The 144,179-nt window shown below is 40.5% G+C and overlaps 6 protein-coding genes and 1 pseudogene across 8 annotated transcripts; 4 read left to right on the forward strand and 3 right to left on the reverse strand.

Annotated features, from left to right (window-relative positions):
* The first annotated feature begins 16,223 nt into the window (after nt 1-16,223).
* LOC106802296 (olfactory receptor 3A2-like) lies at nt 16,224-108,200 on the forward strand. Of its 3 annotated transcripts, XM_087440627.1 has the most exons (3): nt 16,224-16,342; nt 101,632-101,665; nt 104,227-108,200. In XM_087440627.1, exons 1-3 carry the CDS (start codon nt 16,233-16,235, stop codon nt 105,178-105,180), a joined length of 1,098 nt encoding a protein of 365 aa, XP_087296753.1. In that variant the 5' UTR covers nt 16,224-16,232; the 3' UTR covers nt 105,181-108,200. The 3 variants fall into 3 exon arrangements, with proteins under 3 accessions (XP_087296753.1, XP_087296754.1, XP_087296755.1); XM_087440628.1 differs by lacking the exon at nt 16,224-16,342 and having other exon boundaries at nt 101,630-101,665; nt 103,408-108,200; XM_087440629.1 differs by lacking the exon at nt 16,224-16,342 and having other exon boundaries at nt 101,658-103,517.
* Nucleotides 22,422-24,462, forward strand: LOC101392890 (olfactory receptor-like protein DTMT). Its single transcript, XM_087440187.1, has one exon. The coding sequence runs from the start codon at nt 22,422-22,424 to the stop codon at nt 23,370-23,372; it is 951 nt and encodes a 316-aa protein (XP_087296313.1). The 3' UTR covers nt 23,373-24,462.
* On the reverse strand, nt 25,693-26,659 carry OR1R1 (olfactory receptor family 1 subfamily R member 1). The gene has a single exon (XM_014789806.2). It carries the CDS (start codon nt 26,636-26,638, stop codon nt 25,694-25,696), a length of 945 nt encoding a protein of 314 aa, XP_014645292.2. The 5' UTR covers nt 26,639-26,659; the 3' UTR covers nt 25,693.
* LOC101393387 (olfactory receptor 3A10) lies at nt 70,964-71,911 on the reverse strand. The gene has a single exon (XM_004433439.2). The coding sequence runs from the start codon at nt 71,909-71,911 to the stop codon at nt 70,964-70,966; it is 948 nt and encodes a 315-aa protein (XP_004433496.2).
* LOC101394405 (putative olfactory receptor 3A4) lies at nt 88,804-89,745 on the reverse strand. The gene has a single exon (XM_004433442.3). The coding sequence runs from the start codon at nt 89,743-89,745 to the stop codon at nt 88,804-88,806; it is 942 nt and encodes a 313-aa protein (XP_004433499.2).
* On the forward strand, nt 95,789-96,811 carry LOC101394569 (olfactory receptor 3A1-like). Its single transcript, XM_087440188.1, has one exon. The coding sequence runs from the start codon at nt 96,255-96,257 to the stop codon at nt 96,786-96,788; it is 534 nt and encodes a 177-aa protein (XP_087296314.1). The 5' UTR covers nt 95,789-96,254; the 3' UTR covers nt 96,789-96,811.
* A 32,302-nt stretch (nt 108,201-140,502) lies between the features above and the next one.
* Nucleotides 140,503-142,313, forward strand: LOC101393904 (olfactory receptor 3A1-like; annotated as a pseudogene).
* Nucleotides 142,314-144,179: the final 1,866 nt, after the last annotated feature.

A 144,179-nucleotide genomic window follows, 5' to 3' on the forward strand; every position in this document is an offset into this window, starting at 1 on the left:
CATCTGTATATCTTCCTTGGAGAAGTGTCTGTTCATTTCCTCTGCCCATTTTTTGATCGGGTTGTTTGTTTTTTTGTTGTTCAATTGTGTGAGTTCTTTATATATTATGGAGATCAACCCCTTGTCAGATGTATGTTTTGCAAATATTCTCTCCCAGCTGGTTGGTTGTCTGTTCATCTTGATTCTGGTTTCATTTGTCTTATAAAAGCTCTTTAATCTGATAAAGTCCCACTTGTTTATTTTTTCTTTAGTTTCCCTAGTCTGGGTAGGCATGTCATCTGAAAAGATTCCTTTAAAACCAATGTCAAATAGTGTGTTGCCAATATTTTCTTCTATGAGTTTTATAGTTTCAGGTCTCATCTTCAGGTCTCTGATCCATTTTGTGTTAATTTTTGTGAATGGCAATAGCACATGGTCCACTTTCATTCTTTTGCATGTGACTGTCCAGTTTTCCCAACACCATTTATTGAAGAGACTTTCCTTTCTCCATTGCATGTTCTTAGTACCTTTGTCGAAAATTAGCTGTCCGTATATGTGTGGTTTTATTTCTGGGCTTTCAATTCTGTTCCATTGATCTGTGTGCCTGTTTTTGTACCAGTACCATGCTGTTTTGATTACTATTGCTTTGTAGTATGTTTTGAAGTCAGGGATTGTGATGCCTCCTGCTTTGTTCTTTTTCTTTAGGATTTCTTTACCTATTCGGGGTCTTTTGTTGTTCCATATAAATTTTAGTATTCTTTTTTCTATTTCTGTGAAGAATGTCATTGGGATTCTGATTGGGATTGCATTGAATCTGTAGATTGCTTTAGGTAATATAGACATTTTAACTATGTTTATTCTTCCAATCCACGTGCATGGGATATCTTTCCATTTCTTTATGTCATCTTGGATTTCTTCCAATAATGTCTTGTAGTTGTCATTGTATAGGTCCTTCACCTCCTTGGTAAGATTTATTCCTAGGTATTTTATTCTTTTTGATGTAATTGTTAATGGTATTATCTTTTTGAGCTCTCTTTCTGTTAGTTCATTATTAGCATATAGAAATGCAACTGATTTTTGTAGATTGATTTTGTACCCTGCAACTTTGCTGTAGTTGTTGATTGTTTCTAATAGTTTTCCAACAGATTCTTTAGGGTTTTCTATATATACAATCATGTCATCTGCAAATAGTGAGAGTTTCACTTCTTCGTTACCTATTTGGATTCCTTTTATTCCTTTTTCTTGCCTAATTTCTCTGGCCAAAACCTCCAGTACTATGTTGAACAGGAGTGGTGACAGTGGGCATCCTTGTCTGGTTCCTGTTCTTAGAGGGATAGCTTTCAGTTTTTCCCCATTGAGGATGATATTAGCTGTGGGTTTGTCATATATGGTCTTTATTATGTTGAGGTACTTTCCTTCTATACCCATTTTATTCAGAGTTTTTATCATAAATGGATTCTGTAGCTTGTCAAATGCTTTCTCTGCATCTATTGAGATGATTATGTGATTTTTGTTCTTCATTTTATTAATGTGGTGTATTACGTTGATTGATTTGCGAATGTTAAACCATCCCTGCATACCTGGAATAAATCCCACTTGATCATGGTGTATAATCTTTTTAACGTATTGTTCTATGTGATTTGCTAGTATTTTGTTGAGGATTTTTGCATTGATGTTCATCAGTGATATTGGCCTGTAATTTTCTTTTTTTGTGTTGTCCTTGTCTGGTTTTGGTATCAGGGTAATGTCAGCTTCGTAGAATGAGTTAGGGAGCTTCCCCCCCTCCTCAATGTTTTGGAAGAGTTTGAGAAGGATAGGTATTAAATCTTCTTTGAATGTTTGGTAGAATTCACCAGGGAAGCCGTCTAGTCCTGGACTTTTATTTTTGGGGAAGTTTGTGATTACTGTTTCGATCTCCTTACTGGTGATTGGTCTATTCAAATTCCCTACTTCTTCTTGATCCAGTTTTGGAAGGTTGTATGATTCTAAGAATTTATCCATTTCTTCCAGATTGTCAAATTGGTTGGCATATAGCTTTTCATAGTATTCTCTTATAATCTTTGGTATTTCTGAGGTGTCTGTTGTAATTTCTCCTCTTTCATTTCTGATTTTACTTATTTGTGCCTTCTCTCTCTTTTTCTTGGTGAGTCTAGCTAAAGGTTTGTCAATTATGTTGATCTTTTCAAAGAACCAGCTCTTGGTTTTATTAATTTTTTCTATTGTTTTTTTGGTCTCTATTTCATTTATTTGTTCTCTGATTTTTATTATCTCCCTTCTACTGATTTTAGGCTTTGTTTGTTCTTCTTTTTCCAGTTCCTTTAGGTGCATTGTTAGATTGTTTATTTGAGATTTTTCTTGTTTGTTGAGATAGGCCTGTATTGCTGTAAACTTCCCTCTTAGAACTGCTTTTGCTGTATCCCATAAATTCTGGCATGTCGTATATTCATTTTCATTTGTCTCCAGGTATTTTTTGATTTCTTCTTTGATTTCTTTGTTAACCCAGTAGTTGTTCAGTAGCATTTTGTTTAATCTCCACGTATTTGTGGCTTTTCTGATTTTCTTCCTATAGTTGATTTCTAGTTTCATACCGTTGTGGTCAGAAAAGACACTTGGTATTATTTCAATCTTCTTAAATATGTGGAGACTTGTTTTGTGGCCTAATATGTGATCAATCCTGGAGAATGTTCCATGCGCATTTGAAAAGAACGTGTATTCTTTGGTTTTTGGATGGAATGCTCTGTATATATCTACTATGTCCATCTGTTCTAGTGTGTTGTTTAAGGCCATGTTTCCTTATTGATCTTCTGTTTGGATGATCTATCCGTTGGTGTAAGTGGGGTTTTAAAAGTCCCCTACTATTATTATGTTACTATCTATTTCTCTTTTTATGTCTGTTAATAATTGCTTTATATATTTAGGTGCACCTACATTGGGTGTGTAGATATTTATAAGTGTTATATCCTCTTGTTGGATTGTTCCCTTGATCATTATGTAATGCCCTTCGTTGTCTCTTTTTACAGTTTTTCTTTTAAAGTCTATTTTTTCTCATATGAGTACTACTATCCCAGCTTTCTTTTCATTGCCATTTGCGTGGAGTATCTTTTTCCATCCCTTCACTTTCAGTTTGTGAGTGTCTTTAGATCTTAAGTGTGTCTCTTGTATGCAGCATATATATGGGTCTTGTTTTTTTATCCAGTCAGCCACTCTATGCCTTTTAATTGGAGCATTTAGTCCATTGACGTTTAAAGTAGCTATTGATAAGTATGTACTTACTGCCATTTTTAAACTTTTTTTTTCTCAGTGTTTTAGTAGTCCTTCTCTGTTCCTTTCTTCTTCTATACAGAATTGATGGTCACTTTAGTTTGACCTCTGTCTGAAAGCTGTACTCTTTAACTACCCTCCTCCCTCCTTTTATGTTTTTCATATCATATCTAACCTCTTTTTTGTGCATTTGTATCCATTACCCTCTTATCATGGAAATAGATAATTTTTCCTATTTGTGGTCTTCTCTTTTTCCCTTAAATCTGTCCCTTTAACATTTCTTGTAGCACTGGTTTCTTGGTGACAAACTCCTCTAATTTTCGCTTGTCTGGGAAAATTTTGATCTCTCCTTCCATTTTGAATGATAACCTTGCAGGGTAGAGTATTCTTGGCTGTAAGTTTTTTCCTTTTAGCACTTTAAATATATCGTGCCACTCTCTTCTAGCCTGTAAGGTTTCTGCTGAGAAGTCAGCTGATAGCCTTATGGGGTTTCCTTTGCATGTAACTTGACATTCTCTTGCGGCTTTTAGGATTCTCTTTTTATCTTTAATTCTGGACATTTTGATTATCATGTGTCTTGGTGTGGGCCTCTTTGGGTTTATCTTGTTTGGGGCTCTCTGTGATTCCTGTACCTGGATGTCTGTTTCCTTCCTTAGCTTAGGGGAGTTTTCATCTATTATCTCTTGAAATAGATTCTCTGCCCTCTTGTCTCACTCTACTCCTTCCGGGACACCTATAACACAGATGTTAGTGCACTTGATGTTGTCCCAGAGGTCCCTTAGACTGTCCTCAGTCTTTTTAATTCTTTTCTCTTTTACCTGTTCACCTTGGGTAATTTCTTCTAGTCTTTCTTCCAGCTCACAGATCCGTTCTTCTGTATCCTCTACTCTGCTTTTGAGTCCCTCTAATGAATTTTTCATTTCCAGTATTGTATTCTTCATTTCTGATTGGTTCTTTTTTATATCTTCCATTTCTTTGTTGACATTCTCACTGAGTTCATCTATTCTTCTCCCCAGATCAGTGAGCATCCTTAACACTCTTAGCTTGAACTCTCTGTCGGGTAGGTTGCTCATTTCTGTTTCACTTAGTTCCTTTTCTGGGGTTTTGTCCTGTTCCCTTACTTGGAATGTATTCCTTTGCCTCCTCATTTTGCCTCTTTCCCTGTGCTTGTGTCTACGTATTAGGTAGGTCAGCTATGTCTCCTGCTCTTGGATAGGTGACCTTATGTAAGTGATGGCTTAGGAGGCTTCCAGTGTTCTTCCCTCAGTTCTCAATGTTCCAGGGGTGACCCCTATGTGGACTACGTGTGTCCTTCTGTTGTGGCCTGTTTGCTCTCCCTGTAGGCACCCAGGGAGGCCGAGTTATGCTCCTGGCCAACTGTTGTTATGCTCAGCTGCTTTAGTTGTTGTGGGCCCTTCAGTCTCTTTATCAGGTGTGGGGAGCCCCAGCACAGTTGGTTACAATTTTTTTTTAAACAACCAATTTTCACTATTTCCTCCTTTTTTTAATTAATTAATTAATTAATTAATTAATTAATTAATTTATTTATTTATTTATTTCTGGGAAGGAGTCATCCTGAGCTAACATCTGTTGCCAGTCCTCCTCTTTTTTCTTTTGCTTCCCCAAAGCCCCAGTACATATTCTATTTGTGGGTCCTTCTCCTTGTTCTATGTGAGCTGCCACCACAGCATGGCTACTGACAGACGAGTGGTATGGTTGTGTGTAGGGGAACCGAGCCTGGGCAGATGAAGTGGAGCAAGCCGAACTTTAACCACTAGGCCATGAAGGCCAGCTCTACAATCTTTTTTTATAGCACAACAAATCCCTTTTGATTTGTAAGCATGCATCTTTTTTCATTTCAAGAGAGTTTTCTACTATTATACCTTGGAATATTATTGTGGTTCCATTTTTTTCTGTTCTCTACTTTAATAAGATCAATAATTTTTGTAGCACATTTGAAATTTATGCCTTACAATCAATATAAAAAAATGATAACTTCCTTTTCTACCAATTAAAAAGAAATACAGAGTTTACAATATTACAATTCTATAAATATTAGTGCAGAAACAAGATGTATGATTGAACTCGTAGATTAAAAAAATGAAATTCTATGTCATTAAACCTGTGACATTCAAAGCAAATTTACGTGCTTAATTTTAAATTAGTTTGTCTTTCTTATACTCCATCAATTGCTCAAATCTGTTCACATTTCATTTGTTCATATTTATATTATATATCAATCTCTTCCTCCCTCCCTCTCTCTCTTATTCTCTCTTTCTCTTTTTTTCTTCTCCTTCTCCTTTCCTTTCTCTTTTTTTAACAGCTGAGCCATTTGATATTATTTTCAGACATCAAGACACTTAGCCACTAAATTCAGCATTCAGGATCTCCTAGAAACAAGAACATTCTCATATATAACTGCAATACTATTATCACACCCCCAAAATTTAACATTGATACACGTATATTCAATACACAATCTATATACAAATTTCCCCAATGATAATGAGTTATTTTTTATTAGATATTTGTTAACATATAATTCATATCCACCATCATTCACCCATTTAAAGTATAAAATTAGTTTTTTGTGTCTTCACAGAGTTGTGCAACCATCAGCACAATCAATTTTAGAACACTTTCATTACCCCCAAAGAAATCCCATCCCCATTAACAATCACTACCCATTTTCCCCCAGCAATCACCAATCTACTTTATGTCTCTATGCATTTGCCTGTTCTTGATATTTATATAAATAGAATCACACAATATGTGGCTTTTGTGACTGGCTTTTTTCAATTGGCATAACGTTTTCAAGGTTCATCAATGTTGTAGTATGCATCAGTACTTTATTTATTTATTTATTTATTTATTTATTTATTTATTTATTTTTGTGAGGAAGATTGGCCTTGAGCTAACATCTGTTACCAATCTTCCCCTTTTTGCTTGAGGAAGATTGTCCCTGAGCTAACATCTGCGTCAATCTTCCTCTATTTTGTATATGGGACGCCACGACAGCATGGCTTGATGAGTCATGTGTATGTCTGTGCCCGGGATCTGAACCTGCAAACCCCAGGCCGCCGAAGTGGAGCGTGTGAACTTAACCACTATGCCATGGGGCTGGCCCCAGTACTTCATTTATTTTTGTTGCTGAATAATATCTTATTGCTGAATATTGTGTGGATACACCACATTTTATTTATCCAGCTATCAGGTGGTGGTTGTTTCTACTTTGAGGCTATTGTGAATAGTACTGCTATGAACTTTCATGTACAAATATTTGTTTGAGTACTTCAAGTTTTTTAGGTATATACCTAGGAATGGAATTTCTGAGTCTCATGGTAATTCTATGTTTAACTTTTTGAGAAATCACCAAACTATATCACTCACCTTTCCCTCCCAATGACCCTTATCCTCTGCCCTCCTCCCAGCACACACACTGCACCTCAGACACACTGAACTTCCTTTACTTTGTAAAAAGCTCCAGGCTTTCTCACCTCTGGGCTTTTCCACGTACTATTTCCTCTCTCTGGATACTTTTATTCTCTTTTCCTGGAAAACTCCTCAGATTCTGCTTAGACTTTATTATAAAATAAAAGTCCTCTCTGACCTGCTGGATAAGGTTAAGTGTCCTGGGTATGTACTCTTAGCACAGCTTGCATCCCCTATGCTAACATTTGTAATAGTCGGTAGTAGCTTGTTGAGTTGTCATGCTGTCAGCTAGACTCTAAGCTTTCGGAGGGCAGGACCACATCTACCCTGGCCACAGTTTTTCCCACGGTACATGGCTCAGTGCCTTGCACATGGTAGTTACTCAGTAAATATTTCTTGAAGAAATGCATGGGATGAACTAATAGATTAAGTATTTCCTGGGTGAATTGATCAACACATTATTTGCTACCATGGAGCTTAAAGTCCAGCCAAGGAGAGAAGGTTGGTATACATGGAAGCAATCATTGGATGACATAAAACAGTGGTGATCAAGTGCTACAGTATTTGATTCTGATAACTGTTGTAAAAGGCCAGATAACTGCAGAATATAGAGAAGGGAGATATTAACATGAGCTCTGATGGTCAGGGAAAGCTTCCTTGAGAAGGTCAGTCTTGGGGTGAACCTAGAATCCTGTCTCTGGACATGACTTATTCAGAAATGTGCAGGAGTAAGGGGCGGAGCAAGTACTGGGTTTGTTACTAACGAGTTTCTTTGGGACCCAGGGATCCCAGGGGTCACGACATTGTAGAAGAGAGGAGTCAGAAGACAATGGCAGGGACTCTGGCTGGAAATGCACGATGTGGAATTGGCAAACAGGAAGCAGGCTCTGGAACCACACTCAGACAAGCTGGGTAAGCTGGGAGGGAGTTCAGAAGAGGTACTTGTTCTAAAATCCCCTTTAACAGATATTAGGGTTCCATAATTCTATAGTGCAGCTCCTGCAGGAGGATTTAGAAGTCATCATCGTCATTGTCTTCTATTCTTACCGTGATTCCCATCTCCAAATGTAATTGGGAATCACCAGAGCTGTTATTGGGAATTAATTAATTGCTTATTTGTGGAGTACTTTATACTTTGCAGGTATCAATCATTCCAAGCCCACAATTCTGCGAGGTGTGTAAGATTCACTGATGCTGCAGTGTTAGGTTGGAAAGTTGAGCAGTTTGCCAAGGTCACAGGCCAGTAAATGATGGACTCTGACTCCTGATTATTTTGCTTGGGGGCGAGGTAAACAGAGTGAAAGAGACCATCTTGGGAGCCTCTTTCCATGAAGCCAGTTTTCCTCACCCTCCATTGAGCTGTCCTAATATTAGTATCTTTAACTAGCGATAGATTCAACTCATAACTTGAGAGGAAATCCTCACTATTTGGGTTCCAGTCTGTCCCTTCTGGGCCAGTAGCTTCTTCCATCCCACAGTGCTCCTCCACATCTTCTCTACTAGCACCAAGGTGTTGAGCTCATTGGAGGGGGAAGGGGTAGGGGTGCTTGGGAAAATATTGCATCCTCATCACAGAACTTAACAATGACAGTAGTAAGTCTTACTAATGCCACTCTTTGTCTCACCTTCTTTTGGCATGATAAATTAGATACATTTGTATTCCTGATGTACATTTGAAGCTGATGAGAGAATTCAGACTAAGGGAAGTTAAGTTCCTTGGCCAAGGTCATGAAGCTGGTATGGGTGTGGTAAAGTTGATCCCAGGTAGACTGGCTCCAGGGACCTGGAACTTAAGTACTGTGCTTGCCACACTGGGGTCCTCCCAATCTCAGCTGATTCCCCTAGTGTCCCCAGAATGTCCATCTCAATCCTATTCCCTTCTAACTCTTACTTCTCTGACTAATGCCCCCTGGATCAATAAAGTCTTAAAAGAGAAAAGACACAAGATTTTCTTGTGGGTTGTGGTAGTATTAATCTAGGAAACAAATCCAGCAGTTCCAGTGTTGGGAGTTAGATTCAAAGCTTTGGGGAGTAAGGTTTAGTGCCTGTAGTTGATGAGAGAACTTCTATTGTCTTCTCACCCTCAGTAACTCAGACTTTCACATCATTTTGCAGTTCAAGCAGCCCCTGTGGGTCTAAACAACTTCCAGGCTGAGGCAGGTGTGGAATATGGGCTTGGATCAGTTTTGGCTAGTCATCTCCTTCCCCATCCTCCTTCTGACTGAGGGGGTGTGATAAGCTGGGTGGGTAGACAAACAGATGGGTTTTTCTTTGCAGTAGGAGTGCTGGGAGCAGACCAGCAAGAAGGCTGCAAGTACCAATGGATGTGTGGTGGCAGAGCCCTCACTTGGTTTTGCACACCACTTGCTGCAGGTAAAGCTGGTGGAGAGGCAGCTCAGGAGAGCTGCTGAGGGCTCAGGATTCTACTAGCCCTTTGATTCGCTCACTCCTCACTGCTCCCTGGCCTACCATCTTCTTTTCAGCCTCCAGTGGTAGACTCACAGGGGCCGCAGACCCTGTGAAAGTGGACTAGGAAGCATTGTTGGGAAGGTGAGATTAGGGGACTTCACTTTATTTTCCAGGTGGGCCTCTCGATTGCTTGTGTTATGTGAGAGCCGGTTACTCTGATAAACTTCTCCTCAATCTGATTCCCATTGGTTCATATGATCCAGAAGTTCTCCAAACTCACGAGATGCCAATGGCACCGTTTTCCGTTTTCCAGCACTGCTACTCACTTAACATTTTTTAAATATATTTTATTTTTTTTATTTTTTATTTTTTTTTCTATTTTAAATTTTTGTTTATTGCAGTAACATTGGTTTATAACATTGTAAAAATTTCAGGTGTACATCATTGTACTTCTATTTCTGCATAGATTACATCATGTTCACCACCAAAATACTAATTACAACCCATCACCACACACATGTACCCAATTATCCCTTTCACCCTCCTCCCTCCCCCCTTCCCCTCTGGTAACCACCAATCCAATCTCTGTCCCTATGTGTTTGTTTATTGTTGTTATTATCTACTACTTAATGAAGGAAATCATACGGTATTTGACCTTCTCCCTCTGACTTATTTCACTTTGCATCATGCCCTCAATGTCCATCCATGTTGTCACAAATGGCTGGATTTCATCGTTTCTTATGGCTGAGTAGTATTCCATTGTGTATATATACCACAGCTTTTTTATCCATTCATCCCTTGATGGGCACTTAGGTTGCTTCCAAGTCTTGGCTATCGTGAATAAGGCTGCAATGAACACAGGGGTGCATGTACATTTGCAAATTGGTGTTTTCAAGTTCTTTGGATAAATACCCAACAGTGGAATAGCTGGATCATATGGTAGTTCTATCGTTGATTTTTTGAGGAATCTCCATACTGTTTTCCATAGTGGCTGCACCAGTTTGCACTCCCACCAGCAGTGTATGAGAGTTCCCTTCTCTCCACAACCTCTCCAACACATGTTGTTTCCTGTCTGTTAATTATAGCCATTCTGACAGGCGTGAGGTGATATCTCATTGTAGTTTTGATTTGCATTTCCCTGATAGTTAGTGATTTTGAACATCTTTTCATGTGTCTGTTGGCCATCTGTATATCTTCTTTGGAGAAATGTCTGTTCAGGTCTTTTGCCCATTTTTTAATTGGGTTGGTAGTTTTTTTGTTGTTGAGATGCATGAGTTCTTTATATATTTTGGAGATTAAGCCCTTATCAGATGTATGGTTTGCAAATATCTTCTCCCAATTGTTAGGTTGTCTTTTCGTTTTGTTGATGGTTTCCTTTGCTGTGCAGAAGCTTTTTAGTTTGATGTAGTCCCATTTGTTTATTTTTTCTATTGTTTCTCTTGCACGGTCAGATGTGGTGTTTGAAAAGATGTTGCTAAGACTGATGTCGAAGAGCGTACTGCCTATGTTTTCTTCTAGAACTTTCACAGTTTCAGGTCTTACATTCAAGTCTTTAATCCATTTCGAGTTAATTTTTGTGTATGGTGTAAGGTAAGAGTCTACTTTCATTTTTTTGCATATGGCTATCCAGTTTTCCCAACACCATTTGTTGAAGAGACTTTCTTTTCCCCATTGTATGTTCTTGGCTCCTTTGTCAAAGATTAGCTGTCCATAGATGTGTGGGTTTATTTCTGGGCTTTCGATTCTATTCCATTGATCTGTGTGTCTGTTTTTGTGCCAGTACCATGCTGTTTTGGTTACTATAGCTTTGTAGTATATTTTGAAATCAGGGAGTGTGATACCTCCAGCTTTGTTCTTTTTTCTCAGGATTCCTTTAGCTATTCGGGGTCTTTTGTTGTTCCATATAAATTTTAGGATTCTTTGTTCTATTTCTGTGAAAAATGTTGTTGGAACTTTGATAGGGATTGCATTGAATCTATAGATGGCTTTAGGAAGTATGGACATCTTAACTATGTTAATTCTTCCAATCCAAGAGGACGGAATATCTTTCCATTTCTTTGTGTCTTCTTCAATTTCTTTCAGAAATGTTTTATAGTTTTCGGTGTACAGATCTTTCACCTCTTTGGTTAAGTTTATTCCTAGGTATTTTATTCTTTTTGTTGCAATTGTAAATGGGATGGTATTCTTAATTTCTCTTTCTGCTACTTCGTTGTTAGTGTACAGAAATGCAACTGATTTTTGTATGTTGATTTTGTATCCTGCAACTTTCCCATATTCGTTTATTACTTCTAAAAGTTTTCTGGTGGATTCTTTAGGGTTTTCTTTTTTTTTTTTTTTAAAGATTTTATTTATTTTATTTTTTGCCCCCAAAGCCCCAGTTGATAGTTGTATGTCATAGCTGTACACCCTTCTAGTTGCTGTATGTGGGACTCGGCCTCAGGATGGACAGAGAAGTGGTGCCTCGATGCGCACCCGGGATCCGAACCCGGGCTGCCAGCATCGCAGCGCGCGCACTTAACCACCAAGCCACAGGGCCGGCCCTTTAGGGTTTTCTATATATAAAATCATGTCATCTGCAAATAGTGACAGTTTCACTTCTTCCTTTCCAATTTGGATCCCTTTTATTTCTTTCTCTTGCCTGATTGCTCTGGCTAGGACTTCCAATACTATGTTAAATAGGAGTGGTGACAGTGGGCATCCTTGTCTGGTTCCTGTTCTTAGAGGGATAGCTTTCAGTTTTTCACCATTGAGGATGATATTAGCTGTGGGTTTGTCATATATGGTCTTCATTATGTTGAGGTACTTTCCTTCTATACCCATTTTATTCAGAGTTTTTATCATAAATGGATGCTGGATCTTGTCAAATGCTTTCTCTGCATCTATTGAGATGATCATGTGATTTTTGTTCTTCATTTTATTAATGTGGTGTATTACGTTGATTGATTTGCGAATGTTAAACCATCCCTGCATCCCTGGAATAAATCCCACTGGATCATGGTGTATAATCTTTTTAACGTATTGTTGTATGCGATTTGCTAGTATTTTGTTGAGGATTTTCGCATCGATGTTCATCAGTGATATTGGCCTGTAATTTTCTTTTTTTGTGTTGTCCTTGTCTGGTTTTGGTATCAGGGTAATGTCAGCTTCGTAGAATGAGTTAGGGAGCCTCCCCCCCTCCTCAATGTTTTGGAAGAGTTTGAGAAGGATAGGTATTAAGTCTTCTTTGAATGTTTGGTAGAATTCACCAGGGAAGCCGTCTGGTCCTGGACTTTTATTTTTGGGGAGGTTTTTGATTACTGTTTCGATCTCCTTACTGGTGATTGGTCTATTCAAATTCTCTACTTCTTCTTGATCCAGCTTTGGAAGGTTGTATGATTCTAAGAATTTATCCATTTCTTCCAGATTGTCGAATTGGTTGGCATATAGTTTTTCATAGTATTCTCTTATAATCTTTTGTATTTCTGAGGTGTCTGTTGTAACCTCTCCTCTTTCATTTCTGATTTTACTTATTTGTGCCTTCTCTCGTTTTTTTCTTGGTGAGTCTAGGTAAAGGTTTGTCTATTTTGTTGATCTTTTCAAAGAACCAGCTCTTGGTTTTATTAATTTTTCTATTGTTTTTGGTCTCTATTTCATTTATTTCTGCTCTGATTTTTATTATTTCCCTTCTTCTACTGATTTTGGGCTTTGTTTGTTCTTCTTTTTCCAGTTCCTTTAGGTGCATTGTTAGATTGTTTATTTGAGATTTTTCTTGTTTGTTGAGATAGGCCTGTATTGCTATAAACTTCCCTCTTAGAACCGCTTTTGCTGTATCCCATAAATTCTGGCATGTCGTATTTTCATTTTCGTTTGTCTCCAGGTATTTTTTGATTTCTTCTTTGATTTCTTCATTAACCCAGTCGTTGTTCAGTAGCATTTTGTTTAATCTCCATGTATTTGTGGCTTTTCTGATTTTCTTCCTATAGTTTATTTCTAGTTTCATACCTTTGTCGTCAGAAAAGGTGCTTGGTATTATTTCAATCTTCTTAAATTTATGGAGACTTGTTTTGTGGCCTAATATGTGATCAATCCTGGAGAACGTTCCATGTGCATTTGAAAAGAACGTGTATTCTTCGGTTTTTGGATGGAATGCTCTGTATATATCTACTAGGTCCATCTGTTCTAGTGTGTCGTTTAAGGCCAATGTTTCCTTATTGATCTTCTGTTTGGATGATCTATCCGTTGGTGTAAGTGGAGTGTTAAAGTCCCCTACTATTATTGTGTTACTGTCTATTTCTGTTTTTATGTCTGTTAATAATTGCTTTATATATTTAGGTGCACCTACATTGGGTGCGTAGATATTTACAAGTGTTATATCCTCTTGTTGGATTGTTCCCTTGATCATTATGTAATGCCCTTCTTTGTCTCGTTTTACAGTTTTTGTTTTAAAGTCTATTTTGTCTGATATGAGTACTGCTACCCCAGCTTTCTTTTCATTGCCATTTGCGTGGAGTATCTTTTTCCATCCCTTCACTTTCAGTTTGTGAGTGTCTTTAGGTCTGAAGTGTGTCTCTTGTATGCAGCATATATATGGGTCTTGTTTTTTTACCCAGTCAGCCACCCTATGCCTTTTAATTGGAGCATTTAGTCCATTGACGTTTAAAGTAGCTATTGATAAGTATGTACTTACTGCCATTTTTTAACTTTTTTTTTTTTTCCTCAGTGTTTTAGTAGTCCTTCTCTGTTCCTTACTTCTTCTATACAGAATTGATGGTCACTTTAGTTTGACCTCTGTCTGAAAGCTGTACTCTTTAACTACCCTCCTCCCTCCTTTTATGTTTTTGATATCATATCCAACCTCTTTTTTGTGCATTTGTATCCATTACGTTCTAATTGTGGAAATAGATAATTTTTCCTATTTGTGGTCTTCTCTTTTCCCCTTAAATCAGTCCCTTTAACATTTCTTGTAACACTGGTTTCTTGGTGACAAACTCCTTTAATTTTTGCTTGTCTGGGAAATTTTTGATCTCTCCTTCCATTTTGAACGATAACCTTGCTGGGTAGAGTATTCTTGGCTGTAAGTTTTTTCCTTTTAGCACTTTAAATATATCATGCCATTCTCTTCTAGCCTGTAAGGTTTCTGCTGAGAAGTCAGCTGATAGCCTTATGGGGTTTCCTTTGCATGTAACTTGACATTCTCTTGCGGCTTTTAGGATTCTCTCTTTATCTTTAATTCTGGACATTTTGATTATGATGTGTCTTGGTGTGGGCCTCTTTGGGTTTATCTTGTTTGGGGCTCTCTGTGCCTCCTGTACCTGGATGTCTGTTTCCTTCCTTAGGTTAGGGAAGTTTTTATCTATTATTTCTTGAAATAGATTCTCTGCCCCCTTGTCTCGCTCTTCTCCTTCCGGGACACCTATAACACGGATGTTAGTGCGCTTGATGTTGTCCCAGAGGTCCCTTAGACTGTCCTCACTCTTTTTAATTCTTTTCTCTTTTACCTGTTCACCTTGGGTAATTTCTTCTAGTCTTTCTTCCAGCTCACAGATCCGTTCTTCTGTATCCTCTACTCTGCTTTTGAGTCCCTCTAATGAGTTTTTCATTTCCAGTATTGTATTCTTCATTTCTGATTGGTTCTTTTTTATATCTTCCATTTCTTTGTTGACATTCTCACTGAGTCCATCTATTCTTCTCCCCAGATCAGTGAGCATCCTTAACACTCTTAGTTTGAACTCTCTGTCGGGTACGTTGCTCATTTCTGTTTCACTAAGTTCATTTTCTGGGGTTTTGTCCTGTTCCCTTACTTGGAATGTATTCTTTTGCCTCTTCATTTTGCCTCTTTCCCTGTGCTTGTGTCTACGTATTAGGTAGGTCAGCTACGTCTCCTGCTCTTGGATAGGTGACCTTATGTAAGTGATGGCTTAGGAGGCTTCCAGTGTGCTTCCCTCAGTTCTCAATGTTCCAGGGGTGACCCCTATGTGGGCTACGTGTATCCTTCTGCTGTGGCCTGTTTGCTCTCCCTGTAGGCGCCCAGGGAGGCGCCTACAGGCGCCTTATTTTTTTTTTTTTTTCAGGATTCATCTATTTATTGACATTAATATTAAGCCACTTCTCAGCAGTAACTGCTGTAACAAGAATAGGACTTGGTTTCTAAAGGTAATAAAATGACGACATCATAGACGAAGCACTGGGAACATTCCTTGCAGAGAAAATTGGCTTTCTTCTCCGGCCAGAGTGACCAGGTGCTAAGTGTCGTCCTGAGCGCAACCTCCTAGTCCCGAATGTACGCACGCCTTCCTTCGTCTGGGCTCTCGGAACATTCCAGGCTATGAGGCGTGAACAGGCAGCCTTCTCCGTCTTCCTCGATTCGTCCAGATCCACTTCCGGTGTTTCCCGTCGGTGAAGCGAGTGCTCATGAAGGGGTGAGCCGCGGTCTGGTGACAAAACTCAGCCTCAGGGAGGCTGAGTTATGCTCCTGGCCAGCTGTTGTAATGCTCAGCTGCTTGTAGTTGTTGTGGGCCCTTCAGTCTCTTTATCAGCTGTGGGGAGCCCCAGCACAGTTGGCTGCAAGTTCTAATACCACATTTGTGTTGCAGTATTTCTTTTAAGTGAGTAGGCCCCCAGTGTGGCAGGTTGTTAGGCTCAGGGCCTTACAATTGCTGCAAGCCTCTAGCCTATTATGTCTCTTGTCAGCTCTCTGAGGATTGCAGCTGGGTGGGGCTGGCCTCAGGCACAGGAGCACCCAATTGTTTCAGGTTTTGGAAGGTGGAGCAAACCTCCTATGTGGGTCTTTGAGAAGTACAAGTCTTCTGTGGCTGAGAAGCCCTGTCGCCCACAGGTCCACACACACAGTCAACACAGTCCTGCCCCGTGTGAGCGCCCCGACCTCCCCAAGTGGACCCAGTCTCTCCACGGCGGGAGCCCCACACACTCTGCCACCGCCCCACACTCTCCACCCGCTCCTTGTGCACACCCTGCCCCGCTCAAGTCGGCTCAGTTGCCAGGCTGCAGAGAATCCAGTCACCAATCTATGCAGGCCCACACGTTGCCTGAGGGCTTGTTGTTGGGTGGGGCTAGTCTCTAGGGTGGGCTGCCTGCCCTGGCTGAGCTGGATTAAATCGGTGCTCTAGCGGGTGGAGCAGACCCTGGGCTAGCAGGTCTTAGGGAGAACTCCAATGGCGTCTGTGTCAGCACGCTCACACCAGGCCACAACAATGGCCGCCGCCAATGTCCCAGTCCCTGGAGAGGTCTCACCCCTCACCGAGATGCACTCAGGGCCTATTAGGTGAGTCTCTTGTCACCGAAGCACTGTGCACCTTTCTTTCTGGTGATTTTAGGATGCTTTCTGGAACGGGTGAGTTTGTGCGCGGGCCCTTTAAGAGCCAGTTTTAGTTTCTTTGTGAACCGGGTTTTCTGGGGGTACTCCCCAATGCTTTAGTAGCAGGCAAAGTCAGATATTATGCCGCTGGTCTCGATTGTGCTGGGTCCACAAAATGCCCACAGCGGGGGCGCTCCCCGGCTCAGGGCCCCGCGCCTCCAGGGAGGCTGCGTACCTGTGAGCTGCTCCCGGCGGCCGTGAAGCTGGCGGCTTGTGAAGGTGGCGTTTTTCCTCTCCGGAAGGGAGTCTCTGCCTCTTCTACCCCAGTTAGGATTGTCCGTTGTTGCAGGAGTTCCTCTTATCCAGTTTTCAGTTCTGTCTCAGGGGTAATTTTTCCACGAGTAGTTGTAAATTGGCTGTGTCCACGGGAGGAGGTGAGTTCAGAGTCTGCCTACGCCGCCATCTTGACTCCCAATCCTAAATATATTTTATTTTAATTGGCCACAGAATGTGCCATGGAGAAGCTATACTTTAGATCTGCATCATCCAGTTGGTAGCCACTAGCCTCGTGTGGCTATCGAGCACTTGAATGTGGCTAGTTCAAACTGAGATGCGCTGTATGTGCAAAATACACACTGGATTTTGAAGAAAACATGTACAATATGTCATTAATTTTTCATAATGATTATGTATTGAAATGATGGTATCTTGGATATATTGGCTTAAATATAATATGTAATTAAGATTAATTTCATCTGTTCCTTTTTGTCTTTTTAAATGTGCTTATTGAAAATTTGAAAGTACATGTGTGGCTCACATTTGTGGTTTGAGTTTTATTTCTAGTGGACAGTGCTGCCTTAGGTTAATCAACATGCTTCATTTTGATTGCCTCCAAAATTTTGATAGTTTAAGATTTTACCACTATGTGTGCTATTGACTATTGATGATAGATCTTTTTATTATGTATTTTGGGAAATTCTCAGAAAAATGCCTTATGTGGGGCCTGCGACACTCTACTTAATGATTGTGTTTCTTCTCAAATCATAACTGAACAACTATTGTGCTTAAGCAAGGACACAAATGTCTCCAAGCCTCTTCCAAGAAAATATGCTTTGTATTTGCAATGAGGGAGGAGAATATACAGAGATTGCAAATCCCCTGTTCAAAGTCCCTTTGGTTGAAAAATAATACTTGCTTCTCAATTTGTCCCATCAGTGTCCTAGAGGTAAAATGAGAGGGTGTGTGGATGTCCTCATGGTCTGCCCTGAGTAAAGCTGTCCAAGGTCTGGGAACAATCTGTTCCAATGCCAGCAGTCAGCCAGCGTTGCTGCAGAGCTTGACGGTGGGTCTAGGACAAGCAACCCACTGCTGAGTTCCGAGGCCTTGAAGCTGTTTGGACAGTTGAAGAATCCTTGCTGAGAGCAGTGTGGGTGATACCTGGCTTTATAGTTAATGGGGAATGAAGAGAACAAAATCCTTTGATAGGATTAAGTCTCTTGGAGTCCCGTGAATTCCATTTCACTGCCATCTCACTGAGAGAATGAAAGTATGCTCTCATCCAGAGAGGCGATGTACACCCCAATTTTGGCAAATCTTAATACATTGTATTAAGGAAATAATATTTTATTTTGTTCTGAGTTTCGATCAGGAATTGGTATTGACGTTTTTCAAATGCTTTTTGCCTCTGATGAGTTGATACTAATTTTTTTAATTGGACATATTAGTGTGACTTCAAATATGAAAAGCTGGGATTATTGGTATTTTAGATCTGATTTTCATAGGTGGAATTGGTCTATAATTCTATTCTTCGTGTCTTTTTTTCCCCCTTCTTCAGCAAATTATGTAACTTTCTATTTAATTTTAGATTCTGGAATGCCTTATGTAGAGCCTGAGGATTATTTGTTCCTTGGAAGTTTGAAAAATCCAGAAAGCTTCTTGGCCCAAGGATTTTTAAAAATTGCAATATAATTTACATATAGCGCACAATTCTTAAGGGTACAGCTTGCTGAGTTTTACACCCATGTAACCACTGCACAGATCAAGATATAGAGCGTTTACATTACCCCAGAAATTTCCCTTGTGCACTCTCCTAGTCAATACCCACACATGTCCAGAGGTAACCACTCTTCTGGTTTCTATCACCACGGATTAGATTTGCCAGCTCATGAACTTTATATAAATGGAATCGTACAACACTTTTTTGAGTCTGGATTTTTTTACTCAACATAATGTTTTTGATATTTGTCCATGTTGTTGTTGGAATCATCAGGATGCATTCTTTTTCATTGCCATATAGTATGCCATCGAAATGAATATGCCACAATTTGCTTATCCATTCTCCTGCTGATGGACATTGGGATTTCTCAGTTTTAGCTGCTATGACTAAAGCTTTTTTGGAAAATTCTATTACACACCTTTTTGTGAACATTTGTTTTCATTTATTTTGGGTATTTCAGGAGTGAAATTTCTAGATCATAGGGGAGGTGAATATTAAACTTTAAGAAACTACAAACAGTTGCAAAGTGGTTTTAATCTTTTACATTCTTAGTGGTGATGTATGAGAGTGTTAATTGCTCCACATCCTTGCCAATGTTTGATATTGTCAATCTTTTCCATCTTAGCCATTCTAGTGGGTGTGTAGTAGTATCTTATGATTTTAATTTGCATTTCCATAATGAATAATAGAGTTTATCATTTTTTCATTTGCTTATGTTTGGCCTAAGGGCTTTTATTAGAGGTAATTTTATTTTTTTTCAGTTTATTTCATATTTGTTGGTCTTCAATTTTTCCACTTCTTCTTGAATATTTATTTTAATGGTCTATTCAGATACTGTGTATATTATTGAGCCAATTCTTGCAATTTGTTTTTGTTTAGAAAATGTCCCATCCAGACTTTCAAATTTATTTAAGAAGTTTTAGGAAAGTTAAAAAATTTGTCTTTATGACTATATCCTTTTTATTATCCCTAATGTTCTATACTTATTTTTATCTTTTTAAAAATTAGATTGACTAACTTTGTCTATTTTGTTGATCTTTTAAAGAAAAGCTCTCAAATTATCTTATAAATTTTACTGCTTTTTATGTTTTCCATTTTGTTAATGTATAATATTAGCTTTATCAATCACTTAATCCTCTTTATTCGATTTTTTACCACTCTTTTTCTACCCTTTTCAGCTTAATACTTTATTCATTTTCATTTTTTGTAGTTTATTAGTAAAAAGTAGGCATAGATTTTCTTCTGTCATGACAACCATATATATAGTATTTTCCTTCTGAACAGAGCATTGTTGTTTTGTCAATTGCTTCTTTGGCATAAAATTTATTTAGAAGAGTCTTAATACTCAAGTATATAACATTTTTGTTATTAATTTTTCATTTTACTGCATTATGTTAGATAATGTGGTCTTTACTACTTTTATTTTTGGACTGTAAGTTCTACAAGAATTTGTGGTGCTTTATTGTCCATCATGCATTATGTGGAATAAATAAACATGGTAATATCGTCAAATGGAGACTGAATATACAAGTAGATAACTTGATCTCACAATGAACAAGATGGACATGGTGCTAGCCCTCATGAAGGGCCCTTTCTAAAGGCTATATCATGTTAATCAGCTCTAGTGACATTTGAGCTCATGACTCCTTATTTAGAGGACTGGGGCTCTAATTGCCTGGCTAGGGAGAAATGAATGCCAGTCCATTGGCTCAGACAGGATCCAGAGAAATAGGGGATGCCCAACATTGGTCACCTCTCTGATTTCTTGAGTAAATATTGGTCATTTAGTTTTTTTCTCTCTGAAATCAACCATTTTATTAAAATCGTCAGATTTATTGGCAAAGAACTACATAACGGTATTTTTAAAAAGTTTTACTCTCCTCTGAATCAATGCGTGTATCTCATCTTCCTGCCTTCCTAGTGGCGTTGCTAGGTCTGCCCTGTTCTTGCAACCCACTGACCATTCTCCCACCCTTCCTCTGCCCCCAGCTCAAGGAAATCTCTTTCTGTTTTGCTGGGAAGAAGCTTCACTACACCTCCCAACTCTGGCCAAGACTTTTTCATTACTAGCAAATTCTGCTTTCATTCTGGGGCTCAGGCTTTTGTAAATAAAAGCCAGGAAAACATGTGAACTATTTCTGTTTTCTTGCTACATCTCTATCCTGACACAAGGAGCACAGAGCTGACTATCTATTGAATGGGGGGAAGTGAAAGTGAAAAGCAAGGAACTGAAACCTTCAAAGATTAATATTATGGATAGAATTAAGGATAGAATAATTTTTGAGATACTCATAAATTGAGAGAGTTCAAGGACCATTTAATTTACCACCCCTTGAATTGGTTGATTTGCACCTCACTTTTCATGGTTTCCAAAGCTTTTGTGCACCTACACCAAAGGGAGGTCTTTTGCTTGCCTTCCTGCTTTGTTCTCTGACCAAGAGGAAGTGGTTGTATTTACGGATACTCTGAAGCCGACTGTATGTATCTCTCTTTAATTATCAGATGTGTGAATAAAAAATTATCAGATGTGTGAATGTCCCACTTTCTCCGCCAAAATGCTTTACTCTCAGAACTCATTCTGTCTGTGCTCCCATCTGTAAGACTTTCTCTCGATAATACATTCTAACCTGCAATGTGTAACCAGTCCTGGAAGCACTCCTAGCTAAAAGTCAAGCTCTGAAGCTAGACTATTGAGCTTAAGTCCCAACCCTGTTGCTTAATAGGTGGGGGACCTTGGACAATTTACTTAATGAGTGTAGATCTCAATTATTTTATCTAAAAAATGAAGATAATAGTACCTATCTCATAAGGTTTCTGTGAAGAGTAAATGAGTCAATGCACATTACTCTTTTATCCAAGTGTTTGGCAAAAGCAAGCACTGACAAATGTTTTAGTGGTCTTATTATCACTACTATCCAATCATCATCATCACCACCAGCACCATCATCATCATCATTCCTGAGTGATAAGGATGGTGACTGGTTTTCTGGTTGATATTATACTATTTGTATCCTTAAGCTAGAGGCACATAGAATTGTTTCCTCAAACTACTTCCTACCTACTTTCAGATCATGTTGATCTTACCCCACCCATGGTGCAGTTATGGAACATTCTTCTAGATAGAATTATGGAATATGGTTGAATTTGACCCATAACTTGATATGCTTTTATAGTTTTTATTTATGTAAATATTTATTTATATATGTGGGAGAGGACAAATAAATACAATAGACCCCCTTGTCCACAGAGGATATCCACAGAAGACCCCCAGTGGATGCCTGAAACTGCAGATAGTACTGAATCCTATATATACTATGTTTTTTCCTTTACATACATACCTATGATAAAGTTTAATTTATAAAGTAGGAACAGTAAGATATTAACAACAATAACTAATGATAAAATAGAACAATGAAAACAATATACTGTAATAAAAGTTACCATAGATCTTAGCAACCTCAGCATAGGATTTTTTCTTCTTTCCTTATCAAGTCAAGAACTTTCACCTTTTCACTTAAAAGAAGCACTTTACAGCTTCTCTTTGGCATATCCGAATTGCCAGCATCACTGCTCTTGCACTTTGGGGCCATTATTAAGTAAAATAAGGGTTACTTTAACACAAGCATTGCAATACCTCTATAGTCAACCTGATAACTGAGACAGCTACTAAGTGACCACTGGGTGGGTATTGTATACAGTGTGGATACACTGGACAAAGGGATGATTCATGTCGCAGGCAGAACAGGGCGGGGATGGCATGAGATTTCATTATGCTACTCAGAACAGCACGCAATTTAAAACTTAGGAATTGTTTATTTCTGGAATTTTCCATTTAATAATTTCGGTCCTCGGTTGACCACAATTAACTGAAACTGTGGAAAGTGAAACTCCGGATAAAAGGGGACTGCCGTACCAAAGTTAACCCTTATGACTTATGGGTATTTAATTACAAAATATCTTTTTGAACATTCTGCAGTGATTTTGTATATATAGAGGTTGATACTTTAATATAAATTATTCTTAATGTTAAAAAGGTAAAACAAAAACAACATGAAAATAGGAAACCAAACTGTCATCTCAGAGTTCTTCCTCCTGGGACTTCCCATTAAACCAGATCAGCGAGACCTGTTCTATGCTCTGTTCCTGGCAATGTATCTTACCATCATCCTGGGGAACCTCCTCATCATCGTCCTCATTCACCTGGACTCCCACCTCCACACGCCCATGTATTTGTTTCTCAGCAATTTGTCCTTCTCTGACTTCTGCTTCTCCTCTGTGACCATTCCCAAGTTGCTGCAGAACATGCAAAGCCAAGTCTCGTCCATCCCCTATGCTGGCTGCCTGACCCAAATGTACTTCTTCCTGCTGTTTGCAGACGTGGAGAGCTTCCTCCTTGTGGCCATGGCCTATGACCGCTATGTGGCCATCTGCTTCCCCCTGCACTACACCACCATCATGAGCCCCAAGCTCTCTGGCTCCCTGGTGGTGCTGTCCTGGGTGCTGACCACTTTCATCTCTTTGTTGCACACCCTGCTCATGGCTCGGCTGTCTTTCTGTGCTGATAATGTGATCCCTCACTTTTTCTGTGACATGTCAGCTCTGCTAAAGTTGGCCTGCTCTGACATTCAGATAAATGAAATGGTGATATTTATCTTGGGAGGGCTTGTCATTATTGTTCCATTCTTGTTGATCTCTTCATCCTATGCACGGATTGTCTCCTCCATCCTCAAAGTCCCTTCTGCCAGGGGAGTCCACAAGGCCTTCTACACCTGTGGCTCCCACCTCTCCGTGGTTTCTCTCTTCTATGGGACGATCATTGGCCTCTACTTGTGCCCTTCAGCTAACAATTATACTGTTAAGGAAATTGTCATGGCTGTGATGTACACTATGGTGACCCCCATGCTGAACCCCTTCATCTATAGCCTGAGGAATCAGGACATAAAGGGAGCCTTCAGAAGAATCTTTTCAAAGTGGACAATTCAGTTTTCTCTGGGACAGTGATTCTAAAGATTAAAGTATATTTTCAAACAGTGGGTGTAATGTTGACAATGAGTAGTATTATGAAAAGTCTAGTAGCACCCAAGCTCAGCATTGCTAATGCAGCCCTGATAACACTTCCAGCGGGAGCTTCCCCGCATGTCACTAGGGACAGGTCCATTTCCCTCTTGGGTTTACCACTGCATCTTGGGTGTGATGTAGCACAAGGATGACATGTAGTGGACACTCAATTATTATTATTCAACTTTTAATAAATACCTCTCTAACCTTGGTGTTTACTGAACTCAAAGAATGTGCCGTAGTTCCTAACTCTCTAAGAAATAAACAAAAATTTCTCAGCCACTTCAGTGCTTTGCTTCTGCCAAACATATCTATTCCATGAAAGATATCTTCCAATTTATTATGTACATACTCTTGTAATTTTTCACTCTCCAAGATCATCACATGTACCCTTGCTAACTTATTTAGTTCTTAATTTTCTTTTCAGGTGTTTATTGATTCACTTATTGTGAGACTAGAGAGCCAGTGTGTCTCCAGATGCTGTCAGGATAAGGGGTGAGGGGACCCTGTAGCAGCAGCTGAGGTCAGAGCCCAGAACCAGATGGAAGACTTGGCTGAATCTAAGAGAATTAGCAGAATCAGTGAGCCCTGAGAAGGCCATCAGCTCCCTTCTCAAAAGAAAAGTCATATATTGTTCAAGCTAAGAGAAGAGATGTCAAGTTCCTTCAACAATGGACGTTAGCAGAGGTGCTCTTCTCCTGAAGTCAAGAGGATACATAAGCCTCAAGAATCTACAAAAAGTATAACCAAATGAACACAAAGAAAATAGGAGGAAAGAATTAGTAAATATAAAAGTGAAAAATTAGTCTAGTCGAAAACCAAGAAACAATAGAAAAATAATAACAAACTAAATGTTGGTTCTTTGGAATGTTATTAATAACATATAAAACATTGGCATGTAAAACAAGACAAAAAAGAGAAAAGGCATAAATAAAGAACTCCGGGAGTGAAAAAGGAGAAAAATTAACAGCTAAAGAGCAATTTTAAAACCATGAGAATACTATATACAACTTTAAACCAAAAAAATTGAAAATATGGGCAAACATATTTTATCAACTTATATATTATTAAAATTTGCTCAATATGATGAAAAAAGTTGTAGGATGCTATAGGTTCAAATCATTGAAGAAGATGAACTTCTTAGTTTTATGACTTTGGGAAAGCAGCTTGATTTCCCTAAGCTTGTTTCCTCTCTTGAGCAATAAAAGTAAAATGGTCTCTGCCTTCTGGAATCTTGTGAGGTTTAAACTAATAAAGCACTTAGCATTGTGCCTAGCACATAATAATTCCTCACTAAATGTTATCTTTTGTTATTTTTATTCCAAGAATATCATTACACCATTGTAATAATGAAATATTGGGAAAGCGTAAATATTTATCAATAAGGGAATGATTGAACTGTGGAACATCACAGTATAGAGTTTTAACCACGAAGTTAAAAATGAAGTTTTGTTTGTAGTGCTAAGAAAAGATCTCCTAGTTGTATTGTTTCATGAAAAAAGAAAATTGCAGAATAATATGTAGAGAATGATAGTATTTATGTTTCAAAACCAAAGGGAGAGAGAGAAAGAGAGGAGGAAAGAGAAAGAGAGAGAGAAAAGGTATTGATTGAACCGATAACTGGGATGGGAGAGGAGATTGCACTGTGCTGTAGTCAAGGAGAATTTTATCTTTATCTGTATTTTTGAATTCTTAACATGAAAATGGTGGATATAGTATCTAGGAAAGAGAATAAAAACGTTTTTTAAAATATGTAAAAAAATAACTATATCTTTCCTGAAGTTTCCAGAAAAGGAGTCTGCAAGGGTGTGAGCTACAGTGCAGAACATTCAAAAATCACCTCTTTACCAACCTTCTTAGACCTGTACTGCTTCTGGAGTCCACTCTCCATCTACCAGTTGCTGCTGGCCACTCTCTTCTTTCTCCCTCTCCATAAGCTACAACATTCACCCTCTACTTTCCTGTTTGTTCTCCTTTTATCTTCCCCAAATTTAAAAGTAGACTCTATTTTGAACATTCAAACCATACAGAAATGAATTCACCTTCCTGCTATACACCCATCTCTATGAATAAACACTTTGTCACGTTTGCTTCAGGTCTAATTTTTAATTTGACGAGAAATAAGACTCTGTAGGACCAAAATTGCTAGTGCTTTGGAAAGCTAATAAAAGGGGGGCAGAGGGTTCTTTTGTAATCATTGTTACTGATTACAATAACAGTGATTGTATTCAGAACAGGTCTGGTCAGTGAATCCAGACCTGCCCTCACACCTCTTGGGGTGCAGCCCTCCATTTGAGCCCCCTTTTTAGGGCGCCCTTGACCTCTTTGTTGCGAAGGCTGTAAATAAAAGGGTTCAAGGTGGGTGTGACCACCGCATAGACCACGCTGACCAGGCGGTCGTAGCTAGCCGAGTAGGCAGACGACGGCCGGAAATAGACGGAGAGGACAGAGCCGAAGAAAAGCGACACGACCACCAGGTGGGCCCCGCAGGTGGAGAAGGCGCGGAGCCGGCCCCCTGCCGACCGCACTCCCAGCACCGCGACGAGGATGCGCGCGTAGGACAGGGACACGAGGAGCAGCGGGGTCAGCACCACGGCCAGGCCCTCGGAGAAGATGGCAGTCTCCGCGGCCGACGTGTCCGAGATCGCCAAGCTCAGCATCACAGTCATGTCACAAAAAAAGTGGCGCACGGGGGCGGAGCGCGGGTAGGAGAGCGCGGAGATGAGCAGCGTATGGAGCAGCGAGTGCAGGTGGGCCACCGCCCAGGACGCCCCCACTAGCACCGCGCAGCGCCGGGGCGTCATGACCGCGCTGTAGTGCAGGGGGCGGCAGACGGCCACCGCGCGGTCGTAGGACATGGCTGCCAGGAGGTAGCTTTCCGTGATGCCCAGAGCCACGAAGAAGTACATCTGGGCAAAGCACTCCTGGAAGGACACGGCCCGGCCCGGACGGAGCAGGCCGGCCAGCAGTCCGGGGACCGTGATGGTGGTAAAGCAGACGTCCACGAGGCTCAGGTGACCCAAGAAGTAATACATAGGGGAGCAGAGGGCCTCGTCGGACCTCACCAACACCACCATGCTCAGGTTGCCCAGGGCATTGAGGAGGTAGACGCCAAGGAAGAGCAGGAACAACAGCGGGTGGATGTCTGTTCCGTCCATCAGGCCGAGGAGGAGGAACTCTGGGGCGGACGTGAGGTTGGCCAGGGCCATGGAGTGGCTGGGCAGGTGCGGGTGCTGAGGGGAGACATGAGGCAGCGGGCCTGAATTCTGGCGCCTCTAGATAGACTTCTGCATGTTGGGGTTCCATGTAATGTTTAAAAATTTCTGCTTGCTAAAATGGCTTGAAAATCCCATTGCTCATCCAATAATCCTAATTTTATGAAGAAACTGAATCTCAGAAGGGTGTTCTAGGGTAGTGGGTAGTCTCAAGCTTTGGAGTAAATCAGATCTGGTTTTGAGTCTTGGCTCTGCCACTGAAGTGGTGTCACCTCTCTGAGCCTCAGTTTCTTCTTCTTTAAATGGCAAAAAGAGAAAAATACTAGTAACTACCCCTGGAGTTGGTTGTGAGGATAAAAAGGATAAGAAATTTAAAATACTTAGCACTGTGTCCAGCATATAATAAGCACTCAGAACTGTTATCTATCTATCTATCTATCTATCTATCTATCTATCTATCTATCTATCTCCTATCTATCTATCTATCTATCTCCTATCTATCTATCTATCTATCTATCTATCTATCTATCTATCTATCTATCATCTATCTATCTATCAACTATCTTCATCATTTGCTTAGTCAAACAAGTAGTTAGGGGCAGACCTGGGTCCCAGACCATCTGAATACCAAAGTTTCTTCAAGAAACACCTCACTGCATTTGCCATTCATTTATTCACCACATATTATGTGCTAGCTCAGGAATTGGCAAACCTTTTCTGTAAAGGATAATAAAGTAAATATTTTAGGCTTGTGGGCCATATCATCGCTGTTGCAATGACTCAACTCTGCCTTTGTAGTATGAAAAAAGCCATTGACAATATGTAAATGAATGGCTATGGCTGTGTTTCAATAGAACTTTATTTACAAAACAGGTGTGTGTGTGTGTGGGGGGGGTCAGATTTGGCCTGTGTAACATAGTTTGCTGACCCCTGTGCTAGCTACTGTGGGGAATAGGGAGATGAGCGAGTCTTAGCTTCTCCTGGAAAATTTGACCTACAGCAGCTTGCAGAGTGTTTCTTACTTTACTAATTTTATGAACCAAGTGGGAGTAAATTATTCTGCCAGGAGGAGTTTGGGAAGAATTCAAAGAAGGGGTGGGATTTGAACTGGATGTTTTAGGGTCTTGTGGGGTTTGCCTCATAGACATGATATGGTGTGGGAGGGGAAGGGCATTCTAGACAGCGGGAAGAGATTGTGTGGGGTTGTTGGTGGTGGCATGGAATGAAGAAGGCAAAACATCCACAGACGACGCTGGGACAAGTTTGTCTTTGCTCTGACCTTGGTTGACAGAAAGCTTCAAGGTGTTTCAGGTGACTTCAGTTTTCTCAGGAACTATGCACTCATTTTGTCTCCCACTCAGTCTCTTCCTTAAAACACATTATTTTCTCTCATTGCTCCAAAGTGTCTAGAAATGTTCTGTTACTAGCCTAGCCCATCCCTGCTTTGCCAGGAAAGAGGGTCAGGGTTTGGCGAGATCCCAGACAGCGGACTAAGTCAGTTCTTAGCAAGGAAGCTCCTTGCAGGAAGGAGCTGTGTCACTGTCTTGCCCAGTGATCTGTACACAAAATTTACCCCATAAATATTTATTGAATGAAGCTTTTTAAAGAACAATGAGTGAAAACAGAGGTGAAGGGAGGGTGAAAGAGAAGAGATGATGGCAAACTGTAGTGTCCACTCCTGTTACCTCCCAGGAGAAGCCCCAGATATATCCTATTTTTTCATTTTTCTGCTTCTCTATCACTGTTACCCGCTGGCTATCTCAGGGAAATTATCTTCTTATGCCAATCTCACCCTTTGCCCCAACATAGAGCTGTAGTGTTAAAGAGCCAGGACCGTGGCACCTCTCCAATCCGTCCTGTTTTGAGGTGCAGGAATCTCCTCTCCAGAGCCCCTCACCTTCCCTCCCCACCTCCAAGTGGGCAGCTGTGTGATGTAGAGGAAAGGGCACTCGCTTTGGAGTCAGAGTCACCTGGGTTTTAATCCTGATTGGCTGCTTGAACATGGACCCATCTTCATTTCATCTCCACTCTCCTTATCTACAAAATGGGGATATTATTCTCTTACATGGTTGATGTCAAGATTAAATGAGTTAATGTATATATCAGCACGTAGCAGAGAATGGATGCTCAGTAGATGTTAGTTCCCTTCCCCTCAACTTCTGATGGTGTCTCCCTGTTCCCTGATGCTGCTGGAGGTGGTCCAGTCCACTGCTGCAGGGCTGTTGTTATTTAAGTATGTTTTTCTTAATCCCAGCTGAGACCTACTTCCTTGTAACTTCTACAAGTGGTTCCAGTTTTGGCCACTGGGGGCTACACGCCAAATCTGCTTTCCTTGCCGCTTTTCACACAGTGTTCGAAGAAACCTATTCTAGGTCTACTAAGTCGTCTTTTCTCCAACCCAAACACCCCTGGTGCCTTAGATCCTTTCTCATAGGACCTAATTTCCAGGTCCTTTTCCATTCTGGTTACCCTCTGCTTTGTCAACGTTTTTCTTAATGGAAATTGGACACAGTGCTCTAGCTGGAGTTGGGCCGTGTGGAGTTCCCTGGGGGCAGTATAGCAGCTCAGCTGTACACTTCACACCTATTTGTTGAGTGCCTGCTTTGGGTCAGGCATTGTGTTGGTCTCTAGGACCATAAAGGTAGCTCATCCATTGTCCTTGACTTCTAGCCGTGCACCATGTAATCAGCACTACGCTAACTGTATGAACAAGGTAGGAGTGATTTCTCTGATTTGGGGAAGATTCCAAAGAAGAGGTGGGGTTTGAACTGGGGTTGGAAGAATGAATAGGAGATCACAAGATGGAGATTTGGGGGTGGGAAGGGCATTTCAGGTAGAGGGGAGAGAGAATGAGAAGGCAGAGGAAGACGTTTTTGTTAGTGGGAAGAGCTAAAACGTGGCCTCGTCCTCCCTAGCACTGTCAGGCAGAGTGGAGTGGGGTGGGGAGGAAGATAGGACACAAGGAAGAAGACAGCAGAGGCCTGTTGGGTTCTCTCACCTGAAGGGCAGCATGCCAGGCCTCAACACTGTCTGCAGAGTCTGCGGTCTGGTCTCCCTCCTGGCCAGAGGTCCTTGGTCTTGAGGACAGATGCAGTGTCCTCCATCTCCACCCAGGGACTTCAGTGTGTTTCCTGTGGGCTGGGACAGCAGCCTTAGAGAGAAAGCCAGAGCTGTAAGGGTCCTGGGAATTCCTGAGCCATGCTCTTTCCACTCAGCTTTACTGCCCTGCCAGTCTCCCCATTGTCTATTGGGTACAGTGCAAACTGCTCAGCCTGGCACCCAAAGCTTCCCAGCTTAGTTCCCAGCATTCTTCTCTAGTCTTAGCTCCAACCGCTTCCATGTGCTTCCCCTCCCTCCACCCCAGCCAGGTGGGCCTTGTCCATGTCTCTTGCTTATACCTTCCTTGCATGCCTTTCCTGCTCACTGCCCCTACCTGAAACGCTCTTCCTACCCTTTCCCAACACGCAGCTCTGGCTCCACCTCCTCCGGAAGCCCCACCTCCTTCCTTGACTTCTCCAGGCCACACGAATGCCTCTCTCCTCTCTCTCTTGTAACCCTCATTTGGAACTTAGCCCTCATTTACTGGTATTAAAGTGACTTTTTCTGCTGTGATGCTCATCTTCCACACTAGATGTCGAGCCTTCTGAGGGCAAATATTTAGCTGTCTGTTCCTATCTGGCCTTTGGCCTGGCACAGGGCTTTGTCTTAGCTCTCCTGGCAGTCAGAGAGGGCTTCACAGAGGAGGTGGCATTTGAGCAGGGGCAGCTTGAAGGACAAGGCATTCACTGGACAGATAGGAGTGGAAGGGAATTCTAGAAAGAGGGAATAGCATGTACAAAGGAAATTACAAGGGAAACCTCAGAGAAGTTACTTGACTTCTTTGAGCCATAAATATTCACTTAGCAAACAGTAGGTGCTTAATAAATGTCAATTTCCTCCCCCACCCAGCCCTGAAACACTTTTGGTGATGAGAGATATATGACTGAGTTTATGTTGGCTCCACCTGGCACAGGAGTGGTTTCTCTGGATGCTGAGTTGCTGTTGTTGACACAGAGCCCTTTCGTGAGGCTCTGGTATGGCGGGTGTCTGCTTTGAAATGGATAGGAATACTTTATTTAAGGTCACAAAATGAGGCAGAGATACTTAGGATCTAGGACCAGAACCCACATCTCCTGGGAAGCTTGCTGCCCTAAACTCTATGTGAAAAAGGTCACTCTTGTAGCAAACACTCAGATGCACCAAGACACAGAAGTATACAAGGATACAAACCTGCACACAGACACAGACATATTCTGATAAATCCAGACACATAGACATGCCAGAGATACACTCACACCCACTAGGACAGGAATATACACACGTGGGCACACATGGGCACCCGCCTACAGTCATTTACACACAGGCATAGGCACATACACAGATCCATCTATAGACATACATGCCACATAGTCATGAAGACCCATACACAGACCCCACACACAAAAATGCCAGAGACACGAAGAGACCTGCGATTCTCCCAGACATGCAGGAGTGTACACACCAACACCAACAACCTCCTCCTTCCTCTCACTCTTGCCTCAGGTCTCCATCTGCCTTGACAGACCAGGGAGTGGGCAGTGGCAAACAGAGGAAACCATTGCTGGCCCCCAGTACACTCAGTCCTGGGAGTTTCTATCCAATTCCTTGACTCCAGTCTCTTGCTGGTCAGCCCGGATTCTTCTCTCAATGGTGTCCCAAATAGCCTTCTTTTCAACCACAGTTTTAACCCAAGATGAGCTGTTTCTATCCCAAGGACTTCCTCTCCTCCTCTGCCAACTTCTCATTCATTTCTCTTCAATAATTTACTCAGCAGCCTTACCTGTTGCATCTGCTCTATGCCAGGCAGGTACTTGAGCACCAGGCAGGGAGGGCATTTAGAGCTGAATAAGACATGGTCAAAGAGTTCATTTTCCTATCTTGGTATCAGGCAATTCGCAGTGATTCTAAGATATCATCTCACTCAACACTCATGTCACAAATGGCCCAGAGAACACTGTGCCTGAAGTTATTCAGCGATTTGGAGACAGAGCCAGGATGAATACAGAGCTCTGAATCTTACCTGTGGTTTAATCCACTTCCCCATCCTGTCTGCCATGCATTGGCGGGTACTTCTCATTTATCTCTCCCCCTCAGACACTTGATATACCCCTCTGCCTTTCTGCCGTTGATTATTCTGCTTCCTGCCAGTAAGTCCCCTGCCTGACAACTCCCCTGTGAGCACAAACGGGCTCTGCCCTCCACACCACATACCCAGAGGCTGAACTGCTTCCAGCAGGGGGAGAGTTTAGGCAGGGATGCCCTGGAGAGGAAGATTTACCGAACGGCCAAAGGCAAGAGGAGTGACATGCAGGCTGGGAGCGGAGGAGGTCACCCACTAGTTAATTAACTGGGAACCTCCATGGAGAGCTATGGTGGCCTCGGCACTCACTGGCCCCGTGAGCACCTCTCAGCCCTCAGCCAGCATGGCTTCTTCTCTCCTACCTGCTAGAGAAACTGAGTGGGAGAGAGTGAAGAAAGAGGTGTAGGAACACAGAATTGGAATAGACACCCTTCAGTGTGTTGACCACCTGTGTGAGCCCACTGTGCTCACTCTTCTGCCTCCTTCTAAGGGGGCACTCATGGCCCAAAGAGAGGCAGGGCTTATTGAAGATCACACAGCAAGGGGACCTTGGCCTCTGCTCCCTGGCTGTACCTATGCTGAGCTGTAACCATCACCCCTAAAGCTGTGACCTCACTGTGAGTCTCCTGCTCAGGGAAGAGCTCTTTCTTCTGATCCCGCTGTGAGGAGAACAGCAAAATGAAGCTGAGGACTTAGATGCCCAGCCTCCCAGCATGGGCCCCAAAAGCCCTGCCCTGAGCCCCAGGCCCACCTCAGCCCCAGAGGTCCCACTTAACCCAGAAGTCAAGGGAGGGAGGAGGGGCTGGAGTTGCTGGCAGGTTCACCCCAGGACAGCAGGATTGAGGACACGTGTGGAGGTGCTGTTGATGGACTTCAGGGGTGCTGCCCTCTGTCACCCCACAGTTCAGGTCGGAGATGCCAGGATCTCGTCCCTGCCCAGCTGGTGCCAGGGCAAGATGATTTCTGCTCCTTGTTCTGAAGCCTTTTGACTGTCCTGTTCTCCTCACTGGCTTGGCAGAGCAGCCCTCCTGCATCTGGAGGGTTGACCTAATCCCCAGGCTGATCAATTTCTCCTGAGGACAATCTCTCTTTCTCTCATCTGCCCTTCCTCCACCGGTGTGCCTTTTAATACTTGCAGAACTGGTAGCCACATCCCAGGAGATGAGCCTCTGCAGCTTGACCATTCATTTGAAAACATTGCTCAGCATCCATGGGGTGCTGGCCCTGTTGGGCTCCGAGGAGCGTCAGAGGATTCTTGGAATGAATGAGGTATTCAAGTCCCGACCAGCTGTGGGACACTGGACAAGTCTCTTCTCCCCTCTGGGTCTCAAGTTTCTTCATCATTAAATTGAGAGGGGTGAACTGACAGTCTGACGATCCCTTCATGTGGAGGATGGAACATTCTGAGAATGCGCCCTGAATAGTTAACATTCAGGCAGGGAGAGAAGACTCGGGCACAGGCAGTAAGTGCCCTAGGGGCTTAGAATAGAAGCCATGCCCATGGCTTGGGCATTCAGGGAGCACTTCTGGGAGGAAGTGGGGTTTAAATGGAACAGAAAAATGGGAGGATGTGGATGTGTGGGAGGGCAGTGTGGGCAAATCAAGGTATCTGGGAAGCACAGTTTATGTAGAGGGGCACGTGGAAGTATAAGGGAGGGGAAAGGCTGCCTGTACAAGTTTCCAGTAGGGGAGAAGGTCCGTGCACCCCCTCCCTGGGACTTGGCGTCATCCTGCCTTTACTAGCTGGAAAACCTTGAGGAAGTTACTCATGTTTTCTCAGTGAGTAACTTCAGTAAGTACCTCAGTGTCTTGCCTGTAAAATGGGAAAAGAGTAGAACCTGCTTCATGGGGTGTTCTGAGGACCAGATGAATTAATGATTGTAAAGCCCTTAGAACAATGCCTAGCACCCAGCAACTACTAGCTACAGATTGTCTGTTACTATTATTATCCCTCAGCTGGTCATACTGTTTGCTGGATGGTTTAGGGTTTGTTCTATCTTTAACTCTTCTGACCTTGGCTTTTTTTTTCTTAAGAAGAAGCCATTTTGAATCTCTACATTTCTCTCATAAATATGAAATGACTGTTTGTCAACAATTAAGAGGCACTTGTATCTTCATGTTGCTATTAGCTGTTTCAAATGGATTTGGGGATACTGACTAATGTCCTAAAAATATCATTGTTGTTACAGCAGGTAGTAATATGTGGTTCTATTTAATGCTAAGGGTTACCGCACAATGGAAACATTGTTACCATGGAAAAATGGCAATAACTAAAACAAAGGGATTCTTCAGAGACTTGCTAGCTGTAAATTCCTAAGGCATGTTTTTCTTTTTTTTCCAAAAAATTTTTTATTGTGGTAAAAAACATATAACATAAAATGTATCATCTTAACCATTTTTAAGTGTACAGTTTAGTGGTATTAAGTAATGCTTTCCTTCTTATTTTTTTTAATAAAAAATGTTCTTGTTTTTTTCCCTCCTTACCTTTAAAATTTCTTTATTTGATTTTTTCTTTTCCTATTCTAAGGGTAATATATATTTGTTATAATAAATGAAAAATACAGAAATGTCTAAAGAAAAAAAAATCCTCTCTCCTGACCTCCTCCCATATCCCACCTCAACGAGGACATCAATGTTGACAACCAGCTTCCACACCTTTCAGCTCATACAAACTTATATCTATCTATCTATCTATCTATCTATCTATCTATCTATCTATCTATCTAACTAGCTGTCTATCCATCATCTATCCATCCACACACATACATGTGTATAAAGTTTTTCAAAGTATACTTTTTTAGCATAAAAATGAAATAATACAGAAAATATGTAGGGATATTTACAAAAGATTTTATATTCCAGCAAAGCAAGTATTTTCATCTGTATTTATTCTCTTCCAATACACACACAATGATGAGCATTTTTTCCTTTTCATTTTCAACCACAGACCTTAAGTTAGAAAAATAAACTACATGATATTCATGCTAATGACTGCATGTTCCCTGAAATGGACATGCTACAAGTTACTTAATCATTATTGTAATTTTGAACAAATTATTATGGAAGGTATGTTAACTTAGGCCTTTTTTCTTCCTCGAAGCTGTCCTAACACCCCAGAGAGAAAATCCAGGGTCAAAGAGGTGAATGTTTCTGTAACTCCTAACAAATGTGGAGAAAGAATTCTTCAAACAAGGATTTTGCTAATTACGCTGCCATCAGCAATGGCTAAATGTTCCTTTCCTCAGTGTGAAATCTTATTACAATTTTCAGTATCAATTTTTCTTTTCTTGATTTTTGGCTCTGTGGAAAATAGAACCTTGTTTTAATTTCCTTTGACTGTTTAGTGCATTTCTCTACAATCACGTGAGTGTAGCTTTGCTCACTTGACCTTACCTACCTGGTTCAGCACAGCAGCCAACTCTAAATCAGCGTCTTGGCCTGTCTTGGGCTTTGCACCTGAAAAGTAAAGCAATAAGCTACAAAACAAGACATTTAATATTTCCGCTTTTTCTTTAGTGTAAACCATTTAAAATAACTTCTATTTTTATATTATCATAGTTGTAATTCTCAGAAAAATGAATCCATACAAGATGAATATCATCAAGTTTTGCATCCGTTTGAACTGACTTGTGGAGTAATTTCCAAAGATATGCCATTCCACACGAGCACACAAAATATTTTAAAATATTTATATTATTATACTTTAATATAATATTTATTTTATATTTTTATATTATAAAAATAAATAAATATAAAACATCAAGTTGCAATGTAATCTAAAATTTTGGATAATTGTGATGTTCATATTTCCTTCTAAAGTACTAAAGGGAGAAATTACACTCTATGCACAATTATTAGCATTGTTATTTTGTAAAGAAGGTATCACACTAGTTTGTGTTAATTCTTATTTAGGTAAATGTAAAGATGCTGAAATTATAAATTATTTTTACAAAGGATCAAAGACCTAATTGGACTTATTTGTCTTTAGAAAGAGTGTAAATCCAGAGTCTAGATGCCGGGTCAAGACACAACTGGACGTTTGGTTCCAACTTGGGAAACACTTGAGAGTCACCACATCTAGGAGTCCTGGATTCAGGTTGTTGAATTTTCGCCATGGATTCTTTTTAGGGACCTTTCATATTCTAAGGAGTTGATATGCAACTGGAAAGGTTTTGGGGCAAGAATTTACATTGAATAATTTCTCATGTTAGAATACGCTTTAGTAAAAATGGAATTAGGAGTGTTGGTTTGATATTGTAATATATTGCTAAATTAGGAACATATTTAGTTTGTTATGAATAAACCTAAAAGACTTTGTTAAAATAATATAGCATGCATTATGGTTCTGGGCTATGAGAATGCTATAATTTGTCACTGCGTCTTGGGCCAAAAATGTTGTATGAATGTTGCTTTCTCTTCTTAAGGCGATCTTTATATCTTCTGGCCCAGAAGATTCTAAACAAGTTAAGTCCAACATTTTAGAATATGTGGACCTACTTCCTAAACTGCTATTTTAGGTAAGAATTGTATGAGTCACCCATAACCAAATAGTAAGGAGCACATTTTAGTATCTCTGAAACTCATAGCACAAAGCATACTATAAGGTGTAGAAAACATGAAATATAGAAATCAAGACTTCTTGGAGGGCAGATCCTAAAGAAATAATAACAATTTGTCAAAAATTGTGAGACTCTTCCTAACAGAAACAAGTTGTTGGTTTTTGTAGTCAATCAAAATATTTGAGAATATAATCTCAGAGGAAAAGAATAAAATGAGAGTTACCTTGAAAAGACACACTGAGAGAGAAAATCCAACAGAAAGGGTTAAACTTGGTTTTGAGAAACCACATCATTTAAAAAATTAAAATTTAAAGGAGATTGCAATATGTAAACTAGATAAAATGAAATAATATATCTGAGCAATGTCAGGTCCTCGTAAAAATGCTCAAGAGAGGAGAATGTTCTGCATGCCATTTTATTTAGAACTGACAGAAAAGTGCATGTTTGAAACCACAAACACCAAAGATGTAAAGAGGAGAGAGAAAACATGCACTTCAGAAGGAGCATATCTAAAAGACAGTGAAATTCAGCCCAAAGGAGTTGACAAGCTGCAGATGTGAAGAATTAGATCTCAAAATATATGACTTAAATAGATAAGTACAATGAAAAAGTTTAGATGATGAAAGATACCCTAAGACAGAGAAGTTGGGTTGAATTCTGTTCTCTGGGAATTGTCTGGGAAATCAATCCAATTTGATGGGATAAATAATTCATTCATTCATTCATTCATTCATTGATTCATCCATGCAACCAACAAATAATTTTGAGCACTGACCTTGTGCTAGGAACTATTATAGGTGTTGGAGATAGAGCAAGGGAAAGAAGACCAAAATCTCTGCCCCTAGTGAGCTTACATTATTATCACCATGAGATTTTATTTTATTTCTTTGTGAAGATGCAAAAGTAGAAGAACATTGTTGATATATTAGATGTAGGCTGAGCCGTCTTCTCCATGAACTTTGAAGTAAGTTTGCCCTCTGAAAGTTAAACCAATAAAATCCACAAATTATATGATTAGCCACATGTTTAAGCACATAAAGAGATTAGTTGTAATACTGTCTTTGAAGAATTTTGGAAAACTTCCAACTCAAATCAAGGTGACCTAGGGGTGATCTCAGGGAGGCAGGATTGTAAGTGGCTTTAACTCAGTAAGTGAAAGCTAATTAGTTGTAGTAAACTCTGTTTGGAAAAAAAATGGTGAGGACAGAAAGGAGTAGATCAACCATGAAAATCCAGGAAAAAAAAAGGAATCTTCCAAGATAAATGTTGGCAGTGCCTTTGGAAGCCCTGCTTGGAAAGAGGGAATTGTAGTTCTTTAGGCTTGGCATGACGTTTCCCTTCACCAAACTCTCTCTGTGGTAAGTAGAGGGCTCCAAAGTATCTTAGTAGAATCCGACTATGTACCAAGTGTCTGACTGCTCTCTGATATAGCGTATCTATAGGGAGAGGATTTAGTGCCAGCAGAATCTCTGTTCTACCTTTGAGTTCTATTTGTCAGAATAAATTGGTCTTCTGGTTTTTATCTGTCCCTACCTGAAGTGTAGTTAATGCGACTTCACTCCTGAAAAGTGGATCCACCCTTGATGCAGGTTTCTGAGTCTACAGGGTTGAGAACTGAACCAAATGTCCCCTTTGAGGTACTTTTTAGCTACTTGATTTTCCCCAGGTATGTCCATTTTTGTTTCATTGCCTGCCTTCTTCACACTGCAATAGTTTGATCAAAGCATCCAAATGTTTTCTAGTCAGCAACTAAGAGGAAAGAGAAGAAACTACAGCAGAAGGCATTTGGGTTAGAGAAAAAGAAGTTGTTTCCGGTACAGTGTTTCATGTTATATTCCCCACAGTGCCTAATGCAGTGCCTTGCATAGAGATGATGTTCAATAAATAAACTAATTTATTTTCCTTTAACTTCTGAAATAGGAGAATTGCATGCATATTGCTAATCTATACTGAAATATATTTAGAGAATTTAGGTGAGTGTCACTCGAGGTCTCTTTCTCTGACTTCTGGGCTCACGGCAGCAGAAAACCAGACAAGCAACTTCAAATTCCTCTTCTGGGGACTTTCAGAGCAGCCAGGGCAGCAGCATCCTCTTCCTGCCATTCCTGTGGATGTACGTGGTCACTGTGGCTGGGAACTTGCTCATCATCCTGGCCATTGGCACCAACACACGTCTCCACACACCCATGTACTTCTTCCTCGCCAGCTGGTCCTGTGTAGACATCCTTTTCATCTCCGCCATCGTGCCCAAGGCCCTGGTGAACATCCAGACCCAGAGTAGGTCCATTTCCTGCACAGGGTGCCTGGATCAGCTCTACTTCTTCTTGGTTTTGGGGACATGGACCTCTTTCTTCTGGCCACAATGGCCTTTAACCTCAATGTGGCCATCTGCCACCCTCTCTACTGCACGACGGTCACTCCCTCCAGTGCTGCACCTTCATGGGGACTGCCTGCTCATGGCGAACCGTGTTGCTATGACCTACACTCTTCTCATATTCTGACTTGCCTTCTACTCTACGATGTCATCCCTGACTTATTCTGTGATCTGGGACCATGATGAAAGCATTTTTCTGATATGCATTTGATAAGCTTGTTCTCTTGCTCTCAGTGGAGTAATTATTTGGGCCCTTTTATTTCTTATTTTTTCTTTATTGAGATAATTTACATACAGTAAAATGCATAGATCAGTATGTTCAATAAATTTTGACAAAATATATATATCCATGTTGTCATCATCCAAGTCAAGATATGGAATATTTCCATTTTCCTAGAAAGTTCCTCATGCCTGTTTCTAGTCATCCCCCACCTTCAGGCAACTACTGCTCTGATTTCTATCATCATAGATTAGATTTACCTGTTCATGAACTTCATATAAATGGAATCATACAGTATGTACACAGTATGTCCTCTTTTTGGTTTGGCCTCTTTTCCTCAAGGTAACTTTTTTGAAATTCACCTATGTTGTTGCATGCGTCAGTAGTTTGTTCCTTTTTTATTCAGTTGTATGGATTTATCACTACTTTTTCATATCCGTTCTCCTATTGATTAGTATTTAGGTTATGTCCAGTTTTTGGCAATTATGAATAAAGCTGCTATGAGCATTCTTATACAAGGCTCCTTGTGGACATGTTTTCATTTCTCTGATACATATCTAGGAGTAGAACTGCTGGGTCAAAAGGAAAGTGTGTGTTTAACTTTCTTAGAAACTGTCAGACAGTTTTCCAAAATGGTTGTACCAATTTGCAATCCCATTAGCAACGTTTGAGAGTTCCAGTGGCTCCACATCCTTGTCAGCACTTGGTACTGCCAGTTTTTTTGATTTTAGCCATTCTACTAGCCCTCTTAAATCTTGATATCTTTTTCTTTATCTATATAGTCTCAACTATCCTCATAGTCTTGTTTTCCTAAGAGAAGAGGCACTGATGGCCCTCACATCACTGTCATCTCCCTGTCTATGGGACAGCTCAGTAGGGGAGACCCAGCAGGCAATGTCCTGTACATAATAGCAAGCCCATGCTAAACCCTTTCATCTAAAGCTTCAGGAACAAAAGCATGAAGAACTCTTAGGGCCAACATCTCCTTCTCATGAGCTCATGAGGTAAGCAAAGAATGTGGGCTCAGGAAGGAAGAGAGAGAATACCACTAATAAAATGAGCAATAATAATAGCAATTACCTTTATTGAACACCTTCTAGGCACCACACTTGTTGTTCACATATATTGTAATTTAATATTCTTAACAGCTACATGAAGTTTGGCATTGTTATGCTCATTTTATAGATGACAAAACTGAGGCTGAGACACAAATTGCCAAAGGTTGCACAACTCGTAAATGGAATATCCAGGATTTGCACAGGTCTTTCTGACTCAGAAGGTGTGACTCTGTCACCATTGTTTCCCAGAGACCCTCTTCTGTGGATTAGCATTCAAATTTCCTAGAGCCTCCACTAGTTATCTGGCTAGTGTGGGAAACACGTGACCCACTAACATTCTGGGCATGAGATGGGCTTCTTCATCTGACCGATTCAAAGCTCATGACTTCACTTAAATTAAAATATCCTCAGGAAAGATCTCCAGCCCAGCTTTCTTGCTTCAAATTAAGCGATCAGTCCTCACGGCAGGGTCCCTGAGATTCTGGGCTTAGTTAGGGTGGGAGAAATAAGTGGAACCACTAGGATAAAGATGAAAGTGAGAATGTCAGCAGAATGGTCACCTTATGTCCATTCTCCATTTCTAACAGTGCTGTGATTTCCCGTTGGGGAATTACTTCATCCCACTGTATGTGATCTTGGTTTGGGGCAGTAAATCCAGGGGCCCTGCCTTTGTGCCTATATTGAATTGGGGGATCGTTGGAGGAGCCTTCCACCAGACCTTTTCTTTTCCCACTTAGTCCCTGGGACTTTGACTCTGGAGTGGAAATATCCAAGGATTGAACAATGGAGGCCATTCATTCCAGTGGTAGTGCCCAGGAGAGATACTCAAAAGACTTCCTGATCTTAAGAACCCCTGAGACCTCCTGAGTCCTATCTGTTCAAAGATGGCTCTTTCATCTTCCTTTTCATTTTCCTATGATCTCCCTCATATTTTTCCAATAAATTTTCCATTTTGCGTAAGTAAGCTAGTTGATTTCTGTTGCTTGTAATTAAAGAAACTATGCTAGAGACAGTAGGGATCACCATATGTTCCCTTACATTTCTCAGCCTTACCAGCACTTAGGTTGGGGCTGTGAGCAGAAGCATTGTCACTTCTGGTCTGATTCAGTTAAGAGCCTATGTGCCTCCTCCATCCCTCTCTTTCCTGCTGCATGACTTCAGAGGTGTTGGGATCCAGGTTCAAGAGGTACAGCCTCTGTCAACATGGATCCTTGAGTATGTGGAACAGAGCACCCCTGCCATATGGGCTATGGCATGATTGAGAAACAAACTTTGTCGGGTTCATCCACAAAGATTTTGAAGTTAATTGTTACCTGGAACACAACACTAATTGAGAGGGATAAAATAGGACAAATTCAGTGCTGTGACTTCTGACACATATTCACATGAGACCGTTCGTCTTTGTCTCAATTTCTTTCTCTCTCCCAATAAAAAAATATTGTTTCCCCTAGAAAGGCCTAGGATCATCAGATCCAGATTATGTTTTTCAGTTTACTCTTGAGTTTTATGTTTGCCTTTGTGATAAGCTTTGTGTTGTGAGGCGTCCCATCAATCTTATTTTCTGTGGCACCCCAAATATTTCATATAAAGCCTGGAACAATAAATCTTTATAGGATGAATAGTTGCTTCTCAGATTTCTCAAGGAGTTATAACACTGTGCTTCAATGACCTGGTGAACTGTAGCAACACCATCTGGAGTTTGTCATGGTCAAAGGAACACTTGTCTTCATGACATAGATTATGGGATAGAGTCTCATCAGCTCAGGGTTTGGTCTGGGCTTGGCTAGTTGCTTTCTTAGTTATCATTGTTGCTGCTAATTTTTAAAAATGTATTCTCTAGGTATAATAATAAAATTTCAACAATATATTATAACAATAATGATCTGTGATTATTTTAATTGTTTATTATTTTGGACCTTAACATTTACATGTTCTGCTTACTGGTAAATATTTTTTTAAAACATGTCAGGTTATCTGCTTCTTCTGTAACAATTATTTCAGGAACTTAGCTTTTAAAAATTATTATTATTATTATTATTTTTTTTTTTAAATTTTTTGTTTATTGCAGTAACATTGGTTTATAACATTGTAAAAATTTCAGGTGTACATCATTGTACTTCTATTTCTGCATAGATTACATCATGTTCACCACCAAAATACTAATTACAACCCATCACCACACACATGTACCCAATTATCCCTTTCACCCTCCTCCCTCCCCCCTTCTCCTCTGGTAACCACCAATCCAATCTCTGTCCCTATGTGTTTGTTTATTGTTGTTATTATCTACTACTTAATGAAGGAAATCATACGGTATTTGACCTTCTCCCTCTGACTTATTTCACTTTGCATCATGCCCTCAATGTCCATCCATGTTGTCACAAATGGCTGGATTTCATCGTTTCTTATGGCTGAGTAGTATTCCATTGTGTATATATACCACAGCTTTTTATCCATTCGTCCCTTGATGGGCACTTAGGTTGCTTCCAAGTCTTGGCTATCGTGAATAAGGCTGCAATGAACACAGGGGTGCATGTACCTTTGCAAATTGGTGTTTTCAAGTTCTTTGGATAAATACCCAACAGTGGAATAGCTGGATCATATGGTAGTTCTATCGTTGTTGAGGAATCTCCATACTGTTTTCCATAGTGGCTGCACCAGTTTGCACTCCCACCAGCAGTGTATGAGAGTTCCCTTCTCTCCACAACCTCTCCAACACATGTTGTTTCCTGTCTTGTTAATTATAGCCATTCTGACAGGCGTGAGGTGATATCTCATTGTAGTTTTGATTTGCATTTCCCTGATAGTTAGTGATTTTGAACATCTTTTCATGTGTCTGTTGGCCATCTGTATATCTTCTTTGGAGAAATGTCTGTTCAGGTCTTTTGCCCATTTTTTAATTGGGTTGGTAGTTTTTTTGTTGTTGAGATGCATGAGTTCTTTATATATTTTGGAGATTAAGCCCTTATCAGATGTATGGTTTGCAAATATCTTCTCCCAATTGTTAGGTTGTCTTTTCGTTTTGTTGATGGTTTCCTTTGCTGTGCAGAAGCTTTTAGTTTGATGTAGTCCCATTTGTTTATTTTTTCTATTGTTTCTCTTGCCCGGTCAGATGTGGTGTTTGAAAAGATGTTGCTAAGACTGATGTCGAAGAGCGTACTGCCTATGTTTTCTTCTAGAACTTTCACAGTTTCAGGTCTTACATTCAAGTCTTTAATCCATTTCGAGTTAATTTTTGTGTATGGTGTAAGGTAAGAGTCTACTTTCATTTTTTTGCATATGGCTATCCAGTTTTCCCAACACCATTTGTTGAAGAGACTTTCTTTTCCCCATTGTATGTTCTTGGCTCCTTTGTCAAAGATTAGCTGTCCATAGATGTGTGGGTTTATTTCTGGGCTTTCGATTCTATTCCATTGATCTGTGTGTCTGTTTTTGTGCCAGTACCATGCTGTTTTGGTTACTATAGCTTTGTAGTATATTTTGAAATCAGGGAGTGTGACACCTCCAGCTTTGTTCTTTTTTCTCAGGATTCCTTTATTTGATTCTACCACTTTATCTATAAATTCTTTTGTGTTTTCTACATACACAATTATATCATCTGCTACTGCTATTTTTTCCTTTTTTTAAAAAAAATCTGTCTTTGTTTTTTTTTTAATACTATTTTTTTTGTGTGGTGAAAACACTCAAGATCTACTCTTAGCAAACTTCATGTATAGAATAAAGTATTATTAGCTATGATTACCATGCTGTACATAGCTGTCCTTGTTTTAATCTCTATACTTTTAATATGTTTTTCTTGCCTTCTTGTGTTATCTAGGACATCCAATATAATGTTGGATAGAAGTGGTGATATTAGGTATATGGGTCCTATTCTTGATCCCAAAGGGAAGGCATTTGGCATGCAACTACCAATATAATGTTTGCTGAAGTATTTTGTGGATACTTTTGATCAGGTTAAGGAGATTACCTTTTATTCTTAGTTTACCAGGAGATTTTTTTTTTTTAATTCATGAATGAATGTTGAATTTTATCAAACATTTCTTCCTCTATTATAGTACTTACATGATTTCTTTCCTTTATAATGTAGAAAGTTATATTGCTTTTCTAGTTTTAAACCAATTTTGCATTCCTATAATTAAGTCAAGCTGGCCATGATGTATTATCCTTCATATATATGACTTGATTCAGTTTGCTAATATTTTGTGTAGGATCTTTGCATCTATGTCCATGAGGGAGATTGGGCTATACTTTTCTTTTCTCATTTTGATCTTTTCAGATTTGGGTATCAAGTTATTGTAGCCATAAAATGAATCATGAGACATTTCCTCTTTTTTTATTCTCTGGAAATCTTTGCATAATATTAAAGTTATTTATTCTTTAAATCTGTGATCAAATCCACCATTAAAACCATCTGCACCTAGAGTTTTCTTTGTGAGAAGGCTTTTAATTGTTGATTTAATACTTTAGTGGTTATAGGATTTTAACCCAGCTCAGAGTGGGGTGTTTCACTGTTGTTCTCCGAGCCCAATAAGCCTGCCAAAGGCACAGTTCAGCCTCTCAGAGGCCTCCTTGGATCAGCAAATGCCTCTATGGAGGGAAAAAGTGGCTCCAGGAGCAGAGTGCCTCTCTAGACCTGGTCCACTCCCTGATCTCTGCAGGGCAAGGCCTCCCTCACCTGTTAGCTGTTTGAAAACCTTTTTTTAAAAAAAATTGTGGTAAAATATTGTTAAAAAGAAAAGCACAGGCCCAAAATGTCATCACTTGTGCTAAAGCCAATGATACCAAAACTAGATTTAATGCCTGATCTAATTGCAGTTTCAACCTCTCTCAGAAATGTCATCATAATAGACTAGTCTGGAATTTTCTGGTCAAGCACCAGTAAGGTAATCTGTCACCCAGGCCCTCTTCATCCCCCAGAGGAATCAGAGGTAATCTGCATGATAATACCCATTCCAGCACCACCCCCCACCGTCAATGCAAATAACCAATAATCATTCTAGAGATTGGAGAGATAAGGTGACTTTTACTTGAGCCAGGTAGGCAGTCTCCAAAGGGAGAAAGTGTTCTGGAGAAGTGTGGTTTGCAGCATGATTATATACCATTTCAGAACAAAGAACACACATCAAGCATGACAGGGATACATGTTTTTTTCAAAGTCACAAGGACATATTTTGTTACAGTTTAACATGTATACAGCAGGTCAACCTGACCCTGGTTTCTGGGAAGAAAAACTTATTTTCAAAAGAGTACTGGTATTGACCTCAGAGGAAGGGAGGCATTCATCGTCATCTTCAAAGACTGCATCCTTTGCTTTGGGATAATGTTTAATGTTTAAAGCAGATGTACAATGCGTGTTTGACAGGCCATTAGTCAGGCTGCTCTGGGAAAAACAAGTTTAGGCTGAATCAGGTTTAAACCAGAATGGTTTTCTCATATACCTCAATAGGTGAAAATTTCTCTTTATTTTCATCACCCCCCAAAAAAGATGTCATGGCCCCAAATAACCCTTTCTTTTCTTTTGCTAATGACTTCCTTGTCCCACTCTCCTTCCTATAAAAACCTTCCATTTTGTACAACCCCTTGGAGCACCCTTCTAGTTGCTAGATGGGATGCTGCCCGATTTATGAATCATTTAATAAATCCAATTAGATCTTCAAATTTACTCAATTGAATTTCATTTTTTAACAGACTTGGTGGCAGCGCTGGCATCAGAGTGAAATTCTGATGGCATTTGGGGACAATGAGAAACACGTGTGGTGCCCACAAACCCCATTTTGAGTTCACTGTCTTTCTCCCTGTTTTCAAGGGCTGTTGGTGAGTTCTCTCCATTTGAGCTCCATTCTCTCTTTGCGTTTGAGCTCCCGATCTAATTGTCTTTTCAGACTGCAATTCCCCGGGTGGGAAGCCCCAGCCCTTAGCTCTGTCCCTGGATTCCACATTGGAAACTGCTGACGGTTTAGTCTCCAATTCCCCATTTGTTTGGAATCAGCCCCCAGATGCGACGTTGGGAACTATTGGTGGCAGCTGCAGTTCTCCATTTTGTTTGGCATCAGTCCTCAGTCCCCACTCCTTGAGGTTTGCTTGTTTAATCCTTTCTCCAGTCCAAACTTCCATGGGAATTGTTGGTGGTTACTGGCCAGAGTTGGACTGGGTCCCACATAAGAACTGGACAGGGTCTGGGATTGGACTGGGCTGGTTTTAGGACAGGACAGGATCTGAGATCAGACTGAGTCTGATTTGAGCTGGACTGGGTCCAGTAAATGCTATCGCTAAGTGGGAATCGCAGAAGCCAAAAAGCTACAAACGTTGGTGGGCATGGGTAAGCATTTAAAAGCTGTTAGACTGCGGGCCGGGCCAGGGCTTAGTGGCTAAGTGTGTGCGCTCCGCTACTGGCGGCCTGGGTTCGGATCCTTGGCACGCACCGATGCACCGCTTGTTCAGCCATGCTGAGGCCGCGTCCCACATACGGCAACTAGAAGGATGTGCATCTATGACATACAACTATCTACTGGGGCTTTGGGGAGAAAAAGAGGAAAAAAAAAAAAAAGGAGGAGGATTGGCAATAGACGTTAGCTCAGGGCCGGTCTTCCTCATCAAAAAGAGGAGGATTGGCATGGATGTTAGCTCAGGACTGATCTTCCTCACACACACACACAAAAAAGCTGTTAGACTGCTCGCCAGCTAACCCAGAGACTGCTGTGTTAGGATAAGTTGGTCATAGAATGGGTTTGATTGACACTAGGTCACCCACCAACCTCAAGAAAGTCTCTGTGCAATGAGGTACACTGTAAAACACCACACAATTTCCAACCCCACAACATGTTGCACTTAGGTATTAATTTGGCTCCAAGAAACCCAAAGGCTTACCCAAAGAAATGAGATCCTTAAAATTCTAAAGAGTCAAGTGCTCCACCTTCCTGCACAACAATTTATTTTAGGTCTAAGAACTATAGTCTCAAAGTGTAACCATGGGCACTCCAGGACCAGTTCAAGTGACCCCATCTCTTATCAACAGAGTGATTAAGAATTGCCTTTCAGAAAATCTGCAAAGACATGTAGCCAGGGCATGCCCAAAAGAAGAAATCATGACCTGAAACAACTGCAGAACCAAAGATCCTCCTTCTCCTGGAACCCAAGGATCAGGAAATAACTGGAACTTGAAAGTTGGACTCTTATCAGAAGTGAGAGGTCCCTCATTCAGGAGGATCTGGTGCTAAAATTCCTTCCCATACCTCCTCAAAAATGTTTAGAACTCTATCATAAAGATTTAGAACCCTATCATAAATGTTTTAGAACCCTGTCATAAGTGTTTAAAAACTTACCATAAATGCTTGAAGCCCACCAATCAAAACCTGTCCTACCTGCATTTATGTGTGCCAGCCTGTTCTCCCTAATCTCTTAAATTTTGCCCCAAATCCTGAATCGGGGAGACAAATCTGAGGGCACATGTCCCCTGTTCTCCTTGCAGATTGGTCTTGCAGAATAAAGCTGATCTCTTTTCCCAAAGGTGGATGTTGTAATTAATTGGCTTTTTTTATGTGCATCAGGGAGAGAACCGCAATTTTGTGGGTTAACAAAAGCTTCAGATATTTGGCAAAATAGCAAAGTTTTAACAATGACTATTATAAGGAACATCAAAGATTCATTACAAAAGGTGAATAGAAAAATTAAAGAAAGAAAAGGTACCTAAAACAAAAGACCACAGGACTGACGTTGTTACCGAACCAAGTGGGCTTGCCTCCTGGTGAGTTAAATGAGACTCTACACCAGTGGAAGTTGTCTCACAAAGTAAAGTGTATTTGCAGCAAATAGGAGGTCATGAGGAATCATTTCCAAAGTCATGGTGTCCCCAAACAAAGGGATGCAGGAACTTTTATTTCTGTTAGGGAATAAAAATATTTAAAAAGGATAGGCAGGGGCCAGCCCTGTGGTGTAGCAGGTAAGTGCAAGCAATCCGCTGCTGGCGGCCTGGTTCAGGTCCTGGGCGCGCCTTGATGCACCGCTTGTCAGGCCATGTGGTGGCGGAGTCCCATATAAAGTAGAGGAAGATGGGCATGGATGTTAGCCCAGGGCCAGTCTCCCTCAGCAGAAAGAGGAGGATTGGCATGGATGTTAGCTCAGAGCTGATCTCCCTCGCAAAAACAAAAGGGAGAGGTGGCTGTTCACTTGCAAGGGCTCAGTTGGAGAACATGCTTCCACATAATGAGGTCTAAGCTCCTCCTGGAGAGATCTTTGCGTTAACAATAAGGCAAAGGTCTTGTGGTGAGGCTTGGTCAGTTTCAGGACGGCTGGTGGTTACATCTCCCTTGAGTGTCTTGTTTGGTCAGTTTCAGGATGGTTGGGGGGTTACATCTCCTTAACACACAAAAGGAAAAGAAACAACTTGGAAAAACAGTTAATTGCTTCCAAATCAACGGCTGAGTTCCTCAAGGCACCTAGTCAGTGGCAACATGACTGGCTGATATAACTCCTACTGCTCCCCTCTATCCTTCTTTATTTGAGTAATCCTCTGTCTGAGTTGTTTTTACATGACTGTAAATAAAAACTCACTAAGTTAATGGCCCTACAGACACCCCCATATCTACCTTCAAAGGAGGGCCAACATATGAGCCCCTCCCAAAGTGGCTGGGACTCTGAGGGATTTTCTGGTAGACTCCTATGTTACTCCCTTACACAGCCAAGGACAAACTGAAATTAAGAATTAATGAGGTTGTTTAAAACTTCCAGAAACATTTACTGTTTGTCCTGGTTGAAACCTGACAAGATAGTTGAAAGGATTTTAATAATCTTATGATCAGAAATTTGGCTAAATTGGAAGCTGATATTCAGAGCCTGATAGGAATTCTTTTAGGCCTCCTCCCCTAAACTAAAATACAACTGTGTACCCAGAAAGAAAGAAGCAAATTGGAGAAAATGCGATTGAATGGGCACATCAGTCCAATTCTTTCAGGAATTAAAAACATCTCTTTGTTTTATAAATCCAGTCTTTACAGGACTAAAGGTGTGGTTCTAGAAGGTAATACTTTTTTCTGTGCTTTTGTGATATAAATTTTCTACCCCCATCTCCTCTGGGACCTATGAACCATTCTTTGAAATGCAAACATTAGGGAGATGTTTGTCAAAGGGAGAAGGTACTGGAAATTGGGCAAATGAAAAATCTTGTGTCTTCCCCACAAGTGTTAATAACTATAAAGTCTATTTTTGCATCTGTCTGTGTGTTTGTCTGTAGGTCTATGTATATATGTTGTGGATGTGTGCTGTTTTCTAAGTCTGAATGGTATTGCCAAAATATGTGAAAGAGCTCTGTTTAGTTGGGTTAAAAGTCAAGCATTTGTAAGGATTGGGCATTGTAAGTTCTTGGGAATATAAAAAACTAACTTGAATGTTTTTTTGGGTTCATTTGTTCTAGGATTAATCTTTAGTAAGTGATAACTAATTTAAGTTTGTTGATTTGATTAAAACATACATGTCTTTAAAGTTATCAACATTGAATATAATGCAGATAAACAACTTTTATTCTGCCTAATTTTATTAGTCAAATAAGCTCACGTTATCTCTGTTGCAAAATTTGTCAGCAAGAAAAATAACTTAGAATGATGGCTGATTTTGCCTAATGTCTCATGAAGTTTTCGTAGATAATCTAAATATATTGTTGGAGCAAGTAACAGACGTTAAGTGGAATAAGAGTTTTTAGATAAACTTTTATTTTATTTTTTTTGTGAGGAAGACTGGCCCTGAGCTAACATCTGTGCCCTATCTTCCTCCACTTTATGTGGGATGCCGCCACAGCATGGCCGGAGAAGCGGTGCATCGGTGCACACCCAGGATCCCAACCCAGGCTGCCAGCAGCGGAGCACATGCGCTTAACCTCTATGCCACATGGCCGGCGCCTATAGATAAACTTTTTTAACAACAATTATATGGTATGTGTACTTAAAAATAGTTTTCCAAATCTTTTCAGTAACTTGAAACTTTAAAGTTTTGTTAAGATTGAATTAAATGATGGAAATTCATTGAATATCTAGATCATTTCCAAAAAGATAAAATACTGAAACATTAATTACTAAACATAGATTTACCTACTTTTGGATTCCTATTGCAGAGAAACTAAAAGTAATATTGGACTATTAGTAAACATGTCTTGTGCCACACTGAGAAATTTTCTGTGAGAAAGCACGTTTCTAGAAATTATAAAAAATATAAATTTTCCAAACGACAGAATGCTAATGTAAAAGATAGTTCATAATTACTTACTTCTAAGTTTTCACTAGAAATGAAAGTTTCTAAGGGTTAAGAATTCCAGTAAATGTATGTAATTAAGACTAGTGGAAATAGTAGGGGAGATAGCTCTGTATGCAAGGGTAGTATGATGTGTTTTGGGGTAAAAAAAGGTATGAGGTATGGAGATACATTTTTGTTAAGGGAAGTGAGAGTAATTTTGTCTCAGAATGGGAAGGAGGAAAATGAAGGACAAACTAAATGTGTATAGAGAAAGAAAGAGAATTTTCCCTGTGTAATCAGGCTGGCAAAAATTAAATCATTATTATGAAGGATTTTAAAATTAAGCTTTAATATTAGTAGTGTACTTGTGTAAAACTGGAACTTAATTTTCTTTACAGCTGTGTAACCTTCTGTTTTACCTTTAAAGTCTTTTATTATCATTTTGGTTAAATAGATAGCTAAGTGTTGTTTCACAGTGACCTATGATCCTATTTGACAAGTGTTTTAAAACCTTCGTGGTATCTTTGACAAACTTCCCAAATCAAATTCTAAAGATGAAGTCTACTTGAACCTAATTAGGCTTATTTTATTTGTTAAACTACGTGAGAAGCGCTGTCAAATAGGAGGTAATATAAGCCTTCTTTATGCCGTGTCTGTATAGGTATGTGTTGTAAATGTTCCAGAAACTGTGTAAAATTCCTGAAAGTCTGATATGTCCTGATATAAAATGTTGTTTTCAACATTTAAGCTCACGCTGAAAGGACTGAAACTGAGTATCAGGGAAACGCCTAACTGATTTGCATGCAAAGGCAGTAGCAACAGGATCTATAAAGATTGTGGCACATGTGGATGAAGTCCATTCTGCTTCTGAAACGTTCAGTACATTTCAGCTTTCGAATTGAAAAATTTAGTGTCCAAATTGAGATCATAACTGAGCTATGTCAGTGCAATCTGTTTTGCAGGCCCACTTTGAAGTGATGACTCTATGGAATGCTTGCAGCTGAAAAAATGAGCAGAGCATGTGTATTAGTCAGGGTTCTGCAGAGAAACAGAACTATCTATCCGTCTATCTATCTATCTATCTAACTATCTATCTATCTAGATATCTAGATATCTAGATATCCATGATCTATATATATAGATGATGGGACTTCTCAACTGCCTTAGTCATATAAGCCAATTCTTCATAAGAAATCAATCTCTCTCTCTCTACATATATATATATAATATTATAATATATTATTATGTATTATATAATTATATATTATATATCATTATAAATTATATATATAATATAATATATTATATATAATGTATAAATAAAAGGTTATGGAGGCTGAGAGGTCCTATAATCTGCCACCTGCAAGCTGGAGACCCAGAAAAGCCAGTGGAGTAATTCAGTCCCAGTCCAAAGGCCTAAGAACCAAGGGAGCTGATGGTATAGATCTCTGTCCAAGGGCAGAAGAAGATGAGATAAGATGCCCCAGTTCAAACACCGAGACAGAAAAAAGAGTGAATTCCTTCTTCCTCTGCCTTTTATTCTATTCAGCTCCTCAACAGATTGGATGAGGCCCGCCCACACTGGGGAGGGCAATCTGCTTTATTCAGTCAATGGATTCAAATGCTAATCTCATCTGGGAAAACTCTCCCAGACATATCTAGAAGTAATATTTAATCTGGTCACCCTGTGGCCAAATTGACACTTAAAATTAAGAATCACAGTATGTTAGTTATCAGATAGTTATAGCCTAATGCACTGGAGTCAGGAGCCTTTTCTCTTTCTAGAGAGAAGTAAGAAACTAAGAGATTCCTATCACCAGGTGTGTGGAGTTAGTATACAGAGGAGGCTTGTCATCGGAACATGATGGACACAACCGGTTATTAAGAATCATTGTTGGTTCCTACATACTGATGGCAAGAAGACTTGTGTTTTGTAATATTAGGTAAATTATAGATAAATTAAGGCTAGTAATAAATAAAAATTAACTATATGAGGGCTTCACTATGTGAGAGAGCAAGGTTTTATAAGACAAGGCACTTTTCTTATATCTGGTTTGCAAAGCCACTCTTGTGGCCAGCTCAAAAACCTCCCTCACACCGTCTTTGGTCTTGTTTGAGCACTCCAGGTAGTAAGATGTTCTGCTTCTATAGGCCGTTTTGGGGACTTCTTCGGGTTTTACTGGCTCCTGCATTCATCATAAGAAAGATTCTTCTTGTTCCCAACCAGGATGATGGGCACATTGGTGTAGAAATGTTTGACCTTGGGGCTCCATTTTACTGGGATGTTTTATAAACTATTAGGGCAACCATGGAGAAGCAGATCAGTATAACGTTGAAGTGTGGGTAGGAGAGAGGCCTCAGGAGATCATAGTCTTCCTGCCCCGCTGTGTCCCACAGAGCCAGCTCCCCCTGCTTCCTGTTTACTACCATGTCTGCCAGGTAGCTCTCAAACACCCTAGCCATGTAACTCTCTGAGAACAGCTCTTGCCAGCAGCTCTTGCCAATCCATCATCACCCATAGCTACCAGCTTCTGGTGGATGGTGAATCCCACATAGGGACACCTGGCCTGTTGACAGGGGTTCCTGAGAGCACCTTGGGCTCCTCAGAGAAAGTTTCCCAGGCATTCCCCACGCAGAGAATGCCGCCTCATCTGGTGCAGCTGGGGTGCAGGTAGTTCTTTGCCCAGGAGCTGGGGTGGGTGAGACAAAAAATGATCTTGGGCTCCAGATGATGGCAAATGACCACACATCCTGCCAGCCAGCTCTGTGAGTGAGGCCTGGAAGAATGCCCGCCTGAGTGTGCGTACCCCTAATTATTGGAGCTATACACTTTTTCATAAGTTGATGGACCACTTAGATGTCTTCCCGTGTGATATCCAAGTTCCTTACCTACTTTTTTATTGAGTTGATTTGTAGAAATTCCTAACATATATATAATGGATTTCAGTCTTTTGTTTTTTATATATGTTGCAACTATCTTCTCTCAGTCTGTGGCTTTCTTTTTTATTCTCTTATTGGTATTTTCTTTTTTTTTTTTTAATAATTTTATTTATTTATTTTTTCCCCCCAAAAGTCCCAGTAGATAGTTGTATGTCATAGCTGCACGTCCTTCTAGTTGCTGCACATGGGATGCGGCCTCAGCATGGCCGGAGAAGCAGTGAGTTGGTAGGCGCCCGGGATCTGAACCCGGGCCGCCAGCAGCGGAGCGTGCACACTTAACCGCTAAGTCATGGGGCCGGCCCTCTTATTGGTATTTTCTGATGAACAGAAGTTTTTCATATTAATGTGATCAAATGGATCAGTTTTTTTCCTTTATAATTGATGCTTTTTCTGTCTTATTTAAGAAAAAGTTTTCTACCCTGAGTCCTAAAGATATTCTCCCTTATTACCCTCTTGAAGTGTTCTTGTATCTGACTCTACATCTAGGTCTACAGTCCACCTGGAACTGAAGTTTGTGTATGGTGTGAGATAGGGGTCAAGTTTTGTAGTTTTCTGTTTAGATATTCAATTGTATCATACAATTTGTTGACAAGACCATCCTTTCTCAGTGCTTTGCAGTGCCATTTTTAGTTGTAAATCAATTATCTATATATGTGAAGATACTTCTGGACTCTGTTCTGTTGCATTGGTTTATTTGCATATCTTTGTATAAATACGTCATATGTCTTAATTGCTATCACATATAAATCTCAATATCTAGTAGAGAAATTCCTCCCAGCTTGTTCTTCAAGAATGATTTGGCTATTCTTGGCCCTTTGCATTTTTCCTCATAAATGTTAGAATCTGTTTCTCAAGTCTCTCTTCTTCCTTCCTCTCCTCAACATGCACCTTGTTGAAATTTTGGTTGGGATTAAATTGAACATATAGATCAATCTGGGGAGAACTGACTTCTTCAGATATTATATTTTTCAGTCCATGAAAATGGACAGCCCTTCATTTATTTAGGTCTTTAAAAATTTCTTTCTATTATTTGGTATAATTTCCTACTCAGAGGTTTTGCACATCTTTTATCAGCTATATTTTGGGGGCATTTGGTATTTTTGATCCTATTGTAAATTCTATCTTTTATTTTTATGTTTTAACTGTTAGTTGCTGGTATACAGAAGTGCAGTTGACTTGGTATCTAGCAATCCTACTAATCTCAATTATTAATCTTAGTGATTTAGCATATTTTTTTAGATTTCTAAACACAAATATATGATCTATGAAAAAATGATGTTTCTATTATTGCTTGTTATTTTTATTATATTTATCTATCAAAAAATGATTATATTTCTTCCTTTCCAATTCTCTTTATTTTGATTATTATTATTTTGCCGTATCAAACTGGCAAGAACCTCCAGGACAATGTTGAATAGAAGTGGTGATAGCACTCATTTTTGATCTCAGATAGAAAGTTTGCCACATTCCCCCCATAAGTATTATTTTAGTCAGTTTGGGCTGCTATAACAGAATACCATAGATTGGGAAGCTTATAAACAATAGAAATTTATTTCCCACAGTTCTGGAGGCTGGGAAGTCCAAGACTAAAGCACTGGTAGACTTGGTGTCTAGTGAGAACCTGCTTCCTGGTTCACATATGGCCATCTCCCTGTGTCTTTACATGGCAGAAGGGGTGGGAGAACTCTCTGGAGTCTCTTTTATAAGATCATTAGTCCCATTCGGAGGGCTCTATCCTCATGACATAATCACCTCCCAAAGACTCCACCTCCAAATACCATCATACTGGGGATTAGGTTTTAACATATGAATTTTGGAGGGACACAAACACTCAATTTATAGTAAGTATGATGTTTGCTGTAAATTTTGGTCGATACTCTTTATTAGATTAAAAAAGTTCCCTTCTATTCATAGTTTTCTCTGTGTTACTATCATGAATGGATGTTTAATATTATCAGAGTTTTTTTTTCTGCATCTAATGACAACGAAGCCGGGTACCTGAGGGTTACTGTAAATATTCAATAAGATCACCTTTCGACCTTGTCATGAAAAGAAATTAAATCTTGTCAATTTACTGTTTTCCTATTTAACATGAGGGGTAACTCAGGGTCACAAGGATTTATGAGCTTGTTTTACAGAAGAAAGAGAATGCCTTCAAGGATCACCAGATAACCAGCCCCCAGCTTCCCAGAGGTCAGATTGCCCAGGGGCTTATCGGGAGTGAAAGAAACATGGATTACCCCTCTGTTTCTCCGAAACTCCTCCTGCCAAGTCCCTTAACACTATACAACCCCCTGCTCTCTTCTCTTGTTAAGGTGGATTTGAGAGAACCCATGCTCCTGCCTTCTCATCTTGGCCAATTCAAATAAACCTTTCTCCACCTCCAAGCACAGATGTCCTAGTGTTTGGCTTACTGCGCATTGGGCACATGAACTTGAGATTAAGAGATTTGGTATCAACAAGATAAATTGACTTTTTTCTCCTTTGTTCTGTTAATGTGGTGAATTATCCTGGCCTTTGAATGACAAATCAACCCTGCATATCTGGAATAAGTCCAACTTGTTGTATTGAAGCATCTATTTTATATCGCTGAATTATTTTACCTTATTTTATTTAAGACTTTTCCATGTTTATGATGACATTTGCTTGAATTTTTCTTTCTTTTTCTGTTTTTTTTTTAAATTAAAGCTATTCTAGTTTTATAAAACAATTGGGGAATGAATGCTGTTTTTCTATTCTCTAGAAGCGATTGTGTAAAATTGGCATTATTTATTCCTTAAACATCTGGTAGAAAGTCACCTGATGCTTGTGTGTGTGTGTGTGTGTGTGTGTGTATGTTATAAAGGTTTTTCATGAGAGATTTAATTTTTAAAATAATTATAGGACTGTTTGGATTTTATATGTCTTCTTCAAAAATGTTAACCTTTTTTTTGGAATAAAGTTTTTCATAAACTCTTACAATCTTTTTAATGTCTGCAGGCTCAGTGGGGATATTCCCTTGTCATTCTTTACATTGGTTATTTTGTGCCTTCTTTCTTTCTTGATAAGTCTTGCCAGGGTTTATCAATTTTATTAGTCTTTTCAAAGAACAACTGTTGGCTTTGTTCACCTTCTCTATGATATTTTTTTCTATTAATTTTAACTCATATCTTTATTATTTCCTTCATTCTTTCCATGAGTTGAATTTATTGTTCTTTTTTGTTTTAAACTTCTTAAGGTGTGTGCTTAGTTCATTGATTTTGAAAGCTTTTCTTTTTTCCTAATACACATTTAAGTGCTTTTGACAACCTTGAAGGTCCTAGAGAAAAAGGATTAGAGTTCAGGGTCTAATGAAACCTTCTTGTTTTGGGTTGGAATCCAGAAAGGCTACATTTTAACAGTAAAGGGTGAACTAAAAGTCTACAGGCCCATACAGGGACTGCGTAATACAGCTCCAAATTATCTCAGTCCCTCAGTCCCTCAACTTCTAGGCTCTCAGTTGATCGGCTGTCCCCTCTGAAATCAATGAAGGGCTCCAGGGAAAAAGCCTGGATGGGCTTGTCTCTGTGGGACTCCATCTTCCTCTGGGTCCTGTCCTGGCAGTTTTTCACTTTTTTAAGTAGCTATGTGATGCCTTCAAGAATATATTTTAAAATATTTTGTCCACCTTTTATAATTGTCATCAGAGGGAGGCTTAGTCCAAATTACCTAGCCTGACATTATAAGTGGATGTCCCTTTGACTCTTTATCCTTTGCATGTAAACTGACACTTCCCTTCTCCCCCACCCCCATTTTGAAAGCTTGTATACTATTCTCTTTGATCCCAGTGACTTGAAATTTCACAATGATTGCCTTGGGGTGGATGTATTTTTATCCATTGTGCTTTGAATCTGGGCATTTCCTTCAGTTACAGAAAATTTTAAAAAACTGTTATCTTGATGATCCCCTCTCCTCCATTTTCTTTGTTCTCTCTCTGGGAAACTTTTATTATTCAGATGTTGAAACTGTTACTGGGAAAGAGGGCCCAATGCCCAATGTGCATAAAAAGCCAAAAATTATGGCACCAGCTTTTGAGAAAAGAAAAGAAAAGGCTTTATTGCAAGGTCGACCAGCAAATAGACGGGAGGAAAGGCTCTCAAATTTGTCTCCCTCATCTAAGGTTTGGGGCAAAGTTTAAGGGATTAGGGAGGGCTGGCTAGTATGCAGAAGCACTGGCAGGATGTTTCAATTGGAAAGACTCCAGACAAGACCGTTTATGGAAAGGGGCTTTAACACTGGATCTTCCTGGACAATGGACTCCTCCCTTTTGGAAAGGGTCCATCTTTTGAGTTCTGGTCGTGCCCTTTTTGTTCTATGGGGGGAATCTTTGGTTCCACGTGTTATTTCAGGTCAAAATTTTCTGTTCTGTGCATGCTCCAGCTACATGACTTGCAGTTTTGGGCTCACTGCCACTGAAAAACAGCTTTAACATTCTGTTGTTAAGATGGGGTCAGTTATGGGAGGTTACCAGGAAAAGCACGGTAAACAAGGGTAAACTTGTTATGCAGATTTAAGTCATTGCTTTCTCCATTGTTAAGAGTTTCTTGTGATTTAGAGTCATCTTTCTCTTCCCAGCACAGAGAGACAGACCCCCTTACAAATGGAGATTTCCCTTACAAATGTAAATGTCTTTTGCAAAGAGTAACTTCCACTTGGTTTTCAGAGCTTCTCCAATGTCTGCTATTTCTTAAAAATAACCAGCTTAAAATAACTCTTATGCCAAAGAGGCATATTTTGGGGTCATATATTACGTTCCTGGTCCTGTGGTTATGTTACTGCCCAAAGAGGGGCTTGTCTGCCCGCCACAAGACATGCCAATAGTCAAGAGGCAAGGAGGTAGGAGAGAAAGGACTTTATTACAGCTTGCTAGCAAGGGGGAAGATGGCCTACTACTGTCTGAAAGAACCATCTTACAGAACAAAGACTACAGGCCAGTTATATAGGGGCTGGTCTCTGGGTGAGAGAGGCATCTGGTCTCAGGGTGGGGGCATCTGTCTGATCTCTGGGTGGGGGCAGACATCTTGTCTTAGTTCCTGATAGTCTTTTGTTTTACTGGATATGTGTCAGAGACCAGAGCAACGTCCTATACTCTGATCTTTCAGTTGTCCTTGATGATGGCTATCAGCATAGACTCTCTGCCTGGGGGTCATCACATTCCTAAGGGACTCAAAAGAACAAAATTGTCGACTTATTGCAACTGGGAGGAGACATTTAATCCACTGAGCATGTCAGTTAATCAGAGGTCATTCAAAGTTACAATATGGTTCCTTTCCTACAATATGGCTTCCCTTATGTCAACTTTGTATCCAGCCAGTATCAGTTACAAAACTTTTGGTCCTCTTAAAATTTCTTTATCTTCCCTAATCCATCAATTTTTATTTTTCCTCTCTGGGAGAATTCCTCAACTTTATCTTCCAATTCTTCTATTGATTTAAATAAATTTCTGAGATCATGTTTTTTATTTTCAAGAGCTTTTTTCTGGTATTCAACGGTTCCTTTTTATAGTCTCTTGCTCGTCTTTCATGGGTTCAAAATATCCTTTGTTTTCTAAGGATACTTATTATAATTTTCTTTTTTTCTGATCCCTATGTTACTTCTTTCTATTTGTTTTGCAACTCCCCTTCCACCCCTGCCCTTTTTGCTCTCACTTTTAGTATTTTGATTGCTCGCTCTCAGAAGATTTTGGCTGTTCTCATTATTTAAGGGAGAGGCCCTAAAAAAGATGATCAGAAGTTCTGTGACAGGGAGTGGCTTGTGGGCCAATAGATGTGACTAGATTATTTAATTGGTTGATCTCTAACTATTAGTGTATGTGTGTCTTTTATCTTATACTTGTCCTTGTTAGTTTCCTGAGAAAGAGATCCTCTAATGACTTGCCTGTACCTATATCTTTCCACTGAATTTATCATCCTATCTACATCAGCACCATGACACCCTTCTTTCCTTCCTTCCTCCCTCCCTCCCTCCCTCCCTCCCTCCCTCCCTCCCCCTCCCTCCCTCCCTCCCTCCCTTCCTTCCTTCCTTCCTTCCTTCCAGATCCAGTTCTCCACCTGTCTTTTGGATTCCATCATCTGTTACCCGCCCTTTAGGGACATTTCACTCTTCTTGTGAAGAATGGGGAAACCCTTTCTCTTCAGTCCATTTTAGGATGAGCCCAAAACAGAGAAATGCAGTTCTAAGAGATAGAGAGAGACTGAGTCCTGGAGACTTTGATCCCCTAGACCACTGTTGGGATTTCTCCTCATGATGGCAAGATGGCTCCTGCAGCTCTTTCCATATAGTCTCTTGGAAGACAATGAAGTTTCCCTCCACATGGCTTGGCATAAGGTCTAGAATTCACCCTGGGTATACCAATTTGGGTCACATGTCCTTCTCTAAACCTATAACTTTGGAGGATAAGGATACTGCTTAGCTAGATATTGAGCTGAATGCAGCCCTAACCAAGACTCACGGACTGGAAATCTATGGGAAATTCATGGGTATCCAGAGTGTGGTTATGTAGGAGATTTGAAGGATTTGGAGATTGATCAAGGAAAAAGATATAACCACAATGTGGCAGTAGCACACACAAGCTTTATTAGGCTAAGCTTTGACAGGTTTGCATTCAGGGTCTTCCCTCACAACAAGAGACTGGACAGAGGCTATGGCACTGGCACTGGAGTTGCTACTCAGAAGGGGAGGAGGGGAAGGGAACTCCTAAAGGAGAGAAGAATCAGAGGGGGCTTTCCTGTCTAGGTAATGTCACTCAGCAGCATGGTGGGGAGTCTCTAGGTCAGAGTGCTCTGAAGGACAGCAGTGGTTTGGGTTCTTATATCCACAAGGCTATCTTACCTATGGTTGGTAGATGTTGGGTGAGGTTTTGCTTGGTATGCAAAGCAGGTTGCCTTTAAATGGCTGAAAATCTGCTTCTTTGGGCTATTATATATATGTATATTTTTTTTTGTGAGGAAGATTGTCCCTCAGCTGACATCTGTTGCCAATCTTCCTCTACTTTGTATATGGGATGCCCATCACAGCATGGCTTGATAAGCAGTGTGAAGGTCTGTGCCCAAGATCCAAACCCATGAACCCGGGGCTGCTGAAGCAGTGCATGCGAACCTAACCACTATGCCACCAAGCCAGCCCCTGGGCTATTTTTTAAATAATTTTATGTGTAAAAATTTGAGTTTGATGTCAGTGGGCTTTTGAGATAACAGGTCTTGGCCTGCAGTGAAGAAATAAACAACCCAAGGGCTCATTTATATAACAATTTACCAAAAGAAAGGGCAACACCCAGCAGCCAAAAATCAAGCTATATATGTACTAAGATGGCAAGATCTCCTATCTCTTGTTGAGGGGAAAAACAAAACAACAAGGTGAAGAACATCAAGATGTATTTTAAAGCATGGATGAGAATGAGAAAAGGCCCCTAGACAACATAGGACCACAAACCTCTCCTTCTGCTCCTTTGATTATATAGGTTGCCACTGGTGATGGGAGAGAGTTTCGAGCGCTGGTTGGCTTGGGCCTGGGTTACCTGAACCAATCTTGAGTCAAGGGGGGTGGGTATGGATATATCTTCTGCCAAAGCATATGCCCTGCATCAGGATGGGTGACACACGACGAAAATTAGACTACTGTTAAGAAAGGGATATGGGTGATACAGACACTGAGCAAGCTTTGACCAAATGAACACTTTAGTGTCCAATACAGTGTTGACAACTCCTGGGCGTACCCTCTCCAAACTCTTTCTTTATCCCATTTCCCTCATCTAGAACTCGAATTACTGAGTTTATGTCTTAGTTTTCCTCATGACATGCTATTGGAAGGCAGAAAGGAGCTATGGTTTCTATTTCTTTTTATCTATAATGCATGACAGTAAATGAAAGTAAGAAGAAGCACGTTAAAACCTTACCATTCTCCAAAGTGAGTCATTGGGTGGGGTATACTCAGACTTTTAGGTCAATAAGTCAAATTCTTCCTGTCTTTGCATTAGACTTTCATGTAAGGAAGTATGTGTTTTTCTTTCTGGAACCTAAATGCCCAGTTTGGGTTTGGAGATGGAAAGAGGAATGAACTTAGACACAGATATCAGAACCTATGTTTGTAGTTTAACCCAGGGTCTACCTCTGGTTGTTTGTGTAACTATGTCGACATAAGATGAGAACACAATCAAAGGAGTGGGGTAAGCGGCCTTCCTAAGGAGAAGGGGAGTTGGGGGTTAGGGTAGGAGTGAGGAGGGATCAGCATCTGTTCATTCGGAAAATATTTATTGATGGCTACCCTGTGTGCCAGGTTCTGAAGAAGTTTCAAGAAATAATACACAAATTTTTGATCTTGTGGAGAACTCTGTCTGGTCTCAGAGGGGGAAGAGTTAAGAGGACATCTCAAGTGTGAGCACAGCTAAATTAAGGTGTCCGGGCTCCCAGATAGTCTAATATTTGGATATACATTCAAATTGATATTCTTTATGCATTCATTCAAATTTTATTTATTGTGGAGTGTAGAATGGATTTGTTATTAATAAAAATTGCGTCTCTTTCCCTTTGGTGCCATTAATGGATTTAGTACCTGCACTGAACATACTACTTTGACTTAATAAAATAAAATACTCTTTTTTTAAGCTTTCATTTTTTATTATGCTTATTGTAAGATTAATAAAAAATACAGAAATGGGTAAAGGAAAAATAGAGGTCATTCAAGATGCTACTATTTGGATCACAAAATGCTCTTTTATTTCATGTTTTTCCTACTATTTGTAGCTGAACATTGCTAGTTACATTCCTTAAGGATAGAGGAAGTTTATATGACATGGTTTTAAAGTTTTGTCAAAACATGTATGAAAATTATTCTTTTGTGATATGTCCACAAATTCTTTGATGCTCCTCCCCTTAAGTGATAGAACTTAATTTCCCACCCCTTCAGTGTGGGCTGGACTTAATGACTCACTTCTAGCAAATAAAATACTGCAGAAGTGACGGGATGCCACTTCCAAGATTAGGTTCTATGGCTTCCATCTTGGGTGTTCTCTCTCTCTGTCCCTCTCTCATCACTCCCTCTGGTGGAAGCTGTGTCAAGAGCAATTCTATAGGGAGGCCCACGTGGTGATGAATGGAAGCTTCCACCCCCAGTCAAGTCTTTGGCGGCTGCAGCCCTGGCCTTGACTATAACCTCATGAAAGGTCCTGGGTTGAAACCACTCAGTTAACATATTCCTAGATTCTTGACCCTCAGAAGTGGTGTGAAATAATGAATGTTATTTTAAGCTGCTTTAAAAAATTATTCTTTTCTTGGTATTCACATTCCTTCTAAAGTGTTTAAAATTTAGATAATAAAGTCACTTATTCTCACTAAAAACCACTATGCTGTGAGTGGTTCAGTTTTAGAATTTTAGCCTACTTCACCTGCTATATTCAGATGACAAACACCTGGCTGATGTCAAGGCTGGTGACATGTCTTTATTTACATATGCAAGTCATAAAATATTGATCAAAGGTAGGTGAGCACTGGCAAGGAGAATTTAAAAAATTTCCCTTGGAAACACACTGGAGGGCTCTGTGTATCTCAGCAGAGATGGGCAGTGAGTTTGCGTTTGGCCAGCTGTGACGGGAGTTGCCTGGGGAAATCTGAGTGGAGATGTTGCAGTGATGTTTTAGCATTTGTTTTGCATTGGCACCTTGAGCAGCTGTTTGGCCAACCTGGCCCCTGATCTATTTTGAGAGGTGTGGCAGGAAGGGCAGTGTGTGCAGTCTTGAGGGCATTAAGTCAGATAAATTGGGGATTGAGAGAAGCCAGGTGATGTACTTTTAAATAAACTGAAAAGAAAAAAATGAGGACAATGTTACAATGTATTTTCTGTCAGAATTTTTCCCCCTGGGGCTTTCTTCATCTGTAAAATGAAAATTCTAACATTTGCTTTATGAGACTTTTATTATAAGGATTAAATGAGACAATGTGTGTGAAGCCTAGTCTCTGGCTGGTTGCTAAATAAATGGAGATAAATAGGGGTTATTATTATTATTGTTAACAATAACAAAAACACACTGAAATTTATTTAGAAATAGACAATTTATGGAATGAAAGACACAGACCATAAACACGTTCTTGGATTTATAATAACTTAATGTGTACATAAATTAAGCATTACAAATCATTGGGAGTCGGGCAGGGAATGAAATATTCAATAGTGTTGAAGGAATTGATTATTCACTTGAAAAATAAAGACCTCTTGGACGCATATATTACACAAAGTGCCAAAACAAATGCAGGCTGGATCTAAGAGTTAAATACAAAACTCAAAACTGAAAAAGTCTGAGGGAACATATAAGTGAATATTTATCATAACTGTCACTGATAGCAGCTGTTCTAGGAATGCAAACAATGGAAGAAGGTACAGAAGAAAAGATCAACAGATTTGACTACATAAACATTTTAAAAAATTTATGTAAAACATTACCCAAATTAAAAGGCAAACAACAAACTTGGGAAAATATTTGCAGAAAATATGAAAAGGTTAATATATTCACCCTGTAAAGATCTATTAGGAATACAAACAAACAAACAGAAAAAATGAAAAAAAAATGAAGTGAAAATGCTGAGCTCTCCTCAGATAAATAAGCCAAGAACATAAAAGACAATTTACAAAAGAGAAAAATGCAAACATGGTTAACAGATAGGAGAAAATACTCAGCTTCACTAGTAAGCAGAAAAAGCAAAGCAAAATTAGTATATACGTTTGAATCTGAAATTAGAAATGATTAAAAATAAATATCTGTGATGACATGGTGAAATGGACATGGATTATTTCTAAATGGAGACTAAGCTGTCACTTTCCTCTCAGTAGATAGTTTAGCAATACGTATTGAGTTCTAAAATATCATGTCTCATATTAAAATATCTACTCCATGGCCGGCCTGGTGGCATAGTGGTTAAGTGCATGTGCTCCGCTGTGGTGGCCCGGGTTCAGATCCCAGGTATGCACTGACGCACCGCTTGTCAAGCCATGCTGTGGCGGCGTCCAATATAAAGTGGAGGAAGATGGGCATGGATGTTAGCCCAGGGCCAGTTTTCCTCAGCAAAAAGAGGATTGGTGACAGATGTTACCTCAGGGCTAATCTTCCTCACATACACACACAAAAAAAATCTACTCCATAATTGTAATAAAAACTATTATATATTTAAAAATAAACAATAAAAATGTGAGAATTCTCATTTTTAAATGCCTTCAAAACTCTTCTTTAGAATAACTCTTGAATAAATGGATGGGCCATACCATGTCCCTATCTGGAAAGATTCAATATTGTAAAGCTGTCAATTATCCCCAAGTTATCTATAAATTTAACAGAATTCTAATTAAAATCCCAATCATAAAAATGATTCTATAGTTACAATGGAAAACACGTGAGAGTAATCAAGAAAGTTTGGGAGGAAAGAGAGTAATAAGAATATGAGAATGTGATGTGAATATGAGATTTCCAGAATGAGATATGAACATGTATCCTAAAGCTACAGTGGCTGAAACATTGTGGTGCTAACACAGAAAGGTGTAACAAATATAAAGTTCAGAAGCAGAAGCATTACATTAAATGTAAAAAAACATTTAATATTGACAAAAGGAAGTACTTCAAATGATTGGGAACAGTCTTGGAATACAAGCTATCGTTAAAAAAACAAAGCTGTATTCCTATGTCACATCATGTACTAAAATGAATTTTGGATGTAAAAAATGTAAAACAAAATCAGTAGTAAAAAATATAGAAGAACATTTATATAAACTTGAGATGTGGAAAATAATTTCAAGCGTGATAGCAAAGACAAAAGTCATAAAGTAAAATATTTATATTCTTGACTATAGAAAATATAAAGTCTGTATGTCAAAAACACCATTAGCATTAATTAGGAACAAATATAAATAAAGAAAATATTTGCAGCATATAAGAAAAAGAGTTAACACTTGCATTAACATAAGAAAAGAGCTCAGCCTCCCTCACAATCAAAGAAATGCAAACTCAAACAGTAATGGGAAATAGTGATTCACTTACAACACTGTAAAGATTTTTAAAATGATAATGCCTAGGGTTGGTTAGGATTAGGAAAGTGGCCCTCTCAGGTTGAATTGGTAGAAAAGTCAAATGGTGCAATCTGTCTAGTTAATAACTTGTCAATATTCATGAAAGTGTTGAAAATACATACATGCATAAGGTCCATTCAAGGAAAGATAAGCCATAGCAAAGCCCATAGCAAAGTGTTGCCTTTAATAGTGAAAAACTGGAAACAACCTGAAGGGTCAAGATAGAGGTTGATTAAGGAAATCCTGATGTAGTTATAAAATGATACAGCTGTTACAATGGAGCAGGTGCAATTATTAATATGAGATTGGAAAAAAAACAGGCAGTGATGGGTGGAGGAGTGGGAGGACAGGAGAGTGCTGGGGTGTGCAGAAGGGTGGAAGAACACAATGTCAAAAGTCAGACAAAAAGTGAAGAAATGGGAGGCTAGTGCTGCCAGGGAGGCTGAGGCTCACACACGCATTCTCATTTTGAACACATCTTCCCTCTATTCACAGCTTGGCTAACGAGTCTTGCAATGACACTGTTGAAACCACTCATCACTAATTGGCCTCCTCCACTCTTCTCTCTAAGGTCCTAGTTTCTTTCTGACTAAAGGACCAAAAAGAAAGCACATCTTTTCTGGGTGTCCCTTCCCTCTGGCATTATTAGCAGAGAGGCAGAAGACAATCAGCAAATCCCCTAGGCTACATTATCCTGAACTCTCATTTGGGAGCTAATTAGAAGATTCTGTTTGAGGAACTTGCAAGGACTTCATTCCCCAGTCCTGACCCAGGTCGTCTCCACGGGAAACTTGTTAGAACAGTTGCTGGATGGCTGTGCCTCCCGAGGCCCTGCCCAGATGGGAAGTTAGCAAAGTTTATCAATGAGTTGCTTCTTGTTTAACACACCACAAGATACTGAACTGTTTTGAGACCCAAGAGATTAATCATGTTCCTTCCCAGTATCCATGGTGGACAGGGCAGAAGCTTCTACAGGACTGAGTCCTTCACTAGCTCATTCAAGGGAGTGAGGACCAGTGTGGTACAAAGGGCATAGCACTGGCTAGAATTTTGGGGGCTAAATCCCTGCTCTGGTCCTTAATAGAGAGAAGGTAAAAACTCTAGAAATATGGCAACTCCTACTCAAAACCCAATCGAATTTTAACATCTCCTACACTATACCTGTCAACTCAATAATTCTGTATTTCAATTCATTTAATCTTCAGAATAATCATTTGAAGTGCATGTTACGATTCCCATTTCATAGATGAGAAAACTGGGGCCCACAGAGAGGAACTGACCTGTCCAACATCACACAGCTAACAAGTAGCAGTGTTAGCCCAGAAGCCAGGCCTCCCAACTTCCCAGTCCAATGCTGCCTGATTGACCACAGCTGATTTAACGCAGCAAGGAGAATCGGCTTCTCAGCTTCCCACCTGGCATGTAGAAGATGCTTGCTAGATATTTGCTTTTCCTTTTATCCCGGCCTGGACAACTACCTGTAAATTCCAAGTAAAGGTCTGAAGTCTTTCAGGGCTCTGATATCATTATCTCTTCAGATCCTACAAACATAAACTGTGAAAACAAGGTTAGATATTTTATAGCTGATGTTCCAAGATTCCATCTCAAGCTAACTTCTTTTGGCTTCAATTATTGCTACCTCTCAGGTCTTCACATCTCTGCCTGGCCCACTGCTACCACCTCCTGCCTGGGCATGTCTCCAATTGCTGAAGTCCAAGAACTAACTTTTACCCATCAGAGAGCCGCTGTGAATGAATTATTCCTCGGTTTATACACCTGCTCTCAACCTTATCACATATCCATTTCATTGCCCGTGGTCCCTTATTTCCCCCTAGTCTTTGACATCCTGTGTGGGTCTGAGTATTTATCATGTAGCAGGTGAATGAAAAAAGCCCAAGATACATGGAGGGGACTAATTTTACAGATAAAGGGATTGATGCTTAGAAAGTTCATGTAGCCATAAGTAGAAGAAGCTGGATTAGAATCCAGGTCTCCAGATGTCCTTTCTAAGGCTCTCTTCACTCCATGGTGCTACTTTTCCCGTTTCTGAGACTCATTGTACCTAGAGTCAGTATCACTCTGTTTAGTTTAGAATTGTTTGGTGATTTACTAGAGGCAGGCAGGGAGGGAGGCAAAGATACTGGGCTAGGAGTCAGCGCTTGGAGTAGGTGCCTACTAACTCTGTGGCCTTTGGAAAATCACTTAGCCTGTCTGTACCTCTGCTTTTTTATTTGTTTGAAAAGTGAAGATAATAAAAACTGGCCTTCTTACTTCCTAATCCTGGCCTTGGTTGTGAGTAACACTCAGTTGTGCATACACAATATCCAAATGAGAACTTAGATTTCAAAGTGTTTTGTAAATGTTATGTGCTAACAGAATAATAAGAGAAATCATAATACTATTATAATTCTCCTGAGTCCTGAGAGTGCCTTTCTCTGTGCTGGACACATGGTGAGCCTCTAGATGGTCGGATGGATGTGGGGAGGAGGTATTGTTGAGATGTGAATGAGAGCGTCTCCAAGTGGACACGTGCAGATGCCTATGGTGTATAAAATGACATCTTCTGAGCTTGCCAGCTAGATCCAGGATGTCCTCCAAAGTTCACAGGGTTGTTTAGGACTGATAACATCTGGAACATGTTTCTTAGGATATGAGCTCTCTGAAGTCAGAGTGGCTGGGCCAAAATATCACTAGAAGGCCAAAATATCACTGAATGTGAATGTCAGTACATTCACATTCTTCCTGCAGCTCAGGAATTGTGAAAAGTCTACATCAGTCCCTGCTAAGATTAGTCACTACCTTTGACTGGAATTACAGAAAAAGATTCAAAACCAGGCGGCAGTGCAGGGGTGTGGGGAGGAGGGGGTGTTGGTGGTGGTGCAGGATAAGGGTTGGTGTGGAGCGGAGGGTGAAAGTTGAATTTTCAGGGCCAGGAGATGGAAGGATGGGGAAAGGGTCCACTGGGAATATTCTCTTAGGATAGAGATGGTTTGGTTTGGCTCTTAGCTCAGAAGAGGAGGGATGGACAAGATGACCAATGATCTGCTCCATGTCCCTGCCAGGCCTCTGAATCTTGATCAAGTGAGCCCAGTGGCCTTACAGTGGACAGACAGGCCAACTTACTATTTTTCTCAAAGATGAGGATGACGAGGACACTTTGAAGGCTGGAGAGAAAACAACACAGTCAGTTCAACTGACTCCCACCCCCACCCCCACATTTTCACCATTAGCACTTTTTAAAATTTATTTTTTTAGTTTTTAAATTACAGAGTTCAGTGAAAAACTTCAAGTAAGAGTAAATGGAGGAAAGACTGAAAATTTTTCTTCATTTCTCACTGCTTTCCCCAGCCCTATCCTGTGCACAAGGAGAATCCTCATCCACAGCTGGGCGTTGTTCTCTAGGACTTGTCTGCCCCATGCACATATATGTGTCACGTTGTCTTCACTTTCTAAATTTAGCAACGTGTGCCACATATCTTTTCATGTCAGTACATTCACTCTTCTTTTTAAACAAAAATATGCATTTTATTAAAATTTTTTAAGAATGAAACATGAATTACTCATATTTGCATAGCAGAATTTAAAACTATTCACTTCAGATCATGAATTAAAGACAGACAAACACTTTGTCATAACTTATGACCGCTCATTTATTATTATTATCCCACCTCGGTAATGTGCTCCAAGCTGAATGGATCGCAAGTCTTTGGACACTACCGGATTCTGCACCCTGGTGCTCTATGCTGTGCTTTTGCTAACTAAATTCTCTCTTTCTCATTCTTTGCAAGGAGACATTTCTTCAGCTCCAGCTTCAGGTAGTTTCTCTTGGTTTTGAGGAGACATGATATCACAGTTCACGTGCAAAGTCAGGAAAGTTTCTCCTTGTTATCTCAAATTCAATGATTGTCTTTATTTCATCAGAAGAAAATTTCTCTTTTTTTCCTTTTCTCTTTATATCTTTATACTTTCCCAATAGTGAGCTCATTAGGATATTTTGAAAATCCCTAGCAGTTTCACTACCTTCCTGTAGAATACAAATTTGTTTTCTTACGTCATTCTTTCCGTTACCAGTTAATCAATCCACGAGACTGCTTTATGCACTCAGCACTATGTTGTGTGTTTGGAGGACACAGTATAATATAAAACATGGTCCTTGTCTTTATGGAGCTTATAATCTAGTTGGGGAGAGCAAAAGAAGCTACAAAGAATGCAGAAAACGTTATGATGGTGTCTTGCTGTACGGGCCACAGTCTTTCAGAGGAGATTCAGAACTGTGAATAAAGCAAAGGGATGCATGAGTCACCTGACAAGGAAAAGCCCTCCTGAGTGAGAGGCCATGGTTGAGAGATAAAGATGGAGTGGAGAGGTCAGGAAGAAATGAAGGAGGCCATGCACACCCAGTGAAGGTCTGGATGTGATATGGTGGCCATCAGAAAGAAATCAGTGGCCTGTGGAGGATGCAATGATGTGGGACAGGCATTGCTCTGGGGGTTCATTGGGCAGTGTGGACAGCACTGAGTGGAGGAGGGGCACAGGGCTCATAGGCTGTTGCAGGAGCCCTGATGGGCCTGAATGGGAGGCAGCTGTCTGTAAGAAGACAAGAGTGCAGGTGTGAGAGTCTTAGAGAATGCTCAGCAGACCCGGTGGGTGGCTAAATTTGGAGAATGTGGATACCTCCATCTGACTAGGAAATAGTCTAAGATATCTTAAGGGTTCTACGCTGCCCTCCTCAAGCAGTTAATAAGCATGTCAGGTACAATCACTCTTCTCAGACTTCCAGCTTCTTGGCCAGAAGTGTCTAAAATGGTTCACAGGAAAAATTCTAGAAATGGCCATGATAGCATGTGAAATTGACTATCATTCTATTGACCATTCCTCTCTGGATTGCCTTAGTTTCACCCTTTTAGTAAAATCTTGGTTTCCAGTACTCATTCATTGGTAAATTGCAAACAATATCTCCCTGTATTTTCCCTTCCTTAACAGTCTCCCCACCTTTACTAATTATCTGTACATATCTATTAAATGGAATGCCCTATATAATTCAGTATATTTTGCCATTAAAATAAAAATAAAACTTACTATTCTGAATGCTTCTTCTCATGAAGCATGTGATGATACATTCTCACGTTTTTGGTGGAGGGGCTGTGAGAGTCAGCTCATGCAGCGACATGAGAATGGGTTGTTCCCACTGACATTTAGTCAGGATGGGGACACTGGTTTCAGGAACAGGGATTTGATAGTGCTTCTCTGAAGGAGATGCTGGTAGGGTGCTCTGATAGGTCCCAACACCCTGCTCCTAGGGTGTGTCAAACCCCAGTTTAATTTCACAGTCCTAGGTTTATTTCCTGAAGAGGAATCTTTTAAAAACCAGACCCTATACTCTGGTATAAACATATCTTATCTTAAAAGGGGGGAGGGCAAGCATTTTTTTTTTAAACATTTTAAATACATTTCAATTGAACAGGCATGAAATAAAAAAAAAATAGTTGATTTGTGTCCCATTTCTTGACCTCTTTGTCTTTAATTCATCAGCAACTTAGATACTCTTGTCACTAAGCTTCAGCCAACCCACGGCAAACCACATTCTACTCTGGCCCACGGTATCTACTTTCCTCCCATACCTCAGCCCACACTGAAGATCCCCATGCCCACATACAGGCCTTTCGCATAAGAAAATAGGGTGGTGCTCAGGGAGGGAGGGGCGTCTCGATGCCCCTGTCTTCTCACTCCGAGGGTCTCTTCCCAGTTAGCACCCTCCTCAGGGCGCCCTGCACATCAGGGTTCCGGAGGCTGTAGATGAGCGGGTTCAGCATGGGGCTGAGGATGGTATTGAGGATCCCAATCCCCTTGTCCTTGTCTGAGGCTGACACCGAGCCCAGACGCATGTAACTGAAGAAGCCAGTTCCATAAAAGATACAGACCACAGTGAGGTGGGAGCCACACGTGGAGAACGCCTTCTTCCTCCCCTCAGCTGAGCGGATTCGTAGTACTGCAGCTGCAACGTGCGCATAGGACACTGAGATAAGGATCATGGGAATCACCCCCATGAAGGTGGCCCCCACAAAGAGCAGCTGCCCGTTGAGGTGAATGCTGGAGCAGGAGAGCTGGAAAAGGGGTGGGAGGTCGCAGTAGAAGTGGTTGACCACGTTAGGGCCACAGAAGTCAAGCACGGACACAGCCATTGTGTGAGTCATAGCGTTGATGAAGGAGACGGTGCAACAAATGCCGACCAGGGCACCCTGGACTTCACGGCTCATGCGGGTGCTGTAGGTGAGGGGCTGGCAGATGGCCAGGTAGCGGTCATAGGCCATGGCTGTCAAGAGGTGACAGTCCACACCAGCCAGGAGGTGGAAAAAGAAGAGCTGTGAAATGCAGGCAGCATAGGGAACTCTGCATTGGTGGGCCAGGAGACATGCCAGCATGGGAGGAACAGTGACGGTGATGCATCCAATGTCCAGCAGAGAGAGGGTCCCCAGGAAGTAGTACATAGGGGTGTGGAGTTTGGGCTCCACAAAGATGGCAGCCAGGATGCTGAGGTTGCCTCCGACTGTGACTACATAGGCGCAGAGGAAGAGGGCAAAAAGGATGGGTTGCAGCCTTATGTTCTCTGTTAGGCCAAGAAGGATGAACTCAGTGACAGTCGTCCTGTTCCTCCAGGCACCTGGCTCCATAGGCCGCTGCTGAGAGCTGCAGTGGCAGAAGACTTGGACCTGCCAAAAGGGGAAGAGAGACACATAGTAGGCACTTACTCTGTGTCTCCTGGATGCTAGAGTTATATGGCTTCTGTACCTACCAATTGGAAAGGATACCAGCCTAGAGCTTGAGCAGGCTCTGGGGGGCCTCCACGATGCCAGACATTAACCGTTTAATTGCTGGTTCAGGTTGAGATCCAGGGGATTCCCGGGAAGGGGCTGGAGCCGAGGGAACTACTCTGGGGACCAAGGACAGCGGCTATTTACCAGGATGGGAGGAAAGTGTTTCTGTATTTTACCAGCTATTAAGGTCATATCAGTGTGTAGTGACTGAGTAGCAGCTCTGACTAGTCCAACACATAAGTGAAAGGATGAGGTTCCAGAAAGCACAATATAGGAGCACAGCAACGGGAAGAAGTATAGGAGGCCAGGATCTCATGAAATCAAAAAGAGATACGAAAGAGAGAGCCAGGAGAGGGTCAAGGAGCAGACCAAGGTACAGAAATACACAGAGGCTGAAACTGAAGACCTGAAGGCAATTTAACAACAGACTAACAACACTTTTAAAGTGTAAACTGTGAGCATTGTACTAAGTACTTCATATTTAGTTTCTCATTTAATCCTCACAAAACTCTGTGGGGTAACTACTGTGATGTCTGGGTACTCAGCACACTGAGGTTTGGAAAGGTTAAATAAGTAGCCCAGGGTTGTAACCTCTCGATGGAGCTGGGTCTCAAATCCGGGACTATCTGACTCGCCAAGCCCACACCTTGGCACGATAATCCCTTCCTCATAGCTCAGGTCCTCCTATTCCATGATTGGAGAAGATAAATTTCTTCTTCTGTGAGTTTGTCCCATGCGTACAATCCCTCCTTAGTGCTGGGGAGGCCCAGCAGAATGTCACATTTGAAGTCAGTGTAGGAGTAACATGAGAGTGTTCCCTGGAGGTGGCGGAATCAGAGTGACAGCGGTGACAGGCAGCACTTATCAAGCAACTTCTACCAAGTTACTTTTATGTATTACCTCATTCAATCCCAAAAAGATGAAAGGAAGGGAGAGAGAGAGGACGGAAAGAAGGAAGGAAAAGAAACAGAAAACAGGGAGCTAATGTTTACTTGAATATAAACTTTTTGTCAAGTATGTTACTCCATTTAACTCCATTATGTGTTACTCCATTTAAACTTGACAAAAATTCTTGAAGATTGGCATTCATTTTACAAATGAGAAAAGTGAGCCTTAAAAAAGTTAATTTGTTTAAGTTCACATATGTCAGAGTTTTTTCTGAATGGAGAACTTGTTCTTTTTCTGCCAACCCCTGCTGTCTCCCAAGCCCTTTGCCATTATCTTGTTATTTTTCTACATCTGGCTATCTATCTATCTATCTATCTATCTATCTATCTATCTATCTATCTATCTATCTATCTATCTATTCATCCGTCCATCCATTTTCCCTTTTGTAATATGAAAGGCTGTACTACATTATCTCTAAGTTTATTTAAAGATTTTATTTATTTATTTTTTCCCCCCAAAGCCCCAGTAGATAGTTGTATGTCATAGCTGCACATCCTTCCAGTTGCTGTATGTGGGACTCGGCCCCAGGATGAACGGAGAAGTGGTGCCTCGGTGCGCACCCGGGATCCGAACCCGGGCCGCCAGCATCGGAGCGCATGCACTTAACCACCAAGCCACGGGGCCGGCCCCTCTAAGTTTATTTAGAGGTATAAGATTCTGTAAATATTGATTCCTCTGCCTGGATCTGTTTAAATAGCCCCCTTGGCTCTCTCCAGGCTCTCTTCATGCCCCTGCTGTTTATCCCAATCAGCTCCCTTCTGACTTCCCTCTTTTTGACAGCTTTGTACTTCATTCTTCTAGTCACTCAGAGCAGAAAACCTCACCATTATACTTCACTACCACTCCATGAATTAAAGTATCATTCAGTTCTTTATTCTCCTACCAACCAGGAAAGAGCCACATGAAGATCATGAGTCATCTTCATTCACCCTTACACATGAAGGAAGGGAATTAGGAGTTCTGGAGCAGTGGGAAGGCTTGTGGGGTGCTTACCTTTCTGTGAGCACTCTGGGTAGAGCTCCTGGGTGGGCTTTCTTGCAGGGAGGGGAGTGAGTGCTAAGCTGATCCAAGGTGGCCTGTCTCCAGAAAGCTTATAAAGGCAGCGAGACAGGTGCTAAGAGAGTCTGTCTTGGTGCTCTTTCTATTTGGGATCTAACAAGCACCTGGAGGCCCTAAAAATTGACTCTCCCAGGGATTACGCAAGAAGCCTGAGGCAGACAGGCAACCTCAGCCCTTAAGGATTTCTCTCCTCTGCCTAGTATTTTGGATTCTATTAAAAAAATGCTAGATTCATGACATCATTCCAGGCTCCTAAAATCTCAGAGGAAAGGGGAAAGATACAGTCACCATATTACTGATGGGAAAAATAAGTTCCAGAGGGCTTAGATGACCTGCCAAGGCCAGAGAGTGGGTCCATGATGGAGCTCTGGCTGGGCACCAGATAAGCTAATTCTGGCACTTTTCCTCTCACTTATTTTTCACATGGGCATTTTAAGGTATAACTTTAAAAATCTAGGTTAACTAAGGTATAATTTTAATTGTAAAGTTTGGTGAGTTTTGATAAAAGTATACAGTCATGTATCTACTACCTCCATCAATATTCAGAACATTTCAACCACTCCAAACAGTTCCATTCTGCTCCTTTGCAGAAGGCAACCTCCTCTCCAGACCATAGCCCATGGCAACATCAGACCTGATTTCTGTCCCTAGGGTTTTGCCTTTTTCATCGTGTCATATAAATGGAATGATACAGTATGTAGCCTTTTTATAATTGGATCATTCAATTAGCATAATCCTTTTGAGGTTCATGCATGTTGGCTGTACTAGTATCCTGGTCCTTTTTTCACTGAATGGTTTTACATTGTATGGGTGTATAGCAATTTGTTTAGTTATTCAACAGTTCATGAACATTTGGGTTGTTTCCAGATTTTAGCCATTACAAATAAAGCTATGATAAATATGGGCAAAGAAATATCCATTCTTTGTGTGGATATGCATCTTCATTTCTCCTTGGAAAATACCTAGGATGTAATTGCTGGACTTGATATGAGTGGATGGTTAATTTTACAAGAAACTGCCAAACTGTTTTTCAAAGTGGCTGTACCATTTTGCATTCCTACCAGCAATGTATGAGATTGTCTATTGCTCATCAAAATTTAATATTATCAGTCTTTTTAAATATTAACCATTCTATTAGGTGTGCAGTAGTATCTCATTGTGGTTTAACGTCGTATTTCCTTAATGATATTGAGCATCTTTTCAAGTGCGTTATTCACCATCTGTATGTTTTTTTTTTTAATTTTTTGTTTATTGCAGTAACATTGGTTTATAGCATTGTATAAGTTTCAGGTGTACATCATTATACTTCTATTTCTGCATAGATTACATCATGGTCACCACCCAAATACTAATTACAACCCATCACCACACACATGTGCCGAATTATCCCTTTCGTCCTCCTCCCTCCCCCCTTCCCCTCTGGTGACCACCAATCCAATCTCTGTCTCTATGTGTTTGTTTATTGTTGTTGTTATCTCCTACTTAATGAAGGAAATCATATGGTATTTGACCTTCTCCCTCTGACTTATTTCACTTTGCATAATGCCCTCAATGTCCATCCATGTTGTCACAAATGGCTGGATTTCATCGTTTCTTATGGCTGAGTAGTATTCCATTGTGTATATATACCACATCTTCTTTATCCATTCGTCCCTTGATGGGCACTTAGGTTGCTTCCAAGTCTTGGCTGTTGTGAATAACGCTGCGATGAACACAGGGGTGCGTGTATCTTTATGCACTGGTGTTTTCAAGTTCTTTGGATAGATACCCAGCAGTGGAATAGCTGGATCATATGGTAGTTCTATCCTTGATTTTTTGAGGAATCTCCATACTCTTTTCCATAGTGGCTGCACCAGTTTGCACTCCCACCAGCAGTGTATGAGAGTTCCCTTCTCTCCACATCCTCTCCAACACATGTTGTTTCCTGTCTTGTTAATTATAGCCATTCTGACAGGCGTGAGGTGATATCTCATTGTAGTTTTGATTTGCATTTCCCTGATAGTTAATGATGTTGAACATCTTTTCATGTGCCTGTTGGCCATCTGTATATCTTCTTTGGGGAAATGTCTGTTCAGGTCTTTTGCCCTTTTTTAAATTGGGTTGTTAGTTTTTTTGTTGTTGAGATGCATCAGTTCCTTATATATTTTGGAGATTAACCCCTTATCAGCTGTGTGGTTGGCAAATATTTTCTCCCAATTGTTAGGTTGTCTTTTCGTTTTGTTGATGGTTTCCTTTGTTGTGCAGAAGCTTTTTAGTTTGATGTAGTCCCATTTGTTTATTTTTTCTATTGTTTCTCTTTCCCGGTCAGACATGGTGCTTGAAAATATGTTGCTAAGACGGATGTCGAAGAGCGTACTGCCTATGTTTTCTTCTAGAAGTTTCATAGTTTCAGGTCTTACATTCAAGTCTTTAATCCATTTGGAGTTAATTTTTGTGTATGGTGTAAGGTAAGGGTCTACTTTCATTTTTTTGCATGTGGCTGTTCAGTTTTCCCAACACCATTTGTTGAAGAGACTTTCTTTTCCCCATTGTATGTTCTTGGCTCCTTTGTCAAAGATTAGCTGTCCATAGATGTGTGGGTTTATTTCTGGGCTTTCGATTCTATTCCATTGATCTGTGTGTGTGTTTTTGTGCCAGTACCATGCTGTTTTGGTTACTATAGCTTTGTAGTATATTTTGAAATCAGGGAGTGTGATACCTCCAGCTTTGTTCTTTTTTCTCAGGATTCCTTTACCTATTCGGGGTCTTTTGTTGTTCCATATAAATTTTAGGATTCTTTGTTCTATTTCTGTGAAAAATGTTGTTGGAACTTTGATAGGGATTGCATTGAATATATAGATGGCTTTAGGAAGTATGGACATCTTAACTATGTTAATTCTTCCAATCCAAGAGCACGGAATATCTTTCCATTTCTTTGTGTCTTCTTCAATTCTTTCAGCAATGTTTTATAGTTTTCCGTGTACAGCTCTTTCACCTCTTTGGTTATGTTTATTCCTAGGTATTTTATTCTTTTTGTTGCAATTGTAAATAGGATGGTATTCTTAATTTCTCTTTCTGCTACTTCGTTGTTAGTGTACAGAAATGCAACTGATTTTTGTATGTTGACTTTGTATCCTGCAACTTTCCCATATTCGTTTATTACTTCTAAAAGTTTTCTGGTGGATTCTTTAGGGTTTTCTATATATAAAATCATGTCATCTGCAAATAGTGACAGTTTCACTTCTTCCTTTCCAGTTTGGATCCCTTTTATTTCTTTCTCTTGCCTGATTGCTCTGGCTAGGACTTCCAGTACTATGTTAAATAGGAGTGGTGACAGTGGGCATCCTTGTCTGGTTCCTGTTCTTAGAGGGATTGCTTTCAGTTTTTCGCCATTGAGGATGATATTAGCTGTGGGTTTGTCATATACAGTCTTTATTATGTTGAGGTACTTTCCTTCTATACCCATTTTATTCAGAGTTTTTATCATAAATGGATGCTGTATCTTGTCAAATGCTCTCTCTGCATCTATTGAGATGATCATGTGATTTTTATTCTTCATTTTATTAATGTGGTGTATCACGTTGATGGATTTGCGAATGTTGAACCATTCCTGCATACCTGGAATAAATCCCACTTGATAATGGTGTATAATCTTTTTAACGTATTGTTGCATGCGATTTGCTAGTATTTTGTTGAGGATTTTTGAATTGATGTTCATCAGTGATATTGGCCTGTAATTTTCTTTTTTTGTGTTGTCCTTGTCTGGTTTTGGTATCAGGGTAATGTCGGCTTCGTAGAATGAGTTAGGGAGCTTCCCCCCCTCCTCAACTTTTTGGAAGAGTTTGAGAAGGATAGGTATTAAGTCTTCTTTGAATGTTTGGTAGAATTCACCAGGGAAGCTGTCTGGTCCTGGACTTTTATTTTTGCGGAGGTTTGTGATTACTGTTTCGATCTCCTTACTGGTGATCGGTCTATTCAAATTCTCTACTTCTTCTTGATCCGGTTTTGGAAGGTTGTATGATTCTAAGAATTTATCCATTTCTTCCAGATTGTCGAATTGGTTGGCATATAGCTTTCATATTATTCTCTTATAATCTTTTGTATTTCTGAGGTGTCTGTTGTAATTTCTCCTCTTTCTTTTCTGATTTTACTTATTTGTGCCTTCCCTCTTTTTTTCTTGGTGAGTCTAGCTAAAGGTTTGTTAATTTTGTTTATCTTTTCAAAGAACCAGCTCTTGGTTTTATTAATTTTTTCTATTTTTTGGTGTCTATTTCATTTATTTCTGCTCTGATTTTTATTATCTCCCTTCTTCTACTGATTTTGGGCTTTGTTTGTTCTTCTTTTTCTAGTTCCTTTAGGTGCATTGTTAGATTGTTTATTTGAGATTTTTCTTGTTTGTTGAGATAGGCCTGTACTGGTATAAACTTCCCTCTTAGAACACTTTTGCTGTATCCCATAAATTTTGTTAATTCGTATTTTCATTTTCATTTGTCTCCAGGTATTTTTTGATTTCTTCTTTGATTTCTTCGTTGACCCAGTCATTGTTCAGTAGCATTTTGTTTAACCTCCACGTATTTGTGGCTTTTCTGATTTTCTTCCTGTAGTTGATTTCCAGTTTCATACTGTTGTGGTCAGAAAAGATGCTTGGTATTATTTCAATCTTCTTAAATGTATGGAGACTCGTTTTGTGGCCTAATATGGGATCAATCCTGGAGAATGTTCCATGTGCATTTGAAAAGAACGCGTATTCTTCGGTTTTTGGATGTAATACTCTGTATATATCTACTAGGTCCATCTGTTCTAGTGTGTCATTTCAGCCCAATGTTTCCTTATTGATCTTCTGTTTGGATGATCTATCTGCTGGTGTAAGTGGAGTGTTAAAGTCCCCTACTATTATTGTGTTACTGTCTATTTCTGTTTTTATGTCTGTTAATAATTGCTTTATATGTTTAGGTGCACCTACATTGGGTGCGTAGATATTTACAAGTGTTATATCCTCTTGTTGGATTGTTCCCTTGATCATTATATAATGCCCTTCTTTGTCCCTTGTTACAGTTTTTGTTTTAAAGTCTATTTTGTCTGATATAAGTACTGCTACCCCAGCTTTCTTTTCATTGCCATTTGCATGGAGTATCTTTTTCCATCCCTTCACCTTCAGTTTATGAGTGTCTTTAGGTCTGAAGTGTGTCTCTTGTATGCAGCATATATATGCGTCTTTGTGTTTTATCCAATCAGCGACCCTACGCCTTTTAATTGGGGCATTTAGTCCATTGATGTTTAAAGTAGCTATTGATAAGTATGTACTTACTGCCATTTTTTAACTTTTTTTTTTCCTCAGTGTTTTAGTAGTCCTTCTCTGTTCCTTTCTCCTTCTATACAGAATTGATGGTCTCTTTAGTTTGACCTCTGTCTGAAAGCTGTACTCTTTAACTCCCCTCCTCCCTCCTTTTATGTTTTTGATATCATATCTAACCTCTTTTTTGTGCATTTGTATCCATTACCCTCTTATCATGGAAATAGATAATTTTTCCTATTTGTGGTCTTCTCTTTTCCCCTTAAATCAGTCCCTTTAACATTTCTTGTAGCACTGGTTTCTTGGTGACAAACTCCTTTAATTTTTGCTTGTCTGGGAAATTTTTGATCTCTCCTTCCATTTTGAATGATAACCTTGCAGGGTAGAGTATTATTGGCTATAAGTTTTTTCCTTTTAGCACTTTAAATATATCGTGCCACTCTCTTCTAGCCTGTAAGGTTTCTGCTGAGAAGTCAGCTGATAGCCTTATGGGGTTTCCTTTGTATGTAACTTGTCTTTCTCTGGCAGCTTTTAGGATTCTCTCTTTATCTTTAATTCTAGACATTTTGATTATGATGTGTCTTGGTGTGGGCCTCTTTGGGTTTATCTTGTTTGGCGCTCTCTGTATTTCCTGTACCTGTATGTCTGTTTCCTTCCTTAGGTTAGGGAAGTTTTCATCTATTATTTCTTGAAATAGATTCTCTGCCCTTTTGTCTCGCTCTTCTCCTTCCGGGACACCTATAACACAGATGTTAGTGTGCTTGATGTTGTCCCAGAGGTCCCTTAGACTGTCCTCAGTCTTTTTAATTCTTTTCTCTTTTACCTGTTCAGCTTGGGTAATTTCTTCTAGTCTTTCGTCCAGCTCGCAGATCCATTCTTCTGTATCCTCTACTCTGCTTTTAAGTGCCTGTAGTGAATTTTTATTTCCAGTATCGTATTCTTCACTTCTGATTGGTTCTTTTTTACATCTTCCATTTCTTTGTTGACATTCTCACTGAGTTCATCTATTCTTCTCCCCACATCAGTGAGCATCCTTAACACTCTTTGTTTGAACTCTCTGTCGGGTAGGTTGCTCATTTCTGTTTCACTTAGTTCCTTTTCTGGAGTTTTGTCCTGTTCCCTTGCTTGGAATGTATTCCTTTGCCTCCTCATTTTGCCTCTTTCCTTGTGCTTGTGTCTATGCATTAGGTAGGTCAGCTATGTCTCCTGCTCTTGGATAGGTGACCTTATGTAAGTGATGGCTTAGGAGGCCTGCCATGTGCTTCCCTCAGTTCTCAATGTTCTAGGGGTGATATCTATGTGGGCTACATGTGTCCTTCTGTTGTGGCCTGTTTGCTCTCCCTGTATGTGCCCAGGTAGGCCGAGTTATGCTCCTGCCCAGCTGTTGTAATGCTCAGATGTTTGTAGTTGTTGTGGGCCCTTCAGTCTCTTTATCAGGTGTGGGGAGCCCCAGCACAGTTGGCTGCATGTTCTAATACCACATTTGTGTTGCAGTATTTCTTTTAAGTGAGTAGGCCCCCAGTGTGGCAGGTTGTTTGGCTCAGGGGTTACAATTGCTATAACCCTCTAGCCTTTAGGTCTCTTGTCAGCTCTCTGAGGATTGCAGATGGGTGGGGCTGGCCTCAGGCACAGGAGCACCCAGTTGTTTCAGACTTTGGAAGGTGGGGCAAACCACCTATGTGGCTCTTTGAGAAGCAAAAGTCTTCTGCAGCTGACAAGTCCTGCCGCCCACAGGTCCACACACACAGTCAACACAGTCCTGCCCCGTGTGTGCGCCCCGACCTTCCGAAGTGGACCCAGTCTCTCCATGTCGGGAGCCCTACACACTCCACCACCACCCACACTCTCCACCTGCTCCTTGTGCACGTCCTGCCCCACTGAAGCTGGGTCAGTTGACAGGCTGCAGAGAATCCAGTCACCAATCTATGCAGGCCCACAAGTTGCCTGAGGGCTTGTTGTTCGGTGGGCCAGTCTCTAGGGTGGGCTGCCTGCTCTGGCTGAGCTGGATTAAATCGGTGCTCTAGCGGGTGGGGCAGACCGGGGCTAGCAGTCCCCAGAGGAAACTCCAATGGCGTCTGTGTCAGCACGCCCACACCAGGCCACAACAATGGCCGCCGCCAATGTCCCAGTCCCTGGAGAGGTCTCACCTCTCACCGAGATGCACTCAGGGCCTATCAGGTGAGTGTCTTTTCACCAAAGCGCTATGCACCTTTCTTTCTGGTGGTTTTAGGTTGCTTTCTGAGATGGGTGAGTTTGTGTGGGGGCCCTTTAAGAGCCGGTTTTAATTTCTTTGTGAACCAGCTTTTCTGGGGTATTCCCCAATGTTTTAGTAGCAGGCAAAGTCAGATATTATGCCACTCATCTTGATTGTGCTGGGTCCACAAAATGCCCACAGCGGGGGCGCTCCCGGCTCAGGGCCCTGCACCTCCAGGGAGGGCTGCTCCCAGGTGGCCGTGACACGCTGCGGCTTGTGAATGCGGCGTTTTTCCTCTCCAGAAGGGAGATTCTGCCTCTTCCACCTCAGTTAGTATTGTCCGTTGTTGCAGGAGTTCCTTTTATCCAGTTTTCAGTTCTGTCTCAGGGGTAATTTTTCCATGAGTAGTTGTAAATTGGCTGTGTCCGGGGAGGAGGTGAGTTCAGAGTCTGCCTAGGCCACCATCTTGACTCTCCTCTCTCTATTTAAAATATTCTACTCATCCTTGGAAACATCTTCCAGATTTCAAGTGTCTTAATTTCTAGGATTTGTCCTGACACAGTTATCCTGAGCAAGCAGCTGTGTCCTATTGCACTTCACGTTTTTCCTCTGTAAAATGAAGAATAATAATGATACCTGCACTGTTGGCCAGAGAGGGATGTCTTGAAAATCAGATAAGATTCTAGACATGAAAGTGTTTTTGTGAATTGGGAAGTACTACTTGCGTGTAAGAAATTATTATTATTATATTTAGTGGTATCTGTATATGCTTAAATCCACAGCATTTTCACAGTTTTCATACTAGCCTTCAAGAGAGAATTTTATGCCTCTGATAATAATGCTGAGAGAATTTCAAATGAGATTATATGAAAATAATAATTATATGTTAATAACTAACATTGTTACAGCACTTTGTCACAATAGACTGGATTCTTTGAGGGTAGAGACTGACTTTTTCTCTCTGTACCTTATTGTCCAGCATTGAGCTGGACATTTAGTAGGACTTCAATAAACATTTGCTAGGTGAATAAATAAATGAAAATAAGTTTTATATACATTTATTAATTTAAACCTTACATGAGAATTGCTAGGTAATCAGGCCTGGTTTTTAATGCTTGCAGATTCTGTAGGCGAGTGGTTGTTATATCTCTGGGCTTATATAATAAGCTGTGCATAACTCTATCATTGTAATTAATATGTTTTATTGTAATTTTCTGTGTATTTTAAGTTCCTTGAGTGCAGTACAGCAAGCAGACATTGCTAACAGTTGAACAAATCAATTGTTAACAAAATAATTTGTTAGGGGAAAAAATGACTGAGAGGTGAAAATCACCTAGACCTCAGTACTTAATTATTATATTCTACTGTGTTTCCTTAATAAATATTTCAGTGAGTACTTTCTCTTCATCAATAAGTATGTCAATATATAGAAAATTAACCATTTCTTTTATAACTGCTTCATTTTCTCACATTCCTCTGTATTCAGTCCATCAACTATCTCCTTTTTCTTGGACATCTAAACTTCTTCCTTTATGTTGATGTTTGAGTGCCAGCATATAAACATGCAGCTCTTCTCATCCTCAAACAAAACTAAAATGAAATCCCAATCTCCCTTAATTGTTTGTTTCTCTATTGTCTACCTTGGTACTTCCCTTCTACCAATCAGAGCTGAACTTCTCCAGAGAGCTGTCTTCATCTGTGGTCCTCATTTCCTGACTTCTCATTCACTCTATAATCCCACTGCAACCATCTCCTACTCCCACCACTCCTCTCGAAGGGCCCTGGAAGAGGCCACACTCTTCCTGGAGTGACCTCCTTCCTAGCCAACTTGGCACATGCCCACTCATCTTTTAACACATGGCTGATCTCTGTCCCTTCCAGATATCTTTTCTCAAGATCATCATTTCCCTGCCAGAAAGACTTTTCTGTTTATCCCCACCGTGCATGGAGGCCATCTGTTACACAGCACGTGTATTTGTTTCCTTAACTTGAGCTTTTTGGCTCCCTCTAATATCAAGGAATCGCCTTGAGGCCAGAGCTTGCGTTTTACTCTTCTCTGCATCTCAATACTTAGTATTATTCCTGTTACATTTTAGGTGCTCAATGAATGCTTTTTGAATCGACTAATAATTTAATAGAATTATGCTTTTAGAGAAATATGTCAGGTTCAATTTAGTGACAGGTCCAGTTTAGTGGCGAGTCTGCACCTCTTTTCTCTCCTTAGATAATGCCTGACTATTGAGACCATCTTCTTTTAAATAGGACAGTGATTCATCCCATCAGTATTACCTGGCACCTTTTATGTGCCAGTAGTAGTTTCCTGTATTGTAATTTTAGGATTCAGATAGAATCAGAAAACTCTAGGACCCAAACATACATTAAAATAAACCCTTTTTCAATGGTGTCAAATGTCCCCAAGACTAGACCATCAGATGTCTAGATCAGGGATGACAAACTCAAATGCCTACAAAGGCCAGGCAGATGATGTGGTCAGGTGAAGACTCCGGCAAACCGGAGAGTAGTTGCCTTCTGCAAAGAGGGCCGTGGATTCTTAGCCCTAGATGATCACTGACAATAAGAATGTGGGTCCACTGTTGACAGATTTCATTTTCAACAAAAGCTGGAAACCATGGGAAATCTGATGATTTTTATTTTCAACTATTGTAAAGTACACTCTGTGCTCTGGATACAGCTAGGGGTCTTTTAGCTGAACTCTGTAAAACACACAAAAATAATTCCTTTCCATTGCTTTTCTAAGTGCAAACGTTCCTAATTATGAGAACAGTAAATTCACAGAGAATCTTTTCCCAGGGTTCCAAGTGGAGGGTGAGAGTTTCAGAGATTCTCTGCAGCCAGCTGCTGCAGAATGAGCAAATTCTCACTGCCCTTACCTGGGGAGCTTGCCTTCTTGGCCTCCCGAATCATTCTGGACAAATCTACCTCCTACCAAGGGAATTTCAACTTTCTGTCTCACAGGATCTTAATGTTTGTTTTTTTTTTTAAAAAAACTCTTATACTATAAAAGAAAACTTGAGTAATTGAAGAGATATACCTTGTTCCAGAATGGGAAAATCAATAATTCAAAGGTGTCAATTTTTCCTAAATTTATACATTGCCACTGTATTAGAATATTACAAACAGATTATTACAATTAATCTGGAAGGATGGTTATAGGAGAATAAGCAGCTACAGGAGGGGGTAAGGCTGGGACACCCCAGTGCTAGGGAAAGAAAAGTAACAAGAAAGACCTTGACAACTGCATGTTAATTTGTGCTGTAATACTATAGTGATTAAAAAATACAGTGCTGCAAAAGAGAGTCCAACAGACCCCAAACCACAAGGATATTTAACAGATGGCAATGATGTCATTTTATATCAGTGGGGAAAGAATCAATGAGTCTATACATTCAAAAATAAAAAAGATTATAGCCATTCTAATGGGCGTGAGGTGATATCTTAGTGTTGTTTTGATTTGCATTTCCCTGATGATTAATGATGTTGAACATCTTTTCATGTGCCTATTGGCCATCTGTATATCTTCTTTGGAGAAGTATCTGTTCATTTCCTCTGCCCATTTTTTGACCAGGTTGTTTGTTTTTTTGTTGTTCAGTTGTGTGAGTTCTTTATATATTATGGAGATCAACCCCTTGTCTGATGTATGTTTTGCAAATATTCTCTCCCAGCTGGTGGGTTGTCTGTTCATCTTGATTCCGGTTTCGTTTGTCTTATAGAAGCTCTTTAATCTGATAAAGTCCCACTTGTTTATTTTTTCTTGTTTCCCTAGGCTGGGTAAGCATGTCATCCAAAAAGATTCCTTTATGACCAATGTCAAACAGTGTGTTGCCTGTATTTTCTTCTATGAGTTTTATAGTTTCAGGTCTCACCTTCAAGTCTTTGATTCATTTTGAGTTAATTTTTGTGAATGGCGATAGCAGATGGTCCACTTTCATTCTTTTGCATGTGGCTGTCCAGTTCTCCCAACACCATTTATTGAAGAGACTTTCCTTTCTCCATTGCATGTTCTTAGCTCCTTTGTCGAAAATTAGCTGTCCGTATACGTGTGGTTTTATCTCTGGGCTTTCAATTCTGTTCCATTGATCTGTGTGTCTGTTTTTGTACCAGTACCATGCTGTTTTGATTACTATTACTTTGAGGTATGTTTTGAAGTCAGGGATTGTGATGCCTCCTGCTTTGTTCTTTTTTCTTAGGATTGCTTTAGCTATTCGGGGTCTTTTGTTGCCCTATATGAATTTTAGTATTCTTTTTTCTATTTCTGTGAAGAATGTCATTGGGATTCTGATTGGGATTGCATTGAATCTGTAGATTGCTTTAGGTAATATAGACATTTTAACTATGTTTATTCTTCCAATCCACGTCCATGGGTTATCTTTCCATTTCTTTATGTCATCATCAATTTCTTTCAATAATGTCTTGTAGTTCTCATTGTGTAGTTCATTCACCTCCTTGGTAAGATTTATTCCTAGGTATTTCTTTTTGATGCTATTGTAAATGGTATTATATTTTTGAGCTCTCTTTCTGTTAGTTCATTATTAGCATACAGAGATGCAACTGATTTTTGTAGATTGATTTTGTACCCTGCAACTTTGCTGTAGTTGCTGATTATTTCTAATAGTTTTCCAATGGATTCTTTTGCGTTTTCTATATATAAAATCATGTCATCTGAAAATAGTGAGAGTTTCACTTCTTTGTTACCTATTTGGATTCCTTTTATTCCTTTTTCTTGCTTAATTGCTCTGGCCAAACCTCCAGTACTATGTTGAACAGGAGTGGTGAGAGTGGGCAGCTGTGCCTCGTTCCTCTTTTCAGAGGAATGGCTTTCAGTCTTTCCCTGTTGAGTATGATGTTGGCTGTGGGTTTACCATAAATAGCCTTTATTATGTTGAGGTACTTTCCTTCTATTCCCAAGACAAAAAACAACAAATGTTGGAGAGGATGTGGAGAAAGAGGAACCCTCATACACAGCTGGTGGGAATTCAAACTGGTGCAGCCTCTATGGAAAAGGGTATGGAGATTCCTCAAAGAATTAAAAATAGAGATGCCCTATGATCCAGCCATCCCACTACTGGGAATCTATCCAACGAACCTGAAATCAACAATCCAAAGAGGCTTATGCACCTCTATGTTCATTGCAGCATTATTCACCATAGCCAAGAAGTGGAAGCAACCTAAGTGTCCCTTGACTGACGATTGGATCAAGAAAATGTGGTATATATGTACAATGGAATACTACTCAGCCATAAAAAAAGACAAAATCGTCCCATTTGCAACAACATGGATGGGCCTGGAGGGTATTATGTTAAGTGAGGTAAGCCAGAAGGAGAAAGACAAATACCATATGATCTCACTCATATATGGAATATAAACCAACACATGGACAGAGAAAACTGTATTGTGGTTACCAGGGGCAATGGGGGTGGGGGGTGGGCACAAGGGGTGAAAGGAGTCATATATATGGCTATGGACAAACAAAAATGTACAACCCAAAATTTCACAATGTTAAAAACTATTAAAACATCAATAAAAAATAAATAAAAATAAAAATAAAAAATAAAATAAAAAAATAAAAAAGATTCTAGGCATAATACCAAAACCAGATATCAAAACCTTATAAAAGAAAATATCGAGTGATTTGACCATGTATAAGTTTAAAAGTTCTGTATGGCAAAAGAGAGCATCACATTTGCAATATACATGAGACAAAGAATTAATATCATTAATAAGTTAAGAGCACTTCCAAACTTATATATTTATTTCTAAAAGGTTTGTCTTAGTGTGTGTGTGTATATACATGTATAGTTAACTTTACTAGTGATTAACTAATTTAGAACTAAAGGAGCACTGAGTTATAGCATTTGGCCCATCATGTGGGCAAAGATAAAAGCGATTATGGAAATGTCAATTTGTTTAACCTTTTCTGAATGGCAATTTGGCGATATGTCTCAAGTGCTTTGAAAAAGGTCATATCACTCATGGGAATTTATCATCTGCAAATAACTACAAGAGTCTGTACAGATGAATCTACAAGGATATTCATTGCAGCACTCCATACAACAAGGTTATTTGAACTAACACTGATTCATTAATAAAGGGTTGTTAAATCCATTTTGTTCCATCCACCCAAAGGAATACTATGCAGCCATAGAAAAAAATGTGGAAGATCTATATTTAGTGTCATGGAAAGATGCCCACATACATTATTAAATGAAAAAAGCAGGTTACAGAGCTTTAGGTATAGAATAATTCCATTTTTACAAATACATATTAGATATGAAAAACATTTTAACAATCATATGCTAGATGTCAATAATGATTATTTCTGAATGGGAGACTTATGGGTAATTTAAGTTTTTTGTACTTCTAACTTTTTAATAAGCATGCATTTTTATTGCATTGTGTAAAAAATTGTTTAAAGCTATAAATTGAATCAATCAATACAGAGAGAGAGAGCTGGTTCAGGTTTACATCAGAGAGGGCAAAGACCTCCACTCAGTCAGTCAGGAAAACTTTTCCAAATGAGCCAAATCTTTTACTCTAATTAACTTTATTACACATATTTTTTGTTATTGTTGATCCAATATGAAAATACTCGACCCCATCTCTATGATTTTTCCAAACAGTGCCTATTCCCTCAGACTGGGGTTTTAAAATTTGTTCTCTTTTTGTTGGTTTACTTGTTGAAGTGGGCCTCCAGCAATTCCCTCAACTTCTACCAGTTGCTCTGAAACAAACTGTAAATTTGTTAAAGGAACAAAACTTCTTAATTCATATATTCATTTCATTTCAATAGTTGTTTCCTATAACACTGATCTTTTTTTCTCCTTCTTTGTTGCCCATCCATCCACCCCACCTTTAAGATTCCCTTCCTACTGAAATGATTTATTGCTCTTGAGAGGCAGTAAGATGTAGCCTGCTTAGGTTGAAAACTCAGCTCTGACATTCATTAGCTGTGTGAATTTGGGCAAGGTACTTAACCTCTCTGAGGTTCAATTTCCTAATCTGTAATTTGTAACTCTGTATCTACCTCATAGGGTTGTTATGAGGATGAAATAATAGATGTCAGTCACTTAGAACAGTGGCCTGGCACGTGGCAATCACCATATAAGTAATAGCTACTATCATTTTCATTGTACCTTCCTTCCTAAGCCAGCCTCTGATCTGATTTCATCATACCCACATTCCACTTGCATTAATCACAATACCTCTTGGAAACAATAAGTGGATCCACGATATTCCTTAAGGCCAGAGGAAGGGCTCTCATTGGGGGGGCTGTCTCCCTGTGAGCACCCACCGCAGGGCGGCCTGCACATCAGGGTTCCGGAGGCTGTAGATGAGCGGGTTCAGCATGGGGCTGATGACAGTGTTGAGGATGCCAATGCCCTTGTCCTTGTCTGAAGCCTCCGCTGAGCCGAGCCTCATGTAGCTGAAGACGCCTGTCCCGTAGAAGATGCCCACCACAGCGAGGTGGGAGCCACACGTGGAGAAGGCTTTCCTCCTGCCCTCTGCATAGTGGATTTGCAGGACCGCAGCTACCACGTGTGCACAGGACACAGTGATGAGGACCAAGGGGGTCACCCCCACGAAGGCTGCTGCTACAAAGAGCAACTGCTCATTGAGTTGGGTGCTGGAGCAGGAGAGCTGGAAGAGCTGTGGGAGGTCACAGTAGAAGTGATTGATCATGTTGGGGCCACAGAATTTAAGAGTAGATAAGGCAACGGTTTGGGTCAGTGCATTGGTGAAGGAAAAGAGATAAGACACACCCATCAGGGCTTGCTGGATTCCCCAGCTCATGCGGGTGCTGTAGGTGAGGGGCTGGCAGATGGCCAGATAGCAGTCATAGGCCATGACGGTCAGCAGGAAGCAGTCCACCCCAGCGAGGACGTGGAAGAAGAGCTGCAAGAGGCAGGCCCGATAGGAAATGTCTCTGTTATGGGACATGAAGTGCCTCAACATGGCAGGGACGGTGACGCTGATGTACCCAAAGTCCAGCAGGGACAAGTTCCCCAGGAAAAAGTACATGGGGGTGTGGAGTTTGGGTTCAGTGAGGATGGCGGCCAGGATGCTGAAATTGCCACCAAGTGTAGCTGCATAAGCAAGAAGGAAGATGACAAAGAGCATGGGCTGTGGAGCTGGAGTCTCCGTTAGGCACAGCAGGACAAACTCAGTGACCACGGAATCATTTCCTGTGGCTCCATCCATGACTCTCTTCCACCAGCAGTAGAACTGAGCAAAGCTGGATGGTGCCAATGGTGGTAAAAGGAGAATGAGATCTTGATAGCACCCACAGAGTATAGCAATGTCCAGGAGGGCCAGGGTGGAAGGACACATAAAATTTAATGGGAAGTTAAAGACTGAGACATAATAGGAAAAGACTTGATAAATCTAACTCTTAATGGGCAAGAACAGTAGCATTGGACAGACTCAGACAGAGATAGACGAATTGACACAAAACAGGGAACAAATGTAACATTTGAAAGGTAAAGGGAAGGATTGTTTTCCTGAAACCAAAGTTCCAAGAGGAAACCTCCAAGATGGTGGCATGGCCGTTATTTGGGTACACAAGATCATAGAGGATGAAATGGAGGCATCAGGGGAAGCGGACAGGAAAGCATGCTCCCCCACAGCCTGTGTCCCTGCAGTCTCCACATACACGTCATCACATGCGATGGCAGTAATCAGATGCCTGCCGTTGCCCAGACTATTAACAGATGGACCTGTGAAGCCATGAGACTTGGTCTGGAGTTTTCAGAAAAATAGCGAAATGAAATGAAATGAAAACAGTGAAACTCGATGAGGAGATATCATTGAGGACATCTCCAGCTCCATATCCGGGGACTACCAGATTTCTAGATTTTCTAAATAGAAAGACTATATTGCATTTCTCCATATAGAGTCTGGGAAATTTGGGCTCCAAAGTACCGACCTTTTACTTAATAAGAAAAACGTAAGAAGAGATTTTGAGCAGGGTAAGAGTTTCCAGGCTTGAGCTCCAGTGGGTTTGGTGGATACCCAGTTGAGCTGCCAGTTGAGCTCTCTCACACAGCTAGACAAGTAGATACCCAGAGCCCAGATTCCCTCTGCTTCCAATTCCACCAACACTTAGCTTCTTGCTTTTCTGTCTCCTGGCTCTAATTGCACACCATCCAACACACATGCTATCATGGACCTGATGACCAGAAAAGAGCAGAGTCTGTTATAGTGCCATGACCTGCCCACACACATGATCAGTTAGATAATGCTTTCCTTTCTCCAGCTCTGAATTGGTCACGCTAACAAAGTACACAGTGATCCGCCTCAACCTCTGGCTGAGGGATGGATATTTAAGTCACTCACATGGAGTCTACCCTGAACGGGAAAAGGCTGAAGTTGGAGTTCCCCAAGGGGTAAAAGGCATGAGCAAAGGAAGACATTTCCTGATAATTAATTTGGAGAATAATGTCCTCCAAGTCCACAATGCATCAACCAACATCTAATGGTCTGGCCTTTTCCGAATGGGCATGTTGTTCTGACTACCACCTCAAACTCAATCTCTCCAGATCTGAACTGGCCTTCTTCTTTCTCAATCTGCTCTTGACTTAAATATTTTGGTAACAGACTTACCATCCTCCCAGTTAGCAAGGCTTGAAACCTCAGTCATTGCTGACTCCTTTCTCTCTCTAACCCCTAACCTTCAAACACCCAAGTCCCACGTGATATTTTTGGAGGAAGAGAGAAGCCATTCCAGAGCCCAGAAGATGAACTTCACTTGGATGTTCAACTTCACTTGAAACTAGGTTGTGAGAGGACAGTGAGGGGTCTTGGGATGACACTCACCCAGTCGAAGGGAAGGACACTTTTTGGGCAAAGAGGAGGGGTAGCCACTCCATCTCAGAGGCCCCCACAGAGGGGAGAGCTTGTAAAGGACAGAGAGACAAAGAGACAAACAACTGGGCTGACATCATTTTCATGATGGGATTTTTCTCTGCCCCATTGTTACCCCTAGAGGCCTCAGAAATTAGCACTTTCCAGGGGGAGCTAGAGCCAGATAAACACCTGCCTTTGCCACAAACGTAATGAACTCTAGAACATTTAAAATGTTTTAAATGTTCTCAAAATGTTTCCAAGTATGACCTTCATGGATATGGCAAAATTCATTCATTTATTTAACAAAAATTTTTCTGAGCACTTACTATGAACTTGCATTCTTATCAGCATTTTATAGAGTTAAAATGAATCTCAGAAACTCTTAACATGCAGTGAAGGTCACACAGTGTTGGGGATGGAGTTGGGACTTTGGGTTTAGTTCCCCCTCCATCATTTTCAGGGGCAGGGGCAGTGACTTGTGACTTCCTAGCCTTGCCTGCAGCATGGAGCTGAGAGGAAGGAGGAGCCCGGGGTAAGATTTGCTCCTATCTCATCCCTGGAGCAGTGTCCCCTCATCATCTCACAAGGTCACCTCACATCTCCCATCACAGCTCACTTTAACCATCCTCAAACCCCACTTCTCTTCTAGTCTCAAACAAATGCTTCCCTTCTCTCTGCTCCCATGGTATAATTGAGACCCTGTAATATCCTGACCTCATGCCTCCGACACCATAAAGAAAGATAAAGATTTGGAGTATCTTCTAGACCAAGACCACCCTACTTTTCAAAACTCCTGAAGGTAGCTTTAGGCATCAAATACAACTTTTAACAATTCCTTGTTAATTAATAAAGCTTTCCCACTGGCTTTTGTTAGCAGATTTGGGAGAAGCTCCTTGCAGGATCCATTCAGGAGACTTACAGTGGCTCAAGGCTGTCATAGGCCAAGGAGGAGTTGTCAAAGATTAGGATAAGTTGGGATCTCTGGTGACAGCTGTCCATGGAAGGAAACCTCTAGATTACAGACCCCAAATGGAGCCCATTATTGCACATTCCCCTCCTGACATGACAAAGCCTGCCTTCTCTCCCTGGAAAGTATCCTTTTCTCACACCCTGTTAACCCAGGAAACTCCATCCTTGAAGATCTATCACAGGTCTTCTCTCTTCCAGGAAACTATCCATGAGCCCATGGGGCTGGGTTAGGTGAGGCAGATGCTTATTGTAACCATGACATATCCAAAGAGCTTGCTTGCTCACAGGCTACTTACAACAGGTTTGTGAGCATTAGAGCTTGAGATTTGCAAGGCACAGCCACAGAGTGTAGGGAATAGGTTTCTCAGTCAGAAAAGTGCATCCCGAGCAGCTCTAGAGAGAACTGCAGAAGCACATGGATTTTTTCATTCCTTCATAAGTACAGGAATGCCCCTTGGGGACTTGGTTGGAAGCAGCCATCTTGGGCTGGCCAGACTAGTGGATAAATTTCTGGTATCTTCATACAAATCCTTTCTCTGATGGCATCCATAGTTATTTGGAGATTAGCAAGCATACAATGAGCTGGCCCAGCAAGAGGTACTTTTTAAAAAAATAGAAAACCAGACATTTTATAAGTATATTCAGCCTTCACTCTAATCCCAACAATTCCAACTCAAAAATGCTCCACTGTAGTTTCTTTGTTAGTAAAATGAGGGAGTAGATGATCTCCAACATGTCAACCAACTTGGTCCTTCTTTGACTGAATGACACCATACACAGGGTTCAGTTATGTGCACTGATAAGGCCATAATGTAGGTAGAGGTTATGGTCAGAATATTGAACAAGTATCAGACTGGTACTCTGCACCAATGGATTCCAGCTGAATATTACCCTGGATGTGGGCCTCCCACCATGACTCAAGGTCTACATTGTTGATGGGAAATTGACATTATGTCTTGAATTTAAAGTATTTCTCAATATTTATGAAATTATTTTCATTATTCCTATATCATGATATATGCAGTTGCAGAAATCACAGCTTTTCATTATTATTATCTCTGATGCTTTTAATTACACTTAAAAAATCATAAATATTTCCGGGCACCAATAATGTTACCAGGTTACTATGTTTAAAAAGTTCTATCAAAAAGACAGAAAAATAGTGAAAGGAATTAGTTTAATAAGTAGAAGATAAATATAGTCTTAAAACCTCCATCTCCTCCTGAAGCATGCACACCAAGAATAAAATGGACCATAAGATTCCACTGATGGATACTGCATAAATTAATTTGGGCAGAAACTGGTAAGCCAGTTGGCTCATTTGTTAAAAGTAGATTTTTTTTTAAGGAAGCAGAATGGAGCAAATGCTATTTTATTACTTCACTGTGAGGCAAATTAGAATGCATGTGGCATTCTAAACCTTTACTTAATCTACCTAGTAGCAGGACCCTGAACCTGCTGGAAGAACGACAGAGAGGAGGAGCCATTGGGCTCCTGTTGCTGGCCTTTCAAGATCTCCGTAATCTGGAGGAAACAGAACATTAAAAAATTTATTTATTATTATAAAAGTAATCTGATTCACTGTAGATCATTTGAAAGCAAAGAAAAGTAGAGAAAAAGGAATTAAAAACCTCCCATATTCCTACCAGTCAGGGGAACTGAGCGATGTTTATTTCGGGTCACTTTTCTAAGTATCTGCATATATGATTCAGGTCCAAATTTACTTCCTGTTTTACTCTTAATTTTATAAGATTTCACCTTACAATTGGGCCTGTTGGTATTATAGCTGATTGTTGTTGGCATATAAGGGATCTATTGAAATGTATGATTATTTTTTTTATCTAAATTGCTAATATCGTAGTAATTCTAAGAGTTTCCCAGTTTTTTTCTCCTCTCTTGGGTTTTCTATTTAGACAATTTCATTGTTTCCAATTTACTCTTTTCTCTCTTGTTTCTACTATTTAAGCATTTTATTTCTCTTTGCCTAAAAGTTTTAGAATAATGAGAAATACTTGAAGTAAAAAAGCCCATTGCTTTCTTTGCTCCTGATTTTAATAGAAATATCACCACTACTTCACCATTTTGAGTGATACAGATTTGTAGTGGACATGCCATCATGTAAAGTGGTGTACTTCCATTTCAAGTAACTACAAGCATTTTTTTTCTTTTCTTTTTTTCTCTACATCAGAAATGTATGTAGACGTTTATGAATTGCCTTTTAGAAAATTTTCCTCTTTTTAAGCCAACTAATATGCTACCGTATACTGATAGATTTACTAATATAAATCATCCTCTACTATAAAATCTATTAGATTTTCAGATTTCACCTTTTGTACTGAGGATTTTTGCATACCTATTATCAAATGAGGATAGTGTAGAAAAAATTTTTTTTTGCTATCGTTGCTACATTTTAGTATCAGGATTTGCTAACTCCAGAAAATGAATTGGAAGCATTTCATTTTTCTAAGCTAAGGAAAGTTTGTATTACATGATATTTACATTGATGTTTTAAAATAATTCATATAAGAAGTATACGAGGGGCCAGCCCTGTGGCTTAGTGGTTAAGTGCGTGCGCTCCGCTACTGGCGGCCCGGGTTAGGATCCCGGGCGCGCGCTGATGCACTGCTTCTCCAGTCATGCTGAGGCCACGTCCCACATACAGCAACTGGAGGGATGTGCCACTGTGACATAAAACTATCTACTGGGGCTTTGGTGGAAGAAAAGGGAGGAGGATTGGCAATAGATGTTAGCTCAGACCTGGTCTTCCTCAGCAAAAAGAGGAGGATTAGCGTGGATGTTAGCTCAGGGCTGATCTTCCTCACCAAAAAAAAAAAAAAAGAAGTATATGAGCCTGGAGCCTACACATGGAAGTATATTGTGGACTATTTTTTCATTTTGTTTGCAGTTGTAGCTGGTTTATTTGGTGTGGGGACTGTTCTTGAATTGATTGGTCAAACTTAGGAGCAGATAGTATTCCATGACTATTTTTGCTCTGTGGTTATATCGCCTTTTCAATTCCTAATTTTGTGTGTATCTTTACATTTTTCTTCCTTAGATATTTGCCAGATATTTATATCTTTGTAATATATTTATAAGGACTTATGATCAATTCTTCTGTTCCTTTCTATTTTACTATCTGTTCATTTTTACTTTTAGCATTATTTTCCCCCCAAATCTACTCATACAGGTTGTTGGCAGGGACAAAGGAAGATAGGATTTATATACCTTTCATGAGGAGGGAGGACATCCAAGGTAGTTGTGGCATCAGGCAACTTGCCTGGAAGCTGGGTAAGGACTGAGGTGAAGACAGAGAGAGGATTAATGAGTGAGGTGTGGCCTGAGGAGTGGAAAAATACACTCTAGGACACTTGGGAATGTACCCTGGGGCTTCGCATATCCAAGTGAATCAATATATTTTTATTGAATAACTAAGTTGGGAAGACTGATCCCTTCCACTATGGGATGTCGTCTTACAGGGACCCATGGAGCCAGAATCTGGGGCCAACGGAACAGCTGTTACTGAGTTCACCCTGCTGGGCTTGGTGGAGACACCAGGGCTTCAGCCAGTTGTCTTTGTACTCTTCCTCTTTGCCTACCTGGTCACAGTCGGAGGCAACATCAGCGTCCTGGCAGCCATCTTGGTGGAGTCTAAACTCCAGACCCCCATGTACTTTTTCCTGGGAAACCTATCAGTACTGGACGTTGGGTGCATCACCATCACTGTTCCCTCAATGTTAGGTTGTCTCTTGTCCCACAAGCTTATAGTTCCGTATGAGGCCTGCCTCACACAGCTCTTCTTCTTCCATCAGTTGGCTGGTGTGGACTGCTTCCTGTTGACAGCCATGGCCTATGACTGATTCCTGGCCATTTGCTGGCCCCTCACCTATAGCACCCGCATGAGCCAGACGGTCCAGAGGATATTGGTGGCTGTATCCTGGGCTTGTGCCTTCAACAATGTACTGACCCACACTGTAGCCATAAACACACTCAACTTCTGTGGTCCCAGTGTGATCAATCACTTCTACCGTGACATCCCACAGCTCTTCCAGCTCTCCTGTTCAAGCACCCAACTCAATGAGCTGCTGCTCTTTGGTCTGGGTATCCTCACCGCAGGTGCACCTGTGGTTTTCATTGTCACCTCTTACATCCATGTGGCAGTTGCAGTCCTGCAAATCCGCTCTGCAGAGGGCAGGAAGAAAGCCTTCTCCACATGTGGCTCCCACCTCACTGTGGTGGGCATCTTCTACGGGACAGGAGTGTTCAGCTACCTGAGCTTGGGCTCAGTGGAGGCTTCAGACAAGGACAAGGGGATTGGCATCCTCAACACTGTCATCAGCCGCATGCTGAACTCGCTTATCTATAGCCTCCAGAACCCTGATGTGCAGGGCGCCCTGAGGCGAGTGCTCACGGGGAAGCGAGCCCTTGCATGAGGAGTGTCTCAGGTGTGCGGAACCACAGCAAATGATTTCTGTCTCTCCTAGATCCTTGAGTAAAACGACTTTTGTTAGGAAGTGATACTTCTTGTTCCCCTAGGAGACTCTACCTGATAATAGGTGCACAGGTTCTGTAGACCAGAACTCTTGGCTAGTTGACGTTTAGTCTTGGAGACCCTTCCCACTACAGATGGAGGTGGAACGCAGGAAGCTCTGCATCCTGAGAGGCTCTTGGTCCTACAGGAAGGACCTCTTGTTTGTTTTCTGCTGGAGTCTCTAAAAATACACCAGCAAAGATTCTTTCCAAACTGGAATATGAAAAGTCACAGCCTAGTTTCAAGTATTAGCACATCCTGCTGTCAGGCTTCCCCTGAAACAGCTCTCCAACCTGCTTTTACACAGGATCCCACACAAGACCCACACCTAGTACAATGTAATTTGAGACACTGAATTCTAGTACCCTGTCTACATCACAAGGTTCCAGCATGGTTAACAGTGGAGAGTTTATATTTCCTTTGGGGTTTCTCTTGTTTTGCTTTTCTACAATAGAACTATCCATTGATTTTAAATTTTTCATTAGACATTATGAAAGCAAAACAAAATTTTACCAGTGGAAAATTAAAGTCAAAAACTTTACCCTCTCTGTCCCCACCCCTCATAATTCAATTTTCCAGAAGAAACCACTGTTAAGAATTTGGTGCTTACCGTTCTTGGCTTGTTTTTTTGTGAGGAAGATTGGCCCTGAGCCAACATCCACTGCCAATCCTCCTCTTTTTGCTTGAGGAAGACTGTCGCTGAGCTAACATCTATGCCAGTTTTCCTCTATTTTGTATGTGGGATACCTCCACAGTGTGGCTTGATGAGCGGTGTGTAGGTTAGGTTTTTTTTTAATATGCATATAAACATGTTTACATAAATATATGTTTATATAATATGTTTATATAACGTGTATATGTTTATATATGTGTTTATATTTCATATCAATAGGGGCATGTTATGTCTTGTTTTTTGTTTACACATTACCTGGTAGACTTTTCTACCTCTGAAGTATCTAAAAACTTACCTTATCGATTTTAATGACTGCCTAGTGTTTATTTATGCATTAACCATAATTTACTTAACCATATTCCTTTTGATGGAGTTTAGATTGTTTCTAGATTCACTGCAATTACTATCAATGTTGTAAAGAATATTCTTTAGAGATGTGTTTCTATTATTCTGCAAACATTTCCATAAGATAAATTCTAATTAGTAAGATTCCTGAGTCAAATAAAATAAAAATTTAGATTTTTAATGTGTTTCTCTCTTCTCCTACACAAAATGTGCACTATTTTATTATTCCAATGGTGAGCAAACTGCTTGTTCTACACACTTTTGTCAACAGTGGCTATTATAAATAAATTCTTCTAATTTTTGACACTATAATGGTTGAAAATTATTAATTATTATTTTAATATGCATTTTTTGATGTTCTCATAAAGTTGAATATATTTTCAAATGTTTGTTATCCATGACGTGGACTGAATTGTGTCCCACCAAAATTCATATATCGAATCTAACCCCCAATGTAACTGTATCTGGAGAAAGGGCCTTTAGGAAGTAATTAAAGTTACATGAAATTAATTAGGAAGTATTAATGATGTATTTTAGAAAGTAACTAAGGTTAAGTTAGCCCTAATTCAACAGGACTGTGGCCTCATAAGAGAGGAAGAAACAGAAAACATTAAATCCTCTGAACTTATTCATTTTGTAACTGAAAGTTTGTACCCTTTGACCTAGATCTCCTCATTTCCCCCTCCCCTCAGTCCATGGCAACCACCATTCAACTTGCTGTTTCTATGAAATCGGCTTTTTAAAATTTTTTAGATTCCGCATATAAGTGTTACCATACAGAATTTGTCTTTCTCTGTCTGGCTTATTTCACTTAGGATAATGCCATTATTCCATCCATGTTGTCACAAGTGGTAGGAGTTCCTTCTTTTTCATGTATAGATAACATTCCTTTGTGTGTGTACATATATATGTATATATATATGCCACATTTTCTTTATCCAATAGTTCATTGAAGGACAGTTAGGTTATTTCCATATGTTGGAAATATCTCTTCAAGATAGTGATTTCATTTCCTTTAGATATACGCCCAGAAGTGGAATTGCTAGATCATATGGTAGTTCTATTTTTAATTTTTTGATGAACCTCCGTACGGTTCTCCATAGTGGCTGCATGAATTTACATTCTCACCAATAGTGCACAAATGTTTCCTTTTCTCCACATCTTCACCGACACTTATTATTTCTTGTCTTTTTGAGAATAGCCATCCTAACAGGTGGAGGTGATATCTCATTGTGGTTTTGATTTGCATTTCCCTGATGATTAGTGATGTTGAGCATCTTTTCATGTACCTGTTGGCAATTTGGATGTCTTCTTTGGGAAAATGTCTATTCAGATATTTTGCCATTTTTTAAAGTAGATTATTTGCTTTTTTGTATTGCATTGTATGATTTCTTTACATATTTTGGATATTAATGCCTTGCCAGATATATGCTTTACAAATGTTTTCTCATATTCCATAGGTTGCTTTTTTAATTTATTGATTGCTTCCTTTGCTGTGCAGATGCTTTTTAGCTTGATGTAGTTCCTTTACTGAAGTCAACATTGGCAAAGACTTCAGGGGTCTTTGTGGTCAAAACTGTGGAGGCCCTGCAGGTGACAGTGGCAGCTAGAGCTATTGGGGTCCTCGGTGTGAAGGCTGCTGGCATTCTCCTTTTCTCCTATTTTTCTGTGGGGGGGGGAGTTCTAGCCAAGGGGATCTCTCTTGGCACCAGGTCTGGTGTGCTGCACTCAGAGTGACAACAGAGCTGGGGTCCTGGGATCAGGTGCACTGGTCTGAGGTGCAGGCCTGTGCAGATCTCATGGGGAGCTAGGGTCTGGGTTTCTGGGGCTCACTGCAGTGACTCAGGCTCTGAGGGGGAGGAGAAAGGCAGCAGTGGCTTGGGCCCAGGCGGAAGGGTGCAGCAGCAGCACACCCTGGAGACGGCAGGTCAAATTCTGGACTCTGGTCCTAGTGGACATTGAGCAGAACACCAGCAGCTTGCCTCTGGTGATGGTGGGCCAAAGCCCTGACTCAGGATCCCAGCAGCAGGGAAGATAGCTGCAGCAATGCAGCCTGGTGATGGTGGGTCTACGGCAAGACTTAGGACCCATGAGCTGGGGCACAGAGCAGCAGCAGTATGGCCCCTGTAATGGAATGTCAAAGCCCTGACTCAGGACCCAGGGGCTGGGGCACAGGGCACTGTGCCCTGTGCGTATAGCAGACGCTTCATTATGCAAGGGCATATAGAATGCCTCCCAGAATTGTCAGAAGAAGAGGTGGTGGGGCATTTATCCATTGGCTCCTATCTCCTGTTTTCAAGTTGTCCTCTGCACTCTGGGATCCACATGTGCTCAGACCTAGTCAGTCCCCCGTGTTCACAACATCAGAGGATCAGGAGGAAGCGGGTACACTATCAGGTTGCAATGGGCAGAAGCCTGTAGGGAACTGTCCAACCCAGCCACGACTGAAATCAGAAGAAAGGCTGAGCAAGATGTGTCAGAACATCTGATATGTCTGCTACAATCTACTTCATAGGATTGTTGCAAGGACTGATAGGGATTCCAGCTTGTAAAGGTCTCAGCACATTACCACGTACATAACAAGAACTCATAAATGTTATCAGTTGGTATGTTATATTGTTAAACCTCTACTAGCAGCTTAATGAATCTTACTTCATGCATAGTCTTCACAGCAATGCTCTGTGGTAGAGAATATGTTCATTTCACAGATGAGGAAACTGAGGCCCAAAAGGGTGCAGCAGCTTGTCCAAAGTCAAACCTCTAATAACCAGAAGATCAGGTCCGTCTGCAGTGCTTTTCTGCCTGCACCAGGCTCCTCTGGTGGGAGGAGAGAGAGCACTCTATCCTGGGGATGGGGTGTTGGGTGAGTGATCATTGGTGGGTATGGGAGTGAGAGGAACCAACTCCTCAACCCTCCTTCATCTTCTGTTTATTAACCTGTGACCTTCACCAGGGCTTTCATCTTGTAAGGGCCTGGCCTAGACAATCATATTGATAGGCAGCTTCCCAGGAGTCCTTCTAGCTCAATATAGCTCTTCTACCACCCCTTCCAGAATCATTATAGGAGCCCCAAGACACAGTCCCAGTGGCTCCCACTAACAAGGCCCTGAGGGAGAAGACACCACATTCCTGAGGACTCCTTGGGAAACTGGGTTTGAAGAAAGCTTCTCCCTCTTGCCCCTCTTCTGGGGCCAGCTCCTCATCCCAAAGTCCAACGCAAGTCTGGAAATTAGCTTGTTTCTGCCTAAAGGCCCAGCTTGGGGCTGAAACCTGGGAAACAAAACCTCTCCTTTAGGAAACCTGTATCTAGTCTCAGTTACACCCCTGGCTTCCTGGGTGACTTTGAAGATATGGACAAGTCCTGTAGGCCTCAGTGACCCCATCATTCAGTGGAATTTTTATCACCTGCCTTAACTACCTGCCATAAAGCCAGGGCTAGAGATAAAGCCTTTTTAAAGAAAGTCTAAATACCAGAAGATGTACGACACTGTGGCTGTATTGATGAAAAGCCTGAGTTGTTTACAAAACAACTTGTTCCTCTTCCCACTGGTGTCCTCTTTCCTGGGAGGACTAATTTCTGAAGTCCCAGGGGATAACACAGTAGTGAAGATAGCTCTATGATAGAGAAGATATCAGCTTGTTTTTCCTCCTTTCCTTATATATAGCCCCTTACTTGCTTTCTGGGTTGATAACTGGGTCTGCATAACTCCTCATTTTTTTTTTCCAGAAGAAACTTCACTGGCTTCTATGCCTATGCCAAGGTGAGTATACTCAGCGGCCCTTCCTCTGCTCTTACAAAACAGACAGGGCTTCTGTTGCCATCAGCTCAAATCTGACTTTACACATGGTGTAACTGATGCCCCTGAAAAAGGAAGATTTTTTAGGAGAAGATCTGGGGCACTAACCCAGAGGTCCCAACTCCCTTTCTGGGCCCCTTCACCCATGCCCCCCTTTCCTGGAGGAAGCATCCTCTCTGTTACTCTTAGGAGAGGGTATGAAGGGATTCGCTGAGTCCTGTTCGCTGTCTAGGACCCACTTCATCAGGCTGCCTAGAACCTTCACTCCAGTAGGAGGCCTTGTCGAAACTTTTCATCCCTGGAAGTATGGAGGAATTGGTTGGAGTTCCAGAGAAGAGAGCTGTCATAGCTTAAAAGGAGACCTGGGGCTCATTACAAAGCCCTGAGAGAGGAAATGTAGGAGGGTTCCTGATGATGGGCATGATGTCCATCAGGCACTCTGGATGTCTCTGGATGATCAGAGGTCATCCCAGAATACCACTGATTTTAAGCAAGTTGCATCTCTGGCCATCAGATGGTTGGCAGCTGCTGTTTTGTTGTTCTTCTACCCCTGGTTATAACTCACTTGTCTGTAAGGTATGCCCCTACTAAGGACCTCATTCTTTTGAGTGGTTTACATGAAAAAAACTTGTCAGTGTGTGGATTCCTACGTTACCTGCTTGTCCCATCAAAACCAAGGAAAGCAATAGTCCCTGCAGCAACCTTGCACCCTGCACTTGACCGTACACCTCCCCTAAGTTACACTACTCCATAAAGGTCTATCCCAAATTCCAAATTGTGCAGAAAGTCTTCCATGACAACTCTAGCTCATCCTAAAGTTCAATTTCTCTGAAATCCTATGAGCATTTGCTCCTTCATTTATTAATTTAAGAAATAGTGAGTACCTACTATGTGTGAAGTATTATGGTAAGTATTGCTATTGGAAAAATGAATCAAACATGTATTCTGTCCTCAAGTCACTTTAGGAGAAGTAGGGGAGATATGCTCTATAGAGAAATGACTTAGCTAGAAGGCAAACAGCAATAAGTTCCACGAAATAATGTGTAGTGGGAGTTTAGGAGAGAGAGAGAGAGATCCTTTTGAGATGGGGAAGTTTCCAGGAAGGATTCCTTCAGCATCCAGCATTGGAGTCAAATCTTGAAATACTTGGGCATGTGGAGTTGGAGGGAAGCCATTGCAGGTAGAGAAACTGCATAAGCAAGGAGATAGAAATTCCCAGAATCACAATCTAATGCCTGTGTTAAAATGGACCCAAAAGGGAAAACAAAGGGTAGTTAATTGTTCTTTAATATAACGTATGTAAAGAGCATTATCCATCCATTGATTTGTCAATTTGCAAAGAATTTATCAATTATCAATTTCATCAATGATGATCAGGCCTGAGGATGATTCCCTCATTCACCAATCACCTGATCTTAGCATTTTAAGGATATCTTACAGATCACTGCATCCAAATTTTCATTCATGTGAACTCAGGCCCTCGTCACTCTTTCCCTTCTCTTAGAGTTACCAGACTCCCACTGCTTCCCATCCTCTGATTCCAGTGTATTCTATGCAAGGGAATAACAGTATCCTTAGTGAAGCTCTAGGTCAGCTTATTCTGTGGCCAATAGAGAGACATTGATACTTTTTGATCAGGAGCTTATTATAAGATCTGAAAGATTTAGCTCAATCTCACACTCCATGTATGTGCCTGTTCATTTGAGGACTTCTCCTTAGAGCTATTGGTCATTCTACCACCCCTGAGTCAAGGACAAGTAGAAAGTGGCTGTACGATGCAGAAGACTAACTGCACCTAGCTGCAACAGAGCCACAGGTATGCTTACAATGTTGATTTCAGAACCACATAGCAGATACTATAAAAAGAATAAATAATTTTAAATTAAGCTGTTATTCAAAGTCCAGTTAAGTCTTAATTAACAGCAAGAACTCTAGCTACTCGTTGACCAAGGCATTTTGAATTTATACCTCAGAATATTTTCCTCACCTTGGAGAAATGTACTTGGCTGGGCTATCTGATATCCACAATCATGGGTATTTTCTCTCTGACTCTTGCCATAACTTTGCCTCATCTTCAATATTTCTAGAAGCCTTGAAATCTAGGTTATGTTTTCAAATGCTTTCTAGTTTCTCTGGAAATATTAATTTTTCTAGTTTGAAATCTGCTTTTGGTTTGAGCTGATCCCTCAGAGCAAAATGAGAAAATTGTCTGACTCTCACTACATTCAAAGAGGAAGTCTGCTTTTATCTTAATTTATTTTCTCAAGCATTCTGACCATTTCAGATAGGACAGGATGTGAGGGACAAGGTGGTGGTGACATTGGGCATCTCAGCTGAGAGCAGGTTAAAGGCATTGAGGTGATAGAGGAGGTCAGTGAGTGAGGTGTGGCCTGGGGAGTGGGAAAATCATCACCTGGACAGCTGGGAACTTCCCTGGGTCTTTGAACATAGGTGGTTTACAAAATTTATGTTGAGTAAATAAATTGTGTGGACAGATACCTCCCTCCTGGGATATTTCCTCACAGGCACTCATGGATCCAGAAGCTGGGACCAACAGGACAGCTGTGACTGAGTTCATTCTACTGGGCCTGGTGGAAAATGAAGAGCTGCAGTCTGTGGTCTTTGTCCTCTTCCTCTTTGCCTACCTGGTCACAGTCGGGGGCAACCTCAGTATTCTGGGAGCTATTTTGGTGGAACCCAAACTCCACACCCCCATGTACTTCTTCCTAGGGAACCTGTCAGTGCTGGATGTTGGATGTGTCACTGTCACTGTTCCTGCAATGCTGGGTCGTCTCCTGTCCCACAAGCGTACAATTTCCTATGGAGCCTGCCTCTCCCAGCTCTTCTTCTTCCACCTCCTGGCTGGGATGGACTGCTTCCTGTTGACGGCCATGGCCTATGACCGATTCCTGGCCATCTGCCGGCCCCTCACCTATAGCACCCGCATGAGCCAGACCATCCAGTGGATATTGGTGGCTGTGTCCTGGGCTTGTTCCTTTACCAATGCACTGACCCACACTATTGCTCTGACTACCCTCAACTTCTGTGGTCTCAATGAGGTCAATCACTTCTATTGTGACCTCCCACAGCTCTTCCAGCTCTCCTGCTCCAGCACCCAACTCAATGAGCTGCTGCTCTTTGCTGTGGGTTTCATAATGGCAGGTGCACCTGTGGTTCTTATCATCACCTCCTACATCCACGTGGCAGCTGCAGTTCTACAAATGCGTTCAGTGGAGAGCAGGAAGAAAGCCTTCTCCACATGTGGCTCCCACCTCACTGTGGTTTGCATCTTCTTTGGGACTGGTATCTTCAACTACATGCGTCTGGGTTCAGAGCAGGCTTCAGACAAGGATAAAGCGGTTGGGGTTTTCAACACAATCATCAACCCCATGCTGAACCCACTAACCTACAGCCTTAGAAACCCTGATGTTCAGGGCGCCCTGTGGCGAGTACTTGTGGGGAGGCGGTCACTGACCTGAGGGTTGATAGGGTCCCTCCTTTCCTGCCTTTTCTGAGTTGAAGAAAATTTCCCATGAAGGCAATAACCTGGTCAGTCTTGTCTCATGACGCCTGAAGAGTTGTGTGACGTGCTTGTCCTATAAGGAAACCCTCCCTAATTCACTAATTTATTCATACAACAAGTGTTTATTGAATTTCTTCATGATCCAGGCACTCTTCCAGGGCACTGGTGAACAAAAGTGACAAAAGTCTCTGCTCTCATCAACTCACATTCTGATGAAAGGACAAAATAAATGAAATAAATAAGCATCCTGTATGGAACATCACATAGTGATAAGGGCTGCAGAGAAAATCAAATAAGATAGGAGGATACGAAGTCAAGTTCTGCCAGGCAAGTTGTCACCTTGCTTTGGTCCTGCTCAATTGCCGGCTAGAGTTGGAGCCTTGGAACCCCGGGCGGTCTGGGCAGCAGTGTCCTACAGGGAGGGCTATTTGGTAATCATAGCCTAAGTAACCAAGAATATCACTGTGAAGTTTTCTTCTGGAGGGGTTGTGAGATTCCCTCCAGGCCAGAGTGCAGAAAGCTGTTTTAAACCATGGACTCAGTGCCAAGGATTATTCTATTTTACTGTTTTCCTTTCACCTCCAAGAAAATCAGTGCCTGGGGCTGGCCCCATGGCATAGCGGTTAAGTGCGTGTGCTCCGCTGCTGGCAGCCTGGGTTCGGATCCGTGGCACGCACCGACGCATGGCCTGACACATGCTTGTTAGGCCGTGCTGTGGTGGCATCCCATATAAAGTGGAGGAAGATGGGCACAGATGTTAGCCCAAGGCCAGTCTTCCTCAGCAAAAAGAGGAGTATTGGCATGGATGTTAGCTCAGGGCTGATCTTCCTCACAAAAAAGAACAAAAAAAGAAAAGAAAAGAAAAGAAAAGAAAATCAGTTCCTTCTCTTCACTACCACACAAGGATCCCATAGGATGTTTAGGGGAAAGATAAGGTCTAGAGAGGGAAAGAGCCCACTAAATAAAAATTATATTAATGCATGCGTGATACACTTTCAGGTCAAAAAAGAAATGCTCCTTCTCCATCCTCTGCATTTCTTTCTCTCTCATTGGATAAGTCATCTTCCTCACATATATGATAAAGCCTTTGACAGAATAAGCCTTTATACTTCAACAAGTCCTTAGAATTTTCAATGTAAAATGCCCAATATAACCTTCTCCTCCAAAGTCTTACTTTTCTCTCCCAAACCTACTAGCTCAGAAAATATCCATAAATGAAGTCTCTGGGAGTGATGCCTCTTTCTAACTTTATTTTATTAGTACATCAGTACAGCTCCAGCCCAGAGAATTTCCTCATCTTGATGTTTATCCAGCTGTCAGCTCATCCATTCCTGATTTGTATCTTTTCTCCAGCATCCCTTAGAAGGCTACTTTGTGCTTAATCCTACTCTCTCTCTGCTGTATCATTCCTAAACCTGTCTCATGGGTACACCTGGAGCCTGGCTTCTCTGTGATCTCTTCTTGAAGTCAAGGAACTTGAGAGATGGGCTGAGATGAAAACCTGTCTCATGGGTACACCTGGAGCCTGGCTTCTCTGTGACCTCTTCTTGAAGTCAAGGAACTTGAGAGATGGGCTGAGATGAGGATGAGAAGAAAAGACGTGAGAGTGGAGGTAGGACAGGATTGAGAGTGGAGGAATGAAGATATAATATGAGGATACAAGGAGGGATGGGATAGGATAGGATGGTGAGTAAGAGAGGTAAGAGGAAAGGATGGAAATTAGGGAAAGGACACAAGAGAATGAGATATGAGAAAGGATGGAGAATTAGGAGTATCAAACAAGATGCCTCAGGAATGTTGATGAGGTCAAAGATGGGTGTGGAGAAAATGAAGAATGAATAAAGATGGGAGATGAGAATAAAATTCGTACTATGGAATTGCTTCCTATTATTGTGTGGCCATGTAATAACGAGCACCTTTGATGTTATTGTTGAGCACCACCGTTCCTTCCAGGAAAAAATGTTTGAGTTTTATTGAAGGTAAAATGATGCAAAGTGGTCTGGGAACTCCTCTTCTGCATCCCCTGGCTAGGAGAGGATCCTAGAAGGACAAGAGTACGACTGACAGATGGGAGAGAGGGAGGCAGGGTGTGGATGCTGAGGGTTCATCCTCCACAACCCCACTGGGTTATCAAAGTCATCAGCCTCCCTGCCTATGGAGAACAGACATGAAGTAAGTCTCTTTCCTAATACTCTTGGGTCTCCAGACACTTGAGGGTTAAAGAAAATGCGCTTCCCTCAAAGGGCAAAATTCTTGTGAAGGAAAATCAGGAATGTGGATTGTAACTACTGCTCTGTGATCTTGGAAATTTCGTTTTTATGCTTCGGCTTGTTTCTATCTGTACCGTAAGATCATCTCTCCACAGTTCTTCGGTTTTAATGACTTTTGACTACGATAGTCTGGATGAACCTTTTCCTAGGGCTGGACACAAAACCTTTTGAGAGAAGTACCACCACCATTTCCACCACCCCATCTACCCCATGAGCATTTAACACTGTCTCAACTAATCTTACTTGTTCCCCCAGAAGATCCCCAGGCCTTGGCATGACTTCCTCCTGAACATTCATCCCAAACTCTTAAGGATGTTTTCTGTGGAAAGTGTTCCTGTGTCCTCTCTATCCTCCAAGACCAAAGGGCTTCTGTAACAAGTGGAGAAGCTGTATTTCTTTTGAGATTTTTCTCCTTCGGCCCCAAAATGAAAATATCTTTACTTTAGAATTATTTAGAAATATTAAATCTGATAGTGGTAACATTCAGAGGATATTATTTCATCAAGTAGAAAATAAAAATCCAAGTGTCCCTTCACTGCACCAAAAATCCTGTTATTCATAGTTAACTCCACTTAAGAATTTTATACTTATTCCTCCAGAGATTTGACACGTATATGATATTCACATTTCACATCACTAGAGCCATTACTATTCTCTGATTTATTTTTTATTTTCCTACAGATTATGCGGTATAATTTTTTACATGGCAAAGACTAAAATCACGCTTTATCTGCTTTAAAGGTTGCGCAGTATATCATTGTACACATAAACCGTGATTCATTTAATCAAACCTCTATTGATATAATTTGGGTTGTTTTCCATTGTTTTGGAATAACAAACAATGCTATGATGAACATCTTTACAGTGGTGTCTTTCACAATTTCTGTAATTATTTACTTCGGAACAATTCCTATGAATTACTTTATCAAATTAAAGGAAATGCAAATATAAATTTTGAGATACACACACACGCACACACATGCACACACACACACATATATAGTTCTCTTTACTTTTGCACCAACTTGTACATCCACTAGGTTATGATAGTGTCTGTTTCCCTACATCCCTGCCATTAAGGGTTGTTACAAATAAAGATCTTTAATGTTTACAATCTGAAGGTTGAGAAATGGTAGTTTTTTTATTTGAATTTTAATTCTAGTTAGTACTGCAATTAGATATCTTTTCACATATTTATTGGCCAGTTGTATTTTTCCTTTTGGAATTGCATTTTGGTAGCTTTTGCCCTCTTTTCCATTGGATGGTTTGATGGTTAGGAACTCCTAATTGTTATGCATATCAACTTTTTGTCATGTAGGTTGCAAATATTTTCTCTAATATGCCATTTGTCTTTCAATTTGATGTGTGTTTTGCCAAACAGACGTGTTCCATTTTTATGTGGTCGGATCTGTTTGCCTTTTCTTATAATGGTTTTTGATTTTGTGTCTCACTTTGAGTAGAAAAGATTTTTCCGTCTGTATCAGGCAAGATAGGCTAGGTTACATCATGCTAACAAACAGTCACTAAAATCTCAGTGGTTTAAGATAGTGAAGGTTAATTTCATATTCATGTGACCTCAGTTATCTGATAGATCTAAGAAAAGTTGCCTTTACGATTGTTCATCTTTTTTCTTATTGTGAGGACAAGAGGAACCACTTCCAAGCTCTTTATATGTCAGAGTGGAAACTGGGAATCTACATTTTATTTTATTTTATTGCTTATGGTGAACATTTATGGTCTTTCTGACTTCTATTTCCCCCTTCTAACAGCTGCCAATTTCCATTTGGCGTCTAGGTGGTTCCACCCCTGGCTCCAGAGTGCAGTTACCAGCACATCTAACTGGACTGGCCACAGTGATGATTCTACATGGGCATGTTACCTAAGTTAGTTTAATGAGATTCTTTATACTAGCATTTCCCAACTGGGTTTCCATGACAGAATTAAGCCATACACAAAATAATTTGAATGACTATTTTCTCACTTCTACCAAGGTTACATAGTTGGAAACATTCTAGATGCACAGGACAGAAGTTAATTCATTACATAGAATGGCTACTTTAGGTTGTTAGAACTTAATTCCTTTTGGAAACCCTGATTGAGAATGGCCACTCTAGACTTTTGCTGCTAGTCAAGCAAGAAACATCCTTGCCCTCAGAAGTCTGAGAGGCATTAAAGAGCTACCAAGTGAGGAATCGAGGGGCCAAAATCCAGGAAAGAAAGGAATCCCAAGGAGACATTGCTGACAATAGAACCGCTTTCCCCACAAGGCATTTGTTGAATCCAACGCGGGGGCTGAGAGGCTGAGAGCAGAAGGTGCAGCTGAGAGGCTAAAAAGTGAGCAGAGTTTTTAGCAGGCTTATGAAGCTGGAGAAACACAAATGGAGTTAGGGTTCTGACAAAGGGAAAGGATGGTAAATACTCTAAGCTCTCAACTGGGACTTTCAACACGCTACATCCCAGAAGTAACACACGATAGGAAATAATCCTACCATAACACACAAGGAAACTCAGTTTTGAATTAGCTTATTCCTAAATTGAATAAAAGTGATCGACTCCTATTCTTACTGCCTGCCAGAATCAAAAATAAATCATTTTTAAAGGATTAAGCTATCATCCAGTGCAATGCCATCCAACAGAAATTTAATCTGAGCCACATATATAATTTAAAATTTTCTAGTAGCCACATTTTAAAAAGTAAAAATAAAGTGAAATTAATTTTAATAATTTATTTTATTTTATTCAATATATTTAAATATTATCATTTCAACATGTAATCAATGTTAAAAAATTATAAAGAGATATGTTGTATTTTGTTTTTCATACTGTCTTCAAAATCTGGTGTGTGTTTTAAACTTACCACACATCTCAATAAAGATGCTAAATTTTCATCAAAAACGCTTGATCTGGGTCTTCTCACGAGGCTGCAATCAAGGTGTCAGCCAGGGGTATAGCTATCTCCAGTCCTGACTGGGAAGGATAAGCTTCCGTGCTCATTCACATGCTCACGGGTTGTGTTCAGTTCCTTGCAGGTTATTGGACTGAGGGCCTCAGGACCTCACTGGCTGTTAGCTGGAGGCTGCCTTCAGTTCCTTAACACTGGAGACTTTCAAAACATGGTGGCCTCTTTCTTTAGAGCAAGAAAAGACCAGAAAGAAAGATGGACAAAGAAAGATGGCAAAGTAGGAGGTCCCCTGTTTTTATCCCCACTTCAGCAACAATAATTTGGCAGCCATACACAGACAAAAGTGACTTTGTGGAGCTTTGGGATCCAGGTAGGAGCCTATGGACCCAGGTGGAGCCGAAGACTAAGGGGGCCTGTTTTGAGAAGGCAGGCTTGCACTCAGATGGCAGACTCATGGATCGTGGTCCTGGCTACAGACCCGGAAACAGCCCTGTCCCCCTGGGGACTTGGCTATAGTCCTGTTTGGTGTTGATCCTGCCACCAGCACTGTTTACCAAGGAACCTAGCAGGAGTCCCTAGCACACCCATCTGTGTTCCGGGTGACAGGCCTGATGACTTTGGTCCTGGTTGTGGATCCTGAAGCCGTCCACAGCCAGACTCCAGCCACTCTTCGTCACCAGTCCTGCCTACCCAGGGACCGAGCAGGAGACACACCTGTCCAAACCCTGAGGCAGGCCCTCTGACCTCAGTCAGACTGCAGGTCCAGAAATGGCCCTGTACCCAGCTCCAGACCCTCTCAGCTGTAGACTCCAGAGTTATTTGTTTCCATATATGATCTCACTTATATGTGAAATCAAAAACTCACACTTTGAACCAGAGAGTAGAATGGTGGTTGCCAGGGACTAGGGGTTGGGAGAAGCACAGGGTGTTGGTCGAAGAGCACAAACTTTCAGTTATAAGAGGAGTGAATTCTGGTGATCTAATGTACAGCATGGTGACTATAGTTAATAATGATGTTTGTATACTAGAAAATAAATTCTCTGGAGATTTAAAAAAAACAGCAATAGAGATAAAAACAGAGGGGGAGGGAGAGAAAGAGATCATAGTCTTTTAATACCTAATCTCAGAAGTGATGTCTCATCACTTTTACTGTATTCTTTTTTTTTTTGAGGTATAATTGACATATAACATTATATTAGTTTCAGGTGTACAACATAATGATTTGATATTTGTATATGTTGGGAAATGATCATTACAATGAGCCTCTAACCATCATAGACCAATTCTTACTGGCCCTACTGTATCAATAAAAAAAAAATCAAAGTTATCTTGCAGGGGTAACAAGCAAAACCTGCAAATTATGTAGCTAGAGCACGTGCAGATGATGGAAATCCTGTCCTCAGATGACCTTGAGCTGCCTAGGAACCAAAAGTTCGCTATCTACGGAACTGACTATGATGAGAAAGTGGCTCAGGGAACCTAATGAGAAGAGGGGGGTCCTTTTATCTCTAGCATACCGGACTTACAAGACCCTTATACTTCTACCATCTAATTAGATTCCTCTAAGCTAACGTTTTGCATAACCACTCTCATTTGGAACTCCTTAAAAGACTGTCCCTGCTTCACCTTGGGGAAACAGATTTGAGCTTTGCCTCCTGTCTCCTTCCTCGCCAGCCATGCAATAAAGCTCTTTGTTTTCTCAAAAGCCAGTGCCATAGTATTGGCTTCTATGCACAGTGGGCAGCGGGCCCTTTTTCAGTAACAATTTCCGGTGACCACAAGGGAACCTTGGGCCTGTGACTGCCTGCCTGAGGCTCTGAAGCCCCACGTGGGGTGTGGGCTCATCACTGACCCTAAGTGGCCTGCTAGCCTACTTTGTCTCAAGGCTTAGCTGATTGGATTCCCATTGTTGCTGTGGCACTCCAGGCTTCTTGGTGCTTTCTTCACTTTTGTGAAAAGAAACTACTTCTGAATCAAGATATCTCTGGGTGAGCAACCTTAAGAAAGTAACTCTTCCTTATCTTGTGTCTCTGGTTTTATCCCCTGGAAATATAAGTCTGACTTATATTCTGGGAAATCCTGATGGGCTGAGTCCCAAATCTTGGGCCTAAAATCGGGATAATTAGAGACAGGATAAAAGGTTCACTCACAAGGTATTCCTGGTAATCTGGTTTTAAACAATAATTTTAGGAATCTGGTTCATATTGTATGTAGAGTTGTAGACCCTCATAATCTCACTTTATGAGGGTCTTCTGACTCTGACGAAAAGAGGCACTGTTCCCTCTGGTCCTTCGGGATGTTCCCAGGGGACTGGGGATTTTATGGAGGCTTCGTGATGTCTGCCCATGACGTGCAATGGCCTCACAGGGAACTCCTCTGAAGAGTATACTTTACCAAACCTTCACTGTTCGTGGCAAAGCAGTCAGCAGCGGCAGCTTGTCTAGGGCTTACTCGCCTGAACTTTGTTGGCGTCAGAACACATACAGGAAATAACCACTCTTGGTCATTCTTGGGGAGGTTTTTCCTGCAACAGCACACAATCAAAACCTAAATACCACCCCTAGAAAGACCTCGTTTGTTGTGGCCACTTGATAAAAAGCCCTCTAAAATGAGAAATGTAAATGGCATACCAAATTGCAACCCATTGGGATGCATTCTTCAAAATTGGGCAATGTTCAGTTATAGGCCCATGAAGAAAAAGAAAATGATTTTCTTTTGTACTATGGCCTGGCCCCAATACTTACTGGGGACAAATGAGGTGTGGCCTGAGAACGGGTCTTTCATGTATGTACCATCTTGCAATTAGACCTATTCTGTAAAAGGGAAGAAAAATGGGATGAGATCCCCTATGTGCAATCTTTTATGCCTTTATATCAAAATAAGAATTTACAAAAGAGATGTAAGATCATTATTCAGAGGGAGAATCCACGGAAAAAAACCCTGTCCTTCCAGAATCAAAGTCAGATGATGACCTTGTCCTTCTTCATTTGCTCTCTCTTACAGCCCCCCCCCCACTGTATGCCAGAGGTACAGTTGAAAAGGACCAGGAAGGACATAATGAACTCCCTGAAGCCGTTGGCTTGGTTTTTTACCCCTCTTTACCTAATAGTCGAAAGGGAATGGTCTCCCTCCTCATATTCATCAGAGTACTCAATTCAGCCCAGGCAATGCTCTGTGCTGGGCAGGGCAATTCCCATTAAGACAAGTCCTGCAGGTCTCCATGACCAAGGCCAGCCCAGAGGATTTTTATATGTGCATCCCCCCTTTTCAACTTTGGACTTATACAATTGGAAAAACAACATGCCTGCCTATAAAGATGATTCCAAAATGATGGACAGTTTATTTATATCCATCTTTGCTACTCATAACCCCAACGGGGCTGACATTCAGGCTCTCAAGAACACCCTCCTCACTCCAGAGGAATGTAGGGTGGTACTGGACAGGGCTCATCAGGAGGCTGAGAGACTTCATGAGTTACAACCTAACAATCCAATCAGGGCTCCAGTGATGCAGGTCATACCTGGGGTTGAGCCAGGCTGGGAACCAGTGACCCTGGAGACCAGCAAGGTTAAACCAATACAAATCGTGTTTAACAACTGGAATGCAGAAGGGGGTCCCCAAACCAAAAAGCCTAAATAAAGTCCAGGAGGTACAACAGGGACCAAAAGAAAACACTTCGACCTTCCCGGAGAGAGTCTTCAGAGCTTACAGAAAGTATACTGACATTGACTCAGAACATCTGGATAACATGAAGCTGATCAATATGACTTTTACCAGCCAGAGTGTCCCTGATATAAGGAAAAAGTTACGAAGACTAGAAGGGGGCTTGGGGATGCCTATGTCTCAACTTGTTGAGATTGCCTTTAAAGTGTTTAACAGCCAGGATCAAATATAAGAAAAAGAAACAAGGGAAGATGCAACAACAGGCTGCATTGCTTGCCACAGCAATCAGCGGCAATCATCCAAAACCACAGCTGTCCACGGGAAGAGGCAGACAATCATGAATAAGACCGTGGGTATCTTCCAATTGTCCTGGGTATCTGCCTCTGTGACCTAGGGAATGTGCCTATTGTAAGCAGGAAGACCATTGGAAAAAGAAAAATCCCAACTATTCTCAGAAGTTGAGAGATGAAACCAGATCACATAACCACCAGATGCCCCCAATTTGCTGACAGTGACCAAGAATGACGGGGCCCGGGGCCTCCTCTAGACTCCACCAGCACCATTGACATTTCCCACAAGGAACCCTGGGTGACAATTTCTGTGGGAAGAAAACTTATAGACTTTCTAATTGATACCAGAGATACTAATTCTGTACTAAACACCAGACAGGTCCCCTCTCCCTCAAGACCAAGTCCATCACTAATGTATCTGGGGGAGTCTTGCATAAACATTTCCTATAACCACTCGATTGTCACATAGAGAACACATATCTAAAGCACAGCTTTCTGTGTATGCCTCGGTGCCCTAGTCCATTGTTGGGACAAGATATACTAACAAAATTAAATGCCCAAGTGCCTTTTTCACCAGAGAAAGTAGATATTAAAGTCCTCCCTGATAAAGCCTGTGCCTTTCAAGATGCACTGTTGCAACTGGGAGACAAGCCTCAATCAGAAGTCCCTGAAGGGGGCGGCCCCGCAGCTTAACAGTTAAGTGCGTGTGCTCTGCTACTGGTGGCCCAGTTCGGATCCTGGGCACGCACTGACGCACCACTTGTCTGGCCATGCTGAGGCGGCATCCCTCAGACAGCAACTAGAAGGATGTGCAACTATGACATACAACTATCTACTGGGGCTTTGGGGAGAAAAAGGACGAGGATTGGCAATAGATGTTAGCTCAGGGCCGGTCTTCCTCAGCAAAAAGAGGAGGATTGGCATGGATGTTAGCTCAGGGCTGATCTTCCTCACACAAACACAAAAAAAAAGTCCCTGAAGAAATTTTACAAAGGTAAAGAGCGGATATTTGGGTTGATGAGAGGCTGGGAAGAGCCAAGATGGCTGACCCAATAATGGTAAAACTCTGCCCAGAAACTAAGACTCCAAATTAGAAACAATACTCTTTAAAGATGCGTGGGAAAGAAGGTATAAAGCCTCTGATACCTTTATACCTTTATACCCGATAGTCACCTTCCTTAAATGCCAATTAATCTGACGTTGTCAATCCCTCTGTAACACTCCCATCATGCCAGTGGAAAAACCCATGACCAGCGACTATAGTTTTGTACAGGATTTGAGAGCCATGAACCAAATTGTAGAGGATATACAACTGGTGGTGCCAAATCCTTATACTTTGCTTACCACTTTATCTGTAGACTTTTGCTGGATTATAGTTCTAGACTTAAAATATGACTTTTTCTGCATACCCCTAAGCTCTGAGTCTCAGGAACTGTTTGCCTTTGAATGGGACAATCCAGAGACTAATGTAAAATGAGAATATTGCTAGATGGTACTCCCACAAGGATTTAAAAATGCCCCCAACATCTTTGGGGAAGTCCTAGAATAGGACTTAAGGGATCTCCAGTTAAATGAGGGAGTCTTACTTTAATATGTGGATGGCATACTGAAGCCTCTGTATGCATACTGAAGGCATAAAGAAGCCTCAGACCAAAATACAATTCTCACTTTAAACTTCCTAGCAGAACAGGGATATAAAGTCTCCAAGGGAAAGGCACAAATTTCACAAACAACTGTAAAATATCTATGATTTGAATTATCAAAAGGACAAAGAAACTTACTGCCAGACCGAAGGGAGGAACTAGCTTGGGTGGCCGTCCTCACCACCAAAAGACAATTGCCAGGATTTTTAGGAATGGCTGGGTTTTGTCATATTTGGATCCCTAAATTTGGCTCATGGCCAAACCCCTATATGCGGCTCATCAAGGAAATGAAAATAAGCCATTAAACTGGACTGCAAAATGCCATAAGGCATTTCATTCCATCAAGGAGAAAATTTTAACAGCCATAGCACTTGGGCTCGTTAGAAATCCATTTGATCTTTTTGTACATGAAAGACAAGGTGTGAGTCTTGGAGTACTAACTCAGAATTTACATGCCACCAGAAGGCCAGTAGCTTACTTTTCCAAATAATTAGACATCGTAACTCAAGTGTGGCCAATTTGTTTCCAAGCTGTGAGTGCAACCTGTGACCGCAACCTGTGACCTTTTACAAGAGGATGAAAAGTCTGGCCTGGGCCAGCCAACTACTGTGCACACTCCACATTGTGTGCTACTTCTATTTGAACAAAAAGGTGGATGTTGGCTTAGTTCAGGAAGATTGGGCAAATACCAGGCCATAGTACTGGACAACGCAAATGTTAAATTAAATGCAGTATCTACTCTAAATCTGGTCACTTTGCGCCCCAGAACAGCAGGAGAACCTGTCCATGATTGTATACAAATAATTAAAATTTATTCCAGCAGACCTGAGCTGACTGAAGTGCCATTGGAAAATCCGGATATGGAAATATTTACTGATGGGAGCAGCTTCATGGACCACAGACTCTGGAAGGCCAAGTATGGAATTTTAACTCATCAGAAAGTCCTAGAAGTAGAAGCTATCCCTCCAGGTATGTCTGCCTGGAAGGCAGAGCTCATAGGCCTCATGAGAGCCCTACATCTTGGAGCTAAGAAAAAGGCAGCCATTTACATGGATTCTAAGTCTGCCTTCTCTGTTGTGCATGTGCATGGGGCCATAAGGAAAGAGAGAGGTCTACTAGCATCAGGAAGGAAAGAAATTAAACATGCGGAGGAGATAATGGCCTTATTAAAGAGTCTGTTATGATGCCAGAAGAAGTGGCCACAGTATATTGCCCAGGCCACCAAAAGACTGATAGTTACATACCTAAAGGAAATAATTTGGCCAACCAGGTTACAAAACAGGCAGCCAGAACCAAAATTCCAAATCCTAAGGCTCTAGCATTCATTCTGACTGTGGATCTGTCCCTGTTTAAGCCTTAGTATTCAGAAATGGATCTAGACAGAGAAGAAGAATGAAGATTTCACGTTGACTCTCAAGACTTGGATGGTGATCAGTATCAAACAACCAAAGTATGCTGGATTTATAATGAACATGGACTCGTGCTTATACTTGAGCATTTAATGGAAAGAATTAGAATTCATTTACACCAAGGAACCCATTATGGGAGAGATGCAACCTATCATTGGCTACAAAGTTTATTGTTGGTCCACAAATGCAAAGGACCCTCTAAAAGGTAGTACAAAATTGCCTGATTTGCTCCAGAAACAAACCCAAAACTGGGCCACATCCTATTATAAAAGGATTGAAACCAGAGGGATAGAACTAGGAGACGATTGACAAATAGGCTTTACCATTATGCCAAGGGCCATGGGAAATTATAGGCATTTGCTGGTATTTGTGGATACCTTCACAGGATGGGTTGAGCTTTTCTATGCAGGATGGAAAAGGCTTCCGAGGCCACAAAAGCCTTACCGAAAGAAATTAGCCCTTGCTTTGGGTTGCCTCTTTCAATGCAAGGTGACAACGGAGGAGCTTTCATAGCCAAGGTAACACAAGAGGTATCTGAGGCCTTTGGACTACAATGGAAGTTGCATGCTTCATGGAGATCTCAGTCTACAGGAAGGACTGAAAAGATGAACTATACCCTAAAGAAAGCATTGCCAAAATACGTCAGGAAACCAACCTAACGTGGGATAAGATCTTACCAGTTGCCCTGCTTAGAGTAACAGCAGCCCCTACAAGCAAGCTCCAATTGAGCCTTTATGAAGTGTTATATAGAGACCCTTCCTTAAGACTAAATATTATTGCAGTCTTGAAAATGATCATGTTGTACAAGAATTAGATGCTATAAAATGTGGATAGTCTCTAGGTGCTACTTTATCTGCTATATATAAACATGCTTCTAGCCAATTAATGTTTCCCACAGATGTTCCCCCGCACTGCACAAGCCTGGGGGATTGGTCCTCCTCAAGACTTGAAAAATCAACACCCTGAGCACCAACTACAACCTAAATGGAATGGACTCTATGAAGTCCTTCTGGTTACACCTTCCTCAGTTAAGCTAAAAGGAGTTAAACCTTGGATACACTACTCACAAGTAAAAGCAATATCCATTTATAGTCAGGATTCTCCTTGTCGCCTTTATGATTCCCAAACAGGTCACCCCCTTCAGAGACAACAGGAAACAGAAGGACTGAATCATCCAAACACTAGGTTGCTATCAAAGCCTAAGGCCAACTTTTCCACCCGAGAGTATTCTTGTGAAACTTTAACTAATCTTAAGTTACTTTTCAGGAAAAAAGACAAAACAAATGGTAAAACTGAGGAGACTCTTGTATCTCCAGATAAATAAGAAGCTGTTCCTATCTCTAAAACCAGACTCTGCCTGCTTAGGTTGAGAGTCCAGAAGCAGATGACAGCTAAAGGACACAGCTTACCCAAGGCACCGGACCAGGCCTGATTGATGCAACTTAATTTTATCTTCTTCTTATACACACTAGTCTGCACTACCTAACTCTTCATCCCTACCTCCTTAATTTAACCCCAGAAAAGACTATTCACAAATTCTGGCTTCCTTTAGATAGAATTCCATAATGACTCATTCCCTGACTGACGAAACCCCTCTCATTAATACCTCAATGCCTGACTCCGTTGGTATATTGTCCTTTTTCTTCTTCTCGCTATAATTGTCCTGACCTTCTTCCTACAAGTCAATTGCTTCCTCGCGGAAGGACTAAACCATTTTCTCTGTTGATTCTAGTCCAGACTATAAAATGTTCTCTATTTTTCTTTGCTATGTTTATTTGTTAGCCCCAGCCTCTCAGGCTTGGAAAGAAAATTCCTAAAAAAGAATTTCACAGAGTGTTTCATAAACAAGAAACTTGACTGACTGTTGGATTTCCCACCCAAAGCCCTCCTCAGTACATGATCATGGTGACCCTATGATAATGCCAGTAATCAATTTCTCCAGCATACCCAATTTCACTGTGACTTATGATAAAAAACCTTTAGAAGTAACCTATAGGGTCAGGTTGATCAACAGAGGATCTCTTGTCCCCTGTTTCTTCATAACACCCCCCACAAAGCAGCCTATAATGATTTCCAGAGGGGAATGTAAGGACAAAATGACCTACAACCACAAGAACCAGACATTTGCTGATGGACAGACTAGACTTACCTGTTTACTCGATGACATTTACTATTCGCTTCTTGTTTCCTTCATCCTGGTCCGGGAAAAGTGCACAAGAACATCTTTGAACTATAGGTCCACCCAATTGTCCCAAGATTTTAACAAAAAAGATCGAGAGTTCCTTCAAGGACCATTCAACTCTCTACCAATGTGTAGATTAAACTATTCCTCCTGGATGCTGCCCTGCACTGACCCCTGGTTTGACCATGTTCTAGATGAGATCCCCAAAAAGGAAAGCCTAAATTTTAAAAACATGTCTGGCATCCTATGTGCCTCCTCAGGGTATATCTTTGTCTGCAGGTCCAACCAGCAGCCCTGGGCCTATACATGCCTTGATAGCTGACACAAATGAGGTACTTGTGCACTAGGATATTTAACCACTCCTTTCTCTATTCATAACTCAAGTGAAGCCCAGCATTGGACTAGTTCTTTAAAACCTTTTACTAGAACTGAAAGATCTATATTAGATGGGGATTCAATGCGGGGAGTACCAGACAAATATTTCCTTGTGTTTCAGGGAGATTCTGCTGGATATTTCTTTGGATGAACCCTATTACCTTGGTGGGAAGTTGCCACCCAACTCATGTTCATGTCCAATCATGAACACATCATTAGGAATCTTTCTCTTACCTTATGAATGATAGCCAGTGAAATGGCCCAAGCCTTCACCACTCAACATAAGGCATTAGATTCCTTGATTAAAATATTATTAGATAAGGGCCGGCCCCATGGCCTAGTGGTTAAGTTCAGTGTGCTTTGCTTTGGTAGCCCAAGCTCATGGATTTGGATCCTGGGCATGGATCTACACCACTCGTCAACTTGTCAGCCACGCTGTGGTGGCAACTCACGTATAAAGTAGAGGAAGATCAGTACAGATGTTATCTCAGGGCTAATCTTCCTCAAGTGAAAAAAAAGAGGAAGATTGGCAAGAAATGTTAGCTTAGGGTGACTCTTCCTCAGCAAAAACAAACAAACAAAAATAATGTTAGATAACGGAATTGCTCTAGATGACATACTAGCTGAACAAGGAGTTATTTGCACTAGAGCTAATTCCTCTTGTTGTGTCTATATTAACACCTCCTCAGATGTTGGAACTCATACAGAAAAAGTTAAACAACATACAACCTGGCTCCAACTAGTGTCATCACAAGTATCTGGATTCAATCTCTTAGTAAATATCTTCTCAGGATCCCATTGGGAATAAGGTCTGTATTTGAGGCATTGCCTAAACTAGGTATCATTGTTTGGTGTTTGCTAGGATTTGTATTCCTTCTTGTCAAGCTCTGTATTTGCTGCGTGTCTCGTATCCTTAAACCCACACCCCCAAAGCATACGATGACCATTCAACATAAAGGCCTAGACTCGGACCCCTGAATATTTGCAATTCTGTGCAAAACCATTTCAGTCAAAAACCCAGATCTGGACCCTGAACCAGCAGGAAGTAGCTAGAGTGGCTGTCACCCCTAATTTCTCAAGAATGAAGGAATGGACAAAGAAAGGGGGACTGAAACTGCGTGGGTATCCATTGTTCCACCTACCTTTCTAAAATATTTTGTAAGCTATTTTTCTCAGAGAAGAGCACAGGAGCATCGCGGGGCAGCATAGAGTGCACAGAAACGCCACCAGGTTGCTGCCTGGCAACTGTTCATATGCTGTTATTGTTCCCACTGGAGCCTAGCACAGAGAGCATGTGCAGAAGATGGAATTGCAGAGCGTGTGCAGAAGATGGAAACTTGTCCTCAGAAGACTTTGAGTAGCACCAGAACCAAAAGTTTCCTAACGAACTCAATGTGAATTGAAACTGGCATGGGGAACCTAATGAGAAGTGAGAAGTCCCTTGATTTGTAGCACACTGGACTTAAAAGATGCTTACCCTCCCACCATTCAATCCGATTCTGCAAACTTAGTGTTTTGCATAACTACACCCACTCCCAACTGCTTCAAGTCTATCTTGCTTCAGCTCAGGGAGACAGATTTGAGCCCTGCCTCCTGTCTCATTGCTGGTTGACCTTGCAGTAAAGCTCTTTCTTCTCTCAAAAGCTGGTGCCATAGTACTGGCTTCTATGTACATCAGGCACCCAGCCATTGCTTGGTAACATTTCTCTCTCCCTGCCATGTGAGGACACAGTGGGAAGGTGGCCCTCTGCAAGCCAGAAAGAGAGCTCTCTCCAGACACTGACTATGCTGGCATCCTTATCTTGGACTTTTAGCCCCCAGAACTGTAAGAAAATTAATTTCTGCTGTTTAACCCACCCAGACTATGGTATTTTGTAATGGATGCCTGAGCTGACTAATATAATCCACTAGTATTTCCTCAATGAGAATTATTTCATTCCCAAGTTTATTGAGGAATAATCAACAAATATAATTTTATATATCTAAGTGTACAACATGATGACTTGGCATACATTATGGAATGATTGTTAAGATCAAGATAATTAAAACATCCATCACCTCATATACTTAACTCTTTTTCTGTGTGTGGTAAGAACCCTTAATATCTACTTGCAGCAAATTTCAAGCATACAATACCATATTATTAACTTTAGTCATCAGGCTGTACATTAGATCCTCATAACTTAATTATCTTATAAATGAAAGTTTGTACCCTTTGACCTATATCTCCCCAATACTCACTACTCTCAGTCCCTGTAAACCACCATTCTACTCTCTGTTTCTATGAAATTGGATTTTTTCTTTTTTTTTTTAGATTCCACACATAAGTTTTACCATGCATAATTTGTCTTTCTCTGTCTGGCTTATTTCACTTAGCATAAGGCCATCAAATTCTATCCATTTTGTTACATGGTAGGAATTCTTTCTTTTTTATGGATGAATAATATTCCTCTGTATATTTATAGATATATTTATGCCACATTCTTTTCATCCAATAATTTGTTTAAGGACACTTAGGTTGTTTCCATATCTTGACTATTGTGAATAAGGCTGCAGTGAACATGGGAGTACAGATATCTCTTCAACATAGTGATCTCATTTCCTTCAGATGTCTACCCAGAAGTGGAAATGCTGGATCATATGGTATTTCTATTTTTTTATTGTGAAATTTTTGTTGTACATTATTGTTTATCAGTCACCATATAAGTGCATCCCTCCACCCCTTATGCCCACCCCCCACCCCCCTAGCTCCTCGTAACCACCAAACAGTTCTACCTGTCTGTGTGTTGGTTTATCTTCTACATATGAGGGAAATCATGCACTGTTTGTCTTTCTCTTTCTGGCTTATTTCACTTAACATAATACCTTCCAGGTCCACCCATGTTGTTGAAAATGGGACAATTTTGTCTTTTTTTTTATGGCTGAGTAGTATTCCATGGTATATATATACCACATCTTCTTTATCTAATCATCAGTCGAGGGACAGTTGGGTTGCTTCCATGTTTTGGCTATAGTGAATAATGCGATGAACATAGGGGAGCATAAGCCTCTTTGGATTGTTGATTTCAGGTTCATTGGGTAGATACCCAGTAATGGGATAGCTGGATCATAAGGTATTTATATTTTTAATTTTTTGAGGAATCTCCTTATTGTTTTCCATAGAGGCTGCACCAGTTTGCATGCCCACCAGCAGTGGATTAGTGTTCCCATTTCTCCACAGCCTCTCCAGCATTTGTTGCTTTTTGTCTTGGTGATTATAGCCATTCCAACGGGTGTAAGATGATATCTTAGTGTGGTTTTGATTTGCATTTCCCTGATGATTAGTGATGTTGAGCATCTTTTCATGTGCCTATTGGCCATCTGTATGTCTTCTTTGGAGAAGTGTCTGTTCATTTCCTCAGCCCATTTATTGATTGGGTTGTTTGTTTTTTGTTATTCAGTTGTGTGAATAAATTTATATATTATGGAGATTAATCCCTTGTCAGATATATGGTTTGCAAACTTTTTCCCAGCTCATGGGTTCCCTATTCATTTTGATCCTGGTTTCATTTGCCTTGTAGAAGCTCTTTAATCTGATGAATTCCTACTTGTTTATTTTTTCTTTTGTTTCCCTTGTCTGAGTAGACACGGAATTCAAAAACATCCCTTTATGGCTGATGGCGAGTGGTATACTACCTATATTTTCCTCTAGGAGTTTTATAGTTTCTGGTCTCACCTTCAGGTCTTTGATCCATTTTGAGTTAATTTTTGTGTGGCAAAAGAAGATGGTCTACTTTCATTCTTTTGCAAATGGCTGTCCAGTTTTCCCAGCACCATTTATTGAAGAGACTTTTCTTTCTCCACTGTATGTCCTTAGCTCCTTTGTCAAAGATTAGCTGCCCGTGGATATGTGGTTTTATTTCTGGACTTTCAGTTCTGTTCCATTGATATGTGTGTCTGTTTTCGTACCAATACCATGCTGTTTTAATTACTATCGCTTTGTAATATGTTTTGAAGTCAGGGATTGTGATGCCCCCAGCCTTGTTCTTCTTTTTCAGGATTGTTTTAGTTATACGGGGTCTTTTGTTGCCCCCATATGAATGTTAGTATTCTTTGTTCTATTTCTGTGAAGAATGTCCTTGGGATTCTGAGGGGGATTGCGTTGAATCTGTAGATTGCTTTAGATAGTATGGACATTTTAACTATGTTTATTCTTCCAATCCAAGTGCATGGAATATTTTTCCGTTTCTTTATGTCATCATTGATTTCGCTCAATAATGACTTATAGTTTTCATTGTATAAGTCTTTCACTTCCTTGTTTAAATTTACTCCTGGATATTTTATTCTTTTTGTTGCAATTGTAAATGAGATTGTCTTCTTGAATTCTCTTTCTGTTAGTTCGTTGTTGGTATATAGAAATGCAACTGATTTCTGTAAGTTGATTTTTTACCCTGCCACTTGGCTGTAGTTGTTGATTATTTCTAATAGTTTTCCAATGGATTCTTTAGGGTTTTCCATATATAACATCATGTCATCTGCAAACAGCGAGAGTTTCACTTCTTCATTGCCTATTTGGATTCCTTTTATTCCTTTTTCTTGCCTAATTGCTCTGGCTGGAACCTCCAGTACTGTGTTGAATAAGAGTGGCAAGAGTGGGCACCCTTGTCTTGTCCCTGTTTTCAGAGAGATGGCTTTCAGTTTTTCCCCATTGAGTATGATGTTGGCTGTGGATTTGTCATATATGGCCTTTATTATGTTAAGGTACTTTCCTTCTATACCCATTTTGTTGAGAGTTTTTATTATAAATGGATGTTGGATCTTGTCAAAAGTCTTCTCTGCATCTATTGAGATGATCATATGGTTTTTATTCCTCTTTTTGTTAATGTGGTGTATCACATTGATTGATTTGCGGATGTTGAACCATCCCTCTGTCCCTGGTATAAATCTCACTTGATCATGGTGTATGATCTTTTTAATATGTTGCTGTATTCGGTTTGCCAATATTTTGTTGAGGATTTTTGCATCTATGTTCATCAGGGATATTGGTCTGTAGTTTTCCTTCTTAGTATTGTCTTTGCCTGGCTTTGGTATCAGGGTGATGTTGGCCTCATAGAATGTGTTGGGAAGTGTTCCATCTTCCTCTATTTTTTGGAATAGTTTGAGAAGGATAGGTATTAAGTCTTCTTTGAATGTTTGGTGAAATTCTCCAGAGAAGCCATCTGGTCCTGGACTTCTATTTTTTGGGAGGTTTTTGATTACTGTTTCAATCTCTTTACTTGTGATTGGTCTATTCAGGTTCTCTATTTCTTCTTGATTCAGTTTTGGGAGGTTGTATGAGTCTAGGAATTTATCCATTTCTTCTAGATTGTCCAATTTCTTGGCATATAGTTTTTCATAGTATTTTCTTATAATCTTTTGTATTTCTGTGGTATCTGTAGTAATTTCTCCTTTTTCATTTCTAATTTTATTTATCTGAGCCTTCTCTCTTTTTATCTTGGTGAGTCTGGCTAAGGGTTTGTCAATTTTGTTTATCTTTTCAAAGAACCAGCTCTTTGTTTCATTGATCATTTCTACTGTTTTTTTAATTTCAATTTCATTTATTTCTGCTCTATTTTTATTATTTTCCTCCTTCTTCTGACTTTAGGCTTTGTTTGTTCTTCTTTTTCTAAATCTCTTAGGTGTAGTTTGAGGTTGCTTATTTGGGCTTTTTCTTGTTTGTTAATGTGGGCCTGTATTGCTATGAGTTTCCCTCTCAGGACAGCTTTTGCTGCATCCCATATGAGTTGGTACAGTGTATTTTCATTTTCATTTGTCTCCAGATATGGTTTGATGTCTCCTTTAATCTCATCAATGATCCATTGTTTGTTTAGTAGCATGTTGTTGACTCTCCACAGCTTTGTCACTTTCCCAGTTTTTTCCTTGTAGTTGATTTCTAACTTCATGGCCTTATGGTCTGAAAAGATGCTTGTTATGATTTCAATCTTCTTAAATTTATATAAGCGTGCCTTGTTTCCCAACATATGGTCTATTCTTGAGAAAGTTTCATGCACGCTTGAGAAGAATGTGTAATCTGCTGTGTTTGGATGGAGTGCTCTGTATATGTCTATTAAGTCCATCTCATCTAGTTTTTCATTTAGGTCAATTATTTCCTTATTTATATTCTGTCTGGATGATCTGTCCATTGATGAGAGTTGGGTGTTAAGACCCCCTACTATTATTGTATTGTTGTTAATATCTCCTTTTAGGTTTGTTAACAGTTGCTTTATGTACCTTGGTGCTCCTCTATTGGGTGCATATATATTTAAAAGTGATATGTCTTCTTGGTGGAGTGTCCCTTTTATCATCATATATTGCCCCTCTTTGTCTCTCATTATCTGTTTTATCTTGAAGTCAACTTTGTCTGATATAAGTATGGCAACACCCGCTTTCTTTTGTTTGCCATTAGCTTGGAATATTGTCTTCCATCCTTTCACTCTGAGCCTGTGTTTGTCTTTAGAACTGAGATATGTTTCCTGGAGGCAGCATATTGTTGGGTCTTGTCTTTTAATCCATCTCACCACTCTATGTCTTTTGATTGGAGAGTTCAGTCCATTTACATTTAGGATAATTATTGATATATAGGGGCTTGTTGTTGTTATTTTATCACTCTTTTTCCCATTCTTTTGCATTTCTTTTGTTTCTCATTCCATGTGTTTCGGACTACCAATTTAGTTTGGTAGTTCTGTATGGGAGTTCTCTTAGTTTTCTCTTTCTTTATCATGTGTGACTCTGTTCTGAGTATTTGGTTAGTGCTTACCATGAGGTTTGTATAAAAAATCTCATGGATGTGATAGTTCATTTTTTGATAGCCTCTTATTCCCTTAGACTAAGTCGATTCAATCCCTTTCCTCTTCCCCTTGTAAGTTATTGTCACATCTTATTCCTTCTTGTGTTTTGAGTTCGTGTTTAACATTATTAGGTTATATTTATGCTTGGTGCTTACCTTCCCTTGATCTTTGGTTTTATAATTAAGTGTTTGCTAATCTATTTTGATAGAGGACTGCAATTTTTCTGGTTTTGTCTACCTATTTTCCTCCTTGTTCAAAACTTTGAACCCCCTTTCTGTTTTTTTTCCTCAGGGATGAGGGCCTTCTTGAGCACTTCTTGTAGTGGGTGTCTTGTGGCAATGAATTCCCTTAGCTTTTGTATACCTGGGAGAGTTATTATTTCTCCATCATATCTGAAGGATATTTTTGCTGGATAGAGTATTCTTGGCTGAAAGTTTTTGTCTTTCAGAATTTTGAATATGTCGTTCCACTTCCTCCTAGCCTATAAAGTTTCTGTCAAGAAATTGGCTGAGATCCTGATAGGAAATCTTTGTATTCATTAATTTTTTTGTCTAGCTGCCGTTAATATTTTATCTTTGTCATTGACTTTTGCCAGATTTACTACTATATGCCTTGGAGAGGGTCTTTTCATGTTGATATATTTAGGAGATCTATTTATTTCACTCACTGGTATTTCCAGCTCCTTCTGCAGGTTTGGGAAGTTCTCAGATATTATTTCTTTGAACAAGTTCTCTGTTCCTTTTTCCCTCACTTATCCCTCTGGAATACCTATAATCCTTTTGTTGGATTTCCTAATTGAGTCGGATATTTCTTGGAGAGTTTCTTCATTTCTTTTTAGTCTTAGGTCTCTTTCCTACTCCATCTGGAGCATTTCTGCATTGCTGTCCTCAATATTGCTAATTATTTCCTCCATAATGTCAGCTCTCATGCTTAAGGCTCCCAGATTTGTGTTTCTCTCCTCTATTGTGTTTTTCATCTCTAAGATTTCTGATTGGGGTTTTTTTTGTAGTTTCAATCTCTTTTGTGAAGAAACTCCTGATTTCATTGAATTGTCTGTCTGTGTTTTCTTATATTTCATTAAGATTTTTTATTATGGCTATTTTGAATTCTCTGTCATTAAGGTTATACATTTCTGTGCTTTCTGGGTTGATTTCTGGTTGCTTGTCATTTTCCTTTTGGTCTGGAGATTTAATACATTTTTGCATGGTGCCTGTCGGTGTTGGCTTACTTTTCCTAATAGTGAAAATATATGGTCGCAGTTTCCTCTTGCTGCCACTGGGTGGGGGTCAAGTGCTGTGTATTCTGGCCCGCCTCAATCCGCGGGCACTCTCGTCAGCCCCTGGCTGATTTCAGGCATGGCTGAGTGGAGGTTGCTGGGGGGGCAAGTGTGGGAACAGCTGGAGCTGGAGCATGGGAACAGCTGAGACTGGAGCACAGCTAGGCTGAAACAGCTGGGGCTCAGGTGTGGGTGGGTTGAAGCAGCTGCAGCTGAAGTGCCACTGAGCTAAAGAAGCAGGAGCTGGAGTGCCGCTGGGCCATGAAGCTGGAACTGGAGTGTGCCGGGCCAAAGAAGCTGGAACTGGAGTGCAGTGGGCTGAAGTTGCTGGCACCAAGTCAGTTGGAGCCTGAGCACAGGGAAAGCCGAAGCAGCTGGAGCCAGGGAGTGGGCAGTCCAGCCAAAGGAGCTGGGGCCGTGGCATGGTGAAGCCAGGAAAGCATGGCTTGGTCCAGCTGGAGCAGCTGGGGCTGCGGCGTGGTGGGGCCTGAGCTGCCGCTGCCTTTGGTGCGGGGGTGCAGGCTCATCCTGCTGCTGGTCAGGCCCGGGCATCTGGGGGCTGCTGCCTGTGGGGGTGGCACATGGTCACGCTGCCCCTGCTGTGGGGCCCTGGTGCCTGGGGGCCACTGCCTCTGAGGACTGGGCCTTGCTGAAGTGCCATTCCGGGGGCCAGGTTGGGGAGGGGCGCTTACTTTTGCCTCCCCAATCTCAGAGGTTTCTTGCCTCGCTGTCGCTCTCTGCTCTCCTGAGGGGCTAGCTTGTTGAAACTATCTTCACAACAGTTCTGCTCCCTCTGTAGGGGCATCCCCTTAGGCTGTGAGGGATCTTGGAGAGCACGGTTTTCATGTGGCGAGCCACCCCTCCCCCTCCTCTGAGAGCCGTATTGTCTCAGTCTCTGGGTGGCAGTACTTAGGGAAGGAAGGGAGCACCTCTTACCTCCTTCCACTTACTCTGGGGATTCCAGCACCTCAGTCCTTGGGTGTATGGCTGCCTGGGTGCCTCAGACATCCCCTGTGGTGTATGAATAGCTTCTGTTGGAATATGAACGTCCTTTTTGTTGTATCTTAGAAGGGGAGACTTCAATGTGGGAAGCTGATTCTGCCAGGATGCTGACGTCAGTCCTGCTTCTGGTATTTCTATTTTTACTTTTTTGAGGAACCTCCATACTGTTCTCCATAGTGGCAACACCAATTTGCATTCTCACCAACAGTGAACAGATGTTTTCTTTTCTCCATATCTTCACCAACACTTGCTATTTCTTATCTTTTTGAAAATAGTCATCCAAACAAGTGGAGGTGATATTTCACCGTGGTTTTGATTTGCATTTCCCTGATTAGTGATGTCGGGCATCTTTTCATGACCTGTTGGCCATTTGGATGTCTTCTTTGGAAAAATGTCCGTTCAAGTCTTTGCCCATTTTTTAAAGTGGATTATTTGCTTTTTCTATTGTGTTGTATGAGCTCTTTATGTATTTTGCATATTAACCCCTTATTGAATGTATGCTTTGCAAATATTTTCTGCCATCCCATGGGCTGCTTTTTCAATTTATTGGTTGCTTCCTTTGCTGTGCAGATACTTTTGAGTTAGATGCAGCTCCCTTGGCTGAGGTCAACACTGGCAAAGGTTTCAGGGGTCTTTGGTGACCGAAGCAGTGGAGGCCCTGCAGGTCGCAGTGGTGGCTATATCTATTGGGGGTCCTCAGTGTGAAGGCTGCTGGCATTCGCCTCTTCTTCTCGTTTCCCATGGGGAAAAGCTCTAGCCGAATGGATCCCAGGTCTGATGCACTGGTCTGATGTACAGCCCTCAGATGGCAGTGGAGCTGGGCTCCTGGGATCAGGTGCACTTGCTGTGGTGGTGGGGCTGGTGTCTGAGGGGTGGGCATGTGCAGATCTCCTGTGGAGCTGGGGTCGGGCTTCTGAGGCTCACCACAGTGACTCGGGCTCTGAGAGGAAAGGAATTGTAGCATTGCGTTGGACCCAAGGATGACAGGGTGTAGGAGCAGCACCCCTGGAGATGGCAAGTCAAAGTCCTGACTCAGGGCCCAGGCCAAAGGGCAGATAGCTGTAGCTGTGCAGTCTGGTTATGGTGGGACTATGGCAAGACTTAGGACCCAGAGGGTGGGCACAGAGCAGCAGCAGCATGGCCCCTATAACGGAGAGTCAAATTCCTGACTCAGGACCCAGGGCTGGGGCACTGGGTACTGGCAGCACTCCCTGGTGATGACAGGTCAAAGGTCCTACTTAGGACCCAGGATGCAGTCACAGAGTAGTGCAGCTTGGCTTGGTGATGGTGGGTCAAAGCTGGCTTGGGACCCGGGGGTGGGGTGCAGAGCAGCAGCAGCTCCCGTCCTGTAGATGAGAAGGTGCTGTGTCTTTCTCAGACAGTGGGCACAGTAGTACTGGGGCCCCTGGAGGCAGGTCTCACTGCAGTGATAGCTCCAGTCTCAGGGAGAAGACCCGGGGGCAGGGACTTGGGAAGCTCCATCAGCTGAGTTCTGCATTTCTGAAGACTGTGGGGGTCCTAGGCAGCAAGGTCAACGAACATCCACAGAAGTGATGAGGTTTGCTGGGGTTCTCTTTCTCTCCTTTTCCCGTGGAATAAAATCCCTTCAAGGAGATCCCTTTTGGTGCCAAGCTGCTCCGGATGAGGGATGGGCTTATGCAGGTAATATGCTCCCTACACTTTTCTATGTGGCCATCCTCATTTTTATTATTATTATTTTATTGAGGTCATATTGGTTTATAACATTCTGTAATGTCAGGTGTACATTATTATATATCTGTTTCTGTATAAACTGCATTGCCTTCCCCACCCAGAACCCAGTCCTTACTGGGCAGCCTGACCAGATCCCTAAGACCACCCCTAGTGCCTGAAGGACCTAATGGAATTTATGAACAGGAGTGGTCACAGCATAATGCAGAAGCCTGGCTAGGACTGCCAGTACTATGTTGAATAAAAGTGGTGAGAGGGGGCATCCTTGTCTTGTTCCTGATCTTAGAGGAAAAGCTTTCAGCTTTTCACTGCTGAGTATGATGTGAGCTGTGGGCTTGTCGTAGATAGCCTTTATTATGTTGAGATACATTCCATCTATACCTAATCTGTTCAAAGTTTTTTTTTTTTTTTCCAGGAAAGGATGTTGCATTTTGTCTAATGTTTTTTATGCATGTATTGAGAGTGTCATATGATTTTTATACTTTGTTTAGTTCATGTGGGGAATTTGCATTTCCTTCCATTGTTCTGTCCTGCTGTTCTTGAGCTAGTATCAAGTGTTCACATTGCTGTGGTTTTATAAAGTGTTTGAAAACTGGGACACTCAGTTCATCCTCACTAGTGACCGTAATTTTCCTACATGCTCTTCTTACTAGTTTTTCTCGTGAACTTTAGATCCAGCTTGTCTTTAAAATTATATCCTATTGGCAATTTTTTTGGTTGGGAATTGCCATAATTTATTGATTATTTAGGGATAAATGATATCTTAATGATACTGAATCTTCCAGTCCAAGAACATGACATATTTTTCCATTTGTTCAATTCTTGTTTTGCCTTTTTCAGCTTATTTTAATGTTTTCTTTATGAAGTTATTTTACAGTCCTTTTTGAATTGAATCCCTGGGAAGTATATCATCTTTGTTATTGTTATTTATTATTCTTGTAATCATGGCATTTTCTTTCCAGTATATCATCTAACATTGTTTTAAAAATTTGTATTTGTTCATGTAAGCTACTGACATCTGTACATTAATTTTTAATCCAGCCATCTTGCTGAACTCTTTTATCATTTATAATAGTATTTCTCATCTGATTCTTCATTTTCCAGATATATAATCTATTATCTACAAATAATTATGACTTATCTCTTCCTTTCCAATTTTTATACATCAATTTCTTTTTATTGTATAATTGTCTTGGCCATTACTTCCTGAAGTGTATAAAATCACCGGTAATTAGGCTTACTTTCTTGTAGTTAATGGGAATGCTTCTTGTATTTCCCATAAAGAATTGAAGTAGCTCTATGATTCCTGTTAAGTAAATCTCCCTTATTGCTATTTTAAAGCAATATTTAAAATCAATAATGGATAAAATTAGAATCTCTGTCTCTATGTGTTTGTCTGTTGTTGTTTTTATCTTCTACTTATGAGTGAGATCATACGGTATTTGACCTTCTCCCTCTGACTTATTTTGCATTGGACCCTCAATGTCCATCCATGTTGTCAGAAATGGCTGAATTTCATTGTTTCTTTTGGCTGAGTAGTATTCCATTGTGTATATATACCACATCTTCTTTATCCATTCGTCCCTTGATGGGCACTTAGGTTGCTTCCAAGTCTGGGCTATTGTGAATAATGCTGCAATGAACACAGAGGTGCATGTATCTTTACGTATGAGTATTTTCACGTTCTTTAAATACCCAGCAGTGGAATAGCTGGATCATATGGTAGTTATATTCTTAATTTTTTGAGGAATCGCCATACTGTTTTCCATAGTGGCTGCACCTGTTTGCACTCCCAACAGTAGTGTATGAGATTGGGTTGGTAGTTACCAGAGGGGAAGGGGGAAGGGAGGAGGGCAAAAGGGATGATTAGGCACATGTGTGTGGTGATGGATTGTAATTAGTCTTTGGGTGGTGAACATGACGTAATCTATGCAGAACTAGAAGTATAATGATGTACACCTGAAATTTATATAATGTTATAAACCAATGTTACCACAATAAAAAAATAAAAACAAAGAAATTTAAAAAAAGAAAATAATAGATAAAATATTATAAAATGCCTTTTCAGATTTATAGAGAATAATGTTTTTCTCTCTGAATCTAATAATATAGTTTAATATACCAACATTTTTAATAATTTTAAGCCATATTTGCATTCTTGGAATAACTCAACTGGTGATGAAATTTTTTTGTTTTGTTTTTCTGGTTGCTGTGTCCCAATATTTCATTAGGAATTCTGCATGAATATCAATAAATGAGATTGCTTATATTTTTCTTTCTTTTTTTGGTACACTTTGTGATTTGGGGTATCAATGGTCTCTCCATAAACTTAATTTGAGAATCTTTCCTCCTCCCTCAATATTCTGGAACAGTTTAAGTAATGCTGGAGAAATCTATTCCTTAAAGGTTTGACACAATTTCTCTATTTTCTTGGCAGGTGGTGGATGCTGGTGGTGGGGGTAATGGAATGGAAGTAGCTTTAGGTTTTGAACAACTTTCTCTATTTTTTCTATAGTAGTTAACCTGATTCAACTTTTCGTGTTTTCTGGAATGAGTTTTCATAAATTGTACTTTCATCAAATCTTACCCATTTTGTCCAATTTTTCAAAAAAAATTTTGCATATATAGTAGGAAAATGTCTTTTTCAATAGCTTTTTATCTTTTAGTGTAACCATGATTATTTCTCCCTTATAAGTCATTATTTTATATTGTTGTGTTTTCTTCCTTTTTCTTGACTGTGCTAATTTTAAATCTGTGAATTTCAGTTCCCCCTCCCCACACCCAAAAGAGATCTCTTTGAACTTGTTTATTAGTTCTGTTTTCTCTTTTCTAATCAAGGTTTGCTTTTATCATTACTAGTTTTCTTATAGTTCTTTTTTAAATCTTGATTTGATCATTTAATCAATTTTCTTTCTTTTTTGTTTTAATGTATTAATTTAAGACTATGAATTTTCTACTGAACACTGATTGAGTGATAATCCGTGTGTTCTAATGGTGTGGATTTCATTATCTCATTTTTCCTCTCCCCTAGAGATTCTTTAGTTTTAGTTTTGATCCCCTCTTTGGTCAAACTGTTTCTTAAGGTTTTTTTTATTTTTTATTTTTTATTTTTTATTATTTTTTTAAAGAGTATATAAATTTTTATTGTTTATGTTTATTTTTTTTTTTAATTTTTTGTTTATTGCAGTAACATTGCTTTATAACATTGTAAAAATTTCAGGTGTACATCATTGTACTTCTATTTCTGCATGGACTACATCATGTTCACCACCAAAATACTAATTACAACCCATCACCACACACATGTACCGAATTATCCCTTTCACCCTCCTCCCTCCCCCCTTCCCCTCTGGTAACCACCAATCCAATCTCTGTCCCTATGTATTTGTTTATTGTTGTTATTATCTACTACTTAATGAAGGAAATCATACGGTATTTGACCTTCTCCCTCTGACTTATTTCACTTTGCATTATACCCTCAATGTCCATCCATGTTGTCACAAATGGCTGGATTTCGTCGTTTCTTATGGCTGAGTAGTATTCCATTGTGTATATATACCACAGCTTCTTTATCCATTCGTCCCTTGATGGGCACTTAGGTTGCTTCCAGTCTTGGCTATCGTGAATAAGGCTGCAATGAACACAGGGGTGCATGTACCTTTGCAAATTGGTGTTTCAAGTTCTTTGGATAAATACCCAACAGTGGAATAGCTGGATCATATGGTAGTTCTATCGTTGATTTTTTGAGGAATCTCCATACTGTTTTCCATAGTGGCTGCACCAGTTTGCACTCCCACCAGCAGTGTATGAGAGTTCCCTTGTCTCCACATCCTCTCCAACACATGTTGTTTCCTGTCTTGTTAATTACAGCCATTCTGACGGGCGTCAGGTGATATCTCATTGTAGTTTTGATTTGCATTTCCCTGATAGTTACTGATTTTGAACATCTTTTCATGTGTCTGTTGGCCATCTGTATATCTTCTTTGGAGAAATGTCTGTTCAGGTCTTTTGCCCATTTTTTAATTGGGTTGGTAGTTTTTTTGTTGTGGAGATGCATGAGTTCTTTATATATTTTGGAGATTAAGCCCTTATCAGATGTATGGTTTGCAAATATCTTCTCCCAATTGTTAGGTTGTCTTTTCGTTTTGTTGATGGTTTCCTTTGCTGTGCAGAAGCTTTTTAGTTTGATGTAGTCCCATTTGTTTATTTTTTCTATTGTTTCTCTTGCCCGGTCAGACGTGGTGTTTGAAAAGATGTTGGTAAGACTGATGTCGAAGAGCGTACTGCCTATGTTTTCTTCTAGAACTTTCACAGTTTCAGGTCTTACATTCAAGTCTTTAATCCATTTGGAGTTAATTTTTGTGTATGGTGTAAGGTAAGGATCTACTTTCATTTTTTTGCATATGGCTATCCAGTTTTCCCAACACCATTTGTTGAAGAGACTTTCTTTTCCCCATTGTATGTTCTTGGCTCCTTTGTCAAAGATTAGCTGACCATAGATGTGTGGGTTTATTTCTGGGCTTTCGATTCTATTCCATTGATCTGTGTGTCTGTTTTTGTGCCAGTACCATGCTGTTTTGGTTACTATAGCTTTGTAGTATATTTTGAAATCAGGGAGTGTGATACCTCCAGCTTTGTTCTTTTTTCTCAGGATTCCTTTAGCTATTCGGGGTCTTTTGTTGTTCCATATAAATTTTAGGATTCTTTGTTCTATTTCTGTGAAAAATGTTGTTGGAACTTTGATAGGGATTGCATTGAATCTATAGATGGCTTTAGGAAGTATGGACATCTTAACTATGTTAATTCTTCCAATCCAAGAGCACGGAATATCTTTCCATTTCTTTGTGTCTTCTTCAATTTCTTTCAGCAATGTTTTATAGTTTTCGGTGTACAGATCTTTCACCTCTTTGGTTAAGTTTATTCCTAGGTATTTAATTCTTTTTGTTGCAATTGTAAATGGGATGGTATTCTTAATTTCTCTTTCTGCTACTTCGTTGTTAGTGTACAGAAATGCAACTGATTTTTGTATGTTGATTTTGTATCCTGCAACTTTCCCATATTCGTTTATTACTTCTAAAAGTTTTCTGGTGGATTCTTTAGGGTTTTCTATATATAAAATCATGTCATCTGCAAATAGTGACAGTTTCACTTCTTCCTTTCCAATTTGGATCCCTTTTATTTCTTTCTCTTGCCTGATTGCTCTGGCTAGGACTTCCAATACTATGTTAAATAGGAGTGGTGACAGTGGGCATCCTTGTCTGGTTCCTGTTCTTAGAGGGATAGTTTTCAGTTTTTCACCATTGAGGATGATATTAGCTGTGGGTTTGTCATATATGGTCTTTATTATGTTGAGGTACTTTCCTTCTATACCCATTTTATTCAGAGTTTTTATCATAAATGGATGCTGTATCTTGTCAAATGCTTTCTCTGCATCTATTGAGATGATCATGTGATTTTTGTTCTTCATTTTATTAATGTGGTGTATTACGTTGATTGATTTGCGAATGTTAAACCATCCCTGCATACCTGGAATAAATCCCACTTGATCATGGTGTATAACCTTTTTAACGTATTGTTGTATGCGATTTGCTAGTATTTTGTTGAGGATTTTCGCATCGATGTTCATCAGTGATATTGGCCTGTAATTTTCGTTTTTTGTGTTGTCCTTGTCTGGTTTTGGTATCAGGGTAATGTCGGCTTCATAGAATGAGTTAGGGAGCTTCCCCCCCTCCTCAATTTTTTGGAAGAGTTTGAGAAGGATAGGTATTAAGTCTTCTTTGAATGTTTGGTAGAATTCACCAGGGAAGCCATCTGGTCCTGGACTTTTATTTTTGGGGAGGTTTTTGATTACTGTTTCGATCTCCTTACTGGTGATTGGTCTATTCAAATTCTCTACTTCTTCTTGATCCAGTTTTGGAAGGTTGTATGATTCTAAGAATTTATCCATTTCTTCCAGGTTGTCGAATTGGTTTGCATATAGCTTTTCATAGTATTCTCTTATAATCTTTTGTATTTCTGAGGTGTCTGTTGTAACCTCTCCTCTTTCATTTCTGATTTTACTTATTTGTGCCTTCTCTCTTTTTTTCGTGGTGAGTCTAGCTAAAGGTTTGTCTATTTTGTTGATCTTTTCAAAGAACCAGCTCTTGGTTTTATTAATTTTTTCTATTGTTTTTTTGGTCTCCATTTCATTTATTTCTGCTCTGATTTTTATTATTTCCCTTCTTCTACTGATTTTGGGCTTTGTTTGTTCTTCTTTTTCCAGTTCCTTTAGGTGCATTGTTAGATTGTTTATTTGAGACTTTTCTTGTTTGTTGAGATAGGCCTGTATTGCTATAAACTTCCCTCTTAGAACCGCTTTTGCTGTATCCCATAAATTCTGGCATGTCGTATTTTCATTTTCATTTGTCTCCAGGTATTTTTTGATTTCTTCTTTGATTTCTTCGTTAACCCAGTCGTTGTTCAGTAGCATTTTGTTTAATCTCCATGTATTTGTGGTTTTTCTGATTTTCTTCCTATAGTTGATTTCTAGTTTCCTACCGTTGTGGTCAGAAAAGATGCTTGGTATTATTTCAATCTTCTTAAATTTATGGAGACTTGTTTTGTGGCCTAATATGTGATCAATCCTGGAGAATGTTCCATGTGCATTTGAAACGAACGTGTATTCTTCGGTTTTTGGATGGAATGCTCTGTATATATCTACTAGGTCCATCTGTTCTAGTGTGTCGTTTAAGGCCAATGTTTCCTTATTGATCTTCTGTTTGGATGATCTATCCATTGGTGTAAGTGGAGTGTTAAAGTCCCCTACTATTATTGTGTTACTGTCTATTTCTGTTTTTATGTCTGTTAATAATTGCTTTATATATTTAGGTGCACCTACATTGGGTGCGTAGATATTTACAAGTGTTATATCCTCTTGTTGGATTGTTCCCTTGATCATTATATAATGCCCTTCTTTGTCCCTTGTTACAGTTTTTGTTTTAAAGTCTATTTTGTCTGATAGTAGTACTGCTATCCCAGCTTTCTTTTCATTGCCATATTTGGATTTTTTCCAAAAAATCTATTCTCTTTGAGTTAGTTTGTGATTAAATATTATTGCCTGTTTTATTTATTCTTTCAGAATTTGCTGAATTTCTGGTTTATATATGCTCTTTTAGGGTGTTGAATACTTCATGGGCACTTGGGAAAGGTGTACATATCAATTAGTTCTACCTGATGAATAATTATTTGGATGTCTTTCATAACATTACTTTATTCTGTCAGGTTAACTCTATTATGGACTGAAAGTCACTAAAATTCACTACTATCCTGTTTCTGGCTATTTCTCCTTGAAATCCTGCACTTTTCACCTTATGTACCAATGCAGATATTTGGAGCATCATTTTGTTAATTATTATGTTTTCTTGCACCTTTATAATTACAAAGTGCTCTTTTTATTCTCACTTATTTAATGCTCTTTTTTAGTTCAATGTGATCTGATATTAGGATCATGATCCCTGCTTTATTTTGTTGACATTTGCCTGGAATTTTTTCTCTTTCAAACTTTCTGATTAACTTTGCTTTGGCTACATTTTGGTATCAGCACAGATCTGGATTTTTAGACCCAATCTGAAATTCTCTGCTTTTACTACATGAGTTTAGCTCATTCAATTTTATTACTGTAAGAATGTCTGAACCTAATTCTGTTCTATTACTTCATGTTGTGCTTTTTGCTTTTATTGTTTTAAACAATTCTTTCACTGTAAGGTCTATGTTTGTTTTACTTTGTTTTATATGTGTGTTTACTCCGACAATTTGGAAGGCTTGTTCTAGGGTTCCATTTATAGCTATAATTTATAGTTCTAAAACTCTGTTTTTAAACATTGTCTATTGATTTCCTAGCATAAGCAATGATGAAATTAGTATATTTCCATTTCTTCCCCCTTTTCTCTTTCTCCTATACCGTGTGATTTATTTGATTATATTACCTTAATCTTTTCCTCTATACTGCATTGTGTACTTATACCTATGATGAATAATTTATCAGGTTTAAATGATATTTAAAAAAATCAATGAATGGAAAATGTATTTTTACACAATAAGTCTGGAGATAAGGGGTGATTAATTTAGTACTTCAGGAAAATCATCAGGGAGCCCTGGGTTTTTGTTTTTCTGCTGAACTTCCCCAATGGTTTGTTTTCAAATAGACTTTGGAGAAGTTTTCTGTTCACAGTAAAATTGTGCAGAAGGTACAGAGATTTCCCACATAACCCTGCCCCACACATACATAGCATCTCTCATTATCAACATTCCTGATCAGAGGGGTGCATTTGTTACAACTGGTAAAGCTATGTTGACACATCCTTAGTATCCAAAGTCCATAGTTTACATTAGGGTTCATTCTTGGTGTTGTACATGCTACGAGTTTGGACAAATGTATAATGACAAGTATCCATCATTATGGTATCATACAGAGTAGTTTCACTGCCCTAAAAATCCTCTGTTGAATGATATTTTTTAACCCTTAGCTGTGGAGTATGAGGAAATCAGCACATCTATACTTCCTCCCATCTCCTCTCTCTCTTTCTGTTAATTATAACCATTTTACCTTTTCAGATTTTAAAAACATTTACATTTTATTCTATGCCTATAATTTCCAAAAATGTTTTAGTTTTGGTCCTACAATTAAACACATTTCTAACTAACCACCTGTTGATATCCTGTGGTTTTCTCATTTTTGTCTTTATTGGCTGAAGTCTTTTTTTAAAAAAAAATCCTGTTAAAAAACTGTGAAATCTGCTTTTTTAAAGAGTGGCTAATATTAGCAATATTCCTTGAATTCTTGCATTGCAAAATTAACCTTATGCTTGAATGATGGTCCAGATGGTGACAGCATTTTTGGATCACTTTTTCTTTTTTTGCAGGCATTGCAGGCGCTTTTCCATCATATTCCAGTTCTGAAGGCTGCTTTAAAGAAGGGGGAGGCCAGCTTAATATCTTTCCTTTAAAATTGACATGATATTTTTTGGCCTGGCTACCTATTCTTTTTTTTTAAATCATGGATTTCCAGTCATACTACAGTGGTATGTAATAGTGCTGGAACTCTGTATGAATTTTTCCTGGGGCAAGGTGGACTCTTTCAATCTGTAGATTCAAATACTCTTCTTTATGGAAAAAAATTTTTAATTGAAATTCACCTTCAAATAATTGTTCTTTCCCAATATTTTTGTCTCCTTCTTTGACAACTCCAATTGTTCATATGTTGGATCTCCTTTTTTCTGTCCCTACACCTATCATTGTACCTCTTTTTCCATTTCGTTTTATCTTTGTAAATACTGTTCCTGTCTGTGTCTGAATTTTTTCCATTCTGCTGTTTCTAATTTTGTTTTTCTTTTTGTCATAACTTTACATTTCTTTAACATTTGTTCCTATCTTCTTCTAGCTCGTATTTTATTTTCTTCTTGCCATCTTTTACCTCAGCTCTTATATTTTTACTTTGTCGTCTTATTTTATAGAGGAAAATGTTTCCTTAAGCTTTTTAAGCTAACGTTGAAAATATTTGATAACAATTTGCACCTGTTCCATGGCAACCTTCTTAGGTGGAGTGAATTTTATCTATTTGTTTTTCTTGTTTCTTGCCTTCCTTTTGTTTATGGAATCCTTGTATAGATCCTGTGCTTGTTTGTTTTTGAGTCCTTGGATGAAGTGAGTTTTTTCTAAATTAGCTATTTTCAGGAGACTTATATTGAAGGGGCTAAGATCGTGTTCCAGGCTATGAGGAACATACCTTATGATTCAAGATTAGGGGTGAGTTATTTTAGCTTTTCCTTGTCGGTAGTCAAAGTAGATAGATAACTGCAGAACTGTACTGGGTTATTTCTTTATCTCTCACCTCCAGCTTCATGCCTTGCCTATAGCCTGCAAATACAGTTTTCTGTGAGATTCTCCATTTAGTTCTTCCCTGCTTCTCGAAACCAACTCAGGATCACAGAAGGTAATGATCCCATGCTATGCACCCTACTCTCATTCTTGCGATAAAGGGCTTTTGATTTTGTTCCTTAGCAAGTGCCCTTTTCCTTTGGAGAATTGTACTTGTCTAGATTTTTCTAGAGTCATGGATTTTCTCTCGCTGCTACTCTCCCATTAGATCTCCCCTATTCTTGAGGCCCTCTCATGTAGTTTGTGGATTAGAGTTTTGGATATTTACTAGATTCTTTGAAGATAAATCTATATTTTTATTCTTGTTCTGCTTGTCTTGGGAAGGGATGAGTTTTGAGCAGACAAAGTTCCAAATTTACTCTGCCATGTCCAAACCAGAAGTAGATTTTGTACTTACTTGATTTTCCCAAGGGTCTTGTCATTCATAATCCCTAGAAATAGATTCTGTGAGCTAGGAGAGAAAGGTCCATAGTGGTGATGTCACTTGTCGAGGCACCCGAGTGAAGTAAAGCTATTGAGGTAAACCTAGTGAGGAACTTAACAGTGTTACATGGCCTGAGGAGTGGGAAAGTCCTTACTTGGGGAGGGGAAACTTAGCAGAGGGCTCAGCATGTAGAAGGAAATCCATTTATTCTTTTTGAATAAATATATCAAGAAGAATGATTCTTTATCTCCTTGGAGGTTTCCTTTCAGGAACTAACGTAGCCAAAATCTGGGGCCAGTGGAACAGCCATTACTAAGTTCATCCTGCTGGGCTTGGTGGAGACACCAGAGCTGTGGCCAGTTGTCTTTGTACTCTTCCTCTTTGCCTATGTAGTCATGGTTGGGGGCAACCTCAGCATCATGGCAACCATCTTGGTGGAGCCCAAACTCCACACCCTCATGTACTTCTTCCTGGGGAACCTATCAGTGCTGGACATCGAGTGCATTACTGCCACTATTCCCTCAATGTTGGGTCATCTCTTGTTCCACAAATGTAGAGTTCCCTATGGAGCCTCCCTCACACAGCTCTTATTCTTCTATCTCCTGGTTGGGGTGGACTGCTTCCTGTTGACAGCCATGTCCTATGACTGATTCCCGGCCATCTGCTGGCCCCACACCTACAGCACCCAAATGAGCCAGATAGTCCAGAAGATATTAGTGGTTGTGTCCTGGGCCTGGGCCTTCACCAATACACTGACCCACACTGTAGCCATACCCACGCCTAACTTCTGTGGCCCCAATGTGATCAATCACTTCTACTGTGACTTCCCACAGCTCTTCCAGCTCTCCTGCTCCAGCATCCAACTCAATGAGCTGCTGCTCTTTGCTGTTGGTTTCATAATGGCAGGTACCCCCATGGCTCTCATGGTCAGCTCCTATGCCCTCGTGGCAGCTGCAGTTCTACAAATCCGCTCAGTGGAGGGCAGGAAGAAAGTCTTCTCCACATGCGGTATGCATCTCACTGTGGTTGCCATATTCTATGGTTCAGGTATCTTTAACTATGTGTGACTAAGTTCCGCCAAGCTTTCAGATAAGGATAAAGCTGTTGGAACTTTTAACACTTCATTAACCCTATGCTGAATCCAATCATCTACAGCCTCAGAAACCCTGATGTACCAGGTGTCCTCTGGCGGCTGTTCACAGGGAGGAGGTCACTGGCTTGACACAGTCGCAAGTGTCACCTCCTCCTTTTCTCTTTGGACTAAAGGAGAATTCCTCTGGGAATAGCAGCTAGGACAGGTGGTCCAGAACTGCTTCTATCTCCCTAAGCATGAGGATTTTTTGCAGGGGATTATAGTTATTATTTCCAATATGCCCTGCCCAACTATAGACAATGGGTGTGTAGGTTCTGCTAGGCCGGCCCACGTGACAAACTGCAACTTTAGTCGCATTGTGCTCCCTTTTCTGGGTGGAAGTGAAACCTGAGAAGCCTTGAATGATTACAAGTTCAGGTCCCAGAGGTTGGTTATAGGCTGGGTTACCAAAAATATCCCTGAAAACCCCTCCCCCCGCCGCACCCCTGTCCCAGGGGATCATATGATTCCCTCAAGTTCCAATGTGGCAGTCTGTTTCTAAACATAGGCTTAGAGATCAGGACTTTTTACTTCTCTCATCAGACTTCCACAAGCCAAAAACAGCACCTCATTTCTTTCCTATCACACAAAGATTCCATAAGATATACAGGGGAAAGATGAGAAGCTATATGGTGTTGTATTCTCTAGTAACCCTGGAGGGCACAATCCCTGTGTGCTGCTCACAGTCTGGTTTTTAAATTTTAAAACTCCATTAACATAGATGATATATCTTATGGTACACTAATGAATTGCCCTCACCTATCCTTCCTCATACGTTTCAATCTTTTGAAAAGATAAGCATTTATAACCTAAAGGTTATTTCAACATTAAAAAATCCAGAATATTCAATATGAAATTCCCCTCTAAAGTCTCCTTCTCAATTCTTAAACCTGCTCTCTAGGACAACCCATTCTTTAAATACAAGTCATATGGGGTTATGCCACGCCCTAAATTTCCCTTATCAGTAGGAGAGTATGTCTCTAACCTAGAACATCATCTCATCTTGTTTGCTGTTTACCAGCCTTTAGTCCAGTCATGATTTAGCTGAATTTTCCTTCTAGATTCCCTTTAAGGACTAATTGCCCATTCCCAGCATCTCGACTATGCCACTGGTGTTTCTCAATTAATTTCCCTAAAACTTCCTTTTGCCCTTCACGTGTAGCTTGGCTTCTCCACACTATTTTATTGGGGTGAAGGGATTGACAGGACGGAGTAAGATGGAAGATGAAGAGAAAGGACATGAGAGAGGGAAGTGAAACAAGATTGGAGGTGGAGAGTTTGTGAAAAAAATGAAGATGAGGAATTGGGAGGAATAGGATTGAATTGCAAGTAAAAGGGTTTGAAAAGGAAGGATAGAGGTACTGGAGAGGACCATTTGGGTCATGCCTGCCAACACTTTGAAAAGACTTAGGGAAAACATGGCTCTTGGTCCTTTTTTAGTCACCAGACAAACTTCAGGGATACAAAGAGGGAGCTTCCTCCAAGGGTCAAGAAAACTGTCAAGGAAGACCTGCAACATGGTTCTCACCTCATCACCTCCTCTCATCCACAATGTTCTTAACCTTGAGCAAATTCTTTACCTTCTCTAGGCCTGTTCTTGACAGAGGCACAAAGTAATCATCAAGGTTCTTCACCTCTAATGTTCTCTGATTATACTATCTGAATGAACATAAAGATGGTCTCACTCAGTTTACCCTGAAGAGTTATCACATCTTCCACTCTCACTTCTTCTACCCACCAGCATTAAACATTGCTCCAAAAATCCCTATGCCTCTGGCCTATATTCCATTTGAGCACTCATCTAAAGCCTCAAGGGATGATTTGATGTGGCATGATCACTGGGAAGGAATAGATCAACTCGTTCAGCATCATAAAGAATGACCACAGACACTGATCCCAGCAATCTGCCCATCCTCCGGATCATAGAGCTTCTTTAGCAACTTGGGAGATTCCCTT

This window comes from Ceratotherium simum, chromosome 16, assembly GCF_057802395.1.
Source record: "Ceratotherium simum simum isolate JZ-2026a chromosome 16, ASM5780239v1, whole genome shotgun sequence".
Lineage (NCBI taxonomy): Eukaryota > Metazoa > Chordata > Mammalia > Perissodactyla > Rhinocerotidae > Ceratotherium > Ceratotherium simum.

Bases quoted from the DNA above. Each gene is read 5' to 3' on its own strand.
- LOC106802296 (XM_087440627.1), top strand. From the start codon at position 16,233: ATGGCGTCTGTGTCAGCACGCTCACACCAGGCCACAACAATGGCCGCC. The intron at 16,343-101,631 runs GTGAGTCTCTTG...TTTTTTTTCCAG, and splicing joins ATGCACTCAGGGCCTATTAG to AAGAAACTTCACTGGCTTCT. The intron at 101,666-104,226 runs GTGAGTATACTC...ATTTCCTCACAG, and splicing joins GCTTCTATGCCTATGCCAAG to GCACTCATGGATCCAGAAGC.
- LOC101392890 (XM_087440187.1), top strand. From the start codon at position 22,422: ATGAAAATAGGAAACCAAACTGTCATCTCAGAGTTCTTCCTCCTGGGA.
- OR1R1 (XM_014789806.2), bottom strand. From the start codon at position 26,638: ATGGCCCTGGCCAACCTCACGTCCGCCCCAGAGTTCCTCCTCCTCGGC.
- LOC101393387 (XM_004433439.2), bottom strand. From the start codon at position 71,911: ATGGAGCCAGGTGCCTGGAGGAACAGGACGACTGTCACTGAGTTCATC.
- LOC101394405 (XM_004433442.3), bottom strand. From the start codon at position 89,745: ATGGATGGAGCCACAGGAAATGATTCCGTGGTCACTGAGTTTGTCCTG.
- LOC101394569 (XM_087440188.1), top strand. From the start codon at position 96,255: ATGAGCCAGACGGTCCAGAGGATATTGGTGGCTGTATCCTGGGCTTGT.